Source organism: Lepidochelys olivacea (genome assembly GCF_965140295.1).
Source record: "Lepidochelys olivacea isolate rLepOli2 genome assembly, chromosome: 7".
In the NCBI taxonomy this organism is placed as follows: domain Eukaryota; kingdom Metazoa; phylum Chordata; order Testudines; family Cheloniidae; genus Lepidochelys; species Lepidochelys olivacea.
In genome coordinates, this window is record NC_140417.1 from 105,757,639 (window position 1) to 105,901,817 (window position 144,179).

The following is a 144,179-nucleotide window of genomic DNA, read 5'->3' on the forward strand; positions in this document are numbered from 1 at the left end:
AAGACCTACAATTGAATTATGTTTGATATGAATAACCTTTCTCTCTCATATATAGTAGTAGAGAGTGCGTGTATGGAGAGTTTAAAGGTGAAAGGACCTGATGAAGGACTTGAAATCTGTGGAGGATATTTTGATATTTTCGCTTGATCTTCAGTTGCTTCTGTCCTGGAGCAATTCTTGTGTCCTACTCCTAAGTGAGGCTTAGAGAACCCCAAGCTTAATATGATTCCTTTTCCTCAGTGTGTACCAAGATTTGAGTAACCTGTCAAGGGTTACACACTTCCTGCATTGCATGGTACCCAGCTTCATGGAGGCCCCCTGAGAGCTGTGGTCTATGGGAGAACTGGGGACAAGGCCGGGCCAGGATGGGAAGGAGCAGAAGTGGGGCAGTGGGACTATAGATTTACTTTCCTTACTTAAGATTATCTCCAACAACTCTCCTTCTGCAAATCTTTCACTTTCTTGCCTTTGTGTTGCTGTATAAAACACCAGTGTAGAGAAAGTGCACAAAATTAAGAAAATGGGAAGGAAAGTACAGATCGCCATCAACACCTGTTTTTTATCCACCCCATGCAACCAAATAAAATGCCTTAGGACAAAAAGGAGATCATGGAGACACATTTTCCTTTGTCCACTGCTTCATATAAAACAATGTTAATTGTACTTTATAATCAAACCACAGAAACAGTAATTTTTCTTTGATCTAGGTGCATAGCACATAGTCTCTCTCTCAAGGAGGAGACATACATTTATACAGTGACTGGAAGGCAAATGCTTGTTGTCAATTTTACTTTTTGTCAAATAAATGGAGTTCAGGATCAACTGTGTATATGAGGACTGAAGTCACTGCAACTTGCAAGTGTAAGCCAGGGCCTGAGTGAGCTCTCCCCTGCCATCAAGCGATGATCTGAGGGAAGAGACTTCAGGAGCAGTGTGTATATTTGCATAGAGTGGTCGTGTAGCTGTGTCAGACCCAGGATATTAGAGACAAGGTGGGTGAGGTAATACATTTTATTGGAAGTTGGTGAGAGAGACAAGCTTTCAGGCTACACAGAACTCTTCCTCGGGACCTGTAGTAGGAAGAGCTGCTTTGCCAAAGTGTTCAATTTTGGCTGCTTTGGGTTAAAATTCACTATAGTATTGAATGCAGGGGTGATTAAATGTTGCTATCCTTATTGTGTACGTGAAGAGCAGCAGAACTGTACTGAGCATGTTCTGATTGAAGGCTCACTGTAAAATTAACCTCATTTGCAAAATGGGGGGAGCGGTGCCAAATCCAAGGGAAAGTGAGGGGGATGGGAAGGTCTCTGTTTAATAAGTCTTAGACACCATTTGACCCTCCCCTCTCCAATGTTTAAATACAGAACTGATCAAACTCAGTTGAGAGTCCTTGGTTCTGTTCACTGATTCCTAGAGCTCAAACCACGGATGAGCCTTAGACCTGGCGTCAGGTGTGGGGACAGCGCTGCAGTGAAAGACAACGCAGAGGCTGCATTAGCAGCGAGGTTGCCTGCTACCCAGTGAAATCACTCAGAGCTGAGATCATTAAGAACTGGACTAAGTGGTGGAACCTCAGATCATGGCATTACAGAGGCGGCAGCAAGCAGTGACAGATATAACGGCGGGAGCAGCGGCAACCAGCAGCAGACATAGCAGAGAGTGGCTAACAGAGGCAGAGGAACAGCGAGCGGCAGCAGAATGGCGGTGGTGAGCGGTGGAAGACTAGCAAGTAGAGGCAGGGATTCCTTAGAGCAGCAGAGACATTGCTCCATGTTCCTCCCTTCCCCCTTTCAGGGTGGGAGGTGATCTGACGTGAATGCACCCTTGAGTTCCAGGACGTGGCTGACCTCGGACAACAGAGAGTGGGATGCAGTGGAGGGAAAGGGGAGTGGCATGTTAAAGGGGCATTCGTCCATCAGACTTTCACACTGCAAGATGGGAAACCGAGGCAAAAGCCACTGCCCCATATACTGTGGAGAGGGTGTTTGTTTATGGTTTACGTTCTTTTGAATAATTTGTTTCAGTATTTTCCCAAATTAATTCTGTGTTCCTTCTTCCTTTTAATAAAACTTTTCTTTTGTTATATGCAGACTCCGGGTGTGCGAGTGGGGAAGTATTGTTTCTTAGATGTGCCCAGGGATAGTGTTTAATTTTCCCAGATTACTGGGTAGGGGCTCGAACCAGGTCTGTTTCTCATTGTTAAGAGGAACCCCTAGATATTGAATCTGGCCCCCATTGCTGCCAACACCACCTTGCAGAAGCATTACACAAGCCAAGCCTTTGAGCTGAAAACTGTGTCTTGTAACCCTTGTTTTTGAAGGGAAAGAAAGAGAGGGAAACAGAAAGCAAGAAAGAAAGCAAGACAGAGGGTTCTGGAGAGTCACACCTGCCAAGTGCTGGCAGGCAAAGCAGAGCTCTCTCTCTCTCTCTCTCTCTCTCTTCCCCCTGTGTGTCTGTATATGTGTCTGGCTGGTGAGTCCTATGATCACATGCACCTCGGGCTCCTGCCTCCCTCCCTCCTCAGTCCTCTCTCTCTCACTGCACTACTTGCAACTTTTGCAAACAAGTCTAAGCAGAAGCACTTATCACAGACTGGACTCTTTATCCCTCCACAAGTCCTGGAATTCACCAGTGACCAAGGCTTGCTGTTTTTCCTATCTGCTGAATAAGGATCTGGGACACATAGTGGAGCTTTTGTGCTGCTTTAAAAAAATGATTCCCCTTAGCAAGAAAGGCTCCTGTTCGTCTCAGCTCTGTCTTGCTCTCTGTGCCTTTGGGTTAGCACTGCTTGGGGATTTATCCCAGGCTTTGCCTGTGGAGGATCAGGATTATTACCTGCAGGAGATTATAAACAGGGATCATTATTATTCCTATCCAGGTCCCGATGAGGAATTTTCCCCTTTCACAGAGCAACCTGGACAGGAAGAAACAGCCCACGTTGCAGAGGCAGAGGAGTCCCCAAGGTTCAGACCGGGCAAGAAAGAGTTAAAACAGAAGAAAGGCAACAAAAAAGAAAAATCCATTCTCGAGATTCCACCAGGTAACTTTCCACCTCTTCCTCCAAACTTTAAGAGCTCTGTTGAGTCTCAAACTGACTCTGACTTTTAACATAAATTAATACTCTAATACTGATAGTAATAATAATAAATGTGCTGGGGATGATGACATATACTAATTTCTAACACCAAGCTTTTCAGCTCTTTGGAAATCTCACATGCACTTTTACCCTTTCCCTCTCACCTGTCACATTAAGAGTTTTCAAAAACACTGCATTTCATTAATCAAATGAGACTCCAGCTGGTGCATGAACTTCCCTTCTTATCATATTTCACATTTGGCTGCTTGCTGAAACTACATTTTTGCAATCAAATGAAGAGAGACTCACTCCATGGTAAGATCTGTTTTGTCTGTCTTATGATGATTTCTTATTGTACCCCTGGTCATTTTAACTCTAAATGTTCTTCACCTTTGAACAGGTGAATCACTGTCAGATTTCACTTTAAAGCCCTCCCATGGAAGAAATGTAAACAGGGATATTCCTTCAGAGAGATCAGTTACTAGGGGGATTAATTTTAATTATTAGGAGGTACTAATACATAATTTAATAAATAAATTAAAAGACAGCCATATCGTCCATCACTTCAGTTATTACATGTAATGTCTTTGGCTGAGAGAAGACAAGCTATTGGAAACCTACACATTACTATCGTTCCCAAAACTCTGGTCAGTAAGCACAGTAGAGTGGTTTCTATTTTGACACAGTTACACTAAGGTGGCTCGGCAGTTTATTCTACAAGCATTCTCCGATTGCATTTGTCTTGTTTAATTTCTTTGGAGGAAATTTGAAATCGAAATTATTTCACGAAGTAAGCAACAGTCTTATAAAATTAAGGGCCAAAGCCCTCACTCAGGCAAAACTCCCATTGGCTTCAGTAGGAATTTTGTATCCTTAAGTACTATGGGATATGGCACAAAATTTTCAAAATAAAGACACCCACATCACAGCAAATTGGAGAAATAAGGTTTTCTGAGTGGCATTAACTCTTCCCAATTGCATATAGGTGATATTAAATTAAGGGTTGCAGTTTGATTTTTACCAGTTTTACATGTAGTTACTTTCTGATCAAGAAAAAATTGAAAACAGCTTTTTATAAGTTATGCCCCAAATTTACCATTTCTGCAGTGTTGAAAATTGTTAGAGGGCCAGCAAATCTTAGCTGCAGGTATAGCCCAGGGCAGAGGACTCTAGTGGCATAGAGTCTGCCTGGGTGAGGGTAGCAGTGGTACAAGAAACTTATAACCTGGTGCTCCACTGGGGATCAGCAGCTAGACAGAAAGTTCAAAAGCAGATGGCACTGGCAGGGTATCTCTGGGATGTGCTGATTCAGCTTATCTGGTAGTGCATGCACTGTCTTTCCTCCCATTTTCTGTGGGGGGTGGGAGGCAGGAGAGTTCCCCCTGAGGTGCAGTGGCCCCTGTTTGTGTACAGGGTTCAGTTCACAGCTCTTCGGACTCCAGCAGGTATGTAAGAAGCCCCACATATGTACAGCCACATTATCCCCTTTGACCAAATGGGTGTCTAGAAACTTTGCATGCTTGCACTTGTAGAATTTACTGAAAAGTCTTCCCTTGGTGAAGTTTGGTGAGGAGGTGATAGGCAGCTCATAACACTAAATCAGTTGATTCTCCAAGAGCTAGCGCTCAGGTGATCTAGCAAGTCCTGAGCCATCTCCATGGAGGCTCTGTAGCTCCATACTGCCTCCAAGCTCCCTGCTGGCTTTCCCCCAACTTTCCTAGCAGCACAGCTGCAAACATACTCCAGAAAGCCCAGCATCACTCAGGAGCTCTGTGGCAAAGGCAGGGTTAGAATTTGATTCTCTTCTCTTCCTGCAATCTCCTTCCTCATTCACACACTTTCCAACTTCTGCAACAAATGAGGACGGAGTCCTACAGATAGCAACCCCCTTTACACCACACTGATTCATTCCCAGGACAGGTCCCTCCTGTGGGGTTAATAAGGTAGGGGTCCTGTGGAAAACAAATAGTATGTGATCATGCAATTAAAGACTCTTGTAATGCATATTCACAAGGGGACTGAATTAATGGCTGTAACAGGGTGGCTTGTCCCTTTAAGGGCCAGAGGCCTGGGCCCCTCCAATCCCAGTTACTAAGGAGTCACATTTGAATGGGGATCAGCTGATAAAGAGTACAAGGAAGGGGGGCAGAGGGTCTGAGGAAGCTGAAGAAACTGCAGAGAAAGGAAGGAATGGCAGGGTCTGCCGGAGACAGGAGGCCTGGCAGTAGCCTTAGGAGCAGAGACTAAGGTCAGAAGGGTAACTGCTTAATGTTTTCATTTTTGTTTGTTTTAGAAAATAAATAAAGCCCTGCAGAAGGGCCTGCAAGAGTGATCTGTTGTGAGTTTAGTTGTGGAGCCCTGGAGAGGGGTGAGATTGATGAAAAGGGGTCTGCAGAGCGACCTCATGCCATAAGGGTGCATTTCCTAACTTTTGAGCACTTGGTGTCCCAACTTTAATGTTCTTTTAATATAGTTTTTCTTTGTAATTTCCTAGGTTTTTTAAAAAAGCAAACTGTAAAAACAGAAATTCCATGCTATGGCATTGCATTGACACCCACATGATTCATCAGGTGGGCTGGAGCCTTTAGATCTACCATACAGACTTCTGCCACTTGAACTAAGGGAGTAACTGGCAGCAGTTTTAGGTGGTCATCTTCTATGTGGACCAGTACTAGAGGGGGATATGAGATACATTCCACACACATTTGTTGAGGAATGGTGAGAATTGGAAATGTTGGTGCCCTTGTTCCCTCCATGCTGTCCTTGTGCCATTCTTGTTCCTCCCTCCAGCTTCTCATCCTAGTGTCCACCCCCTCATCCCTGGCTCCTCCCAATACCCATCCCCTCACCTAGCCAATCTTAGTCTCCTCATTCCAGTTTCTCTCTCCTTGACCAGCCAGTCTCAGCTCCGTGACCAAGTCTCAGTCTCTCTGCCCCCACAAGCTCCCAGTCTCGGTATCCCCATGCTGGTCCCAGTTGTTCCCAATCTCCTCTCCTCCCAGGCCTCCTCTTCCAGTCTCCATCTCTCATTCTTACCCCCTGGTTCCCAGTCTTCCACCTCCAGATTCCTTGTGCCAACCCTACCTGCTTCCTCCCATATCCAGCTCCTATTTCTTCTGCATTTCAGTCAGATGGTTTCCTCCTCCTCGCTACCTGGGCACTGAGAGCATGAGGGACAATTTCCTTGTCCTTGGTTTTGATGATTGGGGCCACGCAGCCTGAAGTAATTACAGGGAAAGTCCTGCTCAGCCCTTTCAGCCCTGGACTGGACCATGTTCAGTGCAGAGAAATTGAGCTGCCAACCTCTAAGAAGTCTCTGCTGTGCATGTGTGAATTGAAATTTTTCAAAGGCTTCTAGCATAGCCATATTTGAGCGTTTTTTTCAGGGTGACAGTAAAGGGCACATCCCCGACACCCGCGTGGCTCTCTGACAAATTTCAAGTCCCTGCTCCAAAACATGGAGGCTCTAGAACATCTTAAATAAATTTGTCATAAGATTTTTTTTTTTAACGTGGGGAAAAAACACGTTTTCCTCTTACTCATGCTCTGGAATGTCTGAAACATTTCAACTGAAACTACCCAAAATAATTCAGCCTAAGGCAGACACCCAACATGTTGAAGCTCAACCTGAACGCTTAAGGACTGGCAAAGTTATAAGCAACTGAAGAAAGAGATCTTATACTGGGAAGTATTGTAGAACCTTAACGATAGATGGCACTAGCTGCTCTGTCTGTAATCTACACAAAATAACTATCCAAGGCACTATAGCATGATCCAGCAATTATGTAGGTTAAATCTAAAACACCATCCAGTGCAGTGCTACATGGATTAGTAACATTAAAATAAATTAAAGCTGTTGGTTTTCAGCACCTCTGAAAACCAAGTCACTTACGTAAGTGCCAAAATACAAATGTAGGTGCCTAGAATTGCACACCCAATTTTGAAAAATTGGCCTTATAAAGGTACAGATCATGCTGAGCTCATGATTGATTGGTGCTTAACTAATAATTATGAACCTAACTGTAAATAGGTGTGGAGGTGTGTGTAAGTATGTATGTATTTATATATTTATATATATGAACAAACACTTTTACGTTGAATAGAGATTAAATCAATGGACATACAGTAAACAAAATGCTCCTTTTTTGTGAAGCTTAGTGGAAGCAGGGGCATGTTGGATTAATTATATGGTGTAGCAAACAATAGACTGGATCTTGGCTGGAATAAAGAAAGGCAGAGGAATGGGAACGTGTGATCTGCCCTGTGGCTGGGCAGCTGGTAGTGATCAGTGCTAACTTTGAATTAAAGTTGGACTAAAATCATAACTGTGTAAAGGCTACAGCAAATTGCATATGACATGTAATTGATTAATTTAAGCTCATTACTGTTGATGGCTTGAATGCAGCTGGTTTACATTGTGAAGTATTAATATAAGTACAAATTCATTTCCATTCAAGGCAACGGGCAAGTCTCCCATTGACTTTAGGTGGGCAAACCCAGGATTATGCTGTGGATTTATTTTTTATTAAAGCAGTATTTGCGAGCACTTGAGTTACATAACAATACATCAATCTCATCCTGCCCTTTGCCTCCCTTATGACTCTTATAAATTCAGCTGTACCATGTAATCCTTGGAAAGTAAAAGGTTGGATTGACAGATCCCATCACAAGTGGATTTGTATTTTCTAATCCATTCTTGCTTATTTATGACCTGATCCAAAGCCCACTGAAATCAACTAGTCTGATCGGCTTCAGTGGATTCTATTCTATATCTGTTCTTACACCACATTCATGGCTGTAATATCTGAGCATCTTCCAGTAATGCATTAAGCAACATGGCTACATAACTCTCATTTGTTCTTCTCTCGTCCTCTCCCCAGGGGTACAAATGTGTAGTGGAGTGTCTTGTTTTGGTAGTTTTTTAAATAAATATTCACATTGCTATGTGTGTGTTAGGGGAGGCAAGTCAAAAAAGCATGGCTTGCACTTGAATAGAAAGGTGATGCGGTTTGTGATGGTCTTTAGTTCCTGAGGGAATTTATTCCAAAGTCTCGGATCAGCCCCAAAGAAAGTGTTGACTCCTGCACAAACAAGCTTTACCTTTATTTACCTTCCTTTGTGCCAGAGGGGTGTAGTTGTTGATCACAGTCTTCAACTCAGAGTTTCATTTGGTTTTTTAGATATGTTCAAAGCACTCTATGGCCTGGGACAAGTATAAGGACTGAGACCTTGAACTTGATTTGAAATTCTATGGGAAATCAGTGTAGAGAGTAGAGAACAAGTCTGAAGTTCTTGCGGGTAGCCTGTGTTGCTGAGGAGATGCTCTGCAGAGTTCTGTATCAATTGGAGTTTCCTAGGTGCTGAAGGCTTCATGCCCAGGAATACTGCAGTGCTGTAGTCCAGCCAAGAAGTGAAGGCATGAATAACTGAGGTCAGGCCATCATCTGCCAGGACGGGGCAGTCTCCTAGCCAACACGAGACGATAGAAAGCATTACTCACAGATATTGCTTTGTGAGAACTTAGCATCAGTGAGGAATCCAAGAGTATTCCTTGATCATGAACTGAATTGACCAAATGTGGATGAGTACCTTCAACCAAAGAAGAATGCGCTGTAGCTGCAAACTCCTCCAAATGCTTCCCTCTGCCCACCAGCATCACCACTGTCTTGCTTGTATTCAGATTCAGCCAGCTGTTGGGTGTGTTCCTTCGGAAAGGATTCAACACGTTTTAGCACATTACCTTGGATAACAGCTCTATATCCAAACTGATCTGAGGTGAGAAAAGGGCCTTTTAAAAAAAAATCAAGATTTCATTAATAGACTGGAGAGAGATAAGCATGAGACTGAATCTGCTTCTGGAATGCTGGTAGATGGATTATGATTTGCTCCAGTTTATTCATTATGTCAATGTACTACTTTTTCGAAGGAAATAAGAGAGGATTTGCATGCATGATGGATTGAATTTGAACAGTTTGGCAGCAATATCCAGTAGCCCAGATTAAAAATTCAACCTGATCTTTTTAGTTGTGATTGGTCAGATAAATCACATGCTATTGTTTCTGTTCTCTGATTGGATGAGTGTAACTCTAAGGTTTGGGAGGAGGACTTCAAGAAGCCATGTGAGCTTTGATTCTCTCAGCGAGAGGTAGCAATTTATGGTGAGGGAGCAAGATATAAGCAGCATTAGGTGATTTGTATAAAAAGCGAAGAACATAGGCGCTGACTCCATGGGTCTGCTAGGGTTGGAACACCCACATAAAAAAATTAGTGGGTGCTTAGCACCACTTGCAGCCAGCGCCCCCCTCCCAGTGCTTCCCGGCAACCCCGCCAATCAACTCTTCCCGCTCCCTCCCCGTGCATCCTGCCTGCTGAGATCAGCTGTTCTGTGGCATGCAGCAGGTGCTGGGGGGGAGGGAAAGGAGCAGGGATGGGGCACGCTTGGAGGAGGGGATGGAACTGGGTGGGAAGAGGATGGGTGGGAGTGGAGCAGGGGCGGGAAGAGGTGGGGTGGGCATGAAGGCTTGGGGGAAGGGGGTGGGTGGGGGCAGGGCACCCCTGTGGCCCGGAGGAAGCTGGCGCCTGTAGTGAAGAAGTCCTTTTTCTTTGTGGGATACACAGACAGGGGTGCCACAAGGAGGGCAGGGGCAGAGCGGGATGAAGCCCCTGCTTGCTGCCAACACATTCGGTAAAATTTTGTCCTCCAGCTGGGAATTCAGCTGCTGCTGCAGCCTCCGAGGCAGTGCAGTGCCAAGCTGGTAGGTGGTCTCCCCATGCCCCTGGAGAACAGTGGGGGAGGAGCTCAGGCTGCTACTGGTGCCAGCTGACTAGGGTGGTCCTGCCACTAGGTCTCTGTGCATTCTGCCTGGGGGGGGGGGGGGGCAGAGGGGATGCTGAGGACTCGGAGCTGGTTCTGGGGATGCTGGTTCTGCGGATTGGAGGGCGGTGGGGGGGAATGGCATTATCACTGCCAGACCCTTTTTTACTGTGCAGCCTGCCCAGGCCCCACTCAAGAGCCCAAGCTCTGCTGCTGTCGCCTAACAACATCTGAGGAGGCACGGCTTGGCGCCAGGCTGGCTCAGTCCCAGGCATCTGGCCAGATTGAAAGGCCCAGACTGGCCACCACAGGATGCTAGTGCAGCGTGGGGGCATGAATCAGAAAATCAACAACCCCAGCCAACAATTCAACTTTGTGCCTCAGGATCAGATCTGGTAAGGCCCATTCCCCCTGCCCCGCCCTTGACCCACCCAATTCTAGCCCTTTATCTCTCCCCCAGGGGCATCTACCCCAATCTTCTCCATTTGCCAGGATCTCCTCCCCCCAAACCCTCCGATCCCACTCTGCCCCTCCCCCAAATACACCCCACCCCCCGCCGAACTCCAGTTCCTGGTCCCCCACAGACTCTATGCCAGCCCCTGATTCTAGTCATCCCCAACCACTTTCACCCCAGTCACACACACACATATCTCATGGCTCCAATCCTGCAAACACAGCTGCGGGACCCACCCCTCTCTTTCTGTCTACTTAAATACATTCCACCACTTGCCGCTCACTTCCTGAAGGCTGATTGGACTGTTTGCTCCTTCTTTCTTGTGAAATGGACATAGCCAACTTCCTGGATACTGAGAAAATAACCAAAAATTGGATCGCAATGAAATCGTGGAAAATTTCCCTTGATTAACAATTTATCAGTCCAGACATTTAAAGTAAAAATGACTATATAATTTGTTGCTTCTTCATAGCCTGCAGAATTGCTGTTTTAGTTAGTTCACAAAGCTGATATCATTCAGTAAAATCTCAGGAAACGTTAGGTAAGTTTTTGAGACTTCACCCTCCCATCCACCTGGAACCCCAAGTGGTGCCTGACACATCGTCCTTGTGATAATTAGGCTACTGAAAGATTTGTCTTCTAGTGCAGAATTTCAATTTGATTTTTCTCTCATCATATTCACACAGAGGAGCTGCTTGTGCATGTGCTGTCCTGTACTCAAAGGATGCATCAGATAGTTATCTGGCTCATTTTAATGTCCCATGCAAAGGCCCTGGTGAGCAGTGTCTCCCTGTTGTGTGAAGCTGCATCTATTGCCATATAATCTATATAATTCCTTGTATGAATATGTGAATGTGAGAGCTTAACATTCCACTTTCTGGACCTTCATGGAAAGTAGACATAAAAGGAGTCCATGCGTGGCTGACATGAGTTCATTTTAAAATTCAGGTGGAGAGCTCTGTGGAGCATTTGGCCAGCTCAGATACATGTGGACAGAAAGAGAATTAATCACTGTAGTGGCACAAAGCCAGATGAGAAATAGAGCACTAAATTTGCCCCTTTACTCTCTCCATAGAACCACTCTTGGACAATCTGGAGTATTGCACTAATATCAAAAGCCTAACAGAGTGGGTGTATATTTAAAAACAATTAAGAGGGGATATGCCATAAAGAGTTGTACAGTGTTTTCAGGCTTCTTTTCTGTTAGGATGGGATTGTTGAATGTTCTCTGCAGATGGTCATAGTCAGCCTGTCTCCTGATTTACAAATTACCTCTATGCAAACCCAACCAAACATACTATTCATTCTCCTGGCAGGAATAAACTGCATGGAGATGAGAAGGGTTGTGCATGGAGGACATTGCAACAAATCAGAATATAGGTGCAGAACAGTGCTGCTTTTGTGCTCACCAGCTTTGGGAGCATTCTTGCCTTGGGTTAGAATATTGGTGGTGGTCTGTGAAGATGTTGGATCACTGCAGATTAAATATACTCACCCCTTTTAAGGTCTGATCCAACTCCATTAAAGTCCAGGGGAGTCTTTCTGTTCACTTCAGTAGGTGTTGGATGGGGCCCTTATATGTTTGATCAAATGATGAGGAGGATTGAGCAATAAACTGTCACTGGAGCGTGTGTAGACATTAAAAAATGAATTCCATTTGTGCAAGAAAGAAATGCATATCTGGTTCCTTCATACTGCAGCAAAGAAAAGGACACTTCTGATTCCTTGCACCCATATTTCTATAGTTCTCATACCTGGGAAAAGAATAACAGGATATTCTAAACATCTGCTGCATTGGAAGGATTGGAATGCCATCCTACAGAAGCAAACTGTTTTATTCACTGTGTAGTTAGCCATTGTTAAATACACTTGACAGTGGACAAGAAGTAAAACTTGTTTTTCTTTTCATCCTACAGCTAAAAATGGCAACAAGAAAGGTGAGAAAAACAAGAAAGGGAATGAGAAGATGACAGATGGTGGCTATGAAAGTCGAAGGGGCTATGAAGTCTTCAGAGAAAGTACGTGTAAAGTTTCTAAAGTACCTTTTGGAATTCTTGGTTTACCTGCTACTTTCTCCAGTCACATTTAAATTAAATTACAAATTATATTGAAGATATTGCTGTGAAATGTCTAGATGCTGCGCTGGTTATGAAATGGCATGCTGAAATAAACTACGTTAGCACAGCATGTGCGAAAAGATGGAGACAAGGAACCACACCGTGTTAGTGTGGGATGAAGTGAGCTACAATGTAAGGTAAGGAGCCTAATTCTCATTTCCATTAAGGCCTCTTTTAACACCACTCCGGCAGTAAAAGGGCCCTTACAGTAAGTATTCCTCTTTGGAGTGATGTTTAATGGCACCTTAGTGTAAATGAGAATGAAGCCCAAGATATTTTTATAATTTATAAAAGAACAAGGTATATTTTCATTTAAAACTAAGAGTTTGATGCTTTAAGAATGGTGCTAGATTAAGAACTGTCTCTCCAGAACAGGAACAGTGAAATATTTCCCATTCTGCCATACCAATATGCCTTAAATCTGATCTGGAGGTCTCACCTCAACGTATGTAAGACTGGAACAGCCAAATGCTAATTGTGAGTGTGGTTTCTGTATTATGGATGTTTGTCCACTGTGACCTGAACTGATATTCCAGTTGATTTCATGAAAGCTAGCAAACTCCAGCAGGCTGTCATGATTTGCAGTTATTACAGACCTCAGGTGGAATTGAATCAATGATCTAGCAGAGAAAGGCTTTATAATATCTTGAGAAATCCAGCCTTCCTTATATTTATGGGAATTTACAGCATGGGCATACTATGAACTTCTATTACTAGCATGGAGATTCAGATCAGCACTGGGAGTAACATGCATCTGATCTCTGCTCCCTCCTCCCAGAGTCCTAAGGTGGTGTTAAAAAGTTGCGGGGTTTTTTTTTCTTTCAGTTTTTAAAATATTTTCACATGTAGGTGTATGAACCTAAATTTCTCTCTCACTATGTCTATTCAGTAGCTTCTCATTCATGGAGATGGAAAATATTGCATTCCTAGTGAATAGTTGCTGATTAAATTAGGTTTCCAATATTTTGTTTGGCCCTGAAGAAAGGTCCTGGAGGGAGTCTCCAGGTCCTTTGCTCCTCAACCTCATTTCTTTTACCTCCTTGTATATGCTTCAGGAAACAAAACAATCTTCCTCCTTGAGTCCATTCCCCTTGATTTCTATGGAAGTTACGCTTGAGGGAGTGTTGGGCTAGGCCAAGTATCTCCTGCCTTTAACGCACTGATTTTTACTGTAAACCATCTGAGTGCATGACTCACTACAGTGTGCTGGGAAATGACACTCTTTGGAATGTGAACACTTGAAAACCAACTAGTTCATGCTTTTCCAGCAATTATATTTATGTTCACCTCTTCAGAGAGAGCCTATATTATGCTGACAGTTTTACAGCCTTGCTTTACTGTCAGTGTCTTCCTAAAACATCCGTCAATTAAGGGAAAAAGTTCAAAATATACTAAAAAATGTAGATGTGCCTTAACCACAAATGTCAGATCCGGATTGTGAACCTCTCTCCCCACACCCACTTTTGAATGGTGGATTGAGATTATCCCATAAAAGTGAGGGACAGCGTCTACAAAGCTCAAACCTGGATCCAGGATCAGATTCGAAACCTCCAAAAGATTTGACTCAGGCCTATCATTCTTTGTAAACTGTATTGTAAGCCTACCCTTATGGAAATCAAAATGGATTTACTGGGACACTGCAATTAACAACTCCAGCACGCAAATGGAGCTTGAATTCTCAGCCTTTTCTTTCTTTTCATAATTGATAGATGATGTAAAATGTTACCAGGGACAAATAGAATGATAGTTGACATCCACTCAGCAAGCTGACATGAGCACTGTGTTCTGAAGTACAGACTCAGCTTTGCTCGCCCTTGAAATTAAAAAAAAAAAAACAAAAGCAAAACCCTTTTCTTGTGTTCTTTACATTTTTTTTTATGCTCCAAGCCAAAGTTTCATTTAGAAGCTCTCTGTGCCAAAAATATAACATTACTTAAGCAAACTGTTCTGAATGTTGGAATATCCAGAAGAGACTCAGACAACTCATAGGTCAGTCATCCCAGCATGGTGAAGCTCAATCTTAAATTGCATTCCAGACAATCCCAGCGGTGCTCTACTGGTGCAGCAGCCTTTAATCTGCCGGAGCCAGTCACAGGAGGTTCACCCAAGTCTAGGGAATCATCTGGAGACGTAAAGCCAAAGTAGCAGCTCTTATCCCACCCACGTTCCCTGGTGCTGGTGAATTGGGTGTGGCCAGGGGAACGGGAGAGTAGCCAGGGCTTCTCTCTGTCCTGATGATTCCTGGCTGTCTAATGGACCCTGGGGACTTTTGGTAGCAAGGAGACCGGTCCAGTGCATTGTCAGCCTAAGCTCTAGGGAACAAGGATTTAAAGCCACTTATGCAGACAACCTCCACCTCTCCTCCAGTTGCTCTGTATGCTCCTTGACAGCAGGTAAGGATTCCAGCCTCACACTCTTCCACATCCCTCATTTGAAGGGTGAGATTCTTACTGCTTCTCCAGAGTAGATAGACTAGAGTGGTGTAAAGGGCCCTAAAATCGTGATTTCATCTGGTGGGAGGATTTCTACGGCTCAGGTACTGTGGAAGCCAGCTGTAAGGCTGCCTTGCAAGGACCCCCTGCAACCCTGACATAAGGGGTAGAAAGAGACATGATGGAGATGAAAAGGGTATGTCAAGGGCAGAATCACAGCACATGGTACTGCAAGGATTCTAGGCAGTACTGTGACCTGTAGGGTAGCCCAAGGAGGATAAGGTGAATTTCACAGATCCCTGCAGCATAAAACTTGGCTTAATGGTGAAATCCTAGCAGATCTTAAACATAAAAAAGAAGCTTACAAGAAGTGGAAGGTTGGACATATGACCAGGGAAAAGTATAAAAATATTGCTCGGGCATGTAGGAATGATATCAGGAGGGCCAAATCGCACCTGGAGCTGCAGCTAGCAAGAGATGTTAAGAGTAACAAGAAGGGTTTTTTCAGGTATGTTGGCAACAAGAAGAAAGCCAAGGAAAGTGTGGGCCCCTTACTGAATGAGGGAGGCAACCTAGTGACAGAGGATGTGGAAAAAGCTAATGTACTCAATGCTTTTTTTGCCTCTGTTTTCACAAACAAGGTCAGCTCCCAGACTGCTGCGCTGGGCATCACAACATGGGGAAGAGATGGCCAGCCCTCTGTGGAGATAGAGGTGGTTAGGGACTATTTAGAAAAGCTGGACGTGCACAAGTCCATGGGGCCGGACGAGTTGCATCCGAGAGTGCTGAAGGAATTGGCAGCTGTGATTGCAGAGCCATTGGCCATTATCTTTGAAAACTCGTGGCAAACGGGGGAAGTCCCGGATGACTGGAAAAAGGCTAATGTAGTGCCCATCTTTAAAAAAGGGAAGAAGGAGGATCCTGGGAACTACAGGCCAGTCAGCCTCACCTCAGTCCCTGGAAAAATCATGGAGCAGGTCCTCAAAGAATCAATCCTGAAGCACTTGCATGAGAGGAAAGTGATCAGGAACAGCCAGCATGGATTCACCAAGGGAAGGTCATGCCTGACTAATCTAATCGCCTTTTATGATGAGATTACTGGTTCTGTGGATGAAGGGAAGGCAGTGGATGTATTGTTTCTTGACTTTAGCAAAGCTTTTGACACGGTCTCCCACAGTATTCTTGTCAGCAAGTTAAGGAAGTATGGGCTGGATGAATGCACTATAAGGTGGGTAGAAAGCTGGCTAGATTGTCGGGCTCAGTGGGTAGTGATCAATGGCTCCATGTCTAGTTGGCAGCCGGTATCAAGTGGAGTGCCCCAAGGGTCGGTCCTGGGGCCGGTTTTGTTCAATATCTTCATAAATGATCTGGAGGATGGTATGGATTGCACTCTCAGCAAATTTGCGGATGATACTAAACTGGGAGGAGTGGTAGATACGCTGGAGGGGAGGGATAGGATACAGAAGGACCTAGACAAATTGGAGGATTGGGCCAAAAGAAATCTGAGGAGGTTCAATAAGGATAAGTGCAGGGTCCTGCACTTAGGACGGAAGAATCCAATGCACCGCTACAGACTAGGGACCGAATGACGAGGCAGCAGTTCTGCGGAAAAGGACCTAGGGGTGACAGTGGACGAGAAGCTGGATATGAGTCAGCAGTGTGCCCTTGTTGCCAAGAAGGCCAATGGCATTTTGGGATGTATAAGTAGGGGCATAGCGAGCAGATCGAGGGACGTGATCGTTCCCCTCTATTCGACATTGGTGAGGCCTCATCTGGAGTACTGTGTCCAGTTTTGGGCCCCACACTACAAGAAGGATGTGGATAAATTGGAGAGAGTCCAGCGAAGGGCAACAAAAATGATTAGGGGTCTAGAACACATGACTTATGAGGAGAGGCTGAGGGAGCTGGGATTGTTTAGCCTGCAGAAGAGAACAATGAGGGGGGATTTGATAGCTGCTTTCAACTACCTGAAAGGGGGTTCCAAAGAGGATGGCTCTAGACTGTTCTCAGTGGTAGCAGATGACAGAACGAGGAGTAATGGTCTCAAGTTGCAGTGGGGGAGGTTTAGATTGGATATTAGGAAAAACTTTTTCACTAAGAGGGTGGTGAAACACTGGAATGCGTTACCTAGGGAGGTGGTAGAATCTCCTTCCTTAGAGGTTTTTAAGGTCAGGCTTGACAAAGCCCTGGCTGGGATGATTTAACTGGGAATTGGTCCTGCTTCAAGCAGGGGGTTGGACTAGATGACCTTCTGGGGTCCCTTCCAACCCTGATATTCTATGATTCTATGATTCTATGAAAACTTGCAGGCCAGGGTGAAGGGAGGCTACGGCAACTTTATACCACCATTGTGCTTTCCTGATCCCGGGAACTTTCCCTGAGTTCTTTGCTGCCCATTCACACAGGGAGAGCATCACCAAATGGTCAGCTTTTCTGGCACTGCAATGTCATTCCTAGAAGTGGTGGCAATGACAGAAATGGGCATTAAAATTTACCAAAGGAGACAGCAGCATCCCAGTATTGCAAGGGCAAAAATATCTTCCCTACCATATAGTACATGAGCTATGTTAATGGGAAGTTCATAATCACAAATATCAAAGCCTTGGTTTGTTTTAAGAGAGAGCTGGACAAATTTATGAATGCAATTAGATGATGGGGTTATTTGTGATGGTAGGGGCCAGGACTCAACAGACCTGGGACTTCACTTATGTGCCAAAAAGCTCAGGATTTCAGCTGAACACCTGCAGTGGTCAGGAAGGAATTTCCCCCCTAATGTATTCTGGGATTTTTTTGTCTCCTTCCTCTGAACACCAGGGGTGGTCACAGCTGGAGATGGACATTGGATGGGGCGGGGTGCAGGGCTCTGAGGTGGCACTGAACATTCTCTTGGTTGCGTGGCCCCCATACTTAGTGTCTAACTGATCGCCATATGTGGGGTTGGGAAGGAATTTTCCCCTAGGTCAGAATGGCAGTGACTTTGAGGGGTGGGGAAGGTTGCCTTCCTCTGCAGAGTGTGGATGCAGGTCACTTGCCAGGATTTTCTGTCTATATTGCACTTAATTATTTCCCTGCCAATGTGGGGGACCTTGGGCACAGGGCCACCTTGGTCCCTTCTAATCTCTGCCTATGGCTCACAACAGTCTAGTTTCCTGTGGACTGTAATACGTCGGGCTAATTTTGGTTGTTGGGTTTAGTGTGTGTGTGCTGGGTGGTGTTGGTGGCCTGTGATATACAGGAGGTCATACCAGAGGATCTGGTGGTCCCTTCTGGCCTTAAAGTCTGACTCTTTGTGCCCCTCCTTTCTCTTTTCTGCTTCTCTGAAAGTTACTAAAAATGGTGGTAACTCTTCATGTAAGCAAAACCAACAACGGAATATCAAGAATATTTGAGGGTAAGTTGACATATTCGTAAAATATGGGAATATTGTAGCACTGAAAGCTTCCAACATTCCCTGTTACTTATAAATTGCCGCAGCTATGTCAAGTTTGTTTCTGGTGTACTTATTCCCTAAAATGTGTTGTCTGTGGGATGTAACTAGTCAGGCAAGTCATAGGGCATATTTTTTGCTTCCTGACTGGAGGACTGAAACTTGAAAACAAAAAAAAGGAGTCTACTGAATTGTGACTAATGCACTTTCCGTAGGAATTTTCTGCAAGATAATCTTTTGTACTGGAATTCATTCAACGTTCAGGACCTGAGACCCTTTCCACAAGTAAATTGGCACTTATGCGTCGGTGTTTGTGAACAACAAATAAAACCCCACAAAGTACAGCAGAGTAGTCTCAGTAAGCTTACTTACAGAAATACTCACAAATCCGCTCTAGGCATTTAGCAGTATTTTAGGATTATGCAGTTAAAAGGAAAAATGATGCTTAAATGTCCTTTGTGTCCACTTTCCAAATCAGCCTAAGTAATGACCCTTTATATTGTCTGTGCACAGTTCTGCGAATGGATCTGAATTCTTTGGTATTGCCAAAAAAGCTGTAGCAGTCTTCCATGTAACTTTCTGAATGCTAGTCAAAAAGCAGTCATTTACTGGGGAAGAAGGAAGCTATGAGGCTCTTTCAAAGAGAACAACACAAACTTTTTCAAAGCACAGCAAAAATGTTAGCAGCAGAGTCCTCACTAAACTGAAGGGCAGTTTTGCGGTTATAACACCACCCAGCCCCTTAAAAATGCAGAGATAAAATAGCACAATATCCATCCTCCATGTGCTCATTGCTCACTTTTATTCCCTGATTCGGAGTCAGATTTCTTCCCCCTCCACATCTGAGTTAGAGAGTATTTGTTCATGTTAGACAAGCCCTTGTGGTGTAGTACAGAATGGGCCAGATTAGGCCTTCAGGCAGCAATAAAAGAGCTAGGAGGACAGAACTAGGCATTTGGGGTGTAGAGAGTAGAAAGTGACAAGCGTTAGTCAGAGGGCCAGAGACTGACAGCTCCAGTTTCTACCTGCATGGAGGGAGGAGGCTCTTGTCCCTGGAATGATGACACAGGCACAAGCTCAGTAACAGCATAATATGTGTTTATTGCTGGGAGAGGGGACAGAGGCAGCTCCCTTCCTCTGGCCAGTACTGCAGAACCCCCAAAACACCTTTGCTTTCCCATGGCCAGAAAGCCCCCCTTCATCTCCAGGGTCAGCGGTTCTTTTCCTCCTGGAGGAGTCACACCCTTTAGAGGCTGTGTGGGATAAAATGTGGAGCTCCATTAAGACCATGTAAATGGGCACTGCTGCCACTCTGCTGTGGCCTGCCTTAGTTTCCCCCTGGATGAGGTAGCAATAAAGTCCCAAGTAACAGCTTGGTCAAGGAGAAGCCAAACACTCCACTTCACAGCAGTATCTCTCTCTTTAATAAAGCCTTTTGAGAGGAGCACTTATACAACAGCCTAAATGCTTCTACCCCAGAGTAAAGATAAACCAACTCCCTTAACAAAAATCTGTCACAGGTAGGCTGGGCATCTCACTCTCCTTAGAGGACCAGCCCTGTGATAGGCTAAAGTCATTAGCAAGAAGATTTTGACCCTAATTAGGAGGCTGGAATAGAGATGGGAGAACCTCCCTGTTCAGACATTTGGATTGGATAAGTGCCTAAGCGTTGAAATGTTCATCTGAACCTTGTGTGAACTATTGGAACTTTTTAGGTCTGCAAAACTGAGCTGGGAGCTTCATAAGAACAGGCTTCCTTGCAGGATTTCCAGTGCTTTGTTCTGATAGAGGGTTGCCACATCTGAGATGCAGAAAAGCTGACCACTGACCAGTCCCACACCACAGATGTGAAGATGCCCCCTACCCGGGCTGGCTCCAGCTTTTTTGCCACCCCAAGCAGCGAAGGAGGGGAATAAAAACAAAACAAGCCTGGTTGAGCTGCCGCCGAAGTGCCGCCCCTTTCTATTGGCTGCCCCAGGCACCTGCTTCCTTCGCTGGTGCTTGGAGCCAGCCCTGCCCCCTACCATCTTCTCCCACAACTACCTTCCTCACCCAGCTTTTTACCCCTCTTTGATAGTGAGCCTCAGGTCTGTCCCGGTCCACAGTGCCAAGAGAAGCCACGGCAGTTTCAGCAGGTTGAGGGCCCGACACACAAAGCAGGACCGCACTCCTAGCCATGTTATTTGCACAGTAGTTATAAGATCCCTGCATGGCAACGTGTGCATGCAGCGTATAGGGAATGTTGGTTCCAGGTAGGAAAAAAGCCCAGCACACTAAATCTTTTCACCCACAGCCAGCAAGGCAGTACAAAAACTGGCCAGGCCAATTAAGAACCAATCAAGTGGCAACCCTATGATCAGCTTGGAACTGCTGAGAGCACTGCCTTTCTTGCAGTATTTTGGCATTTCTGTAACCAGAAAGCTCAGAGGCTTGTGAAAATGATGACTAATAATTTAAAATACATTAAGTGAACTTTTAAAACCATGAAACCTAGGTGTTAGCTTGAATTGGGAACAAAAATTCTTATTTAACCTGAATGGGCTCCCCCTTTTCTAGATTGAAGCCAGATAGCCAGGGGGAGGGGAAGTGGGTAATGGATGAAATAATTAAGCATGGGAGGGAGTTGAAATCGAAGTGCTATCTGTACAGTGAGCAGCTGTTTGAAACCCAAAGTACTTCAGAAAGATTGTCAAGGGCTGCCATGAGAAGCAAAACTAGTGAGATGTGGGAACAAGAAGGCCTGGATATAGTGTGCTGGTAAGTTTACTTAGCTCTTAAAAAAAGCATGTCCTTTCCAGGGGTGGATTACGGCATAAATGAATGGTGTGAATGATCTGGGCTCCATACTCAGATGGCTTCATCAATGGTGTATTTTCCAGTGGAATTCCTATGCCGTTCATGGTTTTGATTTCTCCAGCAGTAATCCCCAGTCCCTGCCAGCAGACTAGTTTCCAAAAGAACCCCCTCCCACTTTCCTCCTCTCCAGAAATACTCTTCCAGAAATACTGCTGAGCCAAACTGGGGCCTTCATTTCTTGGTTTGGGCCATGTTTCATTTTAATTGATCTATGGCTTAGGTTTCCTCAAACTCTTAACATTCTAATTATTTCTTGCACTGTTACTTTTCCTCTTACTTCTAACTTCTTCAATTTTCTTTACATTTTTCTGGAATTAGATAAATTACAAGTCTGGAATTAGATAAATTGCAGTCATACGAATCTTCTCTGAATGCACTGTGTGGGTAATAGCTCTCCACATGAAGAGTGTGTGTTTTTATTCAGGCCTCTCATTATCCAATATGAAATAGTAATAGCAGATTTATTTTTAAAATCTGTACTTATTACAGTGTCAGACAAATCTAACCTTTATATTATTGAAACTTAGGGAAGAAGTTTTTATTTTTAAAAGCTATTTTAAGACGAGTTGGACTGATTTTAGGTATTTCCTGTAACCAGCTCTGTATATAGGTCAAGTATTTAAGCTAACCTGTCTTCTAGAGAGTTAGAAGTCATTGTCAGAGGACTGTCAGGCTCGGTGCAGGAGAGGAATAGAGGGGAACTAAGGCTTATGCATAATCATGGGCAGAACTTCATGTAAATAAACCATCTAACCGTGAATTTAAAGTTGGTCTCTCTTCCTCCTGCTGGCCAGAAGAAGTTACTGCTGATTCAGGAAGAGAGAAACTGGAAGGGGCTGGTATATGCACCCTTCTTACTCGTTGTGACAAGGTGGAGGGCTGTATTCCCTGGCTGACTGTTTTATTTGTATTCTCTCAGCCCTGGGTCAGTTCTGTATTAGAGTTTGTCCCCCTGACCCCAGGTTCTTTCTGCTTCCTATGAGTGGAGAAAACTTTGGTAGGCTTTATGGTTAGCAGCATGTTCTCAAGCAAGAATTTGTAAGTGGCAAGGAGTGGGAGGGATGGCTCAAAAGTGAAGTGTTAAAAGTTGCACTTGCAGTGTTGACTTGGCCATGTTGCACATACGAAATATTTTCTGTTCCTGTTTTCCTTTGTAAATGCAAACTTTAATATATGCCATAAAAATATCAGAGAGACAATGTGGTTGAGTTAAGCTGGAGATACCTGAACTCATCATTCTGGATATAAAAGAGATTTATAACCTTGCATGAACTTAAGACAGATCATTTCCTGTGTCTGCTCCAGGCTTAATAGTTTAATGTTTTCTTTCTGCTGCAATGTGTTGTTTTAAACTGTTATCATTCTCTATCCGTCAACTGGTTCACTGTGTGGCCTGGTAATTCAGTACCTCCCCATGCTCCTCTGCCAATGTGCCTCAATCTTGACTGGAGGAGATACTGTTAGAGGTGATCGGACAGTTCAGGTTCCATATTCAGTCAGCCTTTGGATTCTGATTATCTTATGGGGCAATCAGTGCATCTTGTGATGCTTGTTTTTGTATTGTAGTAAGCACTGAACTGAGACTATAGATTCATTTCATATTATCAGCCAGAGGCATCAGATGTGCACTAGCGAATTTCAGGTGCTACTAATCAATGTTAAATTAAAACAATGACCTATAGGCAAAAGACTCTGTATGCCATTACTGGTCAACAGAACCATCTAGTTTCCATTCAGGGTCAGATTTTTGTTTCTCACGTTTGTTCTGCCATATCCTAATTGGCAGAGACATTCTGGACATGTGACAAAAATGCCTCACATGAACCTATTTTGCTCTCTTCAAAGGTTTTCAAACCTCAGACTGCTGCTTCTAAGGATGGCAATGCATCTGCTTCAGTATCCTCTCCAGCATATGTTTCATATGAAGAAGTTCAAATTGGCCATAGCCCAGACCCTAGATTGACTGAAATATGGGTGGTATGCAGATCTCTTTAAATAACATTGATCAGAAAATGGAGTCACTTTTTTGGTTCTGGCTCAGCTTTGCAGTCAAGTGTGACAGATGTAGAAAATACTTCCTCACCAACAAGGGTGCCTGTATTGATGGTTATGAAGGTTAATGATTCTTTGTCACTAAATAGGATCCTATTTAAAATCAAAATCCTGGGCTGTATCCTTAAGCAGTGTAAATCACTGAAATCAATAGAGCTATGATAATTTACACGACTTGCAGATCTGATCCATGTATATGTGGCCATGAGAGTTACTGTAGTCTCACGTATGCAGTGCCAATCAACTCTGCAGCCTGCGATGGAGGAGGGTAGGGTTTCTTCCCTGTGATTCCCCCATGGGGATACTCAGTGCTTAGCCTGGTGTTCAGGCTGTGCTCTTGATGGAAGAATCTAAGCAAAAACCCATAAAGCTGGCCACAGCTCTTTATAGATGTTAGGTATGTCACATTTAGTCAAGTGGGGAAGAAGCATTCTTTCAGTCAAAAATATGGGACTGTCAAATGAAATTCTCCTTACTGTGTCAGGCACAGGTGAAGACTAATGGGAGCAGTTTAAGAAAGGAAACTAAGGCTGTTTTTGGCAGCAGTCACACAGAGAAAGTTTGGATGAAGGGGAAATGATTCCATATTTCTAGTGATTAGGATGTTGGCTACCTAATTAAGAAACAGTTTACAGTTTTTGTGCTACGTCAATTTTCTGTGGCAGCACAGACTTTGTACTTAAGCCTTCATAATGATATCAGGATGGGCAGATTTGTTTGTTCTTTTATTTTTCACATAGTCTGATAAAGTATTGTTCTTTCAGTCAGGACCGCAATTTCGCAATAGAAGTATGTAATAAACCTTACTTGGTTGTTAATTGAATGATGGAAATTGTGTGCTATCTTGCACTGGAGCATGGCTACACTGGAAAGTTGTCCCACTTTAACTATACCAGTATAGTTAAAGCAATACAACCCTCCTAGTGTGGATGCAGTTGTATCCATATAAAGTTGCACTATATTGATATAACTATTCCCCTGTGAGAAGGGGAAGAAGTATACTGGTATAAAGTCACCCTTTTATGGGTAGAAGTGCATCCACACACCGATGCTTTTACTGGTATAACTATTTGGTAAAGTTATATCAGTAAAATATGTAAGCATAGATCAGGCTATAATCATTCAGTGGTTGTTGTTTGGGTTAGCTGTCGAAAGACTGAAAGTCTTCATTTAACTGTATCCTTGACAATATACTCCCTGGTCCTTTTCCATTTTCATCCTTTGTCTTTGGGCCCAGAGTAATATCTAATGTAGCAGTAATCTTCTTAGTTCATGTTCTTCTACTTAATTGCATGGGCAAGGTTGAGATGTCTTTTGTGTTGTAACTACTGTTTGTGGCCCCTCTGTGGAATCTTTTTGGCCCCGCAGTGTATTTCAAGGTTTTGATATTTTTAAGATACTTTAGACACAAGCATATTCAAGAAGTATGCTTTTTCCACTGGTAGTTTTTGTCAAACACCCAGCCCTTGTGAGAGTGGTTTGCCTCTGTTTTTTATTTGAAATGCTTGGCTAAGTATGTTTGTTTGAATTTGCAAGAGAAGACTTATTCTTGTTTTTGACTACTGTGTTTAGTTTGGCTGCTTTACTTGGAATCATGCATTCTGTTCATCCTTGTGCCTTAAACTAATAACGGATGAAAATGTTTTGAATTAATGGATCACAAGTCAGCCTCACTTGCACTTAATTTTGAACTCATTATAATCATTATTACTTTAATGGTTTTAATCTCTAGCAGTTAAAGGGAAGAGATCTATTTCAGAGAGATACCAAATACACTGCAGTGTTCTTTTGTAGAAAATGGGGTGGGTTCCTCAGTCAATCTGGCTTGGGTATAAACGGGGATTATTTTTCTTTCCTCAATGGCACAGCACAACAGCAGTATCTCTGGGAGACATTTTGTCTCTGACAGGCACAGTTTGTTTCCAGGAGCCCTTTGGAAGCACAGCTACTGCAATGTTTTTGTGGAAGGTTGCAGTGCGCATTCCCTCCCACAGAGGGCAAGCTCTAATGATAAGTGCAGATGGAGTTCAAGTCATGGACACTGTCCATGCCATGAGAAGACTAGCACCACTCTGGAGGTGTAGTTCTTGAGCATTCTGCATGCAACAGCTGCAATTAGGTCCATCCGTGCAGGCAAAAGTGAGGGAGGCTCCTTGTGCCCATTACCCTTGCGCCTTACCCAGGCACAATCCGACCCAAAGGCATTTTTGTGATTGTTGACTGGTGACAGTCTGCCGTATGGCACTTCCATACTGTCTATGCCATAAATGACATAACTTCTTAGGCAAGATGTCTGTCAGCAGCAGCGGGCTCAGAAATTCCAGTTTATAATGTAGGCAAGCCAAGGTGGATGAGGTAATATCTTTTATTGGACCAACATTGCTTCTTGTTTCCTGGGCAAATGCAAGAAACAAAGATATTACCTCACCCACCTTGGCTTTCTAATATCTTGGGACCAGCACAGTTACAACACCACTGCCTGCAACAGTTCATAAAGCTGTATGCTATCTGAAGATTATCTGAAGCTCCTGAGTCAGAAAACATAGAAAGGAAATCTTCTAAAATCAGGTTTTCCGGGAAAATCTGCTTTCAGCTCTGCAAGAAACACCGAAAGATCCCAGTGCTAAATGTTATTTTGGCATTTCCAGAACTGACTGCAACCTGCAAGTGCTAAGGTGCATAAACATGACAAATAGTCTATAAATAAGTGGACTTTTCTGAATCTAAAAAAATGTTTGGTTTCATTTCAGGTTTGCAATATGGAAGTGGGGTAGTACTTACTTTATTCTATACTTATCAATTGTTTTACTTCAACTAGGGAAGAAGAACCTTTTCAATAAATCATGTGCCCAATTCTGCCATCTGGCGCACAGCATTTAGCTTACAGAAAGGGTGCAAGTTACAGTCAGTCTTTTCAAAAAGAACATACATTGCCACAAAATAAATTCTGCATTGTTCTTCTGTCATAGTAAGAGATGGGGACATAATGCAATATGCACAGCTTGCTCAGATTTCATGACCTCTGTAGAAAAAGCAAGTGTAGTCACAGTCCCGGATATGCTAGTGCAGTACTGAATTTATAGGTTCAGATGAAAGATAGAGTAGGGGAATAAATATACTTTAAAAACACTAGTCCATCCTAGGAAAGCATCAATTGTACCCTAGCCTCCCATCAAAGCCATGCAATTTTCTAATGAAACACAGCAACCACTGTATGGGGTTTAAGAGATTGGGAATTTTCCACTTAAGAAAGAGGTAATGTTTATCCCAGTGCTATAACATCCACTTCCCCTTATGGTACTACTGTAGAAACCTAAAAAATACCCTGCAGGTATGTTGTAACCACAGGAAGCAGCTCTGGTGAGAAAGATTCCTTTTATGTTAAGCATAGAGGACCTGGTCCAAAGTTCAAAGAAGTCAACTAGAGTCTTTCCATGGGCTTTGGATCAGGCCTAGAGGTGGCATAAGACTGTGCTGTTTACAAAGTTAGGAGAACTATTCATGGTAAATAACTTATTCAATTAATGTGTTTCTTACCTAAAAAATGATCCGTGAATGGACTTTAATAAATCTCAATTATTGAACATTTTATAGGAACACATTTCAGACTATGGGCTGTTGGTGAATTGGTCACTTTAATTGCTAGCTGCTCATGATTCATAGTGTGCCATTGATCATTGTTTCATGTACCATGTGCTAGGTAATAACACAACAGGATTAATTGTTTCTAAAACTAAAATGGCACTGTATTACGACAATGATTTATAGAGATGCTGCAAGTGCAGCTAGCATTCAAGCTATGTGCAGACAGACTTCCTGGTGCCTCCTCCAAATTTTTGTCTCCTGTAACGTGTGCTCCATGCAGGTTGCTATCGTCACAGAGCAGCAGTTCAGGTAGACAGATTGTGATCTACAATGCAGGTAGCCCACTCAGGGGCTCCCTTCTCCTCAAACATCCTTACTTCTCTTTGAGGGGCACATAACATAGGTCATGATTTGGCCCTTAGAATCAATGTGCATAAAATTTTGCTGTCTGTTTTGCTTTATATAACAAATGTGCTGTTGCTGATCATGTCTATCAGACATGTCTATCAGATTTGGAATGGTGCCTGGATCAGAGATGGGCACTCTTAAGAGTATTTCCATTCAAATGTTTCTGCTATGTTGCAGGGACAGAAGGGACTTCAAAAGATGTGCTGGCACAAGGAGACATATATGATACATGGTAAAGGTATATCACACTGTCTTCTTTCACTATCTTCTTCTCCCCCTCCCCCGGCTCTATCCTTACAATCTCTGTGCATTTGGTATTCAATCTGTCCATTCTCTGCTCTATGTTTTAAATCTTTCTTCACTGAATTGTTTCATTATGCTTCCTCTGTTTTGTTTTTTTCCCCTGACAGTCTCTCCTAAGCAAAAGCATGAATCCAATAATGACTCATATTAGGGTCAAACTCTGAACGCTTCAATATTTGATTGGGATCAAAATTAGGCAAAATTACTCCCCTACCTAAATTCTCACTGATGGACATGTTAATGGAAACACAGCGTAAGCCTATATTAAATCAAATATAGAAACAGGAACAGAGAACTTGTCCTTCTCATAAATGACTCTCTTTCGGATTGGGTCTGGTATAGATCAGATGTACCTGAACCAAAACCTTGCATCCAGGCTCCCCTGAATGTTGATAAAATTTGGATCTAGATCTTGGCCTAAGGTTGCAGTTGCAGCTCATCTCTTATCTATCATGGACACAGTGCCCAAACTCTGTAACATCAACTCCAGCATCAAACAGAGCTCCCCAAATCTTGTATGCTCGGACAGATTTACTGATGTTTTAAATTGAATGATTACTCAGTTTTTTGGTGGGGGAATTGAACACTGCTTCTGATTGGTATCAGGAATTGGGCCCAGCAAGCAGAGCCAATCTGTGGGCAAACTCATTAGAGCAGGTGGCTACACCACCTGATTGAAGAGTCTGCAGACCAGCTCTGAAGTCCAGCCCAGCAGCTGTTCAGTGGCTGCTCAAAGTGTTTGCCCACAGCTGTGATGGTGCCTCTGCCTGCTTGGCCCCAGCCCTGCGTCACTCCAGGTAACCCATCCTGACTCTGTTCTCTGATTCCTGACTTTGGCTGTAGCATCTGGCCTTTGACTCCAGCTCTGACCCTTGGCTCTGATGCCTGACTTAAGCTCTGACACTTGGCCCTGATTCCTGACTCTGGCTCTGATCCTGGATTTCGATTCCTGACTACTGACTGTGGCTCCAGCACCTAGGTCTGACTTCTGCTCTAGCCACTAGACATGACTGCCCACATTGGGGTCATAAGAAGATAAGAACGGCCATACTGGATCAGACCAAAGGTCCATCTAGCCCAGTATCCTGTCTTCAGACAATGCCAATGCCAGGGGCCCCAGAGGGAATGAACAGAACAGGTAATCATCAAGTGATCCATCCCCTGTCGCCCGTTCCCAGGTTCTGGCAAACAGAAGCTAGGGAAACCATTCCTGCCCATCCTGGCTAATAGCCAGGGATGGACCTTCTTCTCCATGAGCTTATCTAGTTCTTTTTTGAACTGATAAAGGAAATCTTGTTGAGAAAGTGAGCAGGCCCTAGCCACACCTATTTTTTGTAGGAGAGTTGGTGATTGGACCTGAAAGCAGAAGAGAATTATAGCGGGCATAAGAAACTGAGGAAGACGAGGAGAACCACGCATAGCTAAATCCATGAACTTGGATCCTCCAGTAAAGCAAGGGTAGCATACCAAGTAAATGAAGTGAGTCATAAACTTCTGTGAACATTTCACACTTATACGAGCACATCCTCAAGACAGCAGAATTTAGCTATAACATGTTTCCCCCCCCACACAAATGGTCCAAGACTATAAATATAACTGATTATTTAGACTAGATGGAGAATGTTGTTCCATTCCATCCAGCCCCAACAAAGGATGTCCATGGCAATATTTAATGACACAAAGCAATCAAAACATATTTTCAACTAAAATGCTCAGATAAAATCCTTTCAGGTGCACTGCATGTTTAGAATACTTTGCATGCCTGTGACATAATAGATTTTAAATGATGAGCTAAATTTCATATGAAGAGGCATAGAATATGGACAGAATTAGTTAGAGCTTTCCATACAAAATGTTCCATTACTGGAAGGTGAAAAGAAAAGGAGCACTTGTGGCACCTTAGAGACTAACCAATTTATTTGAGCATAAGCTTTTGTGAGCTACAGCTCAACTTCATCAGAATGCAGCCAATGAAGTGAGCTGTAGCTCACGAAAGCTTATGCTCAAATAAATTGATTAGTCTCTAAGGTGCCACAAGTCCTCCTTTTCTTTTTGCGAATACAGACTAACATGGCTGCTACTCTGAATACTGGAAGGTGAGTTATTCAGCCACACATTTCATTGGGAAAACTCAAAAGATTAAAATTTATATTAACTTTGGCCAAAGCCCATAGTCCTTAGGTTGATTCCAGTAGGTTTATTTCGTCTGTATAAGTACAGCATAAGGATTGCGGGATTTGCCTCAAAATAATGCAAGTAAAATATTAAAGATTAAGGTCCTGATCCAGCAAAGCACTTATTAACCAGGTGTTAAACTTTCAGCATGTAAGTAGCCCTTTGCCTTCAAGTTAACATAAAGTTAACCATGTGCTTTGCTTGATTAGGGCCTGAATCCTGCCTATGCTCCACATAGTGTTCAGGACTGGAAAAGGGGAATCTGAGATTCAAACTACAGAAACAGCAGTATGCTCAATGAGGTTGGCCAAAGGGAAGAGCAAGACTGTACTGTGCTAACAGATATGCCTATCATGTTTGCAGCTAGCAGGGGTGCAGGAAAAGGGGAAGTGTGTGCCCAAATCTGGTAAGCATGTCTCCTGCCATCTATAGCAGGCACAAATCGGCAACGATTACAGTGGCACATTGCTGCTGGCAAAAGGAACAGCAGAGCTTCAAAATGGCCCCACATGCAATGGCAGGGTGTCTGTTACTGGATGCACCCTAAAACCATCACCACTGTTTATACAGGGCAGGGCTTTGGCGATGAGGCCAAGATTTGACCCACATGTGTCTTGACATACAGTATTAAAAAAGTTAGCATTATAGGGCCTGATTTTCGGAGGGGCTGAATACCCACAACTGCTTCTGGAGTTGGGAGCTTTGACTGTTCAGCATCTCTGAAAATCAAGCCCATAGTGTTGATATTCACAGAAATTCCACTACTTTAACTACAATCAGTTCTAGCCAAACTGTAGTGAACTACTTGAGCTCAGCTTACTGAGGGCCTGATTCAACTCCTACTGAAATCAGTGGGAGTCTTTTCCGAGCCCCAACATCAAGCCCCAAATGTCTAGCTAGAGATGTCTCTGGAAAAATATACAGAGCCAAAGCCATTATTGGTATATGGATGATTCTATATCAAATAAATATCGGCAGTGTCTTGACCTCCTTTAATCTTCCCCTGGACCGTGTGTCTATAACATAAACTCTAAATTAAATAAACATGTTGAAGTGTTGTGGGATTCTTATCTATTTAAAAATGACAACGCTCCTGGAGCTAAAACACATTTAGAATCATAAAAAATAAATAAGCAGTCAAAGTAAATTCTGCTTCCAAATGGCGAGGAGCCCGTCAGACTGCACAGGGAAAATATTTCTCCATTTACAGATGTGAATATCACTGTGTGGCTAAGAGTTAGACAAGCACAGATTTTTCTTGTGGGAATTCAATACGATCATAGATACATCTCTTTAAAATGATAAATATAAATAAATAAATAACAAGGAAACTTTTTCCCTAATAGAAGAACAGAATATACAACTAGAATTGATGGGAAATCTTTTAAAAATAAAATAGCCAATTTGGTGGCTTTGCCCTCAAAAGAGCAACAAAAGAGAACAGATTTCCAAACTGTGTCTATTAAATATAACAAAATATATGGCAATCTGTGCTTTTACCTGAAAAATTGACTCGGAAAAAAATAAAGAAATTAACAGTTGAGCTAGGCTAACTGACTTTTATTATTTCCATGTCCTCACAATAAATATTTGTCTATTGCTGAAATTGATCTGTAGTTCCAAGGATGTATATTTCCTAAATTTGATGAAGAATTGTGGACATTTGAGAACCAGGTTTAGCATAATTAGTTATAATTTCTTCAATGACTGGGAATGTAGGCTCATCCTGCCTACCAAATTATGAACCCATTATGTTTCTGAGCATTTGTTTCCAGATGTGATCCCATAGAAATCAGTGGGACTGCTTAAGTGAGCAACTGCTCACTTAATTGTGAGCCTTTGAGCGAGGCCTTGGTTCTCCACCAGTGTTGCCTACCTTTCAGCTCAGTGCACTCTAAACTGCAACAGAACTTGGGCTGATCAATACTTTGGTCTTGCAAGTACAGATTGCAGGACATAGTGTGTATTTGAAACCATCTTCAAAATCTCTGCCATACAGAAAAGTTGTGGCTAATGTCTTGGCTAATGATGCTGCTGCATCAGAAACGCTGGCTGGTCTTAGCTGAGATATACAACATCCACCAAAATAGTACTAGGCATTATCTGAAGGAGTGGACATTGTATCATGGCTTCTAAGAGGTACTGTACCTCTAAATAATATGTTTTCCAGCGGACAAGTTATCGTCTCTAGTTAGAATAAACCAGGCCATATATTGATGGGTTTTACCTAGAACTTTTAAACATTTTCTGAAATTCTGAGGATCCTTCCACACCATTTAGGCCATGAGTCAGCAGGGTACTTAAGTGCATGCCTAATTTTAAGCAAGTGAGCAGTCCCATTGACTTCAGTGAGACAGTTCAAATACTTACAGATAGGCACTTGCATAAGAAACTTGCTGAACTGACACCTCAGTCCCTAAACTATGTTTCTAATCCAAACCATTTTGAATTTGTTTTTGTTTTGTTTTGAAGAATTTGAAATCCCTGAATCAGAGTCATCTCCTCACCCATATGATTTTGGTCCTGGGTCAGATCTGAATGCAGGAAGGATCTGTTTTTTCTGCCTGAAATAGCAGATATTTGACAAGATTTCTACCATTTGAGACAGAAATCTCACAAGAACAGCTCTTAAAATACAAATACTGTGAAAATCTAAATGCAGACTTTTATACTAACCAGGACCCAAAATTAATTAATCTGGATGCAAATACTCCTTCTAAATCTAGCACCTAATACCAATTGAAAATAATGCATAAAATTTTAGCATAAGACCTGTTTTTAACCAGGCTACCAAAGCTTATGTTTATCATTATTTGCAATTTGTTCACTTCCTATTGTGAAAGTAAATTATGTTCTGCTCTCTTCCTCCATTGTCAAAGATCAGGGAATCAATTATCTCTGTAAAGCTTTATCAGTATCGTTGGATATTGCCAGATTTAGTTGGGGACTCATGTAGATAATGTGCAGGTTAAAAATGTCACTGAAAACCAAAGTTGAAATTTCTTGTTTTGCTATTTTGAATCTTCCTTCTTCCGATTAAAGAAATGCCCAGATAATCAGATAATTTTCTGTTGAACCTGGCACGATACGAAGCTCTCTGAACAGTTACACAGTTTCTGCACCTTACACAGGATTTTCTCCAAATTAACATGAACAGGACTAAAATGAATATTAAGATGATATTAAAACGTGCAGTGTTGAGAGGCACTGTAAGTTTGATCTCTTTGCTTGATATTATTTGTCGAAAAGAAATTAGATTGCCTCTGTTTACCTACAGTAGACTGATTAAAAAGAACAAGTCAATGGCAAGTAAGCACATAAGGTCAATAATGCAGTACTGGCAAGGAGCCAAATGTCAAACTCTGAACTATTTGTTAATTTTATACATGTTCTCAAAATGAAGTAATAAATTAAAAACTCAAGGAAACAAAGCAGAAACCTAACCTAAAAGGAGACTCCTATAAAGGACTTTTAATATCTGTGCCTGTAGTAGACTGGCAAATTTAGATGGGTTGCTGTGTCTTATATTCAGAACCTTGAAGATTATTAGACCAGGTCCTATTGGAAACTTTCCCGTTTCCACACCCCCACCCAACTAATAGATTGAAACCCTTTGTTTGGTAAAATCTGTAAGTGGTACAAACTTTTCTTACCATTTGTGTTGTCGATGGAAGTGACATGTAAGTGAAACAACTGACTCTCTTAAAAAGTTAGAAATCCTTTATTATAGGCCCTCAACTTTAAAGCAAAATCAAAGATTGTCTTTTGTGAAAAACATCACGAATCCCATACGCATTTGCTGCTCTGAACAACAGACTTGATGACACCAAGATCATCACTAATATTAGCAAGTTAATAGTTGGTAGCAGATAAACGTAAAGCCAGAGCCAAAAAACTTCTTTGAAGAATGATGTTGTTCCATTCCCAGTTTGGCATAGCTGCCAGAGAAAGAGGTACTGTGAGTGGAGGAAATGAGATGTTTTTATTTAAGGTCAAAATTTTCAATCCAGAGCTGGGACAACATATTTTATTTTTCTTAAAGAGAGATTTTTTCAGGTGACTTCGAGTTTTGTTGACTGTGTGCATTAGCCTTTACCTATGGAGACTATAGTTGAAATTCTATCTTAAGTTTTGAATGGAAGTAACTGCTTTTCTCAGAATTCTTTGTAAGAGATTTTCCATGGCTCTTAGTGTGAAAGGCACTTTAAATGGGGCATATTATTAATTTATTATTATATATACCTTTTTATATGATGGTAGCATCTAGAAACCCTAATCATCACAAATGGGGACCCCTGTTGCTAGGTACTGTACAAACATAGAGGCAGATACTGTCTGTGCCCTGAAGATCTTAAAACTATAAATGCTACACTTTAGTATCACTGGTTTTATGAAGTTTCAAGCATTGCAAAGATAAAAGCCACATGCATTCACTTCTATCATCAACCTTAGTGTCTAATCCTGCTAGCACTTACATGCCTGCCTAACTTTAGGTACTTTTGTTCCCTGGGACTACATATGTGAATGTACTCAGGTGCAGAAGAGTTTGCAGGATTATGCCTTTAGATTGATTTCTAAATCTGTCCAGAGGGTTGAATTTGTAGGAGTGAGACAGGGAGTTCTTATTACCGGTTCTTCTCAGCCGTGTAACTTACTCCCAATAGAGGTCTTTCAGAACCCTAGGCTTATCTTGTTTAGGGAACAATATAAGATGAAACACTCATATATAACGAAATATAATTAAAACAAACAAAATTCCCTCTAAGCTACTCCTTCCTCTGGTTTTCCCAGTGCATCCTGTCTCTTCTCTGTTTCTGTTAATTAGATTGAAAGCTCTTCTGAGCAGGGTCTGTCTGCATTTTGTCTCATGTGCAGCACTGAGCCTATTGTTAGTGTTAAAAAAATACATTAATATTAAATGTTTATCATTCTAATGGTCCCACTCCTGTCTCCATTGTAGTCAGGAGTTTTGCCATTGACTTCAGCAAGACCAGAAACCAGCCCTATTGCTGATGAAGTGTCCAAACCTTTTTTCTAAGGGTGAGCAAATCAATACTTGCACAGTTTGTTCTGCAGCATAATCCCAGTTCCATTTTTCTAGGAGGAGTTTACATCATGGATGAGCTAAGGGAGAGAACAAGAAATCCTATGTCCTTTCTGTCAGTTTTTGTATAATGATTGGAGATGGGCCTGGATCAGATCCTCAAATCCAGACATCTGTGGATTTCAGAAGAGTGATTTCAATCTAGACCTGAACCTACACAAGAACAGCCATACTGGGTTAGACCAAAGGTCCATCTAGCCCAGTATCCTGTCTTCTGACTGTGGCCAATGACAGGTGCCCCAGAGAGAATGAACAGGCCAGGTAATCATCAAGTGATCCAATTTCTGTCGCCCATTCCCAACTTTTGGCAAACAGAGGCTAGGGTCACCATCCCTCCCCATCCTGATGTATCTACCCTCCATGAATTTTTCTATTTTTTTTTTGAACCCTGCATTGGTAATTCCTTGGTAGCTATGGCATATGTAAGGCTGTGTTCACAGCTCTAAATCAAAGCAGAAAGGGAGGATGGTCTAGTCATGGTTAGAATACTAGCATTGGGAGACCTGGATTCAGACTCCTATGTGAACTGTTTCTCTCTATGCATCCATTTCCCTTCCATGAAAAGTTGATAAGAGAACTTTCCTACCTCCAAAGGCTGATATAAGGATAAATACATTAGAGATTGTGAGGCGCGCAGATACTGTGGTAATGGAGGTCATACAAGTACCTTCGACTAGAACTTTTCTGATTTAAAAAAGTACAGTAGGATCTTTCTGATGTCTTATCTTCCAAAGTAAGATCTCAAGGCTGGATTTTGCTGCAGTACTGTACAGTACTGGCATCTGCTATTTTTGTTCAAAACTGTGCACCATTTGAAGCTTATAGAGGTGGCCTCTTGTTTCAAATTTGCCCTGTTTGTGCTTACTCATTGCTCCAGCAGAGCTCTGCAGTGTGGTCTCCCAGACCTCCCTGAGAGATGCTATTGTACAATGTGTGTGCATGTTTGAAGTCTCCAGAATGTGCTTTAATTGAAAACAACTTGACACAGTAGTAAATGCCAAAAGAAAAAAATAAAAGGCCACTCTGCTGGCATTTTGTACTGACAAGCACTTGACAGGAAATACTGTGCATATCTGTGGCAAAGGAAGGGTATGGCAAAGAAAAAGAACTATTAAGGAAAACTTAAAGGTCCAGACCCTCAACTGATGAAAATCAACATCACTCCACTGATTTCAGTGGAGCAGCCATCATCTCATTGGTTTCATTGTGCTATCCCGATTTACACCAGCTGAGGATCTGACCTATTTCGGTCTCTCTCACACACACATGTGCACACACACATATACAAAAGTAGCTTTGGATAATATATATTTGTTTGTTTTCCTCATTTTTTAATAAAACTTTGTCGTTTTACAGGTTGCCCACCGCTTGGTTTAGAGACATTAAAAATTACTGATTTCCAGCTCCATGCTTCTACAGTAAAGCGATATGGCCTTGGGGCCCACAGAGGAAGGCTTAATATTCAGGTAAAATCAATTTTCTTTGTAAGTGGTAGAATGGCTTAGGGTTGTAGTGTTCTGCAGACAGTGCTAATGGATGGTTATAGGTTTTGACTACCTTGTCAGCTCACATTATTCAAATGAAGGGAAATATTGAATTACACTGGTGGATAGGGTTGATGAAGAGTTCTGAAGTTGTGGGGTTTGTTCTGTGCTTTAAAAAGCTCTAAATTTTATGCTGCTTAGAATTCAAATCTTAATGAAATTCCATAAAGTAAAGATGATGAGGTGGAGCAGAGCAGGGAAAAGAATCTTCCCTAATGCGTTAACAGAGCACAAAGAAGAGACGGTAAGGATATATGAGAAGCAAAAACATTTTGTTTCATTATTTGCCTGTAAATAATGATCGTGGTGAATAGAAAAAACATTTTAAAGCACTGGTTCCTAAACTGGGGTTCATGAAATATTACAGGGGATTCTTGGGAAAAAATTCCCTAATGGCAGACAGAGCTGTCCCTAGGGACCCTGGGCAGCATGGGGCCAGCAGCCTGGAGCCCCTGGACTTCCAAGAGCTAAGCAGATCAAAGCAAGCATATCTATCACACTGAGGAGATTTAAAATTCAAGACACCTTAAAAGAAATGGGAAGGGAGGTGGATATTTTTTGCTGTTTTTAAAATTAAATAGGCAGCTAGTATTGTTTTTTAAATTGTTATGAAGAACAAGTTTCAGCTTTGTTGTAACGTGCATTGTTTGTCTGGACTGCTGAAGACCTGAATGTTTGTGTAGGAGGAACTCTTTGAGTTGGCTTCTTAAATATCTTCATGCTGTTTCACATCTGACACTCCTTGATGAAACATAGGAGCCTTGTCTTATAACAGGCTTATTCAAAGTGATACAAGCTTCGAAAGTGAGATCTTGGAAGAGGGTTGCCGTTTTCATAATGTAATAAAAATACTGTAATGATAAATAATAATTAATAACAAATAGTGTGTAAATAAGCATGTCATAAAACACATTTTATATTTCCAAGATCACTGCTTTTATAATTTATACTCAGGAGAAAATCCCTGGAAATATTCATTTTTAGGAGGGGGTTCACAAGACTTGACATTTTACTGAAAGGGGTTCACAGGTTGTTAAAGTTTGGGAACCACTGTTTTAAAGCAAAGTAATTTGTCACCAGGCAGCTTTTCCCAGGCAATGATACTTCTACCAAAAAATATAGCAATTTGGAAGCCACTTATATATGTTCTTGTGTCTCCTGTGTTGGCCACCTTCTCTTTATATGGTGTTATCTCTTTTATTCCAGCCTGTTTGATGTTTGTTTGATGCTTGTTGCTATATACTGCCTTACATTTTATATTGTAACCTGCTTGCACTGTCTTCCATACGTAATTGGGATCTCTGGCTACCCCGGTGCCACCATGAGCTATTTAGTTCCTTTAAATTAGAGAGTGAATTAATTGTGAAATGTCTGATTTTGGGGCATTGGCAGAGGATTGAGGGCAGTCACACAAACATCTTGACACTGAGACCAAAGGCAAGTATATTGTAGGCCTAATTCACCCCTGAGTTACTCTACTTGTATGCTGGTGTAAATCCATTGAAGTCAAAGGAATTAAACCGGCATAAAACTGGAGTTATGTGGTATGAATCAGTTTCCATATATTTATTAACTGATTAAGCAAATCAAGGAACATATTTAAAGGAAATCTACTTACCCTAGCTGAGACGTTAGTGATAGAACAGAGCCATGGATCAGATGGCTTTGAGGAGAGTGGAATTTAGCAACATTAATTTAGAAGTGACCTTTTCTTGCTGTGAAATTCTTTCCAAACTTGAGAATTCAGCTTGACACTTTCCTTTAGCCCAATAGAGTGGAATCCAGTTAATGAAGTAATTTGATTCAGTCTGCAGTTACTTCCAAGATGGTTCCTTCAGTCTCTTCCCTCCAATGCACTCACCAAAACCAGAATCAGTGTGTTGTTCAAAGGGCAAACAGGATGGTGATGGATTTGTTTAAAGCTTGAAAGTGTACTTTAAGTATAAAAATAGGTGAGGGGTCCACTCTCAGGTTTATGACTAGATCAAAACCCTGTAACTGGAATGTGAACAGAAAAGGGGCTCCAGCCAACTATTCCTTTCAGAACATCCAAGTGACACTCAGGCTGAACAGTTTCCATAACGACATTTGGTTGTTTGTTCGGGCTTCTTGTCTCCAGTCTGCTAGGTTACAGGGTTTTGCTGGGCCACAGAACTCCTTTCTTTCTTGGGTCTTTCTCTCATTTTGATCAGTGTCCAACTCTTCCTCCTGCAAATGAGCTGCTGCCACTTGCTATTTCCCAGCAGTTCTCCAGACACCACTGGCTGTGACTGTAATATCTGTACCAATTTTTAGATAGTGGCTCCATTTTTCTCCACAGTGAAGCTCAGGCTTCCATCTCTGAAGCATTTCAGCCTTTAGGTCAGGGGTGGCCAACCTGAGACTGAGAAGGAGCCAGATTTTACCGATGTACATTGCCAAAGAGCCACAGTAATACGTCAGCAGCCCCCCATGAGCTCCCCACCCGCACCCAGCGCCTTCTGCTCACTGGTAGCCTCACCGATCAGTGCCTCCTGCTCCCTCCCCACACTTCCTGATTAGCTGTTTTGTGGCATGCAGGAGGCTTGGAGGGAGAGTGGGAGGAGCAAGAGCATAGCAGGCTCTGGGATGGGGCAGGAAGGGGTGGAGTGGGGGCAGGGCCTGGGGCAGAGCCGGGGGTTGAGCCGTGAGCGCCCGCCCCCCGGCACATTGGAAAGTTGGTCCCTGTAGCTCCAGCCCCGGAGTCGGTGCCTAGACAAGAAGCCGCATATGAACTTCTGAAGAGCCTTATGGGGCTCCGGAGCCACGGGTTGGCCACCCCTGCTTTAGGTGGTCGCCTGAGGGCTGCAGTGAACTCTCCAACAAAGAGTCCTTTAACCCCAAAGACCAGTCTTCTTTATTTCAAAAATATTTTTTCAGTTGTGTTCTTCATTCTCTAGTTTCAGATCTTTGTTTAGAAAATTGATCTATTTTCCTACCGCACAAACAAATGCTTCAGCCTGTCATAACTCTGTTTGATGCAATGTCTTATTCCACATATCTATTTCCATGTATTGTGTAAATTGCCATTTCCATGTAATGTGTAAATTCTGGCAAACATATTCTCTTCTGAACTTTCAAGTTTGTTTTGATTATTTTCTGGTATAAATACTTTCATGATCCTATCACTCTGGGAGGCTTGTATACAAATAGCACAAGAGTACCTAATCTATGACAATGTTGAAACTTAGGAATTTATCTCTTTTCCTTTTCCTGTTTGAGTGCCACCTATTTCTCTTCTACAACTTTATCTCTAATAGACAGCTCCAGTAATCTTCAAATTGTACACTTTCTACGACCAGATAACCAGTCAGTAATCCCTTAAACCAGCTCAAACATTTGGAGCACTTACTGTGATTGATAGTGCATGTAAAAGTGCATTCTGCAGTTTTTTTCTTTTTCAGATACTCCTAGTTTGCAGCCTGGCCTAAAACACCTAAGGTTCCAATATATTCAAGTTGATGATATCACTCTTCCCAGATTTCCTCTCAGTCACTTAATTTTTCATGTTCAACTTCAGTTCAGGATTACGATCTCTAAATTTTGGTGATATTGGGGAAATATATAAATGAGACTTTTATTTATAACCAAATTTGGGAAAAATGCTGTCTTTGACGTTTCAGTTTGAAATTTAGATTAATTTATAAGTACTTTATGATTGAGAGTGGAGGTTAAAGTCAATTACACGTGAAGACCGGCTTTAAAGTTTGAGGCAGGAGTGCAACTATGTGCATTTGGTTGTTTGTACGGTATGCAGTTGTGTTGTTTATTTAACACACTTCTTCTTAAATGTGATCAGAGAGTGAAACTCAACCTTGGGCAGAGGATCAGCATATTATCTATGCACTTCAGCCCCTTAAACCACTTAAACTCTGGCTAGAAGGTTTAAATGCGATGAAGGTGGTGCATAGAACTTTGAATTTCACCCAGTATGCACCCGGTAGATTCCACTCTCTTTTAAGTATCAGAAGATGAGTTTGTGTGTAGTCTTGTTTCTTGTGTCACTGTTACAGGATAGAGCAAACACTGAAATCCACAATCATTTTTGACTATTACAACAAATACTTAAGTTACTTCATACTAAAGAAATGCTAGTGACATTTTGCAGTTATATTTAAGCAAATAGTAGTTATATTTTTGATGGTGTACTGCAATATTCACCATGATATTTCTTAATTTATTAGTTTCTATACTGCCACTCCTTTATGTTGGCAGTAACTACTCTAAAAGGAACATGAGCTGGTTGAAAGTACAACTCCTGAGCAATTTCAGATCTACAGGCTCCCTGTGGTGAAACAATTATTGCCTGAGAGGATCTTACTGTTGTCCATATTCCGTTAGGAATTATGTACACGTTAAACATGGATAGATTGCTACTGGTGTAAATAGTTGCTTGCACTGCAGCTAACTTACTGGGTGTTGATTTCATAGAAGACTGAAATTTCTGCCTCTATATTTTTAGTACATTTAGGGCTTAATATCTTCACCCCTGATACAAAAGTGGGCTCTTTGAATTGTGATAATATGGGACAATATTTATATTCTCTTGTATTTGGGAAGAGAACCATAATGATTATGAGTTGAGATCAGACGTGCTTTGGTGTCATATTAAAAAGATGGATGAACTTTCTATGAAACTTCAGCCTTACTTCTAAATTTACACTCATGTACCTTATGAACAATCATTTGCACCCACAATTTTGCTTGAATTTCAGCATCTAACAGCTGAATTTACAGGCACTTGATATGCAAGCAATGATATGCTGAATTCCTAGTTAGCTGTGCTCACAAATTATTTTTTATGAATCATTGCAGATGCAATTTTAGAGGGCATTTCAAAAATATTAGCCCATAACATTCAATATATGGTATAAAATAATACTTAGCACTTATATAAAATGTTTGGATCGATAGAGCTCAAACTGCTGAACAGTGGTAAGCAAGCGTTTCTATTCCAATTTTACAGCTGGGGAAATTGAGTCAGAAGTTAAATGACTTTTCTCTAAGAGCCCACAATGAGTCAATGGCACAATTGGAAGTAGAACCCATGACACCGGACTGTCTAAAATCCTATGAACTTGGCCACTGCCTCAAAAAATGTGCTGATATAGTTCAACAGAAGTGCTTTAATTAATGGGAGATACATATCTGCAGGCACAATTTGGTCCTGTGTTGAACTTTAATACCACGTTATATGAATAGATGTACAGAGTCCAAGACCAGAAGATACCATTGTGATCATGTGGTCTGACTTCTTGTACAACATATAGGCCATAGAACTTTCCCACAAATAATTGCTAGAACATATCTGGTAAAAAAGAAAAAATTACCCTCACCGTTAAAAATTTACTCCTCATTTCCAGTCTGAAATTGTCTAGATTCAACTTTCAGCCATTGGATTGAGACATTGAATAATACAATGTATCATACCAAAATCAGGGAACTAAAAAGTTAGTCACAACCTGCGCTGACATACACCTTGTGCTAACTCATTGACTTTACTAGGCTGCACAGCAGCAAAGAATTTGCTTTGGCATGTATTGTACAGTAATAAAGCCTGTCCTTGCTCCTACTGAAGTCATTGAGAGTGCTGCCATTTAATTCCATGTGCCAGCGCTGGGTTCATAAATAACAATATATTTGAAAGATAAGCCATAACCAAAACTCCATAAACAAATTTCAGATCCAGATCTAGGCTTAGATCTGAGTTTGCAGCTTTGAAATCTACCTCTGTAGTGGCCTGCATCAGCACACCAACCCTGAACACCTGGAATTTTGGAAAAGTTTAAATTCCAAGTTCAAGAACATTTAGATTTGGGGATTTGGAACTGTCTGTAATAAAGATCCTAACCGACTTGGACCAGGATTCAGAATTTGAAATCTCTAAAATTAAAGTAGTTATTTAACATGCAAATTAAAAGACTAAAATCGCCTGATTTAATACTTTGGTTGATTTTTAGCCCATCTTCTCCCCTGCTTCCACTAATCCCTTCATCCTCCTAGTTATAAATTTACTGAATCCATGCTTAAAAATGAGCTCTTGAAAAATTACACTTTTGGCCATGCTTAAATCATAATTCTAATCCCTTAACTCCCTTAATTAAATACATGGAAGTTTAAATTGATGTAAATATTTTACATGGGAGTTTGTGTATGTGTATGCAGAGTACATTTCCCCATACTACACACATTATACACAGTACATTTCCCCATACTACACACATTATACACAGTACATTTCCCCATACTAATTTCTCCCTACTGTTACTCACACCTTCTTGTCAACTGTTTGGAATGGGCCACCCTCATTACCATTACAAAAGTGATTTTTCCTCCGTTGGTATCCTAATGTTAATTGAATTGTCTCGTTAGCACTGACCCCCCCCACACTTGGTAAGGCAACTCCCATCTTTTCATGTACTGTGTATACCTACCTGCTACTGTATTTTCCACTCCATGTATCTGATGAAGTGGGTTTTAGCCCATAAAAATTTATGCCCATATAAATTTGTTAGTCTCTAAGGTGACACAAGGACTCCTCATTGTTTATGTTTTATCCTGTTTATCTTTAATACATATTTATAAAGTCTCTCTGGCTAGCTCTTGGGAGTTATTTGGGAGATACCAAGCATTACAAACTGTTCGTGAGCCATTCTTGGAATTGCCATGACCGCAAAGAAGTCCACTTTATAACTTCTGTAAAACAGAGTAAGGAGGAGGTACAAAAGTGTTAAAAAGCCTCTGTGTAGTGGCTATGAACAAAGCAAAGAGCCTCTGTCCTTTATAATAGTAATAACCACCTGGGTGCAGGGTATTCACAGGGGCTTACTACAGAGTGCCTCCACACATAATTACATTGCGGCTGGCCATAATTTCCCAGGAGATGGCCTGTGATCAGGTAGGTTTCAGAGGAGGAGCTGTGTTAGTACATAGCCCCTCTGCCATGTACCCTGGCCAAACTGGACAGTCTCTACGTAAAAGAATAAATGGACACAGATCAGACGTCAAGAATGATAACATTCAAAAACCAGTCGGAGAACACTTCAATCTTTCTGGTCACTCGGTTACAGACGTAAAAGTGGCAATTCTTCAACAAAAAAACTCCAAAAACAGACTCCAACGAGAGACTGCCGAATTGGAATTAATTTGGAAACTGGATATAATTAACTTAGGCTTGAATAAAGACTGGGAGTGGATGGGTGATTACACAAAGTAAAACTATTTCCCCATGTTTATTCCGGCCCCCCTGCCTCCCCCCCTCACTGTTCCTCAGACGTTCTTGTCAACTGCTGGAAATGGCCCACCTTGATTATCACTACAAAAGGTTCCCCCCACCCCTTGCTGGTAATAGCTCACCTTACTTGATCGCTCTCGTTACAGTGTGTGTGGTAACACCCATTGTTTCATGTTCTCTGTGTAAATAAATCTCCCCACTGTATTTTCCACTGAATGCATCCGATGAAGTGAGCTGTCACTCACGAAAGCTTATGCTCAAATAAATTTGTTAGTCTCTAAGGTGCCACAAGTCCTCCTTTTCTTTTTGTGATCAGGTAGTTATTGCTTAATTGCAATTTCTTCAGATTCAGTTGCATTCATCTGGATTTTATATGGCCAGTTCTGAGTCATTCCTCCTTATTTGAAAAAGTTGGGAAACTGTATGTTTGTTATTTATTGGCAGAATACAGTAAGTGTGAGACATTTATGGTTAGTGGTTTACGTGCAGGATGAGGCATCAGGTATTCCTAAATTCTGATATAATCTCTGACCCTGACTAGTTGTGAGGCCTGGATGTCCCCAGTGATGGAGATGAATGTCCCTGTGAATCAGAAGTAGTGGAATGTGTTGATCCCATTTGCATGAACTATCTGTTCTCCAAAACTACTTTAGGAGGAGAAGGCAAGGGTTCCACAGCAGGGGAGTCTTTCCTCTAAATGAGTCAGTCTATCACAGAGACATTTGCACAGCTCAGAAGACTTCATGGGTAATTTGTGCTGGACAGAGACTTTCTGAGACTGCTGGCACAGAAAGGTAGGTTGGGTTGAAGCCCTGTTCAAAATCAGGCCAGTCAACCCTAAATTAAATTTGTATTTCAGGATCTTGGCTTTTTAAATGATTTTAGAATATTTTTCCACTTTGGCCATGATGTTTTCTTTCCCAATGTATATAGGTCCTGAGAAGGGGAACTCCATCAGAGTCTTAGAACATCTGTGTAACCAAAAGAAGGAATGGAATGAATGATGATTTCATGTTCTCTTATTTTTTCCATGAAAGGCTTTTGAGTTGTCAATGATGATTTATGAAGACAGCTTTGTCTTCTTTTCAGGCAGGTGTTAATGAAAATGATTTTTATGATGGTGCTTGGTGTGCAGGACGAAATGACCCATACCAGTGGATTGAACTAGATGCTCGAAGGCTAACAAAGTTCACTGGCATTATCACACAAGGAAGAAACTCTCTCTGGTTGTAAGTACATGCTTATTTTGCTGTCTATGATTCTAAAGTTTGGATCTAAATTTGTTCATTTTTTCTCAAGAAAGAAAGAGAAAAAGAAGAGATGATGGGACATGATAATAGTTAGAGCAAGCAATTAAACAGAAAAAAGATAAAATGCATGCTGTTTATACAGTATTGTGTACATGGAAAACTAATCTGAAGGTAGCAAATTACCACACCCTTAAACTACACATGTCAATAAAGCAGGACAACAAACTTTGATAACCCTCATCATTACCACTTAAGTGATGAGTAACCCTGTGTACCCAAGTACGATTATCTAAACCAGTGTGCAATTTGCTGATATTAAGTTTCCTGTCTGTTTTCCAATATTTAATAATTATCCATTATATACAATGCTTTTATGGTTTTCGGAAAAACGCAATACAATTTTAACAGGTTTCAGAGTAGCAGCCGTGTTAGTCTGTATTCGCAAAAAGAAAAGGAGTACTCGTGGCACCTTAGAGACTAACCAATTTATTTGAGCATAAGCTTTCGTGAGCTACAGCTCACTTCATCGGATGGTTTTTCCACGGAATGCATCCGATGAAGTGAGCAGTAGCTCATGAAAGCTTATGCTCAAATAAATTTGTTAATCTCTAAGGTGCCACAAGTCCTCCTTTTCTTTTTGCGAATACATTTTAAATGATCTAAAAGAGATGGTGTAAATCTTTGTCCAGATGAATGTACATCTGCTATGTCATGCAAGTTTATCTGAAAGCTGAACTAGTACAGGGTTCTCAGTATATATTTTTTTCTTGGTTTTATTTGTTGCATCAGGAAGAAAATATTATGTTGTTGCTAGCTATCATTTATTCATCACAAATGCGTGTGGCACCACAGAGAGCAAGTGTGAGGGGCGGTCCTAGCTCTGAAGGGCTTAGCTTCAGAATAGATGATTGACTAGGAGGGATGACTGACAAGTGGGATTTAAGGAGAGGAAGGATAAAAGTGACTAATATTATGGGATTGCTTTGGCTAGTTCTGAACACATAGGTCTTGAATTTTCAAACACACTCATGTAGGCACCAAAATAGGTGTCCAGATTTTGAGAACACTTCAGCATGTTACATGCAGTGCTCTCTTAATCTGACTGTAGATGTCACCATCTGAACTTCTGGATTCTGAACTCTCTTGTGAAAATCTGGCCCACAGTGATGTCAGGTTGTTAAGTTTTGTTTTTAAATATTTTTATTCTTTCTAAATGACTGTACCCTTTAATGTGTGTCTACTTTCCTTCCTTCCTCCTTGTTTGTTCTAGCAAGTAAGAGTGGTAAAAAGGGAATAGGGAAATGGGGGTGCTAATGATGAGTTAATGGGGGAAAGAGAAGGTGGATAGAACGTGATAGAAAAGGGAGGATAAAAATAGAGATGGTGATGGAGAAGTATATGATGGATGATGGGTAGGGGAGTGAGGTACATCAGCAGGGGAAGTGATAGAAGCAGATGTTAGAGTCAAAAGGAGAAAGTCTAGTACTGGGAACATTTGGCGATATCAGAAGGTGAAAGTTCTCTTTTCTGCTGCCTGCAATAATGGCTGTAGGACTTCAGGTGGTTTAATGGCCTTTTACAGTCTACCCTAGTAGCCGCTTCTGGCAGGGTGATGGGCCTCATCGTGGTTTGGGTGGGCTGTGTGGCCTGTTGTCCCAGAGTGGCTGCTCACTGGTCTGATGTAGGTAGGTGGGAAGGGGATTTGTAGACTTGACTCTCTTCCCTGGTTCCTTGCTGCTGTTGACTGGGAGGGCAGCCAAAGTGGCTATTTATTGCCCAAAGGTCTATATAAGAAGATGCTGTTGTATCACCTGAGGTACTGTCCTATTTTTAATTAAAAAAAAAGACACAAGGAATATTCCTTATTCGAATGAGAACACATGTTGGCAAAGAGAGCCAGGGAATACCCATTTGCTGAGTTATGCTCTGTTAAAGGAAAAGATAGCCAAACTTGCTAGCCAGTGGGAGACTTGATTCAAACCTTGGAGAGTTTACCAGTGAGAAAAAAACCTCAAGGCACCAAAATATACTAGCTCCTTCCAATCAGACAGGTTATCACTGGGTCAAGGAACTGATCAGATCAAGTTTAGTTAGTGCTCTGTGCTGTTGGAAATAAAATTCAAATGCTGGACTCTTCCCCCACCCCGTTTACACAGGAATACAAGTCTGGAATCTCTCTAGAAATGCCATGTTTCGAGGGTGTGGGCTGTCATGTTACAGTAATAAAGAATTACAGAAGAAGTCACTTTCTCTTAACACTGAACATGGAACTTTATTACAACAAGAAAAAAAATTAACTCCAAAGCTATTCTCTGTGCTTCACTGCAGAGCTTCTGCCTAGGTTAGAACCTGCTATAGATTTAAAGAAACAGTACACATATCCTAGGGTGACCAGACAACAAGTGTGAAAAATCAGGGGTTGGGGGTAATAGGCACCTATATAATATAAAGCCCCAAATATTGGGACTGTCCCTATAAAATCAGGACATCTGGTCACCCTAACTTTTCCTCAAAAGCAGAGGGCATGTGCAGAGGGCCATCTCCGCCAGGGCCGGCTCCAGCGTTTTTGCTGCCCCAAGCGGCAAAAAAAAAACAACCTTGCAGCCGAATGGGGAGGTGGAATCCTGCCCACTGAACATGGAGGTGGAGTGATGGTGCTGCCGCCAAATTGCTGCCAGCGACTGAAGAAGAGTCACGTCCCCTCCGCGGAATTGCCGCCAAGCGCGAAACGCTCTGTGACAGAGTGACTTCCAAATTCCCGTCACCACTGCGGGCGGATTGCCGTCCCAGAGCCCGACATCCTGCTGCCCCTTTACATTTGCTGCCCCAGGCACCTGCTTGGTTCGCTGGTGCCTAGAGCTGGCCCTGATCTCCATACCCCATGGCGTGTGGCAGCACAAAGGTCTTTGCCACTCACTGAAGAGCAGGAATATTGGTGGGGACGGGGGAGGATGGGAGCATGGCCAATGAGCCTATTCATAGCATGCATGCAGTGGCTCCAAAGCTTGTGTAATTAATGGAAGCAACTGCTTGTCCTTTATACCCAGTAGCGGCAGCTGAAGCCTGGATTCATTGGTGATCAAGTCCATACAAACAGTTCCTAGGGATAAAGCCCTTCTAGTTCGTTTATGGAAACAGTTTTGTTCATAGAAACAGGTTTTGGCCTAAAGGGCATATCATGGAGAGCATTCAAGTTCATTCTTCTCCAGGGGAAAAAAAAACAATGGATGAAGTGAAGAGCATGCTTGGACACTTACTGGGTGGAATATGAAAAGCATTGCCTTGTCCCATTTATTGCCTCATCACAATCCAATCCATTCTATTCCTATCAACATCAGCATTGTTATTTGAACCACAAAATGTCTGGGAATCGGATCACCATTCAATGTACCTCTCTTGTGAGTCCCATTCTGCTGCACATTCCTTGTACGCAGTGACTCACCTGGAGGCCCTACTCCCTGTAATGCCTTGTCTGAAGTGACAGACCAGTGGCAGCAACAGGTGAGGCAAAACTGAAGAGAAACTTACAAAATCCAAATAACAAAAGAGAAGAAATGAAGGGATGGAAAGAAGGGGAGGAAGAGAAAAATCAAAGGAAAGCAGGAGAGGAGGAATGAGCATGGAAGTAAAAGTGCAAGGAAGTAAAAATCAGAGAAATAGAACACTAAGGAACAACTCACTCTAAAAAGCGTGACAAAAGGTACAGAAAAGAGGGAAGGAGTGGAGAGAATGAGAAATACAGAAAGGAATGCCATGTGAGATTGGGATAAACTGAAGGTGGAATGGGGCAAAAGAAAAGGAGGAAAGGGAAATGAATGAAAGGACATATGGAGAGAAGCAAAGGACACAGATTAGATGGGGAGTGGGAGAAGAAAAGAGGCAACAGAGAGGAGAGGAGAACAGAGGCTGCCAGAAACCGGTATCAAAATCACCAGCTCTCAGCATGTCCCCTCCCTTGCCCCTAAAGTAATTGCCATGAATTGCTCCACCTCGGTTATTCCCACGCAATCTGTTACCTTGTTCATGCCTCCCCTCCATCCCTGACTATGGGACTTGCTCATTTTTCCCAGCAGCAAGTGAACACTTGTTTCTGAGCAGAGAAAGGCAAAATTGGACCCCTGGAGGAGATTTCATCGATGTTGATGAGTCCTTTTCCTTCAGTGATTAAATAAACACATGGACTCAGTGAACAGAGTTGTTTAGATGCTGCAGGCATTGTTAGGTAGTCTGAAGCCTTATGAAAATTGCCTGCTTTAATTCATCATCATCAACTCTAAAAACTACTGAGGTTTGTCAAAACTTTTGCAAAAGTTTGCCAACCTCTCAAGCAAAGCTGGGTCCAGTTGCAAGTGAAACTGGCTGGTTTCTGATTTTATCCTGAAGTGGTGTGAAACCCAAAAGTGTAACAAATGTGGGTTGAGATCTGTGCAAAGCACCAATATGGTAGTGGATAGAATGCCAGCCCTTTCTGGGTTGTTGAGTATGACTATGTCCAAGGGAGTAATGAATTTGAGGAGCAGCTTCATTGTTTCAGCATGAATATCAGCTGATTAAGAGAGAGCCATTAACGAGGGCTCTTTGAAAAGCCATTTTGCCTGCCTTCTCAGACAAAAGAAAGTTGCCAGGGTGACGCAACCTTTTAGAAAGGGATGTGAAGTCCTCTCCTGAGAAATGGATGATATTAGCTATGGGCTTTATTTGGGATACAGGGGGGTTGTGGCTGAGTATTCTTAGAAGAGTGTGTAATGTGTAAAAAGTCATTGCTGCCAAGGTATCTTTGTGTTTTATGAACCACACATTTTACACAACTGTTCAACCCTATTCTGAGTGGGACACCATAAGCATTCTTTTGAAAATGTGCAGAATGTTTTTGAAGAAATTACATGAGGATATTTAAAACATGCACTTTTCTGGCAGAAGAGAGGTAAATGTGAATTGCTGCTAGTTTCCAAGTTACTATCTAAAAGCCGTAGGGAGGTCTGTCTCTCATTGCCCAAACAATCTGTGGGTAATTTAGCACATCTTTTGTACTAGGAATAGAAAAACATGTCTAAATAGAAGTGTGCAGTCCGAGGACTGCTTGAATCTGCTGGAGTTAATGGCAAAACTTCCGTTCTCTTCAGTGGGAGCAGGATTGAACCTGTGAACATCATTCCTTTTAAACATAAGGTATTGCCAAAATAATTCCTTTCATGTCATATTAAAGGCCTGCTGATTAAAAAAGGAAACAACATACTTCAAAAATTACCAGCTCAGAAAAGCTTTAAAGACTAATTTATTTTTCAGGTGCTTTTGTGCTGAGGTTTTGGTTTTTATTTTATTTTTTTGATCTGGTATTTTACTGTATTTTCAACTTGATGTGACTGGGTAGGGACTGTGAATTTTAGCTCTGTAATAATATATAGCCCCTTATACTGTATATACAGATTATGATGTATTTGAGGATCCTTTTTGCTTTGTTTTGCTAACCCCATGATGAGCTTGACAGGCTGGGAGTCAGAAGAAAGCTTCTTCTGGGTTGTAAACTGAACATATTTGAGGCCAGGCCATAGGGCCCCTATTCTGTCTGCTGATGTAGCCTCTTAACACCACTCTGCCAGTGTAAAGGAGCCATAAGGGAGGCATAGACAGTCTTCCATATCTGTCATAAATATAAAGGGAAGGGTAAACCCCTTGAAATCCCTCCTGGCCAGGGGAAAGCTCCTCTCACCTGTAAAGGGTTAAGAAGCTAAAGGTAACCTCGCTGGCAGCTGACCAAAATGACCAATGAGGAGACAAGATACTTTCAAAAGTCTTTCAAAAGACCAGAAGTGGACACAGTATTCAAAGTGTAGGCATGCCATGGATTTATATAGTAGCATTACGATATTTTCTGTCCCTTTTCTAATAGTTCCTAACATTCTGTTAGCCTTTTGACCTCCATTGCACACTGAGCTGAAGTGTTCAGAAAATATCCATGGTGACTCCACGATCTCTTTCTTGAGTAGTAACAGCTAATTTATAAAGTGAAGCAGTACTTTTTGACGTCTCTTTTCTTTTATGGGAAGTTGTGAAAAATATGATCTCTTTTAAATGTGTGCATGCAGCACTGACAGCAGATGACCTACCTTTCAAAATAAGAGCTAACCTACTGTGGATTCAATAGTGCAGCACAGATTCAGAATATAATACTTAAAGATGAGTTATTTCCATTGTAAAGGTTGTTTTTCATGGGGGTTTGGTAATTCAGCCATTTTAAATTGTTGCACACTGAAATTTTCAGTCTGCTGGGGAATTTTGTTAATGGGATCATAACGATTTAATAATGTTGGTGAGTAATCAATAGTCGTCAATGCAATAAAAATGTTTAGGGCTACATTGTGCCTCTAAGACACTACCCATCGCAAGTACCATTGTACCATGCTGGTGGGGAAATAAAGAGACATTCTGCCTTGGAGGATCATAGTGACCCTCAGAGCTTCCCATTTGCATCATGAGTAAGAGTAATTTGTGATGTTCCCTTTAAAAAGATAGAGCACACACCCCTCATTCACCAGACAGCTCTGTGGTATGTACCATATGTCCACCTATTCCTCACTTCTCCTCATAGTCTTTTTAGCAAGCTGCACCCAGGGGATAGCAGGTCTACCAGCAGCCAGTGCAATTCCTTGAGCACAGATGTTGCAGTCTTTTTGTGAAAGGTGCAGGCTCCCTGCTCCCACTGTGCAGCCATGTCAGGCAGGGCCAGGACCTTGTCTTAATTACCAACCACGTTATCCTCCAGTACTTGGGATGTAAAGCACAGGGGGTATGTTTTACTTGATGATAATACCGAGTCTGTCAGTCTAACTGTATCAGCATCCAGATATGGTGCAGTGGTTACCATTCCACAATCAACGGTTACCCCAACTTACTGCATATCTCCAGGACACCACAGTTCTGCACTATACTTAAAAAAAACAATAGCTACATTATAGCATAATGTTGGTTTCAATGTAGGATGAGCTGTTAGTGCTACAAATACTGGCTACATCACAAGAACAATAGATACATCTTATACAGGGACTGCAAACATGTTTCAATAAAACTTTAATAAATTCAATGGAAATGTCTCAATGTTTTATCCAAATACTATAGTAAAAATCAGTAGCTCCTATGCACTGACATGCAAAGAGCTTTTATGATGTATCATACCATTACAAACTATTATTTATCCTGACTCCCACTCAGTGCCATGACTATGGAAACTGTGACAGCTTTCTTGAAGTTGATAAGCTCTCACTGCAAGAATTGTCCTAGCTATCATTGAAATCATGTTGTAGATCCTTCATGCCTAATAGAATTTCACTGGAAATGATTAAATTCAATGCATAGAAATAAACCCAATCAATAATCCAGTGTTGACATAATCACAGATTAATTATATATTTATGGCAGTGCATTCTATTCTTAATAAAGGATGTTTTGCATTAACTAGCACTGATATTGCATCTTCTATGATACTGTTTTAATGGAACCACATAATGGTTTGAATTGGTTTTATTTTTAAATGGAGGAACAAAGTCCAGATTTTTAAAGGTATTTAGGCATTTGTGCTCTTAGTGTTGTAACAAGTAACTGATTTAGGAGCGTAAACCTCATTTTCAAAAGGAATTTAGGCACTTAGGAAAATTGGTGAGCTTTAGGTGTCTAAATCCCTTTTGAAAGGTTTACGCTCCTAAATCAGTTAAGTGTTGCAATGCTGAGTGCAGCAGTGCCCAAGTACCTCTAAAGATCTGGACCAAAGACAGCAAGCCTTCCCCAGCTTAAATGTGGAATGCCCTTGATTTATTTATTTAACTTAAATTTTGTACCTATATTAATGTCACTTTCTGGTTCTTGTATCCTGGGAGGAGCTTTGACACACAACACAGCTTGGAGGCCATTTTAATGAATGCTTTAATCACTGTTCTCTTCAGGATACTTAGCTGGTGGTCTAGGGTAGGTGGTCCTGTCTACCTATTCTGAATTTTATTTATAGGGCATCAGGTTCCATTGATGGAGACAGCATCATATTGTATTTGTAAATATTTTTTGTTATGGCTTTGTAACATACGTTGAGAATATTTTTCAGGGTGCTCACTGAATCACTAGCTGACAGTAGTCAGAGAATAAGCAATTGTCAGTCCCAAGATGGGTGTTCTTGAACATTTAAGCTAGCATGCAGCATGTAGGTGGGGAGCATAGTTTGACATGGACAGAACTTTCTTTAGGCAGTGAGGCTGATAAGAGGTACTAGAACAGCAACAGGTAAAACACTTGCGCAGGGTAGAGTTCTGTCAATGCTGACATATAGCCACAATAGAGAAGAGTAAGATGATGACCTCTGACTGAAATTTGTTTCAATTTTTTAATTAAAAGATGACATGGAAACATTTTGAAACAAGTATACATAAAACATCTACAAATACCACGAGGAAGGTCATTCCACTTCCTGGCCTGAGATCAGATAGCAATATGTAACCCTTCTGCCCATCAGAGTTGGCAGCACCAAGGGCCAGGTTCAGTATCTAGGGGTTCCGTTTCAATAACACAATGTGAAACCAGCTCGAGCCCCCACCCAGTGACCTGGGACAATTACATACCACCCCCCAGGCCGCCTCTAAGAGGCAATACTTCTCCTCTCGCAAGCACCAAGTCTGAATATAGCAAAAGCCTTTTAATAAAGGAGGGAAACAATGTGGTATTATGTTGGGAAAACATCACAAACAGGATCCATACCACAAACCATGAGCAAAAGACCCACCCCCAAGTAAGTTTGGCAGTGTCCTTTTCCCCTCCGGGTCTTAAGTCCAGCAATCCAACAGTCACCCCACCCATGGTTTCTGTCCTTGGTCAGTGCAGCCCCCAGAGTTCAGAAGTTCATCTGCAGAGTTTACCTCCCAGTCTGGGTGGAAGTGGGGGGAAGGTATGGGGGACATCTTGCATGCTCTGCTGGTTGGGTTGACTTCTGATTACCAGGCCTCTCCATGGGGTTCTGCTGCAGTCTTCACCGCCAGCTGCGCCTCTCCACTATCCACACTGCTAGCCATCCTGCTAGCCCTCCCCCTCTTAACACAGCTCTCAGTGAGTTCAACTCTTTAGTGATTTCAGCTGTTAGTAAGGGGGGAGGGGTCCTCAGTGCTAGCACACTCAGAACCACTAGCCCAAAGTAGGTCTAATGCTTAGAACTAGGAATCAGTGATTTCAGCTCTGCAGCGCCTAACAAGATTCCTAACTGAGTCAAAATTAGCTCGGTTATTACACAGTGGAGGGGGGGGGGTCAAAGTGGTGTTTTGGAACCAGACTACCAGGTACACATGCCTGTCCCCAGCTTCTCTCAATTTGCTGGGCTTTGGAATCCATGTCCCTTGCCTAGTGAGTGCTACTTAGTTGAGGGTGAGTCCCTTCATCATAAAATACCAAGTACAGTTCTACTGTCCTTGATTCACTTAACCAGGATAACAACACTTTATTACTCCTGCCCCAATAACAAAGAGACTGGGGATCCCACAGCAGCCAAAGTGGCCATTTGGGCAAGCAGTCCATCATGCTAGGCAGGGTGGGTGTGCCCATGCAAATGAGATCAGTCCCTGAAGTCCTTTTCCACAGCTCACCACCAAATGTCAGGGTAGAGCTCATTCTGACTCTGCTTACATTACCATATCTGAGATAGAAGCCAAACTTGAACAGCTTAATGGGACTAAATCAGGCGGCCCAGATAATCTTCATCCAAGAATATTAAAGGAATTGGCACATGAAATTGCAAGCCCATTAGCAAGAATTTTTAATGAATCTGTAAACTCAGGGGTTGTACCATATGACTGGAGAATTGCTAACATAGTTCCTGTTTTTAAGAAGGGTAAATAAAGCGATCGAGGTAACTACAGGCCTGTTAGTTTGACATCTGTAGTATGCAAGGTCTTGGAAAAAGTTTGAAGGAGAAAGTAGTTAAGGACATTGAGGTAAATGGGACAAAATACAACATGGCTTTACAAAAGGTAGATTGTGCCAAACCAACCTGATCTCCTTCTTTGAGAAAGTAACAGATTTTTTAGACAAAGGAAACACAGTGGATCTAATTTACCTAGATTTCAGTAAGGCGTTTGATACGGTGCCACATGGGGAATTATTAGTTAAATTGGAAAAGATGGGGATCAATATGAAAATTGAAAGGTGGATAAGGAATTGGTTAAAAGGGAGACTACAGCGGGTCCTACTGAAAGGTGAACTGTCAGGCTGGAGGGAGGTTACCCGTGGAGTTCCTCAAGGATCAGTTTTGGGACCAGTCTTATTTAATCTTTTTATTACTGACCTTGGCACAAAAAGTGGGAGTGTGCTAATAAAGTTTGCGGATGATACAAAGCTGGGAGGTATTGCCAATTTAGAGAGAGACCGGGATATCATACAGGAGGATCTGGATGACCTTGTAAACTGGAGTAATAGTAATAGGATGAAATTTAATAGTGAGAAGTGTAAGGTCATGCATTTAGGGATTAATAACAAGAATTTTAGTTATAAGCTGGGGACGCATCAATTAGAAGTAACGGAAGAGGAGAAGGACCTTGGAGCATTGGTTGACCAGAGGATGACTATGAGCTGCCAATGTGATATGGCCGTGAAAAAAGCTAATGTGGTCTTGGGATGCATCAGGTGAGGTATTTCCAGTAGAGATAAGGAGGTTTTAGTACCGTTATACAAGGCACTGGTGAGACCTCACCTGGATCACTGTGTACAGTTCTGGTCTCCCATGTTTAAGAAGGATGAATTCAAATTGGAACAGATACAGAGAGGGGCTACTGGGATGATCCGAGGAGTGGAAAACCTGTCTTATGAAAGGAGACTCAAGGAGCTTGGCTTGTTTAGCCTAACTAAAAGAAGGTTGAGGGGAGATATGATTGCTCTCTATAAATATATCAGAGGGATAAATACTAGAGAGGGAGAGGAATTATTTAAGCTCAGTACCAATGTGGATACAAGAACAAATGGATATAAACTGGCCTTCAGGAAGTTTAGACTTGAAATTAGATGAAGGTTTCTAACCATCAGAGGAGTGAAGTTCTGGAACAGCCTTCCAAGGGAAGCAGTGGGGGCAAAAGACCTATCTGGCTTCAAGATTAGACTCGATAAGTTTGTGGAGGAGATGGTATGATGGGATAACATGATTTTGGCAATTAATTGATCTTTAACTATTCATGGTAAATAGGCCCAATGGCCTGTGATGGGATGCTAGATGGGGTGGGATCTGAGTTACTACAGAGAATTCTTTCCTGGGTATCTGGCTGATGAATCTTGCCCATATGCTCAGGGTTCAGCTGATTGCCATATTTGGGGTCGGGAAGGAATTTTCCTCCAGGGCAGATTGGAAGAGGCTCTGAGGATTTTTTGCCTTCCTCTGTAGCATGGGGCATGGGTCACTTGCTGGAGGATTCTCTGCACCTTGAAGTCTTTAAACCATGATTTGCGGACTTCAATAGCTCAGCCATAGTTGAGAGGTTTATCGCAGGAGTGGGTGGGTGAAATTCTGTGGCCTGCGTGGTGCAGAAGGTCGGACTAGATGATCATGATGGTCCCTTCTGACCTTAATATCTATAAATCTACATCTATGCTGCTCTTACTATATATAACATTGATCATCAAGGCTTGATTTAAAAATGTGCACTCTACTCTCCATCAGTAGTTCTGACTTGCTGGAGCAAAAAGGATATTACGACATGTGATACCTGATGAACGAGACAGACACTTGTTACTGATACTTATATTCACAGACCAGACCAAAGTTTTCAAAGGCCAGCCTCCACTTTGCATGTGCCAAATAGCTCGATCAAACTTGCACCTGCATCTTCTTGGTGCTAACACCTGCATGCATGTTAACGCCTGCACATGCACTTCAAATAACCGAACACCTGTGCACACAAATGTTTTCATTTGCATCCCTCCTCAATGGGTTTTTCAGGGGCATTTTCTAAAAATTGCCCCTCACCCTTCCAGCCCAGGTCTGAGACCATTTGAATTTCTGTATTTCATGTGGATACATGAGGAAGCCAAGAAAATTTACTCAACTGAGCACTTAGCAACCATACAAAATGCTAGACATAGGCAAGAGACACAATTAAGAGTAGCAAATGTCACCAAAAAAAACAACAACAAAGTTTAAAGTGAAGGTGAACCAAACTTTTGTATTTATTGTTCAGGAAGATTCATCAGGGGCAATGTGGTGAGGGACGTATTTCAGAACAAAGCAATTTCCAGGTGAACTTTTTTTGTGCAGATCAAGCTGTAAATGATAAATGTTCTCAATTAGATTGTAAACTCTTAGAGCCAGTCACTGTCTCTTTGTTATAAACTTGTGCAGCACCTAGCAAAATGGGACACAAGGAAACTGCAGCTGATACCCAGCAAGCAAGGGCTACACATGCTGACTCAGCAGGATCAGCTCACTGGCAGAAGACTGCTGATTGGATACCTCTTAGTATAAAGCTTCCCGTTGCTGCCACAACCTTTGTCTGAGCAACTAGTTGCCAAGCCCAATGCTGACCAACCCCCAGAGACAAAGTCTCTGCTTCCTTGCCTGGTTCCCACTTCATACCTGTTACCACATTCTGCTGCCTTGCCCTAACTCTAGTTATTGACCTTCATTCATCCTGCAGCATTTAAAGACAGAAACCAGGAGTCTGATTCAGCTCTTAGTGATCACTAGAGCTGAAATCAATGATAAGCTGGTCTGCGGGTTGAGCCTTACACCTGGTTAAGTGTTGCATGACTCTTACTCTAACTCCACTTTAACCCTTGGCATGGCTTCTAAATCTGACTCTGGCTGCCACCCTTGGTGTGACTCTTAACTGTAATCCCAGCTCTACTTTAGGCTCTGACCGCTAGATCAGTGCTGTTTCTAGGCATTACTCATAATTAATTACAGCACTAACAAAGTGTCAGATATATTTGGGCATCAGAGAATTTGGGCAACTGGGTGAACACAGAAATAATGAAATTAAATCCCACTTAAGCCCTAAGTATGAAATTTTCAAAAGAATTCAGCACCCAGCACCAGATTTTCAGAAGAGCTCATTACATTGGTGGAGATTAGGTTCTTTTAAAAACCTGGCCTTAAGTGTCACCGTGACAGCTACTAGGTCCTGAGTTCTTTTGCAAATCTGATTCTTATTCGGATCCTACATGGGTACTGAGCTCTTTTAAAAATCTGGCCTCAATAGGGGGCAATGATCACTTGAAAATCTGGCCCTAAACTCTTCTGAAAATCTAACTCTGGGTGTGCACAGGCTCTATGAAAAGTTGAATTTCACCCAAACTCAGTATAAAGCTTTTGGTCACAAAAGCTCAATTATTATTTTTTATTATTATTTTAAAAGTTAAACATTTTAAAATTTCAGTTATTAAAAAATACCCCATTGCTTGATAAACTGCATGATTTAAACTCAATATATTTATTTTAATTAATTTTGCTTATGTATTGGCCCACATGTGGTTAGCCTAAGAGCTTTTGAATGTTGCCTATAGGGAGAAGCAGTTGGATAGTGGGCGTTTTAATATTAACACTTTTTATATTTAATTGCTTCTGACTACAAATTCCATTTTGACGCAGAAGTTCACTTAAATTCCAACATGCTGTTTTTGTCATCCATGTCTATCTATCTATCTATCTATATGTTCAGTGGTGTTGTAGCAGTGTTGGTCTCAGATTATTAGAGATATAAGGTAGGTGAGGTAATATCTTTTACTGGATCAACTTATGTTGGTGAGAGAGACAAGCTTCGAGCTTACACAGAGCTCCTCTTCAGGCCTGAGGAAGACCCACCGTGTCTCTCTCTCGATAAAATGGCATTAATAAGAAGGTGTTGGAAAATTTCAGCCTGGCCTAAAAATCTGTTTTGTCTTGCCACGTTTTTTTTTGTTTCAGAGATCTTTGATTGAAAATGCATGCTGTAACAGAGGATGCAAACCTGTTCTTTTCCCATTTTTATTTTCCATTCATTTTTGGTGTTTGTAAAGCAGTTAGATTGGATTATGATGACAGCAAAAGAATAATCTGATCAGCTGGAGCCAATGTAGACAGCATTAAGTCTCCCTTTGTACTGTAGTCTAATCTCCAACATCACCGCTATTTCAGTCCTGAGCCACTGCCAGTAATACTGAATTGTGTTAAACTGTGTGGTAGCTCAGTGAGGTGGACAAGCATCCACTAGGGATTGGGATGAGACCACGAGACTTTTTATTGTTGCTTAGTTAGCTCTTCATCGTTATAGAGATTTACATTACATTTTTATGCGCTTAAGCCCATGTTTAAATAAAACCCCCAAACAATTACAATTCTGGATCTATGTACTGGCGAGAAAGCAGGCAGATGACAATTTGCTTTCTGTCTCTGTGCCATTTCTGCACCTGGCATTGACTGTATTGGTGTAAACCAGGGTTGAAATGAGCTCTCTCCTGCCATCTGTTGATGAACTTGGGAGAAAGACTCCAGGAGTAGACCATATTTGCATAGACATACCTACTGGGCTTAGGAGATCAGCAGACAGACCTGCTTTACCAGAATGATCACATATAGCTGTTTTAAAATTCACTTAAGTCTTAGATGCAGGGGTAATATTATCCTTAGTGTATGACTATGTACAGCTGAACTGTACTAAGTAGGAACTTAATTGAGAGGAGATCACCCTAACTCGAAGCTCACTCAGTCAGCATGGAGTATTGATGCCAAAGCTCAGTGTAAGGGGATAGGGACAGGGGTTGGTTGGGCACTCTGTTTGTGGAGTCCTACATACCATTTGACCAGCATTTAAAGACAGAAACCAGGAGTCTGATCAGCTCTTAGTGATCACTCGAGCTGAAATCAATGATAAGCTGGTCTGGGGGTTGAGCCTGACACCTGGTGTGGGGATGATGTTGCGGGGAAAGGCAACACAAAGGATGCAGCAAATGGAGCAGCAGTGAGCTTCCCTGTTACCCACTGAGCTGGGCTAAGAGGTGGAACCTCAGAACATGGCATCTTAGCTAGGGGTGGCAACTGCAATGCTGGCAAGCAGCGACAGGTGGCAGCATCGTTCCACCACCCGTTCACGCCCAGGGGCGGGAGGGGGACCCACCTGAATGCACCCCTAGACACAGACAACAAACTGCAAGTGGGGCGGGACTTGAACTGGTTCTGTTGTGTAATGCTGAGAGGAACTCCTAGATATTGAACCTGGCCTTTGATGCTGACAGCACCACCTGGTGTTACATTAGTTATGTTGGGTTGTGCTATGTCTATCAGAGAGAAGGGACGATGAAAAGGACGAGTAAGGAAGTAAGGGCCAGAAGATGAGAGAAAGGAAAGAAGGGGTGCGAGGCTGGGAAATTAGCGAGAGGAAGGAAAGGGAATGGAATTTATAATGTATTAGAAATAGGCACATTATAATGGAGTGGGGCATAGAGGGAGAGGATACCTTATTGTTCTTGTGGCATCAAAGTACTTTAAGATGTAGTCAGTAGGTTTATGGTGTGAATGATAGAATGTTTCCTATTTAAAGAAAGGAAGATGAGTCCAGTGGTCAGAGTGCTAGCCAGCACTATGGGAAACTTGGGTTTTGCTACCTGCTCTGCCACAGACTTCCTGTGTGACCCAGGGCAAATCAATTAGCCTCTCTGCCTCAATTTCCCATTGTAAAATGGGGATAATAGCACTTTCCTATGTCACAGAGAAGTTGGGAGGTGTTTAGATACAAGAGTAATGGGAGCACCAAAGTACCATAGATGGATAAATTGCATACCATATAGAAACATTAAATAACAACAACAATAAAGAGATCCACCATGCCCAGTACATTTCAATTGTGTTTTGATTTTTGTGTCTGGCTTCTGTGAGATTAATAAAATCTTCACAGAGATAATAAAATCTTCACAACAAAGGCAGAACATTTTTGTCTTTTGTAGATACATTGTTATTACGGAGACAGAACAGTCTGGCAGAAACGACTTAAAAGAAGAAATGTTTTTCGTAGGAAACGTGAATCAAGCTGAATTCTAATAGACCCATCTTTCTTGTCATCTGTAGGTCTTTTTCCTTCATGCCTTTTGGTTTGTGGGAGGGTCATGCAAGCTGCATTTAAATCTATATCTATACTAGAGCATCGTGGAGTAGACACAACAAAACAACATCTACGCCCTTTAATGGCAGACTGTCTACCATCAAGGTTTATACTGTCTGTCCTGTGCACAAAAAATAGCTTGATAGGGAATTCAGTATTTTCATGATGCTGTTATAGGGAATTTCCATGTATTTGGTTTTCATGTATTCACAAGGCAGATAGGTACTCTGATTTAGTATACTACAGGACTATTGTAGATCCAGATATTTGTAGAATTAATTCAACACAGCTTCTCAGCATGTTCTCTGTAAAAGAGCTATAGATGCCAAAAATACTGAAAAGTATTCCTATATTCCCTTTAATGGGAAAGTTCTGTTGTTAAATATTTATACATCTTTATAAAGAGCCTTGAGAAGTTTTGATATGAAGTGCTATTGAAATTGTTATTGTCTTCAAATCTCAATGCTAATGTCTAGTCTAGTGCATGCACTAAATCCTGAAGTAGTCAGTTCAGCAAGGTGAAACAGAGATGTTGCCCAGTGTTTCCTCTACAAAGAGACTCCAGCTGGTTGTGGCAGGATTTCTCAGAGAAAGTAGAGAACAATGCACTATGCATCTGCTCCTGCATTATTTAATTCAAAGGGAGTTTTGCAAACAGTGTCAATAGGAGCCAGATCAATCCACATTGTGGGGGAGAGGGGGTCACTTTCTTGCTCTGAGCAAGAGGAAAGATGTGCTTATTTGTTGCATTTTATCAGATATCTCCTAACCCACAGACCACAGCTAAATGAGGGCCAGATGTGTGGGTTGCCACATTAGCCTGGCTTATCTTCTACCACCAATCCAGTGCAATGCTTTCAAGCTGCACATGTATCTGGGGGTAAGATCTAGCCACATTTGTATTTTAATTGACATGCTTCATCCTGAGAAGCATGTTACCTGTTATCACTCCCAAGAAGTTACAGGTTCAAGTCTGATCAGTGCCCATTTTCCTTTTGTAGAAATGTGGACACTTACAAGTGTGTGAAGTGAGAAAAATCAAAATGGAGATGGTAACATAAAAAACACTTCCTAAGTCAAGAATATAATTTTAGCCTCCACATGCTTTCTTGTGTCAGCAAAATGAGCTAGTTCCTTTAAAAGAAAATGTTAAGGACCAGAACATTTGCCACGATATCAAAAAAAGAGATGTTTAATACTGTCATAGGCTGGTGGTTTTTACATTCTACATCTGTGCTGCAGTATTATTATAACATTCTCAGTTATATGGAATTTCAGCGGTGATCTGGAATCTGGACATGAAGAAACTCAATGTTTGATTTATTTTTCCAATACATTTAAAATCAGTTTCTTAAGGAAACCAAGGAATAAGGACGGGATTGTGTAAATAAAATGAGAATGAAAAATAAAAATCAAATAAAAATATTCTGTGGTAGATTGCAGTAGGTGGCAGGAAAGGGAATGATGCCTTTGGATTTGCAATAAAACCTTGCAAATAAATCCTGACCTTTTGGTTATGGATCCTGTCCTTGACAAGTGGCCATGGAGAATAGCAAAAAATAAAAATAAATACCTGTGTGTGTGTGTACATGTGCACATGTGTGTGTGTGTGAACACATTTCAAAGTATGGACTTTGCTCTTGAGCTTTTTTCACTTTTTGACAGTGAAATTTATTTTTCTTGTGTTTTGACAGGGGTTGTCTCCTAAATTCCTCATTTCCATCTCCGCTCGATGTAAATCTGCCTCTGTAAATCTGTAGAATTTATGATCACAGTGGCTTTCCTAGGGCAACCACCACATTATTTCACAAGATCAGGGAAGGAAAGATGCTCCTATAAGTGAACTGAATGTATACAGAGCTCTGAAGTTGCTAGTTATATTGTTTTGTAACATTTTACAGCCAGAAAGACTTGAGATGCCAGCATGGCATTTCTCAGAACTTATATCCTAGTAAATCCCCTGTCTCTAGAGATCCTATATTGAGATACAGAAAATTAATACAGTGTTCTGGGTAGGGCACCTAGATTTTAACAATTATTTAAAAAATACTGTGGTAGCATGTGTATTGTGGGTGCTTTTTCAGCTTTTAAGTACAAAGGCAAAAAGTCCAGTCTCTGATAATATTCAAGATTTTGCCGTTTAAACTAGTAGAAATGGTAAAGTTCAGATTTTTTAAAAGGCTGAATATTAATTCAAAATGCAAATCAATTAACTGGTCTGGAAAATGCTCATGGGAAACAGATTTACAAAGGTGTTTAAAGATGCACATAGGTACCTAATTTACAGAGATCTTTTAAAAAGTCCTGCTGAGAGCCTAATTCTTATTGATTTTCAATGGAAGCCAGGCACCTAACCTGCCTAAGCTCTTTTGAAAATCCCTCTAGGTACCTATATGCATCTGTAGGTGCGTAAGTATTTTTGTAAGTCTGGCCCTAAGTACTTAGACCATCCACAATCTTATTTACTTTAATGAGAATACTCCTGCTAGTAAGATAACTCAGTAGCGGGTAAAGGCCCCACAAGTCATTATATTTTTGCTAGCAAGGGTTGGTTAAATCATTATTTGGGAGGTCACCTCATGATGGAAGAGGGAGGAAAACATCAGTCTCCAGTCTTGCAGAAGTTTGGTGAACATGGGATGAGATTGTTCAGAAGGCTAGAAATGTGGTGAAGCTCCCTCATGCCACCCTGCCTCCCTTACTGCCCACCAACAAACCATAGTACTTCCTAGAATTAGCTAGGGGCTAAATTATGACTTTAGCCCCAGGTAAAGGAGCTGCATGAGCTACATCATCGCAGACATAACCCCAGCCAGGCACTGTGACTCAGACATACGTCTCTGGGAGACGATTCCTTCCCTGATCCACATTGGCTCTTGAACCCAGGAAGGAGGCGCTGGGAAGGAAATAAGTGGCTGCTGCCCTTCAAAGGGTGTAGCTTGCTTCCTTCCTTCCTGACTAGCCCCTCTGGCCCATGAGTAGGGGGGTTGGAGCCAATACTTCACCCTTTCCCTACCCCCCTCTACTATCTCCACTGCACTCACAGTAGGGAGTACCAGAGAATAGGGGCTGTGCTTCATATCAGATTGACCACAGGATCTGGATAGGTCTGATTCACTTAAGTATAGAGGCGGTGGCTTCTTACTCCTCTGTAAACCCCTGATTAGCTGAGTGAGACAAGGGCCATAAGGTAAGAATGGGAGGTCCTGGCCTGTGGCTGGCTTTTAGAAGTAGAGAGAGTCTGGCTGCAGGTGATGAGGAGGGGAGGGCTCCTTAAAAGTTCAAGTCTATGGAGTTTGGACCATATTATTTCTGTTTTTTATTCATATTGCAGTAGTGCCCAAAATCCCCACTTGGCTAGGTCCCCATCCTGCTGTAAGATACTTTTTTGTGAACTGGAGAGTTTGGTTCCTTTCCATCTGCTATGAACCCAACTTCAGGGTTCAGTTCAAATGCCCCTTCTTAAAACACCAAACTTTTCAGGATTCATGCACCTCTAATTTTTGCACCTAGAAATGGAAACAGCCTATAATTAGAAGTAGGATGAGCCACTGAATGGAAATGCTGTTGCTAAAATTCAGGGGATTTTACTCCTAGAGTCTTTATATACTTTTTCATCCTCACTGACAGTAATGATAGGAATTATAAATGTTTTGTGGCTGGGGTGGGCAACATTCATGGATAATGCAAATTCTCTGGAGTTGATGCATAATGCATTCTCTGGAGTTGATGGTTTGGATTAACCATCAAATGTGCTAGAATGTGTTTAGACATTGGGGGAAGGAGAAGGCTGATCCTCTTCCTGGAAACCCAGAACATTATCTTGGTTGTGCTGTTCATTTCCATCTTCTTAGGTTTTTAAATCGTCTGCCAAAACCAGCTCTGCATTTCAGTTCACCAGCCAAATGCTGACATTACTTTGCCAATTGGGATTTCCATAATTAGCAGGTTTATGGAGTGTTGCTATATTAAACACACTTGCATCAATTTACAAAAAAAAATATACCACAACAAACAACAAAACCCTTTGCCTTCTGTCTAGGAGTGACTGGGTGACATCTTATAAAGTAATGGTGAGCAATGACAGTCACGCATGGATCACTGTCAAAAATGGATCTGGAGATATGGTGAGTACCACAGAACAGGAGAGCCACAAGGAATAGTGGGAAAGCATTACTTGGGGAAAAAAAGAATCATATTGACTTTTGATATGCCACGTAGTAATATATCTTCTTGAGAGGCTCTGTGAGGCTGAAAGGGGAATGATGTATGTATCCCCCTAGTCCTTCTCATTGTCTGAGTGCTCCTGCCCCAGCTCTGCCATCCCTGACCCACTCTGCACTGTAGATCAGCAGGGTATCAGATCTGCAGGGTACCATCTATTATTTTGAAGAACTGGCCCCCTCCCACTCTTTGCACACAGGACGGGATAGATCAGATACAGTGTCCCCTCCATGGGCCAGATCCTTAGCTGGTGTAAATCCATTGATGTAAGTTGAACTACACTGATTTACAGCAGATGAGGATGCCTGCAGAGTGCACATTATTTGAGAGAGGCTGTGGAGAAGATGGGGCTGTGACACTCCCCTTTTCCTCTGGCCCACTAATAATTGAGCTGAGAGCGTATTCTCCCTGAAAAGCAATTATCTCTGGGTTCCCCTCACCTACCTATCAGGGCACAATCTCATTCCACCTTTAAGTTGGATATAGTTCCAGATGTTTTACCAAAGTTTTGGAGAGTCATGTGAACTGAACTTGACGTTTTTGTATGTTTGAATCGGAATAGATTTTTGAAGGAAACAGCGAGAAAGAGATCCCGGTACTCAATGAACTGCCAGTACCAATTGTTGCACGTTATATCCGTATAAACCCTCGGTCATGGTACGAAGAAGGGAGCATCTGTATGAGACTGGAAATCTTAGGCTGCCCCCTGCCAGGTAAGCACAGTTCTCCATTACAATTGGCAGGATTGCCCACAAACTTTGCCAAGACCACATTACTCAGCTCGGAAGGAGTCCTAAAGCCTATCCTGGCATTAATAGCTTTCTCTTGAATGGGCAATCAAAGTTGTGTAAAAGGTAACAGAAATACATTTTACCCAGTTACAGTGATAGTGTCAGTGTAATTCTATTCAATTGCAACAAAAAGATATTTATAACGGACTGTGACAAAGTTCCTCCTCTGCCTTGATGGGTCCTGTGCTTATTGGCGGAGTTGCTCGCCTCAGAGGTTCATGGCAGCCCTCAGTTTGGCCACTTTCATGGCTCAAATCTGCCATTCACTCAGTTAGCCTCATCACTGGGCAGCATGGGGAAAAGGAAGAAGAACAATCCCCGCAGTCTCTGCTGATCCACCTAGTGGATCAGGCAACAGGCCAGAGACCTTCCCCTCTGGTGGAACCCACAATCCAGGTCAACTCCTCCAGTATCAAGTAGGGAGTTGCGGGGGATAGGGGGAACCCGGGCCCGCCCTCTACTCCGGGTTCCAGCCAAGGGCCCTGTGGATTGCAGCTGTCTACAGTGGGTCCTGTAACAGCTGCGTTACAGCTACAACTCCCTGGGCTACTTCCCCATGGCCTCCTCCCAACACCTTCTTTATTCTCACCACAGGACCTTCCTCCTGATGTCTGATAATGCTTGTACTTCTCAGTCTTCCAGTAGTATGCCTTCTCACTCTCAGCTTCTTGCGCCTCTTGCCCCCAGTTCCTCGCACATACCTCACAAACTAAGGTGAGCTCCTTTTAAAACCCAGGTGCCCTGATTAGCCTGCCTGTCTTAATTGATTCTAGCAGCTTCTTGATTGGCTGCAGGTGTTCTAATCAGCCTGTCTGCCTTAATTGTTTCCAGAAAGTTCCTGATTGTTCTGCAACCTTCCCTGTTATCTTATCCAGGGAAAAGGGAACTACTTAATCTGGGGCTAATATATCTGCCTTCTATCACTCTCCTGTAGCCATCTGGCCTGATCTTGTCACATGGACATTATTAATAAACCAAAATTACACATCTGATCTAATGAGGGATTTCTCTTCTGTTCAAGCTGAGGTGCAGATTCATAAACCTTATTGAGTGCACATGTACCAGTGTTAATAGAATGATGCATTGAAAGGCTTACTTGTGAATTGCCTAGAGTCACAGATTTTAAGGCCAGAATGGACCACTGTGATCATCTAGTCTGACTTCCTGCATAAGATAGACTGAAGGACTTCCCTGAATAAATTCCTGCTTCAGGTCTGATAGCTATGCTTGGACTAGAGCATATCTTTTAGGGGGGAAAACCCAACCTGGATTTAAAATTTACCAACTCTTGGTAAATTTTAAATGTTGGCAAATGATTTCATTTTCCTTTAAGATTGTGGAAGTCACACATCCCGAAAGCCAACAAAAGATCTTTTAAATGTTAGATATTTCATTAATCATACTCATGCAAAAAATATCTAGTGCCTCACTAGGTACCACATACAAGGTGGAAACTAAGTCAAAGCCATTCCAGAAAAAGAATGTTCAAAATTTCACAATGCTTCAAGCTTACATCTCAGTTATGGGTTATCATAACGTAGCCTAGTATCAGGCTTATATACAGATACTTGTATGTCGGTGTATATATATATGTAGATCTGTTTGTTCCAGTCTTTTCTACAGGTTTCAACTCCTCATTTTAAATCTTTCATCTGCTTTTTTCTTTGAACTTAAATTCTGGTATTTTGGGGATAGCTCTTCCTTTTTTTTTATGGGGGGGGGGGGAGCTATGAATAGTATTTTCAGAAATACTAGAAACATAAAGAGAACTGCCTTTCCAGAGCTTATCAATACTACTTTAACTGCTCCTGTTCTGAGACTTGCTGTCTCCACTTCCACTGTTGATGTAGGGTCATCCCACTGATCGAAAGTACAGCAGAAAGAACCCGGTGACTAGCAGAGAGTAATGAGCACCTCAGATTTCCATTTGAAGTATATTCCATGTGGCTTTGGTTAGCGTGTCTATAGGCACATTCTTTACAATACTGGATGTCAGACAGAAGTAAATGAGAAGCTCTTATTATTACCATGGAACCAGAAGCAACTGCACAGGAGGGACAAGCATAGTGTTGACCATGGGATAATGAGGAGGACACTGACACCATGCTGGAGAGCAACATGTGCTACAGGAAAGGTGGAAAGTTCTTACCACCGTTTATTTTGAATTCTGTAAAACTGCATTTGCTTTATTCAAGCCAAAGAAGAAAAGAGGCAAAATGTGGTTCTTTGGAAAGTAAATGTTTTTAGTAATATAATAACTATGTTATAAATACTGGAAAAACTACAATTGACAGGTCAATTCTGCTCTCCCATCATGAGATAGTTCACAGTAACTCATTTGACTTCAGTGGGTTACAATAATTGATAATGATGTAACTGAGATCAGAATATGACCCATTGTAACCACAAGCTCACCTTCACTTGGGTTGAAGTGACCAAGTTCTGATTTCCTTTTCACCTTGGATTAGAATGGAAGCAGTTTCAGGTCCTTACTTATATCCATGTTTCTGCATGTTAGTTGTTCATGGGAGCCATTCTATGCAGTGGCTGGTTTTGTCTGTCTTTGGCATTAAGGCAGGCAGTATCATAGCCGGTGAAAAATACACATTAAATATCGAGGGTTGTTTATTTTTTGAATGTTTGAAAAGGCTTAGGATTTTGATGGGGATTTATACAGTAGGCAATTGGACTGGGTGGAACAACATCTGAACATTTTCAGAATCCCATGTGAATGCCATAACCACTAGGCTAAAGATTACAAGAGGTGTAACTCTGAACTGGTTTCACTGGAAGCAGCAGTAGGCCTCGGTGCATTTGAAAATCCTACCTTTAAATCCTTACCTAAGCACCTAATTATGTTTCCTGATTTCTAGAAGTGTTGAATATCCTCATGCCTCCCATTATATTCCATAAAAAAAGTTTATTCGTGCTTACGGCAATTGGGGGTTGAAATCAAGAAACTTATTTAGGTGCCTAAGGCCAAGAACTTGAATAATAAGAGCTTGAATTTTTCCTTTTAAGTACTTCTTTGAGTTCCTAATAAGTAACCTGATTTTCAAATGTGATGAGCACTAATTTACAGAGGAAGGATAATCACTGGAAGAAAGATTTTTACCTCTCGGGCTGTGGGGCCAATTTAGACAAAATAAGAACCAACACATATCTTCATTCAAAGCTCAAACCAAACATTCAGGAGATGCTAAAAAGTTTAGCTACCTTGAAAATATGTTTACCATTTTATGCATTTCCTGGAAATAGCCAGGACTGGAAACTACAGTAAATAGCACTGGAAAACTCATGAGAAAATCTTTCCTTATAAGATCTGTAGTCTGATTTAAGACCAAAGTGGGGAATGATTATCTGAACTGAATCTTTTAAGATTGCTCTCATATTTATCATAAAAATATTCATGTAATACTCATAATATGCATTTTTGTGTATTGTGTATTTTTGTGTAGGATACTTTTGATCAGCCCCTCTTGCTAGAGGGAGGATTAAACTATCCATTATCCCTACTGAAAACTCTACAAACATATTACACACCCATGGAGGTGCTGGCTCAGCAGACATATCAAGTGATTTCCTGTTTTACTGAGGACAAGGCATGTTTATGTGTAGATGGAAAGATGCAAAAAGTCTTTCCTGCAGCAGGAGGATGGTACAACAGTCACTAGCAGAAGAGAAAGGTGATGAAGGCGGCACTGGTTATTTAATTTCCTCCCTGGTTTCCCAAAATGTTGCTACTTAGACAGATACAGACTGACACATACATTCTTTTTGCAGTTGCCTCAGAGGGATAGATGTGCTTTTCCTTCCAGTCTTTTCTCAAAGGTAACATAAAGCAAAAAGGTTTCAGAGTGGTAGTCATGTTAGTCTATCAGCAAAAATAATGAAGAGTCCTTGTGGCACCTTAGAGACTAACAAATTTATTTGGGCATAAGCTTTTGTGGGCTAAAACCCACTTCATCAGATGCATAGAGTGAAAAATACAGTAAGAAGAATATATATTATAGCACATGAAAAGATGGGAGTTGCCTTACCAAGTGGGGGTTAGTGCTAACGAACCAATTCAATTAAGGTGGAATTGGCCTATTCTCAACAGTTAGGGTTACCAGATAGCAACTGTGAAAAACCAGAACAGGCAGTGTGGAGGGTAATTGGTGCCTATATAAGAAAAAGTCCCCCAAAACAGGACATCTGGTCACTCTATCAACAGCTGACAAGAAGTTGGTGAATGCCAAGGGAGGGAAAATTATTTTTGTAGTGCTAATGAGGCCAATGCAATCAAGGTGGCCCATTTCCAGCAGTTGACAAGAAGGCGTGAGTATCAGCAGAGGGAAAATTTCTTTTGTAGTGACCCATCCACTCCCAGTTTTTATTAAGGCCTAATTTGATGGTGTCCAGTTTGCAAATTAATTCCAGTTCTGCAGTTTCTCGTTGGAGTCTGTTTCTGAAGTTTTTTTGTTGAAGAATTGCCACATTTAAGTCTATTATTGAGTGTCCAGGGAGATTAAAGTGTTCTCCTACTGGTTTTTGAATGTTACAAATTCTTGATGTCTGATTTGTGTCCATTTATTCTTTTGCATAGAGACTGTCTGGTTTGGCCAATGTGCATGGCAGAGGGGCATTGCTGGCACATGATGGCATATATCACATTGGTAGATGTGCAGGTGAACGAGCCCCTGATGGTGTGGCTGATGTGATTAGGTCCTATGATGGTGTCTCTTGAATAGATATGTGGACAGAGTTGGCAACGGGGTTTGTTGCAGGGATTGGTTCCTAGGTTAGTGGTTTTGTTGGGTGGTGTGTAGTTGCTGGTGAGTATTTGCTTCAGGTTTCAGGGGTTGTCTGTAAGCAAGGACTGGCCTGTCTCCCAGGGTCTGTGAGAGTGAGGGATTGTCCTTCAGGATAGGTTGCAGATCCTTGATGATGCGCTGGAGAGGTTTGAGTTGGGGGCTGTAGGTGACGGCTAGTGGCGTTCTGTGATATTCTTTGTTGGGCCTGTCTTGTAGTAGGTGACTTCTGGGTACCCTTCTGGCTCTGTAATAAAGCAGAAAGAAGCTGGATATGATCAAAAATACCCAAATATTGGAGGAGACAAAAATTAAATTGAGGTTTTCGTCTATTTACTATGTCAGAGAATGATCACCCCAATAGATGATTCTTTTAATAGAATAAATTCATTGCATGATATAATTTTCAGAATTCTTGCAAGTTGATCCAAGAGGTAAAAATAACTTAAACTACCATAAGTACAAGTGTATAACCTGTTTGATGGCATGTTCTGTTTTGCAGTGCTTGCTTCATTCAGTAGCTTGAAACAGTCACAGAACATTTCTTGCTCGATTGTTTGTTTCTTAAGTCTACCAGTGGATTCACTATGTGCCATATTATAACTCAAACCCATACCCTACTGATGAGCAGTCATCTACACAAGCAGTTCCAATGACTTCAGTGGGATTACTTATGAGAGTAACTGCTCACTGTGGGGTCACAATCTGGCCCTTTGTGTTTTAATTTTATCCTTGTGGAGCCAAAGCCTGAAGTTTTTACTTAGGCAAATTCAAATGAGCTTTTCTGGAAATTTTTGCCTACGTAAGGGCTGCATCAAAATAAGTCTAAATTCAATAGGACTTGGGTGTAGTCTATGTAGTATATCCCTATATATTCACCAAGGGAGATGTATATCAGCACAGACTAATATAATAGTTACCCTCAGAATGGTTCCTTCCACCTTTTCATTGTTACATAAAATATTGTTATGAGCAAGTACTCCCTATTCTTAGAATGGGGAAAGTTGCTAGAAACCGTAACATTTCTAGAATCAGAATAAACTTTAAACATGCTTATTATTAACAGTTAAAAGAAAACTTTTGAAAGAGGATGGCTGTGGAGTGGTGCCTCAATTCTTAGGGTGACTATACATCTCATTTTGGCTGGGACAGTCCCTTTTTAACCCCTGTCCCGGACGTCCTGACTTTTTGGCAAAACTAGGCATTTGTCCCGTTTGCTCTTGCCGGCTGATGACCAGTTGGCAAGAGCAAACAGGACAAATGCCCAATTCTGCCAAAAAGGTGGGGCATACTCCTCTAATGGGATATGGAGGAATGTTTGGGGGGGGGGCGGGGAGGGAGAGCGGCAATGCTAGCCACACACAGCAGAGCTCGGGCGAGTGGCAACACCAGGCAGCTTGAGTCAGCCCCGTGCAGGGATTGCGGGGTGGGGGGCTTGGGACAGACCTGTATGGGGGCTCGAGTGAGCAGCTCGGGCCAGCCCCACATGGTGTCCAATTTTTACTTTGAGAAATATGGTCACCCTATTGATTCTTCTCTGGTGTATGCCGGTTTTACACCATTGTCATTCAATTGAATTAACTGGAGTTACTCCTGACTTATAGTGGTGGAAATGAGAGAAGAATCTGCACAATATATCTAAAGAGTGTGATTTCCCTGTTGATTTAAAGTGTCATGGTAACATTCAGAAATGTAATGAAATAGAACATGTGAAAAGAAACATGATTTATTCTGGTGGCTGTCTGTACATTTCTTCAAGATGTGTTTAATGTCCATTATATGTTTAATTCGCTGGAGAGAGGTCAAACTTATGCATATTCATTGGGAACAGGGTGCACATCCCCAATCAGTAATTCTGAGATTTTCAAAGCTGTCTAAGGGATTTAGGCACTATCTTCCTTTAATTTTAATGGGAGGTATGTCTAAATCTTTTAGACTGCATTGAACATCTCAGCCAGAGCACTCTATAACGGACAACTTTTCTAATAGGACAAACAAAAAGCAAACTGCAGAAGCTCTTTGGCACTATAGTGTGAGTACAGGTTTCAAACAGCAAACTCCATGAGAAGTTCAACTTTGTAGAAGTCACGATGAAGTTGAGACAATGCGATATTAGGATGAGTGCAAATTCTGTGAATTAAAAAAAGAGAATCCTTATCATTTGGTCATGTTAGTTTCTTTGAGAGTGATGATTTCACCCTCCCCTCTTTGTGAGACTCTCTTCATACACAGCATTTTATATCAAACCCTAGAGAACACTAGAAACGTTAAAAAATATATATTACTGGTCTCTGCTTATCATTATTATTATTTATACTATGGTAGCACCTGGGAACCCCATTCAAGGTTCAGGGCCCTATTGTGCTAAGTGTGATACAGACATGTAACAAAGAGACAGTCCTTGCCCCAGAGACCTACAGTCTTCATGACAGGATACAATAGGAGACAAATCTAACAAATAGGGTGGGGCAGAGTGGGAGGATGCCAGAGCTGAGCAGAAAGTTACAAGTATTTGTGTTATAAAAGTAGTTTAGATTTATGGAAACCCCTCAATGTTCTTGTGCTGAGAAGAAATTAGATATTGCGGAGATGATTTCTTTCTCTCTCTGTCTCATACACATACTTTTATAGAATTGGAGATGGAAAAGGTCATGTGTCCATCCCCCTGCCAGTGCAATTGATTTCTGTATTTTACCCAATATAGTTTCACTTTGGGAGGGGTAGAGGTAGGAGGATATCAGAAACTATTCTTTCAAAGTACCTTTGCCAGCCAGTTTATAAATTAGCTGTGGTGCTGGCTTAAATGGAAGTTGACAGTGGAAAAAAATCAATACATTCTTTTGAATTCATCGTAATCATACAGACTTTCAGGGTGTCTTTTTCCTGTAAGGGGGGGGATTGTTTGAAATGATGCCAGGAATGAATACGTAATTGAAATGCTCCAGTGGTTTTAGCTGCATGGGGTCTTATTTTCTGTTTGCATGATGGTAAACAGTTGTTGCCAAGGTGGACTTAATGTACAGCAGATGAGAGTGGGTTTTTGGTTGGTTGGGGGTTTTTTTTGGTGTTTTGTTTTTTGTCTTCTGCATTTTGCTCTATAATTTCCTAATCTATATTCCTGCTGCAACAGCAACATCAATGGTCAAAACAGACTGACAATAGAGTTAATGTTTGTTCACAAGAGATCTTAGATTGTGCACATTTTAGAAGTAGAGCCAGAGGTCCAATACTCCCTTTGTAGGAGTGTTTTCATTTTCAGGGATTTCAGTGGAAGTGGGAGGTCCCATTTATTGCCTCTTTTTGGTTTGGAAGCTTTACTGAAGCTTTCATAGTTATGTTCTAACAACAGCACCAGAGCAAATTCTTAAAGTATCTCAGCACTGCTGATGTAGACTAGAACATGAAAGTGCAGAACAGAATAAGAATGAAAAATAATCCCTGGTGTGGGTGAAAAACTCAGTTAACATTTCAGAAATGTCCAGAAATGGTGGTTCAGGTTCACTGCTTGGAATGAGCAAAAGCTGGAGTTGGGAGTGTTTCTGATTTTTTCCTAACTGGTTTGCTCATCCAACCATTTTCTTTAGCTGAATTGCCAGTGCACTCTCCTGGAAAGGCAAGAAAGCACAGGTTTTTGTTCCACCTCCATCTTCTCACTTGACACTAATTATTAATTGTCATCTTGTTGGTTTAATTAGATATGTGATGGCCTGCCTTCCTCTGAGAAATGTTTTCATGGAACACCTCACACAGAATAAATTATATCCACATGGTAAAGAAAACAGTCTGTTAATTTTAAATTAAAAAGCCCAAAAAATTATGCAGTGAGTTTAAGAAAATACTTAACTAGAAATAATTCTTACTACCAAAAGTGGGTCCATTATTTGTTCGGCCCAATATTTTGCAGGCAGTGCATAATCTCTGAAATGCTCATCAATAACAACAAATAGTTACTGGTTCTCTACAGTAACTAATTATTCTAGTAGAAACATAGCATTTGCTGGGGCCGCTTTTCCCTCTGAAGTGGTGTTTCCATTCTTTCTTAAATCTATCAGACTGATGCCTTGATCATTTTCTAGTGTCTTTTGCCCTTTTACAAAGCATTAGAATGTGTTTTTTGCTTTTCCTATTACAGTTTAGTTGTTAATGCAGCACAAATGTCTCAGTTACCATAAGCTTGCTGCCTACTTGGTCCTATTGGGTTTAATGAGTTGATTTATACGGTAATTAGTAATATTTCAAAGCTGCTGTTTGTTTACTTCAGCTACTTAAAAGAGTCTTGATTAAACGTGAGTAGGAGAGTGGCATTCAGAGTAAAACGCTTTCTCTCCATGCTCGGCATCTTTCCCTTTGGGAACAGTTAATAAATATGTGCAATTTTTAAAATTTCTTTTCTCAGACCCAAATAATTATTATCACAGAAGAAATGAAATGACAACCACAGATGATCTTGATTTTAAACACCACAACTACAAAGAAATGAGACAGGTAGGCCACAGAGAATGCAATTTCAGTTCTGGCATGTGTATATGTGGGGTGGGTGTTGGCGTGGGTGTTGGGGTCCTTATTTTAGGTAGTTGAGCTCTGTCGGCCCCTAGATTTTGTAGAGTATACTAGGGGAAAGGTGAACTTATGGGCAGTTGAGAACTGTGTGTTTTCCAAATCTATCCTAACTGCAGATAAGTCTTTTCCAAAATTGCCTCTGCCAAGTTATTCTGTGAGGGCTTACAAAGGAAATTCAATGTCCATCAACAGAACTTGATATTTTTCATTTATTACTTTTGGGCAGAATGATGGGGTGTGTTATAAACCATTACAGGAAATAAATTCTAGACCTCAGAAAGCAAGTTTATTTTTTTATGGTAACCTACTTTAAAAGGCACATGGATTTTTCCTAACAATGCATGTTTTGGCCATATGGTAGATCCAGAGCTCTCTGAGGTCAGTAGGAGCCTTTTCATTGATTTCAATAGACAGTGGATCAGCCTGCTAATATTTCCATCCAGTGTCATGTTTATACATCTGTTATACAAATATATATTTAAGGACTTGTACTAATATTTTGGAGTTATTTAAGCTGAGCATTTTCCTCTCAAATGCCACAGGGAAAACATTAACAAAGAGTAATGAGTGGAAGGTGCAAGAGAAGGATATTTACACTTTGTCACTAGGTGTGCATTGAAGGAGGTATTTTATGGAGAGATATACAAAATAAAATATTATAAATCTGGAAAGATTATTTACAAATCAGAGCTTTATCATGTTACAGTTTCAGCTGTGAACATACTGTCTTACCTGGATTTGTGCATTGGTGCGCTATATTCTAAAATTTTTGTAAGTTCACATCGGTATGAACACCGCATGCTAAAGAAGATTTGATTTTTCTTTCTATTGCTATAGTGACTTTATAACATCAAAATGGCTTTTGAAACTTTACTTTTAACATTTATGTGACATTTGCAGCTTTAAAATTGGCATTTAATGTACAGGACTTTGAAATGTCAATGTGTTTTTAAACTTGTCTCTTGATGAAAAAAATCTATCTGGTCACAAAAACAAATGCTGTAATATATGGCTAAAAGTTTCAGTTTCTTTCTTTGTCAACCTTCCAGCCAATCCTAACAGGTTTCTCCACGGTGGTGGTGGCGGCATATACCCATGCATGTTATTCCAACAGTCTGCTCTTGTGAATATCTGGAGTGCTGAACATTGCAATATGCTCATTCCTTGATAGTGCACCAAGAGTTCTTGAGTAACAGAATTGTGGCATATTTTAATGTATTGTGCGATCATACGAATAAAACAGAGAGGCAGGGTCAGATTCCTTACTTGGTTACCCCAGTGCAAATCTACAGTAACTCAGCTGAAATCAAAGGAGTTATTTGGGATTAATACCGCTGTAGATGCAAATAAAAATTGACTCCGGGATGAGGGACATCACGATAGGTACCAGCAGGCTCATACCATGTAAATGACCATGAACCAAAAGAAAGCTAATACTGTCAGTCTAATTTTAGACTCACCATCCTTAATTATCTCCTTTAATTCAAGTGCGGGGTGGGGGGGGAAATCTAGATTTATATCACCCCAGATATAGGTCTGGGATGTGCTAAAAAATATTTCTTCCTGTCTTGCTCTTCAAATATAAAAATAATATGCTTGGACTTGAAGTATGTGAATCATTATCTGAGTGCTGAATCTTCAGTGTATTTATACTGCATGAGTCATCATTCATTTTTATTGAGCAATTGTGTTCTGAGTCACACGTTTAGTTCACTAGAGATTTCATGGCCTATATTTCTTGCACAAAGGTTAGACAAGTAGAAACTTAATTGGCATAATTAGTGTCAAGAACAATAAATGTAAATGCATTTTAGATACTAATTGCACAAAACAGGTTGGTCAGGTTTGAAATATCTTTGAAAAACAGCTTAAAAATAATTATTTCCCTGGTTCTTCTATGAGGAGAAAATCAAGATGCGATTAAACAATGGTAAGGGCTGTGAACTGGACAGCTGTGATCTGTGTCCTTTGCCGTGCTTTCTCAAGTTGTGTGCTTCTATGTAGTAGTAGCTCGTTTTGTAGCACTCTTGTCATTGGGCAGATGGTTCAGGGTATGATTGGAGGAGATCTAATATCACTGCAACATATCTTTGGTGACACTAGAGAATTTAATCATTATCTTTGAGTCTTTAAACAGACAGCCTGGCACAACAGCTTTAAGAGACATGTAGGTTTCCCCTTGTGTTCACTGTGCAATTTATTAATGACAGCTTTGTTAACTACTTCACTTCTGACCATGTTAGAAGAGATAAATAACGAATGTGTTTTCCACTCTGGTTGTTTATCATAGACACTGGAGAGGGACTGGCAGAAAGTGCTTCATGGACCACATTTTGGGAACCACTATCCTAGGCTTCAATCCATAAGCTATTTACAAAAGGCAGGGAATTTTACCCCAAGTGCATTCAAAGCTCTCTGTGAAATCAGTGTGAACATTCTCCATGCATCTGAGAGCGGGGTTTAGCCTACAGTCTAAAAAGTATGTTCATGTTACATTCATGTTTGTACATGAGCATGTTAGAATGATTTGAAAAAGAATGCACTCCCCAGGATAATTTAGGGAATGGGCATTTGATCACACATGGATGCCTGCAGATAGGATCATGAAGGCAAAACTCTTCTGCTAAACCAAACCCCTAACTACACTCAAGGCAGATGAAACTTCAGATGATTTGGGAGTAGATACTTTTTATTTCCAGCAAATATTTTTCACAGCATTTTGTGCATTGTGAAGAGAGAGGGTCCTGAACCAAAACCAGGAATCCAAACATCCCTAAACTTCAGAAAAGTTCAGATCCCAAATCTGGGCCCTGTCTCTATAATGGACTAAAACAAATGCTCAGGGCCTCATTTTTGTCTGGAAAATATTACCTGATTTCAGTGGGAGTTACTTGTATCCTCTGGGAGAGAGAAGCAGGCCCCGAGCAGCCCTGAACTTTGAGAAAGTTGATCCAGTGTTTCAGCTCAGGCCCATCTTTAATTATGGAGGTGGTATGATGATGATATTGAAAATTCCTCTGAATTCAGCAGGACTGTGTATGTTACCAATAGAACAGCTCCACTGGAGGGTGAAATACAACCAGGTCTGGAGGCTCAGAGCAAGGTCCACCACACCCCCTTAGCCCCACCTTAGGGCTGTGTGGAAAGGGTCAGTCCTGCTGTTCCGAGAGTCTTGTAGCCCTCAGATACAACTGAGGTGGTTTCTGCATTAGCCCCCAAAAGTCCAGTGAATGAAGCTCTGTACTTAGGCCTGGGAAGGAACGACAGGACTGGTCCCTCAGTGGATCCAGCGGTCCAAAACCCCTTCATAGAGTGCATGAAATGGCAGTGGTCACTATTCAAGTCCATAGGCCAGAAGAGCATTTTCAGCTGAGCTGTATTGCAGTCCTACTCCTTCCTCAAAGATTGGGTGGCCAGGACTCAAAACAGATTCCCTTTGTGTGAGAAGGGGAGAATCACACCCTCAGAGCCCAGTCCAATGGGCAGAATTTATGCAGTTTTCCCAGTGTGTTAATAGAGTAAATAATTGCTGATTACAAACAAATAATAATTGTCAATTAGCAAAATTGCTCCTGGAAATGCTTTATAACCCTGCTGGTTGTTAATAACACTCAGACTGCATATTACCATAGATTGTCTTTGACAGTTTGTGCAGGCAGAAGGAAAAAGCTGTCTGAGCTTTCAGATGGCCTATTGTGCAATTTATATTGTAGATAGGAAAGGAAAAGGAGTATGAAAACATGTTCATTCATATCCCTTATTCAGTACCATTACCCCATCCGTGGAAGACCTTGCAGTGCCAAAGAGCCAATGGCAATTGTTAAGGAGAGAGAGTAACACAGAATACTTTGGTTGTGAGGATTATTTTGGAACACTGTTTATTCTTTATAAAATTCCACGGTGAGGGGCTGACTCAGTTTTAAGAGTAAAAAATTGTAAAAGTTACTCCACAATTAGCGTCATGTGCTCCACGTTTAAATATAGACTGAATTTTTATTCCCAGTTTATAAACTCCTTAACATTTGAGTTTATATGGAAACATGAACTATCTTCATTATACCTGCACTGCTGGGCTCTGTTAGAATACTAAGAGATAATGAAAAATGTAATGCATGATACACCTAGGCCCCAATTCAAAAATTAAGCATGTTGTTCATTAAAGTAATGGAAATATTCCCATTGATTTCAGTCCCCAGTTCAAAGGCCTGATCCCAAGGCATACTGAAGTTAGTAGAAATATTCCCATTGACTCCAATAGGTCTGGATCAGGCTTACGGTGCTCTCCTGAATAAGAATAAACTTAAGTTCTTAAGTGCTTTCCTGATTTGGAGCCCAAGATACTATAGTGATAGGCATGTTTGAGATGCTTCAGCTCTCTTCCCCTAGTCCTTCAAGGGGCTCTGCATTGCTCAGAGGCCTGTTCCCACATGGAAATGGAAAATGGTGCAAGGCTCTGCCCATGTGGAGTTTTTTGCAGAATCAAAGCCTAAGTAAGAACTGATATGGATAGCTATGAGTCAAATACATTTTTTCATTTCATTATCTATAAATTAGAGAAAGGGAATTCCATCCTGCTATAATAGAGCTCCTTTCATGTTTCACAATGGCTATACATTTTACTCATTTGGCTTTGTATGGTAGATAATTCAAGATAAAAATGATTTGCTTTGTGCAGTAAATACATGTTTCTGGTCCAGTGTCCTTTTGACCATGAATTTTGAGACTACCATCAGAAGAACAGTCACTTAACCAAAATATTGGAAAGTTTTAAAAATTATTCTAATTTTAAATATGCATTTTTAGTTGGAATAACAAACATATTCAGGTGATATATTCTAAATGATTAGAACAGAGGATAATGAGTTATCAATATACAAAGTAAGACCAAATTAAAGAATAAATGAAAAAAATAGAGGAGTGGGAAAAGGAGGAGGATGGGGTAGGGGAGAGAAAAGTGATAGGGAGGTCATGATTAATCAAAAAATGGTTCTAGTTTTATTCCATTCATTATGGGTAAGGGAAGTTCCTTATAATTATTTTTCACTTTAATTATCAAAAAGTGACCCTTCAAATGTAAACTCATACTTAAACAGGAACTTGCATAATAGGGTCCCCAAAAACTGCTGACCGGATATCCTCAAACAAAGAAAAATTGATGTCTGTGCCAAGATAGGTAGGTGAGCCAATATTAGTGTTACTAATCAGCTTATTACACCTACAAGTTGTGCACACAGCTAGCCTATGGATTCACATGCTCTTATTACTGGTAACTCATCCTCCCTTCCTCCCCTGCTATCATTGTTTCATCCACCCTCTATATCTTTTAGATGATAAGCCCTTGGAGGCAGTGACAGTCTTGTGTTTTGCTAATTGTTTATACAGCACCTACAATGATGGGGTCCTGACCTAGCTGAGGCATTTAGAAGCTACTGTGATATCAAAACATTAACGGTGGTGGTGGTGGTGATGATGATAGTAATAAAGGAATTTGTCTTAAATTAAGATGGTGGGAGTGTCATTCTGCATTGCAATTTCCAGATGAGGATGGACTTTATATTGCTGAAGAAAGTTGTTCTTTTATTTGTAAAATTGGTCTGTATGTTTAGCGAACGTACAAAAATATCACATCATTTAGTCTATTTGCAATGTGATTATATATAGAACTGCACTCTTTTGTGGGTGGAATTTTGGTGATGTTTTCACCAATGTGAATTGTGTTTTCCCCTTAGATTTGCTAAATTGGAGCCTGGGTACTGGACATATCTAATTATTGCGTTCCTAAAATCGTCAGCCCTGTTGTCATCCAGTATTGTTTCTAAATTAATGCTGTGCGAACAAAGTTATGTTATGCTACAATACTTGCTCAGTAGGGTATGTAAAATCTAGTAAAGAAATGATTGTCTAATTCTTATTCCCTCGGATTCCAATTTACAGTAAAATCTTTATTTCTTTAAATAATCCTTTCCAGTGAACAAAATCAATGCAACAAAATCAAGGCCCTTCTTATAATTCAAAACTGTTTTCTATTATTTCTTATTAGGACCTCGTGCTTTGAACTCGCACATTTGTTTCTTTTAATCCAACTGATACTTATCCAGGGGTACAAAAATTGAACTCAGTTGTCACTAATGGTCAAGCAGTATTTGGTGTATAACACTGACATACAGTTAATTTGCAACAAGACAGACATTACAGTACCTATCAGTTCAGCAGGTTTGAATGTCATGTACATTAACTGCATACTCACCTATAAATCTTTGAATTTACAGATGTGCATGAAAAAAACCACCACCAAGCCAGAGAAATATTACCCCATATAAAAACTATGTTAATCTCACAAGCCATGCACATATCTGATGCTACCTTGAGCCAGGCAATGTCACATGTAGTAGCATGTTGACTGGCCTTGCTACAGATACTTAACCCAAACCTCTGAAAAGTTTTAAGGTTCAATGACATATTGATGAAAGATGAGAAATTTCCCATTCTTTCCTGTATGTCTGCACACAGTGGGGACAGTTCAGGTTATGTAGCATGCTCTCCCCCTTTCAGATGAGGCTTATCTTGCTATTCTTTCCACATCGATATCAATTCATGCTGCGATCCTACCACAGATTTCATACTGTAATCTGAGCAGAGTTGGACTTGGTCTGTACTCAGGTGGAGGCCTCCAGATAAAATCAAAATGCTTCAAAAATGTTTTAAAATGATTCAACAGGTGATGTTCTTCCCTCTTACATAACCAGAACCCCAGTATGAGATCAGGGGTACAATGCTTCTGGAGGTATCTTCTACTGGTCTGAATATTTGACTAGGGGCCTGGAACCCCTACATTCCAGTCACAACTCACCACTAACTCACTGTGTCTCAGACCCCATTGTAAAAAAAGGAAGTAATTATTATATTTACCTATCTCACAGAAGTGTTGAGAGGATTATTTACGTAATTATTGTTAGGGCTCTGAAAATGTCAAGTGCTATATCCAGGAGTGCAAAGTATTATTATTTTTATTTATTTTTATTATGACTGTTCCTCCTCTCAGATCCTTAATTTAAATAATGTCAGATGTAAGAAGGATTTTGAACTTCACCCACACAGTCCTGTTCTAGCAGACTGTTATACTTGTTCTAGCTGAATGAAAGTTTGGTTCTGAGCCAGCAGACCTATAACAGTCTTCAAAATTGATTTTTTAACAATTTTGTTTTCAGCTTCAACTTTTCGTTTCAACATCTCAGAAAAAGTAAAATGAATATAGTATCTTTTCCCTACATCCAGTTTTGGATCATAGACTCATCTAAACCTTGAATGAATTATAATCAATATTGTGTGTCTATATATATTTAGTACATATATATAAAATATACATAAGTGCATCATTTTTTCTTTGACAGTTGATGAAAGTTGTGAATGAAATGTGTCCGAATATCACGAGAATTTACAACATTGGAAAAAGCCACCAAGGTCTAAAGCTGTATGCTGTCGAGATCTCAGACAACCCGGGAGAACACGAAGTTGGTTAGGATTATATTCTGATTAAATCTGTTTCAGGATGGATTTATTTTATTTTTTAATTCCACACATCTGCAGCAATTATCACTGAAGAAACTTAGGTTCACTGCAGCAATGATTTTGAACGTGTGTGGGAGGAACTTCAGCATTATATTTCTCACAGGAGAAGAAAAGATTGAACATAAATAGAAGACATTATGGGAGTGGGATCCAATTAATGAATGCTAATGGGTTATTATCTTTACAATTTTTTTTAAAGACGTATAGAGTGGATTTTAGTGCAGTGGAATGTGACTGGCTTACAGCCCTCAAGACTGAAGTTTCATGTTTTTCTATAGAATATGTGTACCACAAGCATAGGTAGCTCAAATTTCCCTCCATTGCCCCACGAATGTTCTGGGCATAGTGTCTGGTGGTGAGACTGTAGTTCAATCTACGTTCCGTCTCTCAATTGAGAATACCAACAAGGATGCTCATATGATGGTGGGATTGGTATGTAGAAGGGAGGAAGATCCAGCTAACACAAAGGCGTGTAGCAATGCGCACGATGGGGAACTGTCCATCACATGCTGTGTGCATTGCAGTGCTGCACCTTAGGTGAAGAAACTGCACACTGCCATTTAGAGTCAAGGTTTAGCTGTGCCCATGTGGCGTGATCTAACTCTGTGGTCTGGACTGAGACCACCAAGTCATGTCACATAAGCAACTGAAGGCGTTAACATTTTAATGAATATCAGCTATCACTGACCAGTCACTTTGGCTGAACTTAAACCAAGGCGAAGGATTCCATAGCATAGTATAGAACTACTTACCCATTCAGTCCATTTAGCCTTCATGGATTGCATTCACAACCAGTGTCCCACAAATGCCCATGTAATAATTATGAGTATGTCTGTTTCCCCGGGCAGAATCTAACATTTAGATGGGAAATTACTACACACAAATGGTTGCAAACGCAAATATTTCAAGCATATTTGTGGAGGCCACTTGAAAAATCTAGTCAATGGTCTTCATATGCAGTATGTGCACTCCTTCTTAATGCATTAGGTGGCAGTTAGTTCCATATTTCCTAGTCTAGTGACATTCTGAAGGATATAATTATTCCAAACACTACCAGTGAGATGCAAATAAAACCTCCTTCTCCCATCATGTGCCGGTGAAGGAAGAATTTGGTCACTAGGTCTAATAGTCTACAGTACCTATTGTTTGTTAGTGGTATATATGGTTAAAGGGGAGTTGAATACATCCTGTAAGAACTATGCAGTAAAGGACAACAAATATTGTGGCATTTAATAAAACCTTGCCAAATAAGTATGAATCATTGTTTTAGATTAATGAATGAAAAAGAGTGCTTGAGGTCAGAGACATGTTCTACAGTCAGCAAGAGACTCTGTATTATGTATCTATCCTTTATTTATGGAGAGATTTGTCATGTTATCGTTTAAAATCATAGATCTTTTAAAATGGTGTTCTATATCTGTGTTTTCCTGTAATTGGAAAATATAAACTAATATAATTTAATTTTGTAGTATGTTTTTCAATGGAAAATGTACCCCAAATGCTTTACATGGTTGCTGTAGATATTATCAATACATAATTAAGTTATGGATAGAAGCAATGGGAAAGAGAAATTAAGTGGTATAGGTAAGTTAGAAAAGAGACATTTTTTTCAGCTGAGATGTGTTTATTTTGGGGGCTGATCCAATCCCTTATGAAGCCAGTGGAAAGACTCCCATTGACTCCAATAGGTGTTGGGTTGGATCTTTGGTTTGCTCCACTAACTACATTCCTGTCCTGTTTGTTTTCAACAGGTGAGCCAGAATTTCGCTACATTGCGGGGGCTCATGGGAATGAGGTGCTTGGACGTGAGCTAATGCTTTTGTTAATGCAATTTATGTGCCAGGAATATCTGGCTGGGAACCCACGCATTGCACGCCTTATTGAGGACACCAGAATTCATCTCCTTCCTTCAATCAACCCAGATGGATACGAGATGGCATATGAAGTGGTAATGTGACTGTCAACATTACTAGCAATTATCTTATTCATAGTAGATTGCTAAAATATGCTCCCATTATCATGATTTAAAAAAAATGATGAAATTTGGATGTAATCCAAATAAACAAAGCCAATAAAGCAACACTCCAAAAGGAAAAGCAGAACCCACTGAGATACCTTATTCGTAAAAACTGGAGTGAACGGTCTTCCAGATGATCTCAGTTGCTGTGAGGGCACCTAAGGAAAGAGGCTGCCTGTAAGATAGCCAGGACACACACCATATAGGGTAGCGTAGTTCAATATGAGCATCTTCAATTGAATTTGGAAACCTAATGGTAGACAGTGCTGTTTATAGTTCGTATGTGTGATTTGTACCACCTGAGAAGCACAGCTAAGCAAACAAGCAGTTGCAATCTACACCAGCTGAAATTTCAGACTGCTCTGTAAGTGCAGCCCAGTGGAGAGTGCATTGCAATCCTTCAGTGTGGAAGGAACAAAGGCTTGGAGAATTGTGGATCCACATCCAAGTGGAAAAATTGCATGCCCCCTGATCAGGTACAGATGGAAAAAGCTATCAGGGTTACTCTGTAGATGCCAAGAATCCAAAAAGGACCCAGAGTTTGTAAATCTCAGTCTCAACATATAAATGTTCCCCCTCCATAAAGGGAGTATCTGTCACCTCTACCATATCATCTGGAAATTTTCCTCCACGCACACTCTTTGTCTTGTTCTAAATAACTGTTCTTTTTATATTTTTAATTTGAATGGATACTAGATGATTACAACTTTTCTTCTTCCGGTTCTGAACTTATATGACAAACATCACGGTCAAAACCCATGACAATTCATGAAAGCCAAAAATATGTTTATGAAATTTTGAGTAATTAAGATGAAATTATATGAGTGAAACTAGTAAAATGAAATTCTGTAATACTTAACTGGCACATCTATCTCAAGAATTTAATTTCATTCACCTTGGGGAGGAGTGTATAGCTAATAGTTAATAAATGACAATGATCTATTTTAATATAGCATCTTTCATTTCAAAGGATTCCAAAATGCTTTATACCCTTTACTGCCTCTATATAGACTTGTGGATAATTGTGTGTGTGTGTGTATCTTTAACACAGTGGGTCAGATCCTTGACCTCTGCTAAGGTTGCTTTGTGCTCTTGAAGTGACACAAAGAAATCTTAAACTGGCCATGAAAGGGCTACTGAAGATTTCCCCAAAATAGTCAACTTTATACCGCTTTCTCTAGCATGGAGGGAACATGTCAGGGACAGGATGGGACTAGGATGGAACACACAGCCTCATCCAATCAGCTGCATCCAATCACCCTGTGCAGCTTCCAGCTGCTGTAATTTAGAGCGGTCCATAGTTCACTACAATTAGAATGCATTCGCCTGCCAGAGACGTACAGTCGCTTGGGATCAAATTCAACACAGATAGTAACACTCCATAGCACTACCAGCCAGAGATTGAAGAACAGAGTAGTTTATCCAGTTGGAACTTCAGCAGAAAGATTAGGCAGGCAGAATATAATTCCCAATGCTAGAATTAGACCACGATAGCAGGCACCCATACTCCTAGAAAATAGTTCATTAGGATCCTACATAGCTACAAACATTTAAGACCTTGAATTTATGTTTCTACGGAAAGATGCATGCAGCTGTTCAGTGTAACACAAGCTTGATTGGTGATAACACAGTGAACGATTTGAAAATTTTGTCACAGGGTTCAGAATTAGGAGGCTGGTCTTTAGGAAGATGGACTCAGGATGGCATTGACATCAACAATAATTTCCCTGATTTAAATACCATGCTTTGGGAAGCTGAAGATAGGAAGAAGTTTCAGAGAAAGGTCCCAAATCATCATATTCCAATTCCAGAATGGTACCGTTCTGAAAATACTACAGTAAGTACAAGAAGCTCCAGAGAGAAAGAGAGAGAGAAAAGAAGGTGGGGTGAACTAGGGATGAAACCTCATGAGATATTTGTATAAAAGCTTTTAAGAGCCTATTTGTTGTTCAGAAACTTAAATCAGGAAGAGAGTTAGTACACATAGCAGTGCATATTAAAACTTAAATTCTCCCCCTTGAATTTCATTAACTTCATTTGTTTTAAATAGTGAGAATTATTGTAATTATATTAATTTTGTAAGGTATTTGTTTATATCTCTGGGCCTCTTTTTTAAAATTATTTTGGAGAGACTGAGTTTTCCATCATTTTAATGAGACATCTCCATCGGTTTGTGAGATCGCAGAGCTCTTTAGAAAGGACAACACTAGACATCAGGCAAATTTCCCCTAGGTTTCCTACTGAATTTTCCTTAAAATAAATAATATCTCTTAACAGATCAGACTCCATCTTATATGCAAAACCATCTCAGTGACCTGTGTTAATTGCACATATTGGATAATAATGCAAAGACATTAAGTCTTTTCTGCATGTCTTACTTTAACAGTGGCCAATGTTTCGAATGGCTGAATATAGCCATCTTGAGATGAAATGAGGGGAAGGCACTTAACCCTTGTGAACTCTGTGTGATTTAGAAATATTTTCATACTTAAGCCTCTTTAGTTTGCAAATATTTTCATTTCCATTGACGCGAATGGGAGCAAAGGCAGGGCCTTGGCTGCTGCTACAGAGTTCATGCACTCTCACTTCTGAACTGGCTGTTTACCAGTTTGGCACCCCAGCATAAGGTTGAGCAATATGAAGGCTGTATTTTATACTGGTTGCTAGCTGCCTCAAAATATACAGCCAGTGGCCACAAGGATGCAGGGAAGCGCTGAATACATCTCCCTTTCCCTTTCTCATTCCCTTTCTGCTAGTTACAGGGAAGAGGGTGACACAGGAATTGCAAGGCTCTGTGCTAACAGAGGATCCCCTTGTATTCAGGTGATCCTCCCGTTGCCAGCTATGCTGGCTTAGCATTAAGTGACCAATGTGCCTCTGAAGATTGAGGTCATAGTTTCTAAGTGATAGGAGCTTTGCAGCTAAATCCTCATATATTGCTTTAGTTTTAATATCTCACAATAGAATATGAACAGAATTAAAGAAGGAACAAAATCAAAAGCTTGACTCTGAACTTTGAATTCCTGAGAGTTTGGGTTCAAATCCCTGGCTCTCATTCTACCTTCTATAGTTCAAATGGCCCTGTTTTCCAAATTCTGGTGCAGAAGCAGACAACTTTTCATGAAAAATAAGTGATTCTTCCAAGCATTTATCCTGAGATGGTAAATTTCACAAGAGAAGGGGAACTTTTCAAGATTTTCAGCATTTTGCTCCAAAATTGTATGAATACTACTCATGGGATTTCAGATCTATTGAATTTAAATGTGAACCCAAACCCTAGTTCTGATTTGGCTTCAGACCATATGTTAAACCTAATGCATAATTGAATACCATCTCTTTGGTCACTGTCCAAATAAGTGAGGACTACTGAATTTCACACCTCCCATTGAAGCTGTTGTTTCTTTTCCATCCAGGTGGCAGTTGAGACTCGAGCAGTGATAGCATGGATGGAAAAAATTCCATTTGTACTGGGTGGCAATTTACAAGGAGGAGAACTGGTTGTTGCATACCCATATGATATGGTTCGATCTACATGGAAAACTCAGGAGCACACACCTACCCCTGATGACCATGTATTTCGGTGGTTGGCATATTCATATGCCTCCACTCACCGACTAATGACAGATGCCAGAAGGAGAGTATGCCATACAGAGGATTTCCAGAAGGAAGATGGGACTGTTAATGGGGCCTCCTGGCATACAGTTGCTGGAAGTAAGTGTCTGAAGTAACTTTGCCTAGGATTCATTGTAGAACAAGCCTGGTAAATGCTATAACACTGTAATTTTATGGTACTTGTCACACAATTCATGGCAAGTAAACACCTCCACTGAGAGAATAATAGACCTTAATGAAATCTGCCCTTTTGCGTTTCATAAGATGTCCATGGATTGACAGAGAGCTGTCAAAATTTCCTTGCAAATACCTCATTTACTGCTGATGTTTTCCAAAGGTGTGCATGTCATACCATATTTATTAAACACATTTAAAAGTTGCCTGTCACGAGTCAGCCACATCAAGTGCCATATGGTCCATTCCAAAATTAAAATTGATCCAAAAGAACCAACCAGCCCAAGACCACTGACAGGAAGGAACCTGCCAACCTTAAGCATGTCACTCCACCAACAAAATGTACCATTGCCTTACAAAGGATGGAGGAAAAGAGGAGTAGCGAATGCCATAATCAAAGGAGTAGCCCCAAAATGATAAATAACAAGCAAGACCAAGAGCTCTAATAAAGAAAATGGCATGTAAAGCCACGTACTTGTATCTATTTACGGTTGTTATTGTTGTCATATTTAATGTAAATAGATACCATTTTCTTTATTAGAGCTTTTGGTCTTGCTTGTTATTTTGCACCATCCTCACTGTATAAACAGTGCTACTTTTATTGGATCAGGCAAAGTTAATTGTGGCTGACTGAAGCCAAGCTTATTGCACTTTAAAATATGTTTCACTATGTTAAAAACAACTGAACAAATTCAGGGGAAGAGATGGTGAACTGTCCACATTACAAAAACAGTTCCTGCAGATAAGGGTCCATGCATTATGCAAATTCTGAAAACTTGGAAAGTTGACTGCCTAATTATTGAATTTGACTTTAATTTTCTTAAATGCTGTATAAACCTGATTATGAATCGATACAACAAAGATAAGGCTGGCAGTATCACTAACAGCTGTAGCAGTAAGTAACTGGCTACAGCATAGATGCTGAGTAGTATATGATTTCTTAGTAACAATTTTATGTTGAATTTGGTTCATTGAATTTGTTTTGTTCCTATATGATGCTTCACATTATTTTTAATATTCTGTTTTCTGGTGTTATAATGAAGTCTCTGGGTTTGTTTTGTGGGGAGATTACTAGAATATTTTTTTTTATTTTTCTTCTTTCTTCTTATACCAAGAGCACTGGACTGGGATTCAGGAGACCTGGGTTCTATTCAAAGCTGTGTCACTTTCCTGCTGGGTGACTTTGGGCAAGTCATTGCCTCAGTTTCCCCATCTGTAAAATTTGAATAAGGATGCCCCCTTTGCAAAGTGGAGTTAGGTATTTAGGAATAAGCTGACAATAATTATTAGGAGACTAGTGAAAATGGTTTAAGTGAATCATAAACCAAAAAGTCTGAATTATTTTTAACAATTAATACCAAAAACCTCATTAATCAGAGACATGACCTGAGTTGCTACATTCAGCTCCAAACCCAGAACAAAAGTGCCTCAGATTTGAGGGTGAGGAGTTGCCTGTCTGCTATGTCGACATTATTTCTACCTAGTCACAGATTTTCACATGGACTGTTCTCTCAATTATTCCTCTTTTAAGCCACACAGTTGCAATAGGTTTCAGAGTAACAGCCGTGTTAGTCTGTATTCACAAAAAGAAAAGGAGTACTTGTGGCACCTTAGAGACTAACCAATTTATTTGAGCATAAGCTTTCGTGAGCTACAGCTCACTTCATCGGATGCATTACTTATTCTTTCTTAAACAGCTGTTCATGTAAACTCTGTTCCCAAAGTGACATTCCTGAAAATAGCCCAGGGTCTGCTCTAACTTACTCTCATATTGTTCAATGGGCTTCTCCTCAGCCCAAAATAGCTGAATTCAAAGCTGTTCAGGACCCTCCCAGCCCCCAGCCATGCCCTTGATATGCCCCTACACTGGGTTTGTGAAGGAGCTGGTGTACATAAACCCTGCACTGAGAGAGTTGCCCAGAAGCTCTCTAGCCCCTTTATACCACCAAATGACCCTGGAGGTGTAGTAAGCTGGCTGTAAACAGCTTCTGCAGATATCAAATGCCTCAGCATTTCTTGGGTATTTAACTACATTATTCCCTGTAGCATATCATGGGCTTCCATGTAAATGATCTCTTCAATCAGTCTAAAAATAACATCTAAGCAGTGGATAAGCCCCTTGTACACTACGCAACATATAAATCTTATCTTTGATTTCCAATGCTGGATTTGGGCATTCAAACAATATATGGAGAGTTCCTCCTGGCAACACTGAGCCATTATTTGAAGGAGACGTGTGAAAACAGAGCAATTACTGTGTAACACAAAACATTTCACCATAGATTATCCAGGATGAAATACGATATGTGAAGAGAAAACGTTTGTGAGCATTTCTCAAATGGAAAGGAAACAGGCTTCTGCAGAGCAGCATATGCCAGCGTCTGAAATTTTAGTCTTTCCCCATCAACAAACATATAAAAATTTAACATCTGTGTTATATAATCCTCCTACTCTGCATCCAGAAGGCACTGAGGGCTCATTAAACACTTGACTGCTGCTGCATAATAATTGGATTGATTGGATCTTCTTCTTTTTTTAATTCTCTTCAATCAGATATACTTGGTGAATGTATTTCCTGCTAATCTTTGCCATTAGGAAAGAAATCAGTTTATGATCATTAATGAGCAATTTTCTTCTTAGCCTTAAATATTTTTTTTATTATCAGTTTGTTCGGATAATGAGAAATTAATCTTCGTTCCTTCCTTCCCCCTGCATTCAGCCTGGTCATTCAATTGTGTTATCTGTGTTAGTTTGGAGAATGTTAGTAAATGAAATTCCCCCAAGGGAGATTCTTCTGGGAATCAGCAGAGAAACGGAAAAAATGGAAGTGGATTGGAGGTCTGCATCTACATACAGACTTCCCCAGTGCTCAGGGGAATCTGGGGGTTTAGCGTTTGGCCCATTATAGAGATTGGAGGTAGTTGTGAAGTATGGACACAGATTGGAGCTTCATCAAAGTTCAGGGATGGTTGGTTAGGACACATCGCGAATGAACATCTTTATTAGGAGACAACGATACTAATTCTGATCTTTTGCAGGACCCTATAGAGGAAACAAGAATGCAGTCCATAGTTCTCTCACAGAGCCAGGCTCTATACATGGAATAGGTCACCCAGAACTTACAGGTGAAAGGACACCAAACATATCCTGTACGACCTTTACTCTTCTCTATTCCCTTATCAGTTATATATGACGAACTCATACGTACTACTTCTGTAGGAAAATATTTGTACTATCCACAATCCTGTTTATTGTTAATAACTGAAAACCAAAACCACGCTCACTCTACATATGGGCATTTAAGAATGGTATAAATGAGCTTATTGCCCCCACGCCAGTGCTCACTAGTATCAAGCGACCATCCTTCTTTAGCACAGTGTAGCTACTGAATGGTCTACAAGAGTTTTCATAGCTCCAGGGAAAATACTCTGCTGCTGACCCCTCTGCATTAAAACCTGCACTATTATCAGTAACTGTGTTTCCGTGGAAAATTACAGGAAAAAGGTGGCCTTTGAGACAGCTAAGTCCTTCCCCCATTTAGCGCTTTGATGGTGAGGACCATGAGAAGAATTCAGCTCTCAGTTTTACTGATGTAGATTAAGTCAGTGGAGTTACTCAGACTTCCAGTTTCAATGAAAGTAGAATTGGACCTTGAACTGTACTTGGGATTGGAATGGCAGCCTATGTAAAGTGTGAAGAATTGGTATTTTTTGCTCTTGGCAGTACCTTCCACTTAGCAGACAGGATGCTGCATGCTGTACCATCTATAGTTTGTGATCCCATCTTGTGGGTTAGGCCAAGATATGTTGTGTTGCAATGATCCTCCCTGGAGAAGACAAAAGCTTGGAATACTGTAATTGGGGCATCAGAAGGGAAGAACATAGTGAAATCTGACATTTCTGGGAATTGCTACTATAGGGGCATCTAGGCTTAGTTTAAGAATCCATTTAAGAGCCCATAAAGTTTAGCACCTCCTGGACAACTGAAGAACATACATCTCAGTAAAAGGAGAGGTCATATTTCCTGCTATTTCCTCCAAGTGCTTCCTTCTTTTTCATCAGCATCACATCCATCTTATCTGTTATAAGCTTAACCCAACTATTTTTCATTTAGATCCCAAATTTTGTTAGACCCTGGGACAGCAAGAAGGTGACCCCACTTTCAGCACTAAAGGGGACTGAGATTCATGCTGTGTGTCATTAGTGCATTGATGACAAAATAGTCCATACTTTCACACACGCTCACTCGGCAGTCTCACATATATGCTGAATAAGAGAAGTGATTGGACTGAACCCTGCAGAACACTGCGACCAAGACTCCCATAGTCTTCAAGGGGCTTTCAACAAGGCTTATACTGAGGATGAGTACAGTAGCTACCTCCACCTCTATCTCGCTCTCTCTCTCTTTTCATCTTGGTTTATCATGCTCTGTGCTACTCAGTTCCTTGTTTTAAATGGGATAAAATGAAAATGGACCTTCGTGTCTATAGGAAAATTTAAAAAGTTTGCATCAAGTTTCGTGGAGCTATTATGGCTTTACTTCTTTAGAATTGCAATTTAGATTTTGTTTCTATTGGCACAATGTTATGAGAATCAATTTAATATATTCATGGCATTTTTAAAACAGCATTTTCCTGCCAGAACTGTCGTCTACTTTGTGCTATTCAGATATTCTGCTCTTTGATTAAAATAATCAGGTCTAGTGCCCAAAATAAACAAGAGCAGCATTTTATGGTTCTAAAGCTTTTCTTATTTTATTACGTCAACAGGTATAAATGACTTTAGTTACCTGCACACAAACTGCTTTGAGCTATCCATCTATGTGGGCTGTGACAAATATCCTCATGAGAGCGAGTTACCTGAAGAATGGGAAAACAACCGTGAATCCCTGATTGTTTTTATGGAACAGGTATGAAAGAGAATACCTTTCCCAATTAGAATTCACTTTGGAAGGGGCCTAAGTGAAAGTCTTAATTTGAAGTTACTGTAGCCTGCTGTGTTTTCTGGTAGGTAAGGTTCCAGTCCAATGGACCCATACAGTTTTCAGAGGTACTTACTATAACCTTGCTTTTCCCCCAGGTTGTTCACAAATTACCTTCTACCTGATCCTGCAGAGACAGATGCTAAAGAGTTCAGAACTGTGCTGATTCGTATAGGAGCTCTCAGTGGGTTGCCCTCCACAGCTTTTCAAATCAGCCAATGGGATTCAGACACATATCTTCCATTAGCTTAATTATTTATCTTCCATTGGTTCTCATGCTGCTTTGGAAATCTCAACCACAGCGTTTACATTGCATTACGGGTAGAGTCCAGATTTGACCTTTAAAATCCAGAGTGCTCCCGCTAAAAAGAAACTGAGAAACTTTGTACGAATACCTATACAACTAGCCATCATTTAAAACACTAGAAAAATCTTAATATACTTTTTTATCCAAAGTTTTCCAGTCCTCCATACACCCCTGGTGATCTCACAGGGCTAATATGTTTTATTTCAGTTTAGTAAACCCCTATGTGGTAGCTAATTCTTTCACTAAAGGTTTCACTTATGATCTGTGTTTTGAATTATGAACATTTTTGGCATTTATCATAGAAACCTTACCCTTCAAAATTACTGGCAGAATTTTTTCAAACATCAGACTATTTTAGTTTAAGTGGACAAAATAATGAAGCATGTTAAAATTTTACCAGAGTGCAGTGCTTGATTAAAAACAATCGCATGAAAATCCCTTTGACTTGCTACTTTTAGTTGTTTTATCTGGCTCTCTCTTATGTTCATAACTGCAGAAGCTCTAAAAAAAAAAGTGAAGTCAAAAGTGGCTGATGCCTAGAAAGTGAATTTTATGTTGATAGTGATATTTCAAAACTATATTATTTGCAAAGAAGATAAAAAAACGAACCGATCCTGTTGACATACATATATTTTATATGCGTTGAGAATGCATACCATTTTACCTACTGCAATATGCAGACATGGGGAGAAGGCTCAGAGTCTACATTTGAGAAAAAAATGTTCTTTTTAAATTTGGGGCTAGATTAATTATATCTTTCATCCAAGATTTCTGGTGGAAGAGAACATAGTCATTATCAAGTTAATGATTTGCTTTCTCATGCAGATCTGACTGTTTGATGATTCTATCATATTTGGTTTTCACTGTTGTGTAATAGGTATCCATTTATTTGTCCCACTACTAGGTCCACCGGGGCATCAAAGGCATGGTAAGGGATTTATCTGGAAAGGGAATTCCAAATGCCATTATTTCAGTAGAGGGTGTTAACCACGACATTCGCACAGGTAAAAAAAATGCTGCATTCTGAACCATCTGAACTATCTGACCTTCTCGGTTAAGCTAGGATATGGTGTGTTGCAGTGAGGAGACAAAAGCTTGGAATGCTCTGATGGGGACATCAGAAGGGAAGAACATAGTGAAAGTTGACGTTTCTGGGAATTGCTACTATATGGGCATCTAGGCTTAGTTTAAGAGTCTATTTAGCTTTTAAGAGCCCATAAAAGTTTAGCATCTCCTGGACAACTGAAGATGAGGCTCGATACGTTTATGGAGGAGATGGTATGATGGGAAAACATGATTTTGGCAATTAATTGATCTTTAACTATTCATGGTAAATAGGCCCAATGGCCTGTGATGGGATGCTAGATGGGGTGGGATCTGAGTTCCTGCTTATATCAAACGACCATCCCTCTAATTCTTTCCTGGGTATCTGGCTGGTGAATCTTGCCCATATGCTCAGGGTTTAGCTGATCGCCATATTTGGGGTCGGGAAGGAATCTTCCTCCAGGGCAGATTTGAAGAGGCCCTGGAGGTTTTTCACTTTCCTCTGTAGCATGGGGCATGGGTCACTTGCTGGAGGATTCTCTGCTCCTTGAAGTCTTTAAACCATGATTTGAGGACTTCAATAGCTCAGACATAGGTGAGAGGTTTTTCGCAGGAGTGGCTGGGTGAGATTCTGTGGCCTGCGTTGTGCAGGAGGTCAGACTAGATGATCCTAATGGTCCCTTCTGACCTTAATATCTATGAATCTATGACATACACCTCAGTAGAAGGTGAGGTCTATTTCCTGCTATTTCCTCCAAGTGCTTCCTTCTTTTCCATCAGCATCACATCCATGTACACAAATCAGTAGATTTATTGCAAACAAATATAGGGCTGCATTGTAACTTTACAGTTTTCCCCGAGGAAGGGACCGCACATAGCTCCAGTGCCCTAGGAGCACACCAGAGAATGAATTGTCACTCAATTCCCCTGGTCTGGAGGAGGCATAAGTAACTTTGCTCCTTTTCATGGAGTGGCTACTCTGACCAGAAGGTAGGGAGGGGAGCCAGGGCTCCTCCCGCTTCTTGTCCTTCTCCTCCCCCTCCCTGCCTACTTGCTTGTAGTGGTTGGTATTGGGTAGGTAGCCCCTGCGCTCTCCAACACAGTAGAAATCACAGTCTGAACAAGGGAGGCCTTACTCCCATGTGTGGCCAAGTGAGGGCGGTGACTGTCTAGCCAAAATTAATTAGAGCACCATTAACAATAGCAAAGGGTGCTTCTGTGGTTATTAATTCTGTGGTTAAGGGAACATGAAAGATTTAGAGGTCTAGTTTGGATGAGCGTGAAAAGGTGAAGCAGCTGCTGTAGGAAGGGAGGAACCTCATGCTCTTCAGAGGTTTGCAGTTCCACTGTGCACGCTTGGTGGAATCTCGGAGCCCGGTGGAAGGGTTACTTCACGCAGGGTGAATTGCACTCATAGAGCATTGCTGATCCAGATTTCTATTAAAAAAAGAAAGTTAATAAATGTGTGCATTCAGTATTTTCACAGTATTAATTAAGCAAATGTGAGCCAGCAAATTCAGAATGTACCCAGGGCTATTCAGAGGGAGTTAGATCAAACATCTGGACTTTTCCAAAGTACTTTTGAACTAGTTTATTATTATTATTATTTATTTGTACTGCAGTCACGCCTAGAGCACCCAGTCATAGACAAGTGTCCCTTTGGGCTAGGTGCTGTGCTAATACAGATGCAACAGGTGGTCTCTGCCTTGAGGAGCTCACAGTCTATGATGAGCGACAACAGATGAAGGAACACCAGGAAATGATACCACAGTAATGATTAGCATAATAGACTGTCACAGCACAGTATCTGCTTAATAGTGGTCAGGATTTTTGTAGGCATCACAACAGAAGACCGTTTTACTGAGGAATTTGAAAGAGGACAATGAGGTGGCTTTGCAGATGTTTATGGGGAGCTTTGCCCAAGAGTGAGGTACAGCATGAGAGATAGCATAGAAGTGTGTGTTTGAAAATTTAACAAGTGGGTGAGGAAGACTGGCATTATTGGCAGAGCAAAGGTGAGAGCTGATTTTTGATAGCATGTGAAAAGTGGTAGGTAGGGTGGGGCTAGCCTCTGAAGAACCTTGTAAGTGAAGGTGAGTAGTTTGATCTGGTAGGGAGTGGAGACTCAGTGATGAGATGGAAAAGGAGAGGTGATACGATCAAAAGAAACAAGCCAGGAAAATGATCTGTGCAGCAGCATTTTGAATGGATTGAAGTGGGGGCAAGATTGCATTTATCAAGGCCAGGGAAGAGGATGTTGCAGTAGTCGAGAAGTCAGATGATGGTGACTAGATAAGAGTTTTAGCTGTGTGGCTGTAGAGGAAAGGCCAGATCTCAGAGATGTTATGCAGGAAGATACAGAAAAATGTTGATGTCTTTGATATGAGTATCTAGACAGAGTGCTGAAAAGAAGATAATATTCAGGTTACACCCCAGAGTGATAGGAAGGAAGATGGTCCTCAATCACTGAAAAAGGGAAAGGAGTCTGGTGTGAAAGTTAAGAGCTCTGTTTTGGACACACTGAGCTTAGTCTGATGGCTGGACATCCACAAAGAGACATAAAACAGGCTGAGATTTTAATTTGGACAGAAAGAGACAGGACCAGAGTAGAGAGGTAGATCTGTGAGTTGTTTGCGTTGAGATGACAGGGAGTAGCATTAGCTCTGATGCTGAAAAATATAATTCTCGCAAAGAGCACCCCTAAACCAATACCGGTTCTATCAATCTCAGAAATACCATATGCAGAGGTGGTAATTTTGTAAACAAATGTAAGGATATGATGGCCATATACTCAAGGGTTGGTTTGGTATTAGAATGTGGGAAAGCAATTAGCAATGTGATATACTGGGTATTTCATTATCTACCCATCATTGAATTTAAGATCTGCTTATACAGTTGTATGACATAATTAATCAATGGGGGGCTATGGAATACCAGGAACTCCAGCAGTTTTAGGTAAGCAAGTTCTGAGTCTCAGATATCTACTATTTTAGGTTAGCTGACTCAATAATATCAGCAAATTTAGCTCAGTTATGATAAGTTTTATTTCAACTTTACTATGTCTCTGCTGTGAGAGAAAACATAGAATTGCAGATATTTAGTAAGGCAATTACGTCTTCTTTATATATTTCAAAATGGGGCCACTGGAAAACAAAAGAGGGAATGAAAATAATCAGTTGTTTTTCCACTAACCTAGAAGGCTGTCATAAACTGTAGGTTATATTACTCTGGTAAATGTTTACTGGGAACTGAATAAATGCAATGGATGATTATTCCAATCCCTCAATATACTGGGTTACATTAGATACCACACTGGAGAATAGTGGATGATTTAGAGAAAATGCAAATCTGAGTGCATATGGAGAAGAATCCCACATGAATGTATAAGAACAGAATTATGGAAGACCCCACAATCTGCTCTGTAAACACTCATGGACTTTGAGAAAGTTTAGGTGCAGGTCTGAATCAGAATTGTCTGGTTAAGGTTCACTGCTAACTATTAATAATAAAAAGAGAAAGTATAATTGTTATTCTTTTCCATAATCTGGGAAGTGTAAAAAATTGATACTCGTACTTATAGATGGAAACATGGAACTTCTATCTTGCCTTACATTAAATAAATAAAGGGGACGGGCTGTCATTAGTCTTTGAAACTAGAAATTTTATGGGATAGCCACTAAGCTAAAATGATATATAGATCTGCAGAGAAAAAAATAAATTATCTCTGTGGGATCTCATTCTTCTCTCTTTTATACCTGTTTAAACTGGGACTATTCCCATTGAAGCAACGGAGTTGCACTGCGTCAAAATTGGTTTAAACAAGAGGAGAATCTGGGCAACTTTCTTTACCCTTCTAAGTTTTGCTTTAAAATGGATTATAGCTATTAAGTTTTTAAAATACCTGCTATTTTCTGACATGTAAATGGAGTCAACTACCCTATTAAGCAGGTGAGAATTGTGTCTACAATAGGCTTTCTATTAACATACATTTGTTCCAGGACATTTCTCCTCTTCCTTCTCTAGTGCAGAAAGAACCTTCTGTTACTTTCACTTAGCGGTACAATGTATCTGATGGGAGTAGGAAGGGGTGACACTGTGCTGATAATATTAATAGGTTAATTGAAATTATTGATTTTGTGAGACCAGGAGCTTGAACACATTCTTCCCTTTTTTTCTTGCTGTACATACAGCTATTGATTGAGCAGAGGTGATGATATGGTTTTATGGTTACATGTGAACTGTGCTCTGTCAGATGACCCTGGGAAATAAGTTCATTAGTTGGATCAACAAACCCGTTTGGACACTTTTTACCTCCGCATTTTTCAAAGACCAGCTAGCAGAGGTCATTGGATATCTCTTATTGAGATATAAAATTAAACAGTTATTCTAAATATATTTTATTTATATTCAGGGCCTGATTCCAATGACCTTATTAATGTCAAGTAGCACCTTGCTTCTCTTGTTATTCCGTTGGCTCCTTGAGGTGATGGGGTTCACACATCTCCATTACCCAGGGCTGTGCATTCTAGCCCTTAGCATTAGGCGCACAGTCCTGCGGAAAAGCTGAGCCAGCCCAAAAATAGCCTTGGGAGGCATAACGTGTCAGAGGCACCTTTCTGAGGTACTCTCTGCATCTCCTGTGTTCCCGGCCTTTACCAGCAGCAAAATGCAACACCACTTGTGCAAGCTCAGCTGTGTTGACCAGTCTATTGTGGGGGTGGGACGAGCTGAGACCCTGTCCATTCCCTGTTCTAGCACAGGGGAGGGAGTAAGTGAGTGCACTATGCCCACTTACCTCTGCATACCTAGATACAAGGTCTGCGTAGCTCATAGAGAGGTGTAAGGATGGCAGGGGTATATTTTAAAGGATTGTGGACACCTCTCTTCTCATTCACGACCCCACACCCTCTCTCCTTAAACAATCAAAGAACATCCCTGTGGCAACTCCACCCATTGCTGTCATGAAAAGTAACTTTAGGAAAGCATCTGATGGATTTTTAGCTGTCTATTAAAAATATTTAGCAGCAGGAAATAAGGAAGAAAAGTCAGCACTGCATGTCCAGCTACCTTTCAGCAGACCCCCCTAAAAGCTCCATGGGCGAGCTGTGTCCAGAGATTGCTGTTTTGAGAGCCTCTGGTGTATATAGGATCCTAGCCCATTACAGGGACTCAGTGTCAAGAACATAACCTACACTGCTATCAGTTCTGGAAGGGTTGGTGATTTCTTTGAAATTAAAATGGAAGTGGAATATTTCCCAAGTAAAAAGACCATTTTGCCTGTGGCAACCTGCCACACATGAAGCAAACAATTAGCGTTTTACTAATCTCAAAGCTTTTGGCTTATGGTGAGCCACATTTTCTGGTTTTGTTTCATATAGTTTCACACCCATCTTTTGAACACCAAATGTCAAAGTGAAACTTGGTCAAAATTGCAGTATTTCATTCTGTCTGTCAGCATTTCTCGAGCACCTATTACCACAGTGCCTAGCTTTTGCATGGTTTTCAAAGCAAACCATAAATTAACTCAAGTTTGCCTGAAACTCTTGTAGAAAGCTTTATTTCAGAGAATCTGATAAGAATTTCAGAGTTTCTAACAACATCCAAAACAAAGATTTTGCATCTAACATTTCTCTCTAATTGTTCACCAGATTTTATTATTTTAGTGGGTTGACTAATAACAATACATTATCTTGAAGCACTGCTGGCTGCTGCCTAGCACTCAACTATTTATGGGTGTACACCATCATTCCTTGGGCAGGCAAATTAACTTCATAGTAGGGCCCTTTGTTGGTAATAAAGCATTCAGACAGATCCTCAGTTGATGTAAATTGGAATAATTCCACTGACTTAATGGAGCTACACCAGCTGAAGATCTGGCCCATTATAATTTATTCCTCCTAATTTTTATTTTATTATCTGTCACATTGTTAACAAGATCAAGGTGCCTTCTGGAGTCTATTTACATATATTCATTTGATATCTTTCGTAGTATGTGTTGTCATTTTAACTGAGTACACTATCTCTTTATGTTTACCAAAGTACCTCTTAATATTCTCTAAACCCCCCCGTATTTTTGATCACATGTCTCTACCATCTGTACAGGAATTTTTGATGTAGTTCATTTAGCCCAGAGAATGAAATCTCTTCGTACCCTGAGATTAAATGATGGGTAACAGGAGCAAACTCTTGGAATGAACTCTACTTGTTTTAAAACAGAAAAGAGCTAAATAAGTAAATCCTGCCAGTAGTTTGTATTTAGCTCTATAATTATTTCCTGGTGGTGGTTGAATGTGTAGCTTCTTTTATAGTATTTCTCAAGCTATACTAAAATACATGACAAATGCTTGTCAGAAATGTGTGGATGCACCAAAGGCTAATTGTGTCGTTAGGCACAACCTTGTCCAAAGTGTGATGCATAAACTGCACCACCAATGCAATATCCTACAAGGCACTGTGGTCAAGAGACATCTCTCTGAGACAAAATTTCCTTTGTTTCCTCTTGCTCCAGAGAAGTAAGTAATTTGCTGCTGGCCTATACAGCACCAAAGTACCAGAGGCGGATTACAGTTATGTGGGGCCTTGGGCCAGAGCACATGGGGGATGCTCCCCACCCCGTCCCATTTTTCCAGGGCCCCCCAATTGGCCAGGGCCCCTGGCACGGGCTCCATTGACCCAGCATCTAATCCGCCACTGCAAAGTACGACACCCTTCTGGACCAGCATAGCGGTGCTGGCTAGCATAATGGGGCAGAGTCAGGCTACACTATTGCCCACCCACTTGGTCTGGGAGAAAATACGCCCATTTAGTCCTGTGCACTTGGAACCAAAGTGGATTCTCAGGGCCAACCCCAAACCAGCTCTAAGTTCCTGTGGTGGACACTGCAGCAGTACAGGACAGGCACAGCAAAGCAGAGCTCCATGATAATCCCTCCCCACCTGACTCGCCCCCTACTCCCAAGAAGTGCACAGTAGACAGATATCAGCAGAGAATATGGCCTATCTCCTCTTTTAAAACACTCTCAAACTGGTTGGTAGAAAAATATGAGCCCTCTTTACTCTACGAGAAGTAACTTGACCAGGTGTGTCAGTTACGTCCTCTTTCACAATAATGCCAGGAGATGATTAGCACTGTTTTTTGGTTTTGTTCTTTTGCTGATTCCTGCTATGTCAAACCATGATGCCTAGCTTATCCAGCCCCAATATACAATTTTAGATCTTTACACAGATGCAAGATATAAAATATAAAGCCCAGCTCTAGCACAGTCTGTCTTCTTCTTCCCAGCATACAATCTTTTCATCTTGATTGTCTTTCATTTTAGCAACTTTGTATTGTAAGTCACCCAGGGGCAGGGCCAATAATAGTAATGTCATTTCACATGAATATTACAATAACTCTTCCTGTGGGAGATGTCACATTTCTTTATATATAGTATTACATCCTAGGAAACCTTGAAAATGCATGGCTACAACTCAGGAGGCTTTACTAGGGTAAATTGTAAAACAAATACAATTTTACAGTAAGAAGCTAAGTTTCATTCCCTCTTTCAATCCATTATGAAACATACTTGCTGCTTAAAATAACATCACTAGAAGACCAAAGAATGTCCAAATTATTGGGTAAACATTAAGCCATGGATATCTTCTGTAAGGAAAATCATTAAGGCCCTGATTCAATGAGGTACTGAAACATGTGCTTTGCTTTATCCACGCAAGTAGTTCAATGGATTACAATGGGGTACTCACGTCTTTAAAGTTAGGAATGTGGTTAAGTACTATGCTGAAAATCATGGCCTAAGTTACATATGAAATTGCTTTCTGTCGACGAATTGATATTATAAAGCAAAAACATGATTGTTGTATGCTGAGGGCAACAGTGAAAGGGCCCCAAAGTGGCAAAGGTGGCATATCAAGGAATTATTGTGGGTGTATTTTAATTCAACAAAATATCAAACTGCTAAGATCAAACTTAATTTGGCTGATGGTGCTGGGAAACAGGTTATTTTTAACCCTTCTCTCAGCCCTGTGTATATCTCACCTGTCCAGAGAATTCTGTTTGGGAAATCAGTACTATTTTTTATGTACAGTTACAGAAAATTAGGATGGTAAATGAAAACTGTAATGGATTTTCATGGTGGCATTTTGTTTTCATTGCCAGCTTCATTTATGTTTCCATGGTGAGGGCTACATAGTCACACATAGGAGCAGCCAGGCCTAGGCTACTTTTCCAAATTGTGACTTGACTTGGAATCAAGCACGTATTTTTTTTTTCCCCATTTAAAGGTCATTAAAAAGGCTGCAAAGAAAGAGCAGTGTTTTGCTTAAAACATTCTGTTATTGAGAAGCAGGGCATTGTCAAGCAAATGCTACATATGCCATGGGTCAGATACCTGGGGCCTGTCCTGTTGCTTTGTGTTGCTCTGGTGGCCCAAGACAGCTAGCAGACTGGGCCACCTGCTTGGTGTAGGGGAATCTTTGGGTGAAATAGAGCCAGTGTAGCCAGCCCTATACAGCTCCTCTTATGGCCTCCCGTGTTGGGATGTGGCTGGGCACGGGACTTGGCCAGAGCTCCACTACACTCCAGCAATTCTTGAGTGTGGATGAGCCCCCAAAGCTGTTTCAGCTTGTGCCAGGAGCCAAATTGCCACTCAGGTGATCCCAAACTTGGTGGAAAAGAAGGTTGTAAAGAAGGAACACAGCCACCTTTGATACCTGACTTCTTTCTGGGTCTGGTACCAACCACAGCCAAGGGGAGGTTAACTGGACAGGAGGCTCAAGTCCTACATGTATAACTTCAGGCCACAGACCTAACATAGACCTTTATAGTGAATAAGTGTTGACATATCTGTCAAAAGAGCAATAGTCTGAAAATCTTCTTTTCTGATTTCTTTAACAGCGAGTGATGGGGATTACTGGCGTCTCCTGAACCCAGGAGAATATGTGGTCACTGCAAAAGCGGAGGGCTATACCTCTTCCACCAAGAACTGTGCAGTAGGTTATGACATGGGAGCCACTCAGTGTGACTTCACAATCAGCAAAACCAACCTCGCACGAATCAAAGAAATCATGGAGAAATTTGGAAAGCAGCCCATTAGTCTGTCAATCCGACGGCTCAGACAAAGGGCTAGGCAGAGACGCCAGCAAAGATAGACTACTTTCTCTGTTGTAACACATGGCGTTTACAAGCTCTGCTTAAATCAAAACCAATTATAGTAGTAAAAGATACATAGCCAACATTAACATGTTTTTGTCTATTCGAGGAGTTCTAATTAGTATATTTGTATTGAAGAATCTCTTGAGCTTCCAAAACCTTTTCTCCTCTGAGGTTTTAGGGATACAGTTTTTGTTCCCTGTATACAATCCAGCTAAATGCACATTGGGTGGGGGACCTATGCAGGGTAGTGGAATGGATTCCTCCTCTCTCTGCTGTGCCAGCATCACAGTGTCACTGTTTTTCAGGTGTTGCTATGCTGTGGGCACCGGATTTGCGCCTTATTGACTTTTAAGTAACAAAACTGCACAGGAAGGTAGGATGGATTTTCAAGAATAATCCACATCAATTTGGGGGAGAACAAACTAGAGAAATACAGGCCAGCTCCTCAGTTGGTGTAAATCAGCGCCAAAGTTGCTACATTGATTTACACTAGAGGAGGGCCTGGCCCTACATTTTTAGTTTCCTGTCAAAATTCTAAGAATAAACATAATATCCCTTGTATGCTTGGTAGCAAGAATGCAATGGGCACTTTCAAGTACAATTCTGCTAAAACCGTGATTATTGCTGTTAGAGCTTTGCCTTACTCAATACGTTCTTATGATTCCTGGAAAAAGATGATCACCAAAGTATCATTCGGAATTGAAGAAAATAAACTTCAAATAGAAAATCTTTGGTGAAAATACATGTCTGCTATATTTAATTTATTTCTTCTTGTCAACAACTTATCTTGTACATGAAGAAAAGAGAGATAAATGGTTGCAGAATCAATAATATACACTGAAAGCAATCATCAACCCTTGCATAATAACTAGTTTTAGTCCATCCTATGGAAGCTATTCTAGCACATACTTGTTCTGTAAATACCATTAAGCAACAATGTTGCCACAGCTGGGACCCAAGGAAATAGCAGGACTCTCATTAAATTCTGTATTATTGAGATGGTTGCATTATTTATTAAGAGCACGAGTCTCTCTCTTTAATATTAGAGAAGTATCCAGGGTCAAGCCTTCTTAAATTCCACTCCAAGGTGCATTTAAATTGGGTGGTAAAGTCCCTGGATATTTCAGTCTTCTGGTGCAAATCTTGGTGCACTTTCATTTAAATTTAAAAAAGCAAAGGCCTTCAATGAATTGAATATGAGGTTAGACTAGATGATCACAATGGTCCCTTCTGGCCTTACAATCTATGAATATGTAAAATGAATAATTTAGCCCCCATGTTATTTATTTTGATGTTAAATTTTATTTATTTCACCCTGTCCTCATCCTTTTAGTGTTCAATATGCCACAAATTTTTGTAGTGCCAACACCTAATTGCATCAGCAAAGTTGCCAACGAAGACCTGGAGATTTTTGCAGCTGAGTAGGAGATTTGTGTGCCTGGAGAGACATGGGGAGGAATTTGGTCAGCAGTGCAATAATTAGTAATGTTGACATTTAAACTGACATGTTTAGGTTTCAGAGCCAGCACTCCTAGTTAAAATAAATGGGGCAGTTCACTCCACACCTATGTAATGTTTCAGGTTGTTGGCAGACTCAAAGCAACACTGAATGAGTTTATACTGGGTTCACCTTTAGAAGGTTATCTTCAAAACCATACAGATTAGAAAGGTACATCTTTAAAAGTAAAAGCCTAGTTCCGGAGCACAATTCTGCTGCAAGGGGTGGATTCCATGGCAAATTCTGAAACCGTGGAATGTCAGAATGTATGTGGCTTGAGGACCGTGGCATCTATTGTTTGCACTTTTTCTTCTCCAGTACTTACTCCTGGTATTGACTTTTGATACTGGATCTTCAACCAAAACATTTATTTCTTACAGGAGGCTTTCTATGTTACAAGATCAGGCGAATGGAAGGGAGTAGTACAGGAGATGAAAGTGTACTTACTTTTCTCAAAATACCCTCTGACCAGCCTCAGAGGTGAGGAGGTTTTGTCTGGGCCAGCAGGGGAAAGAAAATCCTTGGCCCTTTTAAGGATTGCCCCTTCTCGCCCCTCTCTTCCCCATGGGCTAGAGGAGAGAAGCTAGGTTGGTGATTGGTTGGACAGAAGGTTGCAGCACAACCTTATTGGCTACCAAAGGATGCCATTCTGCACTGGGAAGAAAACTCCCTCTCCCTTCCCCTTGGGATTAGAATAGGACTGGGTTGTGGGGCCTTGCTGTGGGCATCATGCTAGTTACTTTTGGGTGCTGCGTAGGAATTTTTCCTTCACTGCCAGATTGGCCTGGGGCCAGTGTGCGGGTTTCTCAACTTCCACTCAGCCGCCCAGGGACCCAATGGGTAGGTTAGGTTGTAAAATTCATTTTGTCACAATTTGGTAGGTGCCTAGTGTACATACTTGTTCAATATGGGGTCCGATGAAGTGAGCTGTAGCTCACGAAAGCTTACGCTCAAATAAATTTGTTAGTCTCTAAGGTGCCACAAGTACTCCTTTTCTTTTTGCGAATACAGACTAACACAGCTGCTACTCTGAAATATGGGGTCTGGTTCCCTGGTAAACCAGAACCGGAGGTGGATTAGGAGAAGACATCTCCTAAAAAAGGTGGAGAATGGAGTTGGAACTCCTAATGTCTGGTACAATGAGAAGACAACCCCTGTCCCTGCTCCCTTAACCCTCAGGTGAGGGAAGGCTGATGGGGTTCCAGCAACAGTGCTGAGAATGGTTTAAGAGGTGGGGGGGCTGTTAGCAGTCCTCCCCCAGGAGATAGAAATTATGGAAGGAGGGATAACTTGCACTGGATGGGTTATTTCTGGATAATTTGCAGATGTGTTTCTTAATAAAGCTGCAGCCTATTTAAACTATATTCCTGGTGTCTTGTCTTGTCTTCTTGTGCTGCCCAGAACAAATATACATCTGCAGATGGGTACATGCACAAGTACGGGAGCGCGAGTCACCAAAAACTGAAGTTGGAAAGCATAAGGCAGGACTTGTTACTCTGATGCCAATATGGACAAAATAGTTATGGAGATAACTAATAGTGCCTGTATCGGCGTGCCCATTCCACTCTTGCAATCCAGCCCCTTGGCCCCGCACCTCACAGACTCAGGGACACTCCAAGCTGGTGCAACTCCTGTGCTCTTTATTTGTGTCCGTTTCCCACCACCAGTTTCCTATGATATACAGGCTATTTACCATGGCTTGGCCTAACACAGGCCTGGTCAGGAACAGAGTAGCAGGCTCCTACCTCTCCCTGAGCTTCCCTTCCCTCCTGGTCTCCACCCTCCTTTTCACTCAGTTCCTCACAGCCTAATAGCTCCTGCCTAATGAGGCTGGCAAGTACAGTCAGTGATTAGGCAAACCTAGGCTCTTTACCCAGCCCCAATCCATTCCCCCTGATTGGGGTTGGAATGGCAGGAGCTGATTGAGGCTTCCCCAGCAGCACCCTGCCACACTCCCTTATTCGAATTAAGCTGTACCTTACTCAGTGCACTGGGACTCAGGAGATCCATGTTCCAGTTCTTGCCAGTCACTTCATCTCACTGCCTGAATTTCCCTGTCTCTAAATGGTGATAGTGATATTTCCTTCCTTTACAAGTGCTTGGAGACCTGTGATTGAGAAGTGCTGAATAAGAACTAAATTTATTCTTGTTGTTGTTATTATTATTTAAAAATTCAATTATATCACCCCATGCTATTCTAAATACCAAACACATTTTGACATTTTAAAAGATAAATTAATTATAGATGTGCTGACCATAAAAAAAAAAAAAAAGCCCCACAACACATTGGCAAATTTTAATTTCTGACACAAACAGGCCTGTGTATTTGTGTTTGATAGGTTCAATGTCACGAATTTCTATTATCTTACCTTCAGACACTGGTGTTCTTTGAGATGAGCTTTTTGACTAATGTGAGGCAGTTGCACATGAAGTGCCATCAATGCCACCAAAGTATTTCCACTGGAATTGGTGAACCACTGTCAATTTGAGAATCTACATTACCAAAAAGGTGCAAAACTTATCACAGACATTCATGTCTGAGAACAAATATGCATCACATCCCTATTTATTGGAAGCCAGACTGTGCCTCCATTTGTTCAAATTAAGTAGTACTTTACTCCGTGAGAAGTCATGTCTCTTTCATTGAAAAATTTGTACTTAGTAAGTGTATGGAAGGTGGCAAAATCTGCTAAATAACAGTAGTTATTAATACAGGTACTTAGGAGCAGAATGTGCACCCCTTTCTCAGTTATCTGTGAAATTCAGAATGCTTTCCAAAGGTGGGTAAACATTATTATTTCCATTTGACAGCTGTAGAATCCTAGACACAGGAAGTGACTTGCCCGTAGTTCATGCAATGTGCCAGTGGTAGAGCTGGGTAAAGAAACCAGATCTCCTGATCCACATCTGGGGGCCCCATCTGGTGGATCTTGCCATCTCCCAAAGGCTAGATAACAATATCCCTTCTCATATTCAGTAGTAGCACCTTACTCTGCAAGTATTCCATTTGTGCCCATGGGACTATTTGCAGAGTAAGGCACCCTGTAGGGCAGAAAATCCCCTATAGTGCAGGTGGAAGTTTAAAGCTCCAAGAGTAAAGTCCTGGGCCTATTAAAGGCCAAGGGAGTTTTGCCATTGAATTCAATGGCTCTAGGATTTCAGCCCAGGACTGTAACTACTTATGCATGCTATACAATAATACTGAACTATGATATCAACTCTTTGTTTCTGTAGTGACTAGGAGATATAATTATTGTTCAAGTTCAGAGACACATTTTGAAGTAGCAGGTGTTACTATCAGAACTAGAGATAGGCCCAAACCACAACCTTATGCTGATAAAATCAGACATCACCATCATGTTTTCCATTTAATCTACATCCTTATAATAGATATTCTCTCTCCTTGAACATTGCATTCTACTCTTTCTATCAAACCAACGAATGCTATCTGCACTGCATTAGAATGGACACAACCCTACAGTTTTTTCTGTTGGTAGAAATAAAACTCCATAGTATGTATGATTCCTTTTTATTATTACGTATCCTTTTCAACATTTACACAAATAAGAAGGACTTTGCTCAAGCTCTATTTGACATTTTTTAAAAAAACCCAGTCCATTCCAAATAATAGCAAATTCAGCTGCCTAACCGAAGCAAAAGGTTAAAACAAGGAACACCAGCCTTCAGCCATCTCCTCTTTCTCCAAATCCTGGCAGGTATAAAATAAAATAGAAATGTGCCATCTTTCCCTTGGATTTCCATGTACTAATGTCAGTTACAAAAGCACTCACATCCATTCTTGCATTCTTAGCCTCCTTACATATCAGAATCATTGTCACCCTAAGTGTATGTGCATATTTGTTTCACTTTACCTAATTCAATCCAAGTTAGTAACAATTCACATTTCTAAGTGCATTACTGTAATGGTCTTTGTTATATGAAATTGTACAGACAGATCTCAGCTTGTGTGGAGCAGCCTGGCTCATCTGAAGCCAACAGAGCTGTGTCTGTTTACACCAGTTGAGGAACTGGTCCTTCTATATCAATCTTTACAGAAGCAGAGTTGTTCATCCTTAGTCTGGTATCAATCAGTTCGCAGCAGAAGGGTGAGATATCAGTATTTTAATATCTAATCTATTAGAAGGTTGGGCAGTGGGTATGTAAAATCAATTTTAAAATGAAGCCAAGGAATATAAATTATGTGCTCACTTATACTAATGGATTTCTCCATCTCTAAATAAAGTCAGTTCAAAGACTCCTATTGGCTTAAATGGGAGCTGCCTAGACCCTAATAAAATATGGTGTTTCATAGTTCTTAGTTCTCAGAAAATTAAGTTAAAGATGCTGTGGAATCTTTATCCTAGGATCTTCCCAGTTTTGTGTGTTTAAGTCACAGCCATATCCGTATTCTAATGTACTTTCTCTATTTAATTTCCTTTTAAAAGGCCATTTAACTTGAAATGACATTGTTTTATTCCACTTTGACATTGTAACACGGTTTCTGAGCGGTGAAATTGTGCCTGAAGGCAGTGAAGCCATCACATTTAATGAAATCTTTTGCCTGTGCAGATGAGACTCAGAAACGGTAAGCCAGTTTGCCCAGGCTGTTCATATAGCTTCTATCCACTAGGCCCTGATAGGAGCTTTTCTCCTTCTTCCATAAAGTCTAGAGAGACTCAGTATTGGCTTGAGTATTGTTTGACATCACATTTCAACCCAATGCAATTGCAAATGGCCATATTTTTCACTCCTAAGTCTTTTAATGTACAGTATTTATACTTATAACTTTTATCCTTCTAATTTATATTTCATAAGCACTGAAGCAATGCATAAAGCCTAATGGAGAATGATGATGAAAATTAAACAGGGGAAAAAAAATCAGTGTTTTTTTAAGCTACTATAAATGTTTTGGGGTAAAATTATCAAAGTATCTGATTCAGGAGCCTGAATCCTGTTTTCAAAAGGCACTCAGGCACTTAGGAGCCTAAGTCCTATTGCCTTTCCATCAGACTTAGGAACCCAAGGGCCAGATTTTTCAAGATGTTTAGGCACCAAAAAATGCAGATAGGCACCTAGTGAGCTTTTCAAAAATGCCTAGGCAGCTAACTCCCACTCAGAGCCCATGCAAAATGACCTTATGTGGACTATAAATTGATCATCAACAGAGCTCTTGTTCTTAAAAACTGCCCCTTCCTCTTAAAATTCCATTTCTTTTTCAAATGTGTATTTTATTTTCCCAAGGAGTAATGCTGTTGTTCAGAGAAAGCAGTTGGATGACATTTGCCTCTTTTTTAACATGCTGTAATGTCAGGCACTGGGTATTTTAATAAGTTATTATTTTTTAATCTCACTGGCTTTACAGCAGCTGTTTTGTAAAACTCAATGTGCCAATTATGTCAACATCAAATTCATTCTTATCAACTCAATATTATCCTAGTATCAACAGAATACAGTATTTTAGTATTCAGTGCAAACCATCATTTAAGGATCTTACAAAAGTGAGTCAGCCTTATTGTTAGTGAGTATGAATATGAAAAATGGAATTAAATTTTCATACCCTAGATGTGAGAGAATTTCAATAGCTCAGTTAATGAGGATCAATGACAGTCATAATCTCACTTGAATAGACCATAGAGTTTTAAATTCAAGATCTGTTCCTTACCTCAGGAGATCTGGATCAGATCACATAGTTTTAGTTTTTATTACATATCATGTGTTTAAATAATTACATTCTTGTTTAGCAGGATGGGGAGACCTTTAACTCACTGGAGAATGAAAATAACATTTTGTTCATCCTTCAGGGACCTGATCCACCTCTCAGTGACTTCAGTGAAAGTTGTTCTACTGACTACAATGAAAGTTGGATCAGGCCCCAAAAACATTTTGTGCAGTGCAAGCAAAACCTGTAAATTGAAGATACTTCCAGTATGATCAGTTGGATGGGAAAACCTGAATATTATTCTTGTGGACACTAATTTTAAGAACCCATCTATTTTTATCTGAAGCTGCTTATCATTTAGAAAGGATCATCAGCAATGCTAAATTCTGCCATTTCTGTGTGGCAACTATTTGATGCTCTTGGTTGTTCCAAAATTGAGTTGAAAGTTTCACAAGACTTTCTGAAAGCGTTTCTTCCTTTCCTCTTTCCTTTCAAGCTAGAACCAGGATGTGCAGATATACTCAAAAATGAAATAAATAAATAAAAGGTCAGAAAGCGAGAGAAGTTAGTCAAGTTTTTTGGGGAACCTGAGAAAGGTTTTTTGTTTGTGTTTCTATGACCAGTTTGCTTCTTATTTTATTAAAATTATTTTGTCCATCCCTGGTATTTTACTATAAGAGATCCTTCCTCTCCCCACAGCTTCTCTGTGCAGATGGGCGTAAGCCAAACAGCAGTCAAATTGCTATGTTCCAGCAGTGCGGGGGGGGGGAGAAGAAAGGGAAAGGGAGAGAGGACATACAAAAGATAACCGATGGACTTTGAACCCACCACTAATGTTCAGCAGGAGATGAAGTTGCAGTTAAAGATGCAGGGTCAGACTAGATGATCAGAATGAGCCCTTAAAAATAAGAATCTATGTTTAATAGGCTTGAGGAAAACATTATGCTAATATTAGGTATACCTTTTCTTTCCCCTTTTCCATATCTCATCTTACCTCTCTACTGTGGCACAGACCACCATTTAGATTTTCAGGATTGTGATGTATATGTTGTCTGTGCATATTAATCAGAGTTAAACCTCTCAGAGATTGTGTCACTCTTCTACCAAACAAACATTTACTAAATGTATCCACTTGTATACATAACAGGTTACTTATAACCTTTGAAATAATTGTGAATATTGTCAATCAAAATTCTTGCTTACCAACTAGACTTTTGGGGAAGGGAGGGGTCTTCAGGTTTTAGTACTTTTTAAAATCACAAATTCAAATGCAAAATATATTATGTGTGCTCACATACGTATCCTCCTAGGGCTCTTCCTTGGCTGGATTACCGTCACTGTCAGTGGAATGGTGTGTAGACACTCTTTAGGACACCTTAAAGTTGGGAGACAAGTGATAATCCCACAGTCTTCTTCAAACTGCTCTTGAGATTGTGCAACAACTGTTCAATTTTCATAGCCTACAGCAAATTCTAGTCCTCTTCTCCGATGCGGTGAAGGATCCTACACTCTAAATCCAACAAAACCAGCCAAGTCCCTGGAACATGGTCTCTACAGCAGACCCTTTCTGGTTCTCATGTTGTGCCGGTGCTGAATCCTGCAGTCTGGCTCCCACCCTTCCTATTTATAAACGCTTGAGTTCCCATTGTTTCCTCTGTCCGAGAGCAACTCTGGGTGTGTTCCACCAGGCAGCGTGGCTACAGTGGAAGTCACCTACATAGCTTTAAACAAGCAGTGAGCAAGCCTACTGACCAGCACACTTATTTTCTGGCCTGATTCAAGCCCATCCTGCCTGGCTCTGGCAAGTCTGCAGGCACAGAGTCCCCTAGTACCAAAACAAGGAACTATGAGCCCTCCTCACTGTCTCTTCCCTTATTTACAGCACTATATGCTGCAATGCGGGCGTGTGGGTACCACATGCATCTTACACATCTATAAAAAACAGAAGTGCAAGTGAATGTATAGTCATGCCAGAGCGGGAGACTTGGAAAGTGAAAACCCGGTCTCCCTACAGAGCAGGAACGGTATGTGCATTGTCAGTGTAAGCTTCACCATGCTGCCCCACCAATTTGCCTAAGTCACATTCTGGAGGGAAGGTTGAGGCTCTATGACGATTTAGTCCCTGGCTCTATTGTTTGTTCTGATGTAGAATTTGTACATTAAGATTGAGACTATGGACTCCTTTTAAATAGGGGACCAAACAACCTTCAGATGGCAATGTCTTCCAGTCACTATCAACTTTGGCCAGCTGTGAGCAGCTAACCTACAGGTAAAAGGCTCCATTTCTCCAAATAATTTGATAGTAGTGATTTTTAGAACAATTTTGGTAAGAATCCTGAAAATTAGCTCAGTGAACTGGCAAATGCCATGAACTTTATCAAATCTGTCTTTCTAATGGAGAGACCACCATTTCAATGGGCATTATGTGGATTGTACCATGGACATCTGCATTAACTGTTCCCATGTCACACAAAATTTCAAGTGAGATCTATCATGAACCATGCATTAACCATGTACTATTGGCTCTTGATATAAAAAATCCCATTGTGTAAAAAGAATTATGTTAAGATAACTGTCATAAATATAAAGGGAAGGGTAAACCCCTTTGAAATCCCTCCTGGCCAGGGGAAAGCTCCTCTCACCTGTAAAGGGTTAAGAAGCTAAAGGTAACCATGCTGGCACCTGACCAAAATGACCAATGAGGAGACAAGATACTTTCAAAAGCTGGGAGGAGGGAGAGAAACAAAGGGTCTGTGTGTCTGTCTGTATGCTGGTCTTTGTCGGGGATATACCAGGAATGGAGTCTTAGAACTTTTAGTAAGTAATCTAGCTAGGTATGTGTTAGATTATGATTTCTTTAAATGGCTGAGAAAAGAATTGTGCTGAATAGAATAACTATTTCTGTCTGTGTATCTTTGTTGTAACTTAAGGTTTTGCCTAGAGGGGTTCTCTATGTTTTTGAATCTAATTACCCTGTAAGATATCTACCATCCTGATTTTACAGGGGGGATTTCTTTATTTCTATTTACTTCTATTTTTATTAAAAGTCTTCTTGTAAGAAAACTGAATGCTTTTTCATTGTTCTCAGATCCAAGGGTTTGGGTCTGTGGTCACCTATGCAAATTGGTGAGGCTTTTTATCCAACATTTCCCAGGAAAGGGGGGGTGCAAGTGTTGGGAGGATTGTTCATTGTTCTTAAGATCCAAGGGTCTGGGTCTGTAGTCACCTAGGCAAATTGGTGAGGCTTTTTACCAAACCTTGTCCAGGAAGTGGGGTGCAAGGTTTTGGGAAGTATTTTGGGGGAAAAGACGTTTCCAAACAGCTCTTCCCCAGTAACCAGTATTAGTTTGGTGGTGGTAGCGGCCAGTCCAAGGACAACGGGTGTAATATTTTGTACCTTGGGGAAGTTTTGACCTAAGCTGGTAAAGATAAGCTTAGGAGGTTTTTCATGCAGGTCCCCACATCTGTACCCTAGAGTTCAGAGTGGGGGAGGAACCTTGACAATAACACTTAATGATAATCCCACATCTATATGTCTGTCTCATTCTCTGCTGTAGATAGACTTCAGACATATACGTGACTAATATAAGTCCCAAAATTCTCAACTTAATTTTCCTATCTATACAGCTAATTCAAATCCACAGCCACATCTCATAAAGTAGCCACACTAATGCCAAGAGAAATTTCATCATCTCAAGTCTGACATCCAAAAATGGAGGCATCTGAAGTCAGTGGCCACTGTTGATAATTTGACTGTAGTTGTAAAACCCACCTAGCTCTTAGTCTAATAGCAAATCTTTTTTGCTTTGTTGTTATGAAATGCTGAACTACTTTGCTTAGTGAAAAATTGCCTTGAGAAGTTATTTAGGCTACAGGCTTGACTTTGAAATTTTGCAGTAGGATTTCATTACACAATACTGGTTAATATCTTGTACCCTGCTAAACGTGTCCACAAGTAGTTTAACGAGTGCAAATCACTCTCCATTTCAACCTCAATAACCCCAGCACTATCAGCTTTAAGTGAAGTGCAGAACACACACAGTTTAGAGCAAATCCAGCATAATAAAGTCAGTTTCTGAGTAATGAAAAGCATTCTTACAAATTAAATGATGAATTCCTATTTTGGCTTCAAGAGCAATCTATCATTCCTTAAAGCAATGAGACATTCCAGAGAGTACATTTCACACGTCTATGTCTCAGGCGTATTATGAATCATTTGGCTATGGGATGATTTTCTATTAACATATTGCAAATCAAACTTAATAGGCACTTGGGAATGTACTGAATTTCAGCTGGCCCAATTGCTTGGTGGCTATTAGCTCTATAGCCTGGGATACCTAGTTAAAAGCAGGCTATCACATATTGAAGCAGCAGGTGCTGGGATTATTACTTCATTTACTTGATGCACTCCACTAGCTGCTGTTTGAGAAAAATATTATGGGCCAAATCCTCTGATATAAATATATATTGGTGATATAAATCGGTGTGACCAGGTTAAAAGCTGGACCTCCCATTTTCTGAAAGGAAACTGTCAACTTTCTCAGGTTCAGTGCTTGTGCTGTGAGGCAGATGAATGCAGGAAGACAAGAAATGCTTTGAAGGAGAGAAAAACTGAAGTATGTTAATGTGGATTCTAATCAAAAGCTTATACACACCATTTTGTGCTGCAGTGTCTCCAGAACACACTTGCTCATGAGTTTTCAAAGACTCTCTGCTTTTGACCCTTTTATCCAGTTAACAAGTATCACAAGAGCAGTATTTCTAGGGGCATTTCAGGTTTGTAGATTCTGAACCAAACCAGGAAGTGCCACAATGCGGCACCTCTTCCCAAATGTTAACTAAAACATTACAATTATTCCCCCCCCCCCAAAAAAAAAGTTCTGTTTAATTTTGGAGAAAAGTTATGATATCCTCAGTCACTTAGCTATCCCACCAGTGCTTGCCACCATGAGTAAGGATTGCACAGTCTATGGTTAGAGCTGGCTGCAAGATCCATGTGCTATCCAAACAATCTTGAACTTTTGTGTTTCTGGTCAGGTAGGAAAAGGTGTGGAAGTTTGTTGGAAATCCAAACACACCTATGGATCAGAATTTTGCAAACAATATGTTTTCAGTTGGCTGAACCAAACACCTACATTTGGACAACACCAATTGCGGGGTGCTGGAAATCTATATTGATTTGCTGTCACTTGGGCCCATCTCAGATCATTGTGGTGACAGGGAGGGAAATTATGAGAAACAATTTAAAGTATTAAGAAAGAAAGGAAAAATATAAAGAGTCTCTTATGATCAAAATTGGTAGGTCCAATATGGCACCTAGGGCTCTATTCCTGACTCTGTCACTGGCCTGCTGGGTAAGTCATTTACCTCTCAGTGCTTTAGATTCCACATCTGTAAAAGAGGAATAATGATTCTGACCTCCTTTGTGAAGTGCTTTACAAACAATGGATGACAGGAAAGCTAGGAGGTATTTGTTTTTATTTACATATGCATGTGTACATGTATTATATATAAAGTATACATTATGATTGCTCTTGTGCTTGATCCTCATTGCTGTGTTTATTCTGGAGCTGATTTCCCATTTGTCCCTTAAAGACCAGGAACACAAGAGTAGGTACAGGAAATTCACTCAATCTTTGTGGGTGGAATTCACAGGACAAATATACAGAATGGAGAAAGAGGGCAGGAAGGCAGAAGGATCGGTGAAAATAGTCTAGGGCAAAGGAAAGCAGATTTTTTTTTATTTGTATAGTACAAACAGAGCGTGGATTCAGAAAATGAGGTAAATTAAGCATCTACATCATGGGTATAATCACTTTACAAGTGGGGCCACGAGTCAGATCAAAAAATACGTGAGAGACTGTGTGGTGTCAAGTATCAGGGGGTAGCCGTTTTAGTCTGCATCCACAAAAACAATGAGGAGTCTGGTGGCACCTTAAAGACTAACAGATTTATTTGAGCATAAGCTTCCGTGGGTAAAAACCCCACTTTTTCAGATCCATGGAGTGAAAATGATGGTGTAGGGTAGTGAGCACAAGACCTGGACCACCTGAATTTTAAATCCAACCCTACCAGTGATTTGATGTGGAGTCTTTGGGAAGTTAGTCAATAACCATAAATGGGGGTGTTATTTATCTATCTAACTCACAGGGGTATTTTGAGGATTAGTTAGTTTTGCAACTAACTAATTGCAAAATTTTAAGCATTATATGAATGCAAAATATTAATAACATTTAGTACACTTTATGGAACAAAGAGGCTTTTTCTGCACTGGCTGTATTATATCCAGGAGATATAATAAATTCCCATATTGCACCTTCATGAATAGCCATCCTGCACTGAGCATAGTACAATAGGTCCCTCTGAGAAGATGCTGGAAGTCGATGGACAAAAGATATCTCATTTATTATTGTAGCACTTAGGAGCTCCAGTTGTGGGCCAGGACCCCATTGGGCTAAGTGCTGTACAAACATGGAATAACAAGACGGTCCCTACCCCAAGGAGCTCCCAATTCTATATTCACTCACCACAATATAGATACGAGCAAGGTAGAGGACAGAAGTGTGACATAAACAAAAGCTAACTGAACAGAATGACTAGGAATCACTTTTCCATTCAGAAAGGGGAATAGTATTAAAGGTGTGCCCTAGCCTATAGAGCCAAGAGCATGGGGAGATTCATGAAACATTTAGATGCTAGCTTGACTGGCCAAAAAACAAGGACTGAATGGCTTTACCCTTTTAAACTATTTCTTGTGTATTTCATTATACCAGACATCACTAATTTTGCTGCCGATGTGCATGATTGATTGATGGAGAGTTTAACCTACTGGCATAACTGTAGCTTGTTGGGTCTTGATTAATTGAGCTTTCCTCTGGGATAAATAATTAATGTTCTTTTAATGCTGTTCAGACAAGCATTAGTTTTGCTACAAAGAGTTGTTGACTCTGTTGGCACTGGAAGTACTGTAAGCTTCCTAATGGGTAAGATTCTGTCTCTCAGAGGCAAAGCACAGAGCTTGCTGCCCAGAGGGAGGAGGAGCTATGCTGTCTTTAACACACCTTTCCTGGTCCTGGGCTGCTGTCTGCTTTATGGCAGCCTAACCCTGTGGGCCACAGTGCTGCCAGAATCTCTGCAGCACTATGCATTGCTACCCTCAGCCCCTGGCACACCTCCCACATTGCAGCTTGCAAGGGGGATTTTGGAAGGCAGCCTTACTGCTGTCTTCTGTAGGTCCTGTGCTTGAGGAACCCTCTCCTGGAAGGATCCAAGGCTTTTAGAACTACTTTACACCGCTTCAGCTCTTTTAGCCAATATAAAGGAACTGGAGTGGGATGTGAGGATTCAACCAGGATTTTTAAGCAGGATGCAATATTCTTCCTTCATTTATAGGGAAAGTTGCTCTACCAGACTATATTTCTTAGATGAAACTTATCAAAGATGATTGACCAAAGAGAACACATTTGAATACACCTCATGGATTCATATCTCAGAAGACTTAAAAATGCATTTACAAGTTACATTTCTTCAGAGCTAGAATGAATTCCTAATAAAAAATGATCAATAGTTATTACATTTTGGGGTTGTAAAGTAGCACAGTCAAATTTTTTGGGGGATGTGGGCAGGGATAATCCTGGCAACTCAAGTTACATCTTGGATCAGCTGTTGATTTGTGTCATTTTCTTTCCTTGGTGGAAATAAAGCCTTCCCCTAAAGGAGAGACGCCTACAAAGTGATATTTTAGCAATGTATACCAAGGGATTCTGTCGCTGTTGGATTTGAGTATCAGGCAAACAAAACACAATCCTAGACTTCATATTGGGATTTAAAGTATTTTCCTGTCACTTGGCATCAGTAAAATGACCAACCTCCAGGTCAGGTCAAATGTTTCTTGATATTCTGGGACTAATTTAAAGAAGTGGAAGCCTATTTTCATGTGCAAAAATGCACAGTCAGTTGGGCACCTGCACTTGTGCATGCCATTGCCATAATTTCACATGTAAAAAGCTAATAATGGGGTTACCTAGACATTGTGTACAGTGAATCAATGAATGCAAACAATCACAGCAAATGACTCCTCCGAAGCAACAGCTCTGTTAAAGAGAACTCATTCTTTATGAATGTTTCTTCCTACATGCAGTATAGAGAGGCAATCTGTAAAAGCACTAACAAAGGTGTAAATCAGAAGTAATTTCACTATCCTCAACTGAGTCTCAAAGCAGGGTCTCATTGTTAAGACAGCCGAATGCTGTTCTGGAGAACTGGTTTCTGTCCCTGCCGCAGTGCTCTTGTATGCTGCCAGGCAAGTCACTTAAACTAAACTTTTCACAGGGCATCACTAATTGTGCGTTCCTTGTTTTCTGGGTGCCCATCTTGAAACCCTGGGATCTGCTTTGCAGAAGTGCTGAGCACCCACAGCTACAACTGAAGTCAGTGGGAGCTGGGCTTTGAATATATTAAGTGCCACATAATGCTAAGCACTCTTTAAAAAAAACAGGTCCTAGGCATCTCAAATTAGGCAACAAAAATTAGTGGATATTTTTTACCTTAATCTCTCTGTGCCTCACTTCCATCTGTAAAATGGGGATAATAGCACCTCCTCAACTCCCATGGATGTTGTGAAAATAAATGTACTAATGTTTGTGAAGCACTCGGATACTGTAGTCACGAACTGCGTTTGAATAGTGTGCAGTTATTAAGGCTTGAGGTCACACAATGAACAAAATATTGGAGGAGAAAACAAAGTATTGAATTGTTGCTCACTAAGCGAGCACTGTCCAGTCAGTTTACAAAGCTTAAAATAGGTGCAGTAGGTAGCATTCTCCATAAAAGGTTTAAATGAGCTGCAGTTGAAAAAAAGAGGAACTTGACTCATTCCTTTTGAAATGGTGAGTGGTAGAAACATTCTGTACTTTCCTGTAGCCTAATAGAGAAGAATATGTAAGAAATGCGTAGGGTATGATTCTGATCTCACTCAGCAAAGAGTCTCACTTGTATAGCTCCATTGAGTTACTCCTAATTTACACTAGTGCAAATGAAATCAGAATTAAGTCCATGAAATGTGCTTCATGGGTAATTGCTCACTAGGGTATTTAGCCATTTGTAGCAAAAAAACAAACAACCCAAACGAGAATATTTCTTCTATATCTGGATGAGATGCAGACATCCTACATGCTCCTGTCAAGTTATGTTATCTCCTTGGGTTGTGAAGTATATAAGAAATCAATGTTCACAAAAGCCCCAATGGATAGGAAAACATCTACAAAATTTGGAAAAGGGTACCAAAAACTATTCTACATCAGATGTGATGGAAGCAATATCATATTGACAAGTAGCATTCTGTAGTTGCTTTCAGCCAAGTCATAAAGCCCATGGTCTTATTTTGGTATTTTGAGAGCTAACCAAAAACAAATAGTAGAGATGCTCACACATGCATACGCCTATGTGTATACGCTCGTTCTCGCTCTCTCTCTCACACACACACACATGCTGAAACCCAAGCATACTTGAAAAGCCTCAAACAAGGTTTAGATATACATATCTTTGTAGAATTATCTTGGAATTAAGCCACTGTATTTTTTTCTCAGAGTAAGCAGACCCAACCATTAAAGCAATCATTTGGTTGGTGCTGAAAGCTCTTGAAATGTCTGGAGAATGATGATAATGATCATTTTCTTGATGGAATTAGGTAGTTAACAAAATTTCTAGATGTGGGATTGCCAGATAGATAGTGTTGGTAAGTGAGCATGGTACCATAACAATAATTAGTCTAGGAACTGGCCAAAATATGAACATCTCAGAAAGCCTCAAAACAACTTTCTGATTACATTTAGATGGACTTTTATAATTTTACTGATGATCTTTTAAAAAAAAATAATTCTGGCCTTCCGAATGCAATACATTTTAGATAAATTGCAGGTGCACTCTGAAAGATTTGGGCACCACTCCTTTCAAACATGGGGGCTCTCTGTAACAGTATTCTTTATTACATACAAAAAACCCCCACCTATATTTATAGAATATTGAGGTTGAAAGTTAAAGCACTCAAAATGTAACCAATGCCAGAATTATGTGCAACCTTATTTTAGCCCCCTTGTGCATATACATGATGACACAATCTTTAGTTATATGATCACATACTATTTTTAACAGGACCCCTGCTTCATTCATCAAATCAGTGCTTACTCAATATCTCTTTGTATCTCTTCATGACTGTTTCTATGGCTCTTTCACCATAGTATGTGAGTATTTGATAAACACTGCTGAATTTATCTTTAAAATATGCCTTGAAGATTAGGTGGTATTATTGTCCCCATTCTACAGCTGGGAACCGAGGCAAAGAGAGGTTAAGGCCAGAATTGTCAAGTGTCAACTAATTTTGGATGGTCAACTTGAGAGACACCTGGGATCTGATTATTCAGTGTCATCAGCATTTTTATAGCGTTATATGGTTAAAGCACAGCTTTATTCCTTTAGCTCCAGTGATGAGGATTAGTGCCCTGGCCGGGAAAGGCAAGGGTTCAAGAACTTCTGAAGGGTCTTTACAGTTGTATATGATTTTTTTTCCTTTTCTTTAAATTCACTTCAAAGTGACCTGATTGGAGGGCTAAGTCACAGGAAGAGGCAGATCACCACAAGCCGGGAATGACCATTGACAGGAAGTACCTGCTGGGGGGAGAATTGCTACACCGGACCCAGCCATAAGGAGCAGCCTAGTGGTGAGTCAACCCTTTCACACTTGTGCAATGTGAAAATCTCTTGAATAAAGATCTTATCCTTAAAACCACTGAAATCTGACAAGTACACTGTGAATTACACAGTTGTTGCACATTTTCATCTTCTGGCATACCTTTCATACACACTGGCAGGCATGACAGTAGAGAAGGTGTGAAGTCTGGTCACATGGAAAGGAGTATACTTCACCCCCTTAAAATGCTATAGTTCATTACTCCATCTTGGACCAATGGCTTCCAGTGCTTTCCGGGCACCGTGCCCTTACTATGGATTTTCTGCTACATGCATAATTTACCCTTATATTAAGATATTACATATCAAGTGATGACTGCAAACACTGGGCAGAAAGGCATGGTAATAGCAATAAGATCATGAGATTCCTTTGGTAGTAGATGAATCTAAAAGCCCGGTTGTTTTGGGGTATATAGACTATATAAGGAATGGATACTAAAGGGTTAAAAGAAGGAGCAATCACCTCCTCAGCTGTAATTTATCAGCAGGCCACAACAGCATAGATAAAAGGCTGCAGAATAAATCCAGCCAGAATAGTATGGCTGCTGGTGAGACCTAGAGCTACAGTGCAGGGGTTCCATGTGGTCAGGCCAGAGGAAGGTGCTCAGAGAAACAAGTTCTCTGCCAGTAGGCATCAGATAAAATTCCAGGAAGGAGGTTCCTGTAAGGCCCTGAGGGTAGGAAGCCGTCCATGGAAACAGTAGAAGTTTGAAACAAACAAGTCTCCCCAGGCTAGGACCAGATAAGAGGGTGGGTTTGGGTCCCCTTCACACTCCTGCATGGATGGGGATAGAGACTGCCAAGACCACTAAGTAGGGGTGGCAACAATAACAGGAATATTGGACTTCACCTTTGTGTTCCTGCTTTAACCTACTTTATTACAGAGGGTGCCCTCTGGCATTTGAATCCATTTCTGCCCTCTTAAAAAAAGAAGGGAAGAACCTGTTAAGGGGAAAGCACAGGAAAAGAGGTTAGGAAAGGGACAGAGATGAATGCCCTAAATCCTGGGACTATTGATCGAAGGTTCACTAAAGGGCCTGGTAGAACTTTTGTTGGGACCAGAGCCCTTTCAGTCCCAAAAGGGAAGAGACACAAGTAATCCAGCCACAGGAGTTACAGATGAAGACTGGATATAGGTTCCATCCCTGAATGAGCTAAGGGAAACTGAGGCGAGGACCAGCACAGTTCTGTGGAAGGCTGCCAGTGGATGCTACAAGGCCAAGGTCCTTCAGTTACATCCATTAACTAAGATTGTTCTTTGGATGGTCATGTTTTCTGAAAAATTGAATTCAGACAAGACTAGTGTGAGACGTATTTTTTTTAAGAAGTCAATTTTTGTTTCTTTAGAAAAGGACAACTCAGTGTCTCAGTTTATTGAGTGGGTTTAAGATAATACACTTGCTACACCTGAGGTCTCTGTAACAGAAACACACATTCTAAAATATTAATAAACCTGTTCTAGTCCTTTAAAAGATGTGGTGGGTTCTTTAATGTAGGGCATTGGAGCAGACAGACTCACTTTTCTTCATTAGAATGAAGTGAGGTCTCTTGTGCCCTGTGTGTGACGACTATTTGCTGTCTATTCCTTGCCATAGCAGCGGAAGATATTTTCAAATGACAAAAGTCCCCAAAGGACAGAGAGAGAGAGAAGGTAAGTTTTATTCTACAGCTTTAACTGCAGGTAGGCTGCACCTATTACCAACTTGTTAAAACTGCTGGACTTCATTGTGCACAGGATATCTGGTGACTCACAAAACAACCCACATGTTCTGACCAACTGTGGCCCCATTTAAGCTCAATTTTACTGCAAATTAGATTTGAAAACGGACGGTTCACTGCCATCCCACCTACATTTATATACGTTTGTAAGAAACTAGCCTAAACTAAAACCACTGAACACTCTTTGGTAAGGTTAGGTTTCAGATCTTCGTCGGAGTTTCATTATTAGTCCTTTTGCTCTTACACATGCTGAACACCATGTTGGTGCATCTGTGAATTTTGGTGGGCACTCACAACCTGGATGCTAATATGAATTTTTCATCTCTGGCTCTGGGCACATCTGTACTATCCTCCTTTGTCTCTGATTCAAGATCCAGGATCGCAGAATTTAAGATACATACATACAAAAAAGGCAAAAAGTCTAGGAAAGCAGAGCATCTAGCCCAGACATGTTCAGTAAGACTTCACAACAGCAACACTTAAATTAGATTGTTTTACGTGTAAACTTTAAACCCGTTTGAAAAGCAGGTTTCTCTAGTCATAGCATAGATAATCTAGTCTCCCCTTTCCTTTTCTAAAATAACAGCACCTCTTCACATGGCTTCAGAATGTGAACTCTTCTTTGACATCATCTCCAGAGCATGAGCCTACATTTGCTTTTCTTCAGTGTTAGGTGTGAAAGTTTTTGATTAATCTCTTTGCTTTCTCTGAGCCAACATGGGACTAGATTGTGACTTGGATTACATACTGGTAAGAGAGAGCAATTAAGAACCTCTTTTACACCTCTACTAAGGCTGCCCAGTGAATGAAATGCTGACCCTATTCAAGTCAATGGGAGTTCTGGATCTCATACCTCATGTTCAGGTGTATAGAAGTTAGCAGGGCTACCTGCCTGCTTATTCCTTTTCCAGAGCAAGAGGATGGGGGTAAATAGAAAGGGGAGTGATATGAGCAAAGCAGTGGATCTGTTTTCCCACTTGCTGGCCAGAGTAGTTAAACCAATACTGCATATAATTCCAGCAGTAAATTACCACTCCCCAGGGGATGGCTGGACTGGAAGGTGTTGTGTCAATGAGTGACAAGCCCTCCATGCAGATACTGGTGCAAAGTAGTTTATGCTTACTTGGGCCCCATGCCAGAATTCATCTCTTAAAAAAAAAATCTCTCATGCCACATAAGTGGTTTAAAAAAAGAGATCCTGAAAAAAAGATCAAGAATAAAGAAGGAAGAGCCCTATAGAACCCAGCATGTCAAGATATGGAGTAAGTCAGTAGTGTGGCTGTTTGGGCATGTTGTATACACTTCATGTGTTTTCTTTTGAGAGACGGAAGCAATTGTGGACACGTAGCCCTCAAGGAGCATCAACAATGTATCGCTGCCAATTGTTTGACATTAAAAAAACCCAGAACTCTACAAATGTAGACTTGTTAGAGTAACAATCAGAGCACAGTGTAGGAGTCTGTAGTATTCCTGGCTATTTGTCTTTTAATTTATTCCATTGAGACTAGGCTGCTTCCTAACACATGGCTGGGAATGTGAAACAATGGTTTTAAAACAACCCAAAACTACTGGAAAAATCCAACATGTGGAAAGCTCTTGTTCTGTGCGTCCAACCTGCTGTCTTGAAATATATTTTTGTATTGGCCTTGTTTCTATTGGAGGGCTATTCAGAAAGAGAGGAGGGCTTTGGGGAGGACATAAGAACTGTCCATGTACTAGAACCACATGAAACCCACTTCTTTTAAGACAAATTAGCCAAAGACAATTCCCCATCTCAACTCCTCTCACTCACAAAGACAGAGGTGGAAGACTTACCAGTGAAAAGAAAAGGAGTACTTGTGGCACCTTAGAGACTAACCAATTTATTTGAGCATAAGCTTTCGTGAGCTACAGCTCACTCGATGAAGTGAGCTGTAGCTCACAAAAGCTTATGCTCAAATAAATTGGTTGGTCTCTAAGGTGCCACAAGTACTCCTTTTCTTTTTGCGAATACAGACTAACACGGCTGTTACTCTGAAACGAGACTTACCAGTGGTTAATAGTTCCTTATTCCTGATCTGCGAGTGTGATCATGTTCCATATCTAAAGATTGTGAGTTTACAGAGCACAGTCCATCCCTTCTGGAATGTTTAAAAAGTTTCTAGCACATACTGGGTGCCACCTTAAATAAAATAAGTCAGTCACTTGGGCAATATTAACAGTGGTGCCAACTCTTGCAATTTCATTGTGAGTCCAACTGTATTTGGTGTTTTTTCTTAATGCCCAGCCCACAGAGACAAGTGATTACATGAGAATCTCAGCTTCTATTGTTTTTTTTAAAAAAAACAGTATATCATAGTTGCTGAGGAAAGGCTAAAAACATGTCCCCTATAGGCTCAGAAGCCAGAACCAAATAAAAAGCACCTCAAAATATCTTTTAAAATCTCAGGATTTTTTTAAAGCCAATGTCATGACTTTTGAGCACCTGATTCATGATGTTTGAACATTTGGGGCTGGCTATATCAATCACTATATATATATATATATATAATTTATATATATATATATATATAATTTTAACAAAGATTTGACTATAGTTGTGTGTTTCTGGGTGGCGTGTGATTCTGATTAACAATGAAATAATAATCCAGATATGCTGCTGCACACCAGGGTAACATTTTGCTACCTCCCTATATGTGCTATAATTTATGTAACTAACATGAACTATGTGCAGATAGGCCCAAAGCCAAAAGCATTGCTCTGAACACCACCGTGTTTTGGAGGAGCGAGGCTTTTTTGTGGTGTTTCTTGTGGTGTTGCTGCAAGCAGGAGTAAGGAGTACAGAGACGCACATGTGGTCACAACAAAAGCAGGTGTCATTAATAACATGGAAGTGGCACAGATAGCCAGCACTGCTTCTGGGTGCAGTAAGGCTTTGAGTGCTGTTATACTACACCAATTATTTGCTGTACTGGCAAACACTGGTCAGTGGCACATACAGAAGTACCGCTTGTCATTTTATAAATCCAAAGAAATCAACATTAACCCTCTTTAAGTGCCTACAGAATAAGTTCTGGAGCAGGACTGACTTTCTGGGTTGGGCTCACCTCTAGAAATGTTTCATTCTACTATTTTCATATGTAACCAATTTTTGAAGCGTCAGTATAAATTTATGAACATTTGTTCTTCTCCTTCTCTTCCCCAGCCACCTTCCTCCTTTAGAAAATTAATAGTTTCTAAATTTGTGCACTATAAAAGGAATATTGTGGAAGTCTGTTTAACTGGCTTGCTTGGAGTGAACATTCAACTACATAGGTCAAATCTTATTTTCCAAAATGCAGTTCCCGCTGGTGGGGTTGATGGTTTAGTTCCTCATTTAGATTCATAGATTCATAGATATTTAGGTCAGAAGGGACCATTATGATCATCTAGTCTGACCTCCTGCACAACGCAGGCCACAGAATTTCACCCACCACTCCTGCAAAAAACCTCACACCTATATCTGTGCTATTGAAGTCCTCAAATCGTAGTTTAAAGACTTCAAGGAGCAGAGAATCCTCCAGCAAGTGACCCGTGCCCCATGCTACAGAGGAAGGCAAAAAACCTCCAGGGCCTCTTCCAATCTGCCCTGGAGGAAAATTCCTTCCCGACCCCAATGATCGCTGAGCATTTGACCCTAAAATCCAGACAGGAAGTGATTTTATTTGTTGTCTTCAAAGGGAGGAAAGAATGTCACACCTTTTTTGGGTGCCATTCTGCTGCAGGTAAAGCTGGCAGGAGTGCTAATTAGAGGCTGTATCAGTTTAGCTGACCTGCTTTGGCATTGAAGTGTTTAGCAAAACTCACTCTGTCTCTGCACAAAGGAGGATTTGCACTATTCCTCTTAGGAAGCTCACAGTTTCATGGCTCTGCATGTAGTAAACATTTGGACGTAAGGAGCATACAAAAATAAGACTCCTAATGAACTGAAAAAATGAAAAGGGGGTTTGCTTTTCCCTTTTGCAAACCAGCAGAATTATTTTTATTTATTTCTATTCCAGGGGGGTTTTCAGGTCCCCATTGTGCTAGGTAATGTATACAGACATAAAGACAGTCTCTGCCCCAAAGAATTTACAATCTGTAAAAAAGGAGGAGGGACATATTGGGGCTGGGGAGCTTCATGACATGCACCCCTGAAACTTCTGGTAAAACCTTTTTTATTTTTTGGAATAATAAACCAAGTCTCCTGAAGAATGTGGGAGAGAGCAGCTTCAAGAAGGTAGCTAGAGCACAACTAACTCAGTGCAGGAAGCTGGCATATCTCAGTGGAGATGATGCAGGGGGATATTAGGTTTTTTTAAAAAAAAACCCACTCAACTTTAAAGGAAGTTAAAATGGCCAAAATAAAAATAAACTACCACTCGCCATTTTAAGGAACCATTTGCAAATTCAGCGAGCGTTGACAGTACTAGCCTAGAGCTTACTCTGAACACAGCTACCTGTCTGCTACCACTAGGAGTATTTGTAGTTTTCAGATTTACTGGGATGTTGTTCCGTAAATTAACCCACAACTTACGTACTGCCAACCACACCATAAAATAGCTTTAACAATATACCTATTAACTAACCCTCTTTAGATCACTAAGCATGGCCTTAATTTAAAATCAGCATCTTATTTACAAGTTCTCCAGCAAGGACTAACCATTCCTAAGGTAGAAAGACACAGGACACTTGAAATGTCTCGTTTACCCACCATACTACTTGCCACAGGGCAAGATGAGCACAGTTCCTGCAACCTAGTCACATCCAATATATATACAGCAGCTGACTTGTGTTTCTCATCACATATGTCATAAATATAAAGGGAAGGGTAAACCCCTTTGAAATCCCTCCTGGCCAGGGGAAAGCTCCTCTCACCTGTAAAGGGTTAAGAAGCTAAAGGTAACCTCGCTGGCACCTGACCAAAATGACCAATGAGGAGACAAGATACTTTCAAAAGCTGGGAGGAGGGAGAGAAACAAAGGGTCTGTGTCTGTCTGTAGTCGTCTTGGCCGGGGACAGAACAGGAATGGAGTCTTAGAACTTTTAGTAAGTAATCTAGCTAGGTATGTGTTAGATTATGATTTCTTTAAATGGCTGAGAAAAGAAGTGTGCTGAATAGAATAACTATTTCTGTCTGTGTATCTTTTTTGTAACTTAAGGTTTTGCCTAGAGGGGTTCTCTATGTTTTGAATCTAATTACCCTGTAAGATATCTACCATCCTGATTTTACAGGGGGGATTTCTTTATTTCTATTTACTTCTATTTTTTATTAAAAGTCTTCTTGTAAAACACTGAATGCTTTTTCATTGTTCTCAGATCCAAGGGTTTGGGTCTGTGGTCACCTATGCAAATTGGTGAGGCTTTTTATCCAACATTTCCCAGGAAAGCGGGGGGTGCAAGTGTTGGGAGGATTGTTCATTGTTCTTAAGATCCAAGGGTCTGGGTCTGTAGTCACCTAGGCAAATTGGTGAGGCTTTTTACCAAACCTTGTCCAGGAAGTGGGGTGCAAGGTTTTGGGAAGTATTTTGGGGGGAAGGACGCGTCCAAACAGCTCTTCTCCAGTAACCAGTATTAGTTTGGTGGTGGTAGCGGCCAGTCCAAGGACAACGGGGGGGGGAATATTTTGTACCTTGGGGAAGTTTTGACCTAAGCTGGTAAAGATAAGCTTAGGAGGTTTTTCATGCAGGTCCCCACATCTGTACCCTAGAGTTCAGAGTGGGGGAGGAACCTTGACATGGTGGCACAGTGGTGGGATTAACCTGAAATCATTTTGAGATCCAGTTGAGATTTTTTGAACTAGAAATACAGATTTTAAAAAGGAATTTTTAGGAAGTCCAGAAAGCAGCTTTGAAACTGAAAGCAGCTTGGTTTCTCTCTGCTTTGTGGCCAAGCAGAGACAAAAGGGGATTATCTTGTGAATTGCAGGTTTTCTTTGCCTGGAGGCAGGGTACTTAACTCCTGCAGGGAAATTCACAGTCTTCCAACCCAGAGTTTTTTTTTTCTTTTCTTCCTAAAAGTAAATAGGGGGGGTGTGCTCTACCCATTTGCCTGGAGACAAAAGTGGCAGGGTTTTTTTTAGGATTTTGATTTTTTTTTGTTTTACAAGGAGCACAGGTTTGAAAAGAAATTTTTTTTCTTCTTTGGGCTGGGTAAGCAGGTTTCCAAGTAGTTGGAGGTTTTTTGCTTTAATTTGGGCCCAGAGCAGAGACAAGGGAATTGTCTTTTTCTGTAGGCTGACAATCACTATCAGAGAATAGGTATTCTATTCCAGCACAGCAAAATTTTACAGCCAAGTTTTGTTTGTTTATTTCTAAACCTCGGGTGTAAAGTTAGTTAAAAACAGAGAGGTTAGAATGGCCAAATCCTCAGCTCGACTACAGCTGGAATTAGCCAAATTTCAGGCTGAGGAAAAACAAAGGGAACATGAAAGACAGATCGAACTCATGCGGCTGAAGAAGGAGGAGAAGGAAGAAGAGAGGAAGCATGTGGAGGAGGAGAAGGAAAAAGAGAGGAAGCATGTGGAGGAGATGAAGAGGATAAAGGCCCAGCAGAATATACCAACAAACCCTAGCAATCCTTCTCCAGGTACCACTTCCCATCCCAGAAAGTTCCCCACCTACAAGGCAGGTGATGATACTGAGGCCTTCTTAGAAAACTTCGAAAGGGCCTGCCTTGGGTACAACATCTCTACTGACCAATACATGGCAGAGCTGAGGCCGCAGCTCAGTGGACCCTTAGCTGAGGTGGCAGCTGAAATGCCTAAAGAACATATGAACAAGTATGAACTGTTTAAATCCAAGGCGAGAGTCAGAATGGGGATAACACCCGAGCAGTCTCGTCGGAGGTTCCGAGCCCTAAGGTGGAAACCAGACATGTCATTTACCCGACATGCCTACCACATTGTAAAACATTGGGATGCCTGGATATCAGGAGCAAGTGTTGAATCTCCAGTAAATTTGCCCTTCCTAATGCAAATGGAACAATTCTTAGAGGGTGTTCCTGAGGAAATAGAAAGATACATCCTAGATGGGAAACCCAAAACTGTAATTGAGGCAGGAGAGATTGGAGCCAGATGGGTGGAGGTGGCAGAGAAGAAGAAAACTGGTCGCAGTTGGAGCGGAGACCAGAAGGGACCACCCCAGACCACACCCTATTACCGGGGGCCGCCCAAAGCCCCACCTACCTCCCAAAGAACCCTCCAGACCCCTTATCGTCCCACCACCCCGTTCTCCAGCAACCCTCCTCGCCCCAGTGACCCGTCAGCTGGACGATGTTTTAAGTGTAACGAGCTGGGGCATGTAAAGGCCAACTGCCCCAAGAACCCCAACAGATTACAGTTCATTGCACCGGAATCACACCAGAGGTCCACAGGCCCAGATACCTCCCAGATACCCTTGGAGCGGAGGGAAACTGTGAGTGTGGGTGGGAAGAAGGTCACCGCGTGGAGGGACACCGGAGCACAAGTGTCAGCTATCCATGCTTCCTTAGTGGACCCCAATTTAATCAACCCAGAGATCCAAGTGACGATTCAACCCTTCAAGTCCAACTCTTTCAATTTGCCTACAGCCAAGTTGCCTGTCCAGTACAAGGGCTGGTCAGGAATGTGGACTTTGGCAGTCTATGATGATTATCCCATCCCCATGCTGTTGGGGGAAGACTTGGCCAATCATGTGAAGCAGGCCAAGAGGGTGGGAATGGTCACCCGCAGCCAGGCTAAACAAGCCGTGAGGCCTAGCTCTGTTCCGGAAACTTCTATCAGGACCCAGTCAGAGGTGATGGACCTGGACCCCAGGCCAATGTCTGCAACAGCAGTAGTGGATCCAGTCCCAGAGACCCAGACGGAACCAGTCCCAGAACCGGAACCAGCCGAACAACCAACACCAGACCCCGTGTCAGCACTGAATCCAGTACTTGCAACCTCAACACCAGAGGGCCCCACCGAACCTGAACTGGCAGCAGCCGATAACCCTACACAAGAGGCTCAGCCGGAGCCTGAATCCCAACATAGTGCACCAGCGGAGAGCGGTTCACAGTCAACAGAAACAGCTCCATCCCCTATATCGCTTCCAGAGGGACCAAGCCTAGGTCCACAATCCCATGAGGAACTGATGTCTCCAGCATCAAGGGAACAGTTCCAGACCAAACAGGAAGCAGATGAAAGCCTCCAGAGAGCTTGGACGGCGGCACGGAGCAACCCACCGCCTCTCAGCTCTTCTAATCGATCCAGGTTTGTTGTAGAAAGAGGACTTTTATACAAGGAAACTCTTTCTGGTGGACACCAGGAAGACTGGCATCCTCAGAGACAGTTGGTAGTTCCAACTAAATACCGGGCCAAGCTCTTGAGCTTAGCCCATGATCACCCTAGTGGCCATGCTGGGGTGAACAGGACCAAAGACCGTTTGGGGGGATCATTCCACTGGGAGGGAATGGGCAAGGATGTTTCTACCTATGTCCAGTCTTGTGAGGTGTGCCAAAGAGTGGGAAAACCCCAAGACCAGGTCAAAGCCCCTCTCCAGCCACTCCCCATCATTGAAGTTCCATTTCAGCGAGTAGCTGTGGATATTCTGGGTCCTTTTCCGAAAAAGACACCCAGAGGAAAGCAGTACATACTGACTTTCATGGATTTTGCCACCCGATGGCCGGAAGCAGTAGCTCTAAGCAACACCAGGGCTAAAAGTGTGTGCCAGGCACTAGCAGGCATTTTTGCCAGGGTAGGTTGGCCCTCCGACATCCTCACAGATGCAGGGGCTAATTTCCTGGCAGGAACTATGAAAAACCTTTGGGAAGCTCATGGGGTAAATCACTTGGTTGCCACTCCTTACCACCATCAAACAAATGGCATGGTGGAGAAGTTTAATGGAACTTTGGGGGCCATGATACGTAAATTCGTAAATGAGCACTCCAGTGATTGGGACCTAGTATTGCAGCAGTTGCTCTTTGCCTACAGAGCTGTACCACATCCCAGTATAGGGTTTTCCCCATTTGAACTTGTATATGGCCGTGAGGTTAAGGGGCCATTGCAGTTGGTGAAGCAGCAATGGGAGGGATTTACACCTTCTCCAGGAACTAACATTCTGGACTTTGTAACCAACCTACAAAACACCCTCCGAACCTCTTTAGCCCTTGCTAGAGAAAACTTACAGGATGCTCAAAAAGAGCAAAAAGCCTGGTATGATAAACATGCCAGAGAGCGTTCCTTCAAAGTAGGAGACCAGGTCATGGTCTTAAAGGCGCTCCAGGCCCATAAAATGGAAGCATCGTGGGAAGGGCCATTCACGGTCCAGGAGCGCCTGGGAGCCGTTAATTATCTCATAGCATTCCCCACCTCCAACCGAAAGCCTAAGGTGTACCATATTAATTCTCTAAAGCCCTTTTATTCCAGAGAATTAAAGGTTTGTCGGTTTACAGCCCAGGGAGGAGACGACGCTGAGTGGCCTGAAGGTGTCTACTACGAAGGGAAATGTGCTGGTGGTGTGGAAGAGGTGAACCTCTCCATGACCCTTGGGCGTATGCAGCGACAGCAGATCCAGGAGCTGTGCACTAGCTACGCGCCAACGTTCTCAGCCACCCCAGGACTGACTGAACGGGCATACCACTCCATTGACACAGGTAATGCTCACCCAATTAGGGTCCAACCTTACCAGGTGTCTCCTCAAGCTAAAACTGCTATAGAACGAGAGATCCAGGATATGTTACAGATGGGTGTAATCCGCCCCTCTGAAAGTGCATGGGCATCTCCAGTGGTTCTAGTTCCCAAACCAGATGGGGAAATACGTTTTTGCATGGACTACCGTAAGCTAAATGCTGTAACTCGCCCAGACAACTATCCCATGCCACGCACAGATGAACTATTAGAGAAACTGGGAAGGGCACAGTTCATCTCTACCTTGGACTTAACCAAGGGGTACTGGCATGTACCGCTAGATGAATCTGCCAAGGAAAGGTCAGCCTTCATCACACATCTCGGGCTGTATGAATTTAATGTACTCCCTTTCGGGCTGCGAAATGCACCCGCCACTTTCCAAAGACTTGTAGATGGTCTCCTAGCGGGATTAGGAGAATATGCAGTCGCCTACCTTGACGATGTGGCCATATTTTCGGATTCCTGGGCAGACCACCTGGAACATCTACAAAAAGTCCTTGAGCGCATAAGGGAGGCAGGACTAACTGTTAAGGCTAAGAAGTGTCAAATAGGCCTAAACAGAGTGACTTACCTTGGACACCAGGTGGGTCAAGGAACTATCAGCCCCCTACAGGCCAAAGTGGATGCTATCCAAAAGTGGCCTGTCCCAAAGTCAAAGAAACAGGTTCAATCCTTCTTAGGCTTGGCCGGTTATTACAGACGATTTGTACCGCACTACAGCCAAATCGCTGCCCCACTGACAGACCTAACCAAAAAGAAACAGCCAAATGCTGTTCAGTGGACCGGAAAGTGTCAGAAGGCCTTTAACAAGCTTAAAGCGACACTCATGTCTGACCCTGTACTAAGGGCCCCAGACTTTGACAAACCGTTCCTAGTAACCACAGATGCATCCGAGCGTGGTGTGGGAGCAGTTTTAATGCAGAAAGGACCTGATCAAGAATTCCACCCTGTAGTGTTTCTCAGCAAAAAACTGTCTGAGAGGGAAAGCAACTGGTCAGTCACTGAAAAAGAATGTTATGCCATTGTCTACGCTCTGGAAAAGCTACGCCCATATGTTTGGGGACGGCGTTTCCACCTGCAAACCGACCATGCTGCACTAAAGTGGCTTCACACCGTCAAAGAAACTAACAAAAAACTTCTTCGGTGGAGTTTAGCTCTCCAAGATTTTGATTTCGACATCCAACACATCTCAGGAGCTTCTAACAAAGTGGCTGATGCACTCTCCCGTGAAAGTTTCCCAGAATCAACTGGTTAAAATCATCCTTGAGATGTGGAAAATATTGTTAGTCTTTATGTACTTGGTAGTATATTTAGAGATGCATGTGTCTTATTAACTCTGTTTTCCTAGAGCTCCAGGAAGAAATCCCAGCCAGTGTTTCACCCTAGCTGAGATTTGGGGGGCGTGTCATAAATATAAAGGGAAGGGTAAACCCCTTTGAAATCCCTCCTGGCCAGGGGAAAGCTCCTCTCACCTGTAAAGGGTTAAGAAGCTAAAGGTAACCTCGCTGGCACCTGACCAAAATGACCAATGAGGAGACAAGATACTTTCAAAAGCTGGGAGGAGGGAGAGAAACAAAGGGTCTGTGTCTGTCTGTAGTCGTCTTGGCCGGGGACAGAACAGGAATGGAGTCTTAGAACTTTTAGTAAGTAATCTAGCTAGGTATGTGTTAGATTATGATTTCTTTAAATGGCTGAGAAAAGAAGTGTGCTGAATAGAATAACTATTTCTGTCTGTGTATCTTTTTTGTAACTTAAGGTTTTGCCTAGAGGGGTTCTCTATGTTTTGAATCTAATTACCCTGTAAGATATCTACCATCCTGATTTTACAGGGGGGATTTCTTTATTTCTATTTACTTCTATTTTTTATTAAAAGTCTTCTTGTAAAACACTGAATGCTTTTTCATTGTTCTCAGATCCAAGGGTTTGGGTCTGTGGTCACCTATGCAAATTGGTGAGGCTTTTTATCCAACATTTCCCAGGAAAGCGGGGGGTGCAAGTGTTGGGAGGATTGTTCATTGTTCTTAAGATCCAAGGGTCTGGGTCTGTAGTCACCTAGGCAAATTGGTGAGGCTTTTTACCAAACCTTGTCCAGGAAGTGGGGTGCAAGGTTTTGGGAAGTATTTTGGGGGGAAGGACGCGTCCAAACAGCTCTTCTCCAGTAACCAGTATTAGTTTGGTGGTGGTAGCGGCCAGTCCAAGGACAACGGGGGGGGGGGGGAATATTTTGTACCTTGGGGAAGTTTTGACCTAAGCTGGTAAAGATAAGCTTAGGAGGTTTTTCATGCAGGTCCCCACATCTGTACCCTAGAGTTCAGAGTGGGGGAGGAACCTTGACAACATACATTTCTGCCCCCCATATCTAGGAAGTTATCACCCAGAGTATTGAAAGCAAGCAGTTAGACCACACACACAAATGGGGTCTAATTACCTGAGTCCAGGCTCCCCTGCCTTACATACTGCAGACAATTGAAATGGAAGAACATGAGTGAGAGAGTCGTGCTAGAAGTGGAGAATAACGTACAGATTCTATACTAAAAAAGAAACCACCGGTTTTACCTGTTTGATTTAGTGGGATTATTTTGTTCATATCCTTGATCTGTGCTGCTGCTACCTCGGCCCTTTGTGGAACAGTAATGACAGCCCTATTGGAATCTTCTTTTTTCCCTACTGCTCCTTGCACCATGTCTTATTCTACTTTACTTTTCCCCACTGTAGCCAGCCAGCCAGCCCCCCCCCCCCACTCAGACCAGCATTGCTGGAAACACAGGAGGAAGCCGGAACAGGGCACTTAACATATATTCCAGCACAGCCTTTGAAGCTGTGAAAGCACAGGTGTGCTGCTACAATGTGCCTCTGGGAACAGATACGACGATTAAGCTCACAGCAGGCAGAGGCCCTGTGACAGACATGGCTCTTAGCCCCAACTAAATAGCGTGATGCACACACACCAACATCCTAGGTGGGAAAATATTTACCCTGATAAAAGAAATGTCCAGTAATCGAAACTTATTGTTTCTCTCCCTTGCAAGTGTAAACTACTCTTGCGAAAGCTGGTGTCACCCAGACAGACCAGCCTCAATTTGGCATAAGAAAGGAGAAAGAGAATAAAGGAGTACAGAGGTATAAGTAGGGGACCTACAGCACCATGATTTTTGGAGTGCTTTTCACTATCTATCTGCTGGTCAGATAAGTGACAGCCTCCCAAGGCTTCTGCAGCTAAGAGGGTCCCTACGCCTTGTCCCTTATTCGTCTTTCCGCGGAATTGAGTGACCGATCCTGGCTTGGCACCGCTGGAATCGAGAGATGCAAGGAGGGTAAGAAGCACCCACACCTGATCTCCTATCTTTAGTGTACACATATTTTGAAATAGAGCTCTATACTTTGTTTTCTTTCTTTGGGATTGTGGCTTCAGTTTTGTAACTTGTTTGTGTGTGTAACATCTCTACATTTAAATAAGTAGGCACTAGCAATTTTGTAACCACATGATTAGAATCTAGCTTAATAAATTTTGGTAACCATTTATGCATAAGCCTGACTTGTTTTCTCTGGTTTACTGTAAAGCAGCCAACACAATTAAAGAACCTCAGCCGTTTTGGCTCTAAAGCCTGACCATTAGGTGAGAGTACTAAGAGCCTAGCGTTGAGTTGTGCCGCCTCCACGGGGCAAACTCTTGGGGCACCTGTCAGTCAATCCTGGCTGCCCGCTGCGAAGGAGCTCTGAGCTCTAGCAGTTAAAGTCACGGGTGTGGAGAGGCTCTTAGTGCTGCCATTGGGGCACTTGTCAGTCAGTATTGACTGCCCGCTGCGAAGGAGCTCTGAGCTCTAGCAGTTAAAGTCACGGGTGGTTAGGACCTTGGGGCATCCGTCAGCCTAGCCCGGGCTGCCCGCCGCGAAGGGACAGTGCGTCCTAGCGGTTAAAGTCACGGATGGTATAAACGGACATAGCTGGCACCTCACCAAACATCCTTGGCCGTCGGCTAACAGAAATTGGCGTCACGAACAGGATTGTGTTATAGGCTGCACTACAGTAACACAATGAAACCAGTCATGATAAACACCACAGAATTCCCTGAGCTAGAGAAAAGTTTGACCCAAGAGGGATGGGGAAATCCTCTGTGGAGCAAAGAACTGCTGGAGAAATATTGGGGAAAACCAGCAGAGATCTGGCAGCATTTCTGTAACTGGAGAACTGCCTGCAAGATGAAGAAAGGGAAAGGAAAAGGTGCTTGTATATGGCTGCTTACTAACATTTGGCAAGCTGCCTGTAAGGATTATCATAGTCTGGCAATAGAATTTAATAGGCTGCAACAGGAAAGGGACACACTGCGCCAGGAATGCCAGAATTTAGATACCAGAGTAAGAACACTGAATAGGGATATGGAACATCTTCAGAAAAGATTACTTCCCTTAATTGAGAAAGAAGGGATAGAACGAAGGGAAAAGCTGGAGACTAAAACACGCAGAATCAACCGGGCTAAAGTTGAGACTGCTCTCTGGCTAGACCCTGAGGAATGGGATGGAGACATTTGGGATTCAGCAGATGAGTCCCCCTCCTCTGAGGAGGAAGGTCCCTCTGTAAAATTAAGACCAGCTATCACACATCACAAATCAGAAGAACATGAGGAAAATTTGAGTGGGGCAGAGCTGGATGAAGAAGGGGATGACAATTATCCATCCACCTCTTCAAAAACAAAGAAGGGAGGTAAAAAGGGAAAAGGGAGTAAAGCTCCAACACACTTTACCAAAATTACCACCCGCCAATATACTCCCATGGAGTTAAAAACAATCCAGGGAGATTTTGCTGAAAAGCCTGAGGAAGGTATAATAGAGTGGCTGGTCCGCCTCTGGGACACTGAGGGTGGATATATACGCCTGACAGCCCAAGAAACTGAGCGCCTTAACTTAGGTGCAGGAATATTCCTGGAACATTCAGAGGGGAACACCCCTAAAACACTTTGGTCTCTGGCTTGTCAATGGGCAAGAGGAATTTACCCAGCAGACTGAGATGAACCCACAGTAATGCACTGGACCAACATAGATGAGGTAAAAACAGCTCTATTAACTGTGGCTGTCATTAGCATGCTTGGCCAAAACCCTCAAGAGTTAGTCTATGAAAGCCCATGGGAGGGTCAGGTAGATGTAGATGATCTCAGACCCCTGCTTAAGGGAGTTCCGAGTAACCACAGGGCTATGGCACTGTCCCTTAGATCAGAAGCTGCAGCACATAACAGTACCTTTCGGGCACTGCTAAACCTTCTGGTGTCATACTTTAGAGAATTCGGAGACATCAGAGCACTGACAGGCAAAGCTAAGATGCGTTCCCTTCAGGGAAACAAGGGGGCACCATCTAAAGGACATAAAAACAAGCGAGAGCCAACCCAGGAGGAAAAGGAGCTTAGAGCCAAGTTGTGGAGACAATGTCTGGCTTTAGGTTATCCCAGAGATGTGATAAATGGACTGCCCACAGAGCGGCTAAAATTATTAACCACCTTTAAAACTTTTAAACCACCATCTCTGCTCTGAAGAGCTTACCATCTAGGTCATAAATAAAGTTCAGATAGGGATTTCACTTGAAGTTTTACCTAACAGACATTGTAAAAGGTGCCTCTATTCAACTTGTAAAAATTGACTGGGAGACAACTAATGCTACTCCCAGTGCACCTCTGCAGCTCTCTCCTCTTTCCCCACCTGCAGACACCCGGTATACTCCATTGCTGCAGCAACTACAAGAGTTACCAGAGCAGGGAAACTAGCTTGCGGGGGTCAATCTCCTCTCCTAATAAACCAGCTTAAATCCAAAGAGGAGAAAACAACAGCAAAAGACCCCCGGATACATGTAACTGTAAATGACAAACACATTATTCCTTTCTTAATGGACACAGGGGCTCAAAGGTCCATGATTAAGCGAGAAAGTTTTCAGGGCTCTCCACCTACTGGCGGAAAGCAGGTACTTGTTACAGGGGTAAATGGCAGTACCATAACTTACCCATTAGTTAAGATAAAACTGGATATCCCATTGCAACCCCACCATCAGCCCCAAAAATATGAGGTGATTTTGGGCAATGCCAACATACTGGGCATGGACGTTTTAAGAGGAAAGAAGGGAAGGATTAATGGGGAAAGATGGGCTTTTGGAGTCAGTTCTGTTCCTCATGCCACCCACCTGGAAGAGGAAAGCCCGCCCCACTATTTTGTAAACTTACTTAGCAGCGCACCTGCTCTCCCGCCCTCAACAGTAACAAACACAAAGCAGTATAATGTCCCAGCTGAGGCCATAAGCCCTGTTACTGACCTGATCAAAGATTTGGAACAGCGAGGAATTTTAATTCGTACCCACTCTCGCTTTAATTCTCCTGTGTGGCCCATCAAGAAACCAAATGGCAAATGGAGACTCACTATAGACTATAGGAAGCTAAACAGTAACACTGGACCATTAACTGCAGCAGTCCCTAGCATAACAGATATTGTAAACACCATACAAACCTGGGATAAACCCTGGCTAGCAGCATTAGATGTAAAGGACATGTTCTTCATGGTCCCTTTGCAACCAGCTGACCAGGAAAGATTTGCTTTTACTTGGAAAGGTGTACAATACACTTTTACCCGAATGCCACAAGGGTTTAAACACTCACCCACTATTTGCCATGGGGCACTGGCAAAGGTCCTAGATGACCTTATACTGCCACCCAATGTACAAACTGTGCAATACATTGATGACATCTTAATAGGTGGGAAAACCCCAGAAGAGGTACAGGAGGCTATGAATCAAATCAAAGGAGCACTAGAAGCCCTTAATTTAGAGTTACCAGCTGAGAAATGCCAAGGTCCCTCCCAAGAGATAAAATTCTTAGGTACTGTATGGATGGGAGGTAGGAGGTCTGTGCCTAATGACACTGTGCAAGAGCTAAATCAGGCACCCTCCCCTGAAAGTAAAGATCAATTGAGACAGATTTTGGGAACCCTGGGGTTTTGGAGAAAACATGTACCTGGCTTTGCCATTATAGCCAGACCATTGTACAATTTGTTAAAGAAAAGTGCTGCCTGGGAATGGGCTCCTGCCCATGAGGAAGCCCTCAGGCAACTGATAGGGGAGATACACACCTATCAGGCTCTGGGTCCCATACATCCTGAAGCCCCATTCCATTTGTACCTAACTGTGGGAGCCACTGGAATGTCTTATGCTCTCTGGCAAGACAGTGACACTGCTCCCAGACGACCAATTCAGTTTGGTTCCAAGTCATGGCAAGGGTCACAGGCTAACTACACACCTTATGAGAAGGTGCTTCTGGCAGCTTACACAGCCTTGAGAGAAACTGAGGAATTAACTCAGGATAAGGACATCACAATTCACACTCCTCTTCCAATCATTAAACCTATATTGGAAGGGAAAGAGTTACCACCTGGTGTAGCACAAAAGATGACTATCCAAAGATGGGCACTTTACATACACCACAGGGTAGGGAGTGCAGACACTGCACAAAACCCCACTATGATTCAGGAATCCCTATGGAAAGTAGGAATGCCTGATGAATACCGCCTACCTCCACAGCAGTCTCCCATTAAGGATGCTGCCCCATTTGATCCTTCTAAGCCTGAGGGAGTATGGTTCACTGATGGCAGTGCCAGGCTGGTCAAAGGAAAATGGAAGGGAAAAGCTGCAGCAGTGCCTGCAGACACCTCTGCAGCACCCCTAACTGCTGAAATTGATGGGTCAGCACAACTTGCAGAATTAGCTGCAATTAAACTGGCCTGTGAAGCAGGAGCCACCGCAGTATATACGGACTCCTATGCGGTATGGGCAGGTGCCACTCAGTGGATCACTAACTGGAAAAATAACCACTGGGAAATAGGAGGTAAACCAGTCTGGGGACTGGAATACTGGAAGTGGTTATATCAGCATGCCCTGCAACAACCCCTGTCTATGGGACATGTCTCAGCTCATCAGAGGAATAATACCCCAGCTGCACAGTTAAACAATTTAGCCGATGCAGCTGCCCAGCTCTTTACCACACAAGTAGAATGGGAACGCTTATATTCATGGTTACATGATAATTTAGGACACACAGGAAGTGATGAGTTAGTGCGGCAAGCACATATCAGGGGGTGGCCTATCACCCACAGACAGGCTAGAGACCTGGTGCAAGCCTGCACTATTTGTGCTGAGACTAGAAAACATATAGCAGAAGGACAAAGGTTTGCCAGGCTAAGAGATGGAAAAACACTATGGGCAACCTGGCAGGTCGACTATGTCGGACCACTGCCCACTACAAGGCAGAGGTGGAAATACATCTTGACTGGGGTAGAAATTGTTTCAGGAATTGGTTTTGCATATCCAACCCGATTGGCAACAGGGTTGTCCACAGTTATGGGACTAAACCGCTTAACAGCAATTGTCCCAATGCCTCAAGAAATCCAATCAGATAATGGTTCGCATTTTAAGAATAAACTTGTAAGGGAATGGACCCTTAACCATGGAGTCCAATGGACCTTCCACCTTCCATATCGACCTCAATCTAATGGCATGGTCGAGCGCTGGAATGGGTTGCTAAAGAATCACTTGAAGCCTACTGATGGCACATGGGGAGACAGACTGGACGAAGTGGTGCAGAGATTAAACAACAGACAGACTCCTACAGGAAGTCCAATCAGCAGGGGATTCTTCCCTATAGGGAAAGCTATCTCCCCTGCCAGAACACCACTGCACAGTTCCAAGTATGCTCCCGGAGATACTGTTGTGATTAAACACCCACCCCTGGGAACCTTTACCTGCGTTTTGCACGCCTATAAAGAGAAAGGTGTATGGAATGCCTTAAATGCTGATAAAAGGCTAATAACCATTACAGAGGCTTGGATCGCATCCAAGACCGGCTGACCATGTGATTTATTGCAGGAATGGTCCCATGGTTCCGAGCAACCTGCCAGCTAACCTGTCAGCAAAATGGATCATGCAGCAGACCTGTTTGATCACTAGAGACTACTATGGACTGTTGATATATTTGCCATTACTTATAATAGCAGATGTAATTTTTGCTTTTGGTTTTAAAATAAGTTTTTTTAGCTAGAACACGACCCACCAGAGATATGTTCCTGCAAGCCCTCATGATCCTTCTGTTGGCTCCAGTCACCTTGGCAATACCAGGACATCCTCTTCGGGGAGCAATCCAAACCATCGCCTCAGCTGCTGGTGCTACAAATTGCTGGATGTGCACCTTGCTGGATTCAACCAATGGACTGGGACTTGAATTGGTACCACTACATGCAGTGGCTGAGAATGGACAAACCTCATGGATGCAATGGTTAGCTCAACACTTGGGATTTTCCCTCTCCCCGTTTTTACATTCGGTTGTGAATACTGTTTTAACCATTTTAATTATTGTAATTGTTTTTTGTGTAACTTTATGTATTATGAAGCGTTTGACTCAAACTGCTCTTTCCTCCACGCAAATCAGATACCTAGAGCTAAAAAGGGATCCTAACCAATTCCGCGAACCCTCATCCTCTAATTTGGTTGTTGGGTATTTCTAGATTTCCCCAAGGAGGGCAAGAGGTGCTGGCATCACCGCCACCTTGCAATCTGGGATGTAGTGTGGTGCATCAGGGGGTGGAATGTAGCCAGACAGCCAGCTCCCCCCCCCCCAGACCAGCATTGCTGGAAACACAGGAGGAAGCCGGAACAGGGCACTTAACATATATTCCAGCACAGCCTTTGAAGCTGTGAAAGCACAGGTGTGCTGCTACAATGTGCCTCTGGGAACAGATACGACGATTAAGCTCACAGCAGGCAGAGGCCCTGTGACAGACATGGCTCTTAGCCCCAACTAAATAGCGTGATGCACACACACCAACATCCTAGGTGGGAAAATATTTACCCTGATAAAAGAAATGTCCAGTAATCGAAACTTATTGTTTCTCTCCCTTGCAAGTGTAAACTACTCTTGCGAAAGCTGGTGTCACCCAGACAGACCAGCCTCAATTTGGCATAAGAAAGGAGAAAGAGAATAAAGGAGTACAGAGGTATAAGTAGGGGACCTACAGCACCATGATTTTTGGAGTGCTTTTCACTATCTATCTGCTGGTCAGATAAGTGACAGCCTCCCAAGGCTTCTGCAGCTAAGAGGGTCCCTACGCCTTGTCCCTTATTCGTCTTTCCGCGGAATTGAGTGACCGATCCTGGCTTGGCACCGCTGGAATCGAGAGATGCAAGGAGGGTAAGAAGCACCCACACCTGATCTCCTATCTTTAGTGTACACATATTTTGAAATAGAGCTCTATACTTTGTTTTCTTTCTTTGGGATTGTGGCTTCAGTTTTGTAACTTGTTTGTGTGTGTAACATCTCTACATTTAAATAAGTAGGCACTAGCAATTTTGTAACCACATGATTAGAATCTAGCTTAATAAATTTTGGTAACCATTTATGCATAAGCCTGACTTGTTTTCTCTGGTTTACTGTAAAGCAGCCAACACAATTAAAGAACCTCAGCCGTTTTGGCTCTAAAGCCTGACCATTAGGTGAGAGTACTAAGAGCCTAGCGTTGAGTTGTGCCGCCTCCACGGGGCAAACTCTTGGGGCACCTGTCAGTCAATCCTGGCTGCCCGCTGCGAAGGAGCTCTGAGCTCTAGCAGTTAAAGTCACGGGTGTGGAGAGGCTCTTAGTGCTGCCATTGGGGCACCTGTCAGTCAGTATTGACTGCCCGCTGCAAAGGAGCTCTGAGCTCTAGCAGTTAAAGTCACGGGTGGTTAGGACCTTGGGGCATCCGTC

At 41.5% G+C, this 144,179-nt stretch overlaps 1 protein-coding gene across 3 annotated transcripts; it reads left to right on the forward strand.

Moving 5' to 3' along the window:
• Positions 1-2,503: 2,503 nt before the first annotated feature.
• Positions 2,504-104,233, forward strand: CPXM2 (carboxypeptidase X, M14 family member 2). Of its 3 annotated transcripts, none has more exons than XM_084634372.1 (14): positions 2,504-3,040; positions 12,261-12,362; positions 36,160-36,269; positions 44,689-44,828; positions 64,977-65,061; positions 65,721-65,871; positions 75,139-75,227; positions 82,694-82,817; positions 84,623-84,819; positions 86,546-86,725; positions 88,302-88,599; positions 93,443-93,582; positions 94,866-94,965; positions 103,898-104,233. In XM_084634372.1, exons 1-14 carry the CDS (start codon positions 2,713-2,715, stop codon positions 104,149-104,151), a joined length of 2,298 nt encoding a protein of 765 aa, XP_084490498.1. In that variant the 5' UTR covers positions 2,504-2,712; the 3' UTR covers positions 104,152-104,233. The 3 variants fall into 3 exon arrangements, with proteins under 3 accessions (XP_084490498.1, XP_084490499.1, XP_084490500.1); XM_084634374.1 differs by lacking the exon at positions 2,504-3,040 and adding an exon at positions 5,245-5,324; XM_084634373.1 differs by lacking the exon at positions 82,694-82,817 and having other exon boundaries at positions 84,715-84,819.
• Positions 104,234-144,179: the final 39,946 nt, after the last annotated feature.

What these genes read in the sequence shown, in the direction of transcription:
- CPXM2 (XM_084634372.1), top strand. Translation starts at nt 2,713, where the DNA reads ATGATTCCCCTTAGCAAGAAAGGCTCCTGTTCGTCTCAGCTCTGTCTT. An exon ending in CATTCTCGAGATTCCACCAG is followed by an intron (nt 3,041 to 12,260) that starts GTAACTTTCCAC and finishes TTCATCCTACAG; the next exon opens with CTAAAAATGGCAACAAGAAA. An exon ending in CCCGGGAGAACACGAAGTTG is followed by an intron (nt 82,818 to 84,622) that starts GTTAGGATTATA and finishes TGTTTTCAACAG; the next exon opens with GTGAGCCAGAATTTCGCTAC.